The 132,981-nt window shown below is 42.0% G+C and overlaps 1 protein-coding gene, 1 non-coding gene and 1 pseudogene across 2 annotated transcripts; 2 read left to right on the top strand and 1 right to left on the bottom strand.

Annotated features, from left to right (window-relative positions):
* The first annotated feature begins 11,946 nt into the window (after positions 1–11,946).
* On the top strand, positions 11,947–90,484 carry NCEH1 (neutral cholesterol ester hydrolase 1). Its single transcript, NM_001132556.1, is given in 5 exon segments — positions 11,947–12,167; positions 73,279–73,507; positions 75,706–75,775; positions 85,042–85,213; positions 87,044–90,484. Coding segments are annotated over 5 exon segments (1,227 nt in total). The 5' UTR covers positions 11,947–12,029; the 3' UTR covers positions 87,662–90,484.
* LOC112132858 (U6 spliceosomal RNA) lies at positions 19,872–19,973 on the bottom strand. The gene has a single exon (XR_002914569.1). It is a non-coding gene; the product is annotated as a U6 spliceosomal RNA (small nuclear RNA).
* A 25,970-nt stretch (positions 90,485–116,454) lies between the features above and the next one.
* Positions 116,455–117,493, top strand: LOC100444446 (high affinity copper uptake protein 1-like; annotated as a pseudogene).
* Positions 117,494–132,981: the final 15,488 nt, after the last annotated feature.

Genomic DNA, 132,981 nt, shown 5'->3' with positions numbered 1-132,981 from the left:
TCCTGCTGCTGGATCATCTGGTTAGTGGCTTCTGACTCAGAGGACCTTTGTACCCTGGGGCAGTGGGACTTCCAGTGATTCCCTTGACATAAGGGGCATGGACAAGGGGGCGGCTTATTTCTATTCAGACAATCTTTTTTAAAGTGTCCTTGTACACCACACTGGAAGCAAGCCCTATTAGGCATTCGATTTGCCCAGCCTTTCCCTTTTCCAGAGCCGGCATTCGATTTGCCCAGCCTTTCCCTTTTCCAGAGCCTCCAAAGTCTGCTTGCCTGAGGGCCATGATTAAGTGGTGGCCCCCTTTTTTTTTTTAATCCTGTTTGTCCTGTTCCACCTGCTCCTCCTGATCTCTGTCATAAAAAACCAAGGTTGCCAAGTTCAATAGGGTTTCTAAGTTTTGCTCCAGGCCTAAGGTGGACTTTTGAAGTTTTTTCTAATGTCTGCAGCTGACTGAGTGATAAACTTATCCTTTAAGATTAGTTGGCCTTCAATAGAGTCATGTGACAGAGAGATATGTTTCCTCAATGCCTCCCTTAGTCTCTCCAGAAACGCAGTAGGATTTTCTTCCTTTCCCTGTGTTATAGTGGACATCATTGAATAATTTATAGGCTTCTGCCTAGTTTTCGTTAGTCCTTCTAGCATGCAAGTTAGCAAATGTCTGTGGCATCAATCTCCATGTTCTCATTCTGTGTCCCAATGAGGGTCTACCCTGGGAACTGCCTGCTGGCCTGTGGGGAATTGTTCTCTTTCCTCTGTTGTCATCCTATCATTGACCTGACTGAGATATCAGAGATCGCCAAACTCTCAGGCTGCAGTTATGGTGGCACTTCTCTCATTTGGGGTTAGTGTCTGATCTAGCAGTAGCATTATCTCTCTCCATGTCAGATCAAAGGATTCTCCTAAACCTTGTAAAACATCAATATAGCCATCAGGGTTATCTGAGAACTTACCTAGGTCTATTTTAATTTGTTTCAAATCTGAGAGGGAAAAAGGTACATATACTCTGACTGGGCCGAATTCTCCAGAATATATCTTAGGGGCGTTTTTGCCTTGTGGGGAACGTTTCCCATCTGAAAAAAGAAGATAGGGATGCCAGCACCCCTAGTCATTTTCCGATAAGCATTAGTCCTAAAGTGTCGTCTATGGTCCTAATGCTTATTCCTTTCCAGGGTACGTAACCACCCATGGACCTCTGTTTATTGGACTCGTTACGCTCACCAATGTAGCAGTCCTGCACCTGTTTTCCCGTCTTTCTTGACCACAAAGAAAGGGGTCCATGCTGCTGGATTCTAGTGGTCCTTTACCAGCGTGCCCAACATTGCCTTTGTGCTCCGGGCCGAGTTCTAGAGCTGGGCTGGGTTCCTGAGTATTTCATAACAACCCAGCTGCCGCTTCAAGATGCACTCCCTTAAACAACAATTCTTATGAAAATTTGTTTCAGACAGGGGGTAGGTAACCTTTTGTGTCAGGATTAAGATAGAGTTTTTTTATTCTGTAAGTACTTTAAGGCTTGGCTGAGTGCAAACAGCTCGCACATTTGAGCAGTCCAATTATTAGGCAATTTTTCTAACTCTGTTTCTACAAGAGTCTCCCTATCAATTACTGAATACCTGCTGTGGTTTTATCCCCTCAATCACCCAGGAGGAGCCATCTATCCTCCTGTCCTGAAGGGAGTTCCTCCTAGGTCTGGTCGGACCTTTGTATGGTAATTAAGATTTAAATCCCTCATTAGGAAACCTGCTGGGTTAAGGGAATTTTCAGTGGTTAATATTAAATCACCTTTTTTTTTTAACAGATTAGCCCCATACTTTAAAATTTTTGAGTTAGTAAGCTACCTTTTTGCTTTTTTTTCTTAGGATAGCTCTGAACTGGTGAGGTGTGCTCACAATGAGGTTTCCTCTAAAGGTTATTTTTCTACTTTCTTCTGTTAGCGAAGCAGTTGCCGCTACCGATGGAATGCATTTGGGCCATCCACGGGTTACTGGGTTAGGGATTTTTTATAGGAAGGCTAGTGGTTCTCAGTGGTCTCAGTTCTTTCGGGCTACACCCTTGTTTACACTGACAACAAGGTAGTATTGGAGATTACAGAGTCACAGAGAAGATCCTCAACTATCAATTATAGGTTTTAAACTTACCCTGGCTTTTAAAGGAATAGGGTACTCTGTTTTTTCTTTAACTACTTGTATATCTCTTTCTTTCTCCTTTGTAGATGGATTTTGGAAACACAGCAGAAGGACATTTGCTCATTGCCCCCATTTGCCACTATAGGAATATGCGCCGCCCTTTAATTTACTGAATTCGCTTTCATCTTGATCTATTATGTTGTTGTAGACCCAGTTCCAGTTATTAAAGTACTGGGTTATCAGTTCTAAGGCCCTGGCCAAGGAGCCAAGGCTTGAAGATAGTATTGCAGTGGGGTAAGCTGGGTAGAAATTGGGGAGGAGAGCATCTTAAAAGGAAAGGTGGTCCAATTAGCTATATTCTGTTCTCCCTGCTGGATTATAGTTACGGGAAATTACCATGCTTCAAGGTCTCCCTCGGCTCTAGCCTTTTGAATAGAATTTTGTATAGCACCACCAATTGCTCCAGGTTTTAATGTTGCAACTACAGGAGAAGTAAGTTTCGTAGCTAATTCATCTTCTCACCCATTAAGGGGAGAGAGAGGAGGTGGCCTTTCACTTAATTCAGCAGAGGGAGCCGTTGGGCTAGTAAAACATACTTTTTTTCAGTTTCCCTTTCCTTTTTTTTTTTTTTTTTTTTTTTTTTGAGGCAGAGTCTCGCTCTGTCGCCCAGGCTGGAGTGCAGTGGCACAATCTCGGCTCACTCCAAGCTCCACCTCCCGGGTTCATGCCATCCTCCTGCCTCAGCCTCCCGAGTAGCTGGGACTACAGGTGCCTGCCATCATGCCCAGCTAATTTTTTGTATTTTTAGTAGAGACGGGGTTTCACCGTGTCAGCCAGGATGGTCTCGATCTCCTGACCTTGTGATCTGCCCACCTCGGCCTCCCAAAATGCTGGGATTACAGACATAAGCCACTGCGCCTGGCCTCTGAGTTTCTCTTTGTTTCCTTTAATTTCCTCCATTTCCTGTTCCTCACATTCAGAAACTGAAGTTAGTTTTTTACACTTGTCCTCCTCTTCCTCATCTGAATCTGCCTCATCATCTGTTTGAAATGGCTCAAGAGCTACTTTTATTAGTGCCCACATTGACCAAACTGAGACTGGAATTTTTGCTCCATCTTTATACACTTTTTTTTTAATCTCTGCCAGTTCTCTCCCATTCATCCAACTCCATAGTCCCTTGTTTTGGGAACCATGGTCAAAACTGCTTTACTCCACTAAAGAGTGATAACAAATTACTATCATTCCCCCTCTTCATAATCAATGCCTTAAGAAATTTAAATAAGCAGAATGTCTACTTTCACTTTGTCCCATTATTACCCTCATTCTTCCGAGTGCTCAACTTTCCCACCGAGCTTCTTTTAGACATCCTCGGGTGTCCTTTGATGCTGCGTCCTCTGCTTTCACACGCTTTAGCATTCCTTCACTGGGGTCTTTGTCACCTCACGTTGGGCGCCAGGAATGTTGGGGTGATCAGACCCAACACCAGGTCGTGGGGTCGACAAAGTCCGGTGGAGTCAAAGGATTGAGAAAAAGTTTGAGAAGTAAAGTGGGACCAGGGGGCCATCGAGATTGTGGAGGCTGTGAAGTCCCCAAGCTCTGTGAACCCATGCTATTTATTGGTAATCCAACCAAAAAAAAAAACAGGTGGTGAGAATGTGGAGGTCAAAAGGGCAGGCACATGATCTACAGCTGTGACGGTTTAGCATTTATATGCAACATGTTCTGCTACTTGAGATAATGGGAATACAATCGATCTAGGAGACCAGGAGGGCTAGAAGCAAGGAGTCAGCAAGTCTAGACACATTCCAGAGGACATTATGTCAGACATGCAAGCCCTGCTTCAGCTGTCTTCCCAACACTCAGCTTTTTCCCAATAATAAGTCACAAAGACCTTGCTGATAAAACACGATGCAGTAAAGAAGCTGGCCAAAACCCACCAAAAACAAGGTGGCAAGGAAAGTGATATCTGGTCATCTTCACTGCTCATTATATGCTAATTATAAGACATTAGCGTGCTAAAAGACACTCCCACCAGTGCCATGACAGTTTACAGATGCCATGGCAATGTCAGGAAGTTACCCACTTTGGTCTAAAAGGAGGAGGAACCCTCAGTTCTAGGAATTGCCCACTGCCTTCCCAGAAAACTCATGAATGATCCACCCCTTGTTTAGCATATAATCAAGAAATAACTCTAAGTGTACTTGGTCAAGCAGCCCATGCCACTGCTCTGCCTATGGAGTAGCCATTCTTTTATTTCTTTGCTTTTTTTTTTTTTTTTTTTTTTTGAGACAAAGTCTCGCTCTTGTCACCCAGGCTAGAGTACAATGGCACAATCTCGGCTGACTGCAACCTCTGCCTCCCGGGTTCAAGTGATTCTCCTGCCTCTGCCTCCCGAGTAGCTGGAATTACAGGTGTCTGCCACCATGCCTGGCTAATTTGTGTATTTTTAGTAGAGATGGGGTTTCACCATGTTGGGTAGGCTGGTCACAAACTCCTGACCTCAAGTGATCCGCCTATATGAGTGATGTCTTTCTAAGAGGAGAACAGATAGAAAGACCAACACACAGAGAAGACAGCCATGGGAAGACTGAGGCAGAGACTGGGGGCATTTACAAGCCCAGGAACACCAAGGATTGCCTGCAACCTCCGAAGCTAGGATGAGGCAAGGAAGAATCCTCCCTTAGAGCCCTCAGAGAGAGCATGTCCCTGTCAACACCTTGGCCCTGCCAACACCTAAAATCAAAGCCTTGATTTTAGCCTCCAGAACTTTAAGATAAATACCTGTCTGTTGTTTTAAGCCACCAAGTCTGTGGTACTTTGTTACAGCAGTCATAGGAAACTAAACTAATCACTGAGGGCAAGATACAGGAAACTGGGAGATGAGGCAACAGGACTGGTCCCTGCAATGTGTGTTTATGGTGGTAGGAGGAGGCAATATGATGCTCCAGTTCAGGAAGCAACACTGTGGTTTTCCTGGAGTCGCCGTGAGCCAACTCCAGGAAAAATTCAGCCTGGTCCAGGCTGGTCCAGGATGAATTTTTTATAAACTCATAAATCTTTGGGGTGATGATATAACAGGGTGGTTTCAAAAAAGAGACAGAATATTACTTTTATTCTTTGAACACAACCCTAGATTTTCTCTGTTAAGTGAGTATAATACCGTTTTGGTTGGCAAGATGAAGTATGAGCTTCGAACCATAACCAGTAGAGGGCATTACGGAAAACAGGCAGACACATAAAGGAAGTCATTGACAAGCCATTTTTTGAAACATATCGTGTAGTGATTTAGACCTTAATTAAATGTTAACATCGCATTTAGACCAGAGAATGTTGCTGAATACAATGCTGAGTAAACTAAAAACAGTTTAAAGACCTTTATTACTTTGTATCAGTCTTTGTATTTTATACTTACATAGTTTGTATTAATGGCTTGATGCTTTGTTTCTGGGTTTGATATATCATGTGTCTCTGGTAATATACTTGTATCATATACTTTGTATTATATAGTTTGTATAAGTGGTTTAATATGTTATGATGCTTGGGTTACCCATCTTGGCTGTTCCCAAGTACAGCCCTGACACCTCTTGTAAGGGTCCAACCTCTAAATCCAATGGCCTGCTAGACATCTCCATCAGTGTGTTTTACCTAGAGCACATCATATGACTGAACCTTTTTTTTTTTTTTTTTTTTTTTTTGGTTTTTGAAGTGGAGTCTTGCTCTGTCACCAGGCTGGACAACCTCCGCCTCACCGGTTCAAGCGATTCTCCTGCCTCAGCCTCCTGAACAGCTGAGATTACAGGCATGCGCCACCACACCCAGCTAATTTTTGTATTTTTAGGAGAGACAGGGTTTCACCATGTTGGCCAGGCTGGTCTTGATCTCCTGACCTCGTGATCCACCTGCCTTGGCTTCCCAAAGTGCTGGGATTACAGGCGTTGAGCCACCATGCCCGGCCTAAACTCATTATTTTATCCCCAGACCTGCTTTGCCTCCGATATTTCTTATGCCAGTTAATGACATTGCCCAAACCAGAAACTTTGAAGTCATTGCTGGCTCCATCCTCTCCCTCTCCCTTTCAAGAATCCAATTAGGAAATTCCACCAATTTAACTTCTCAATGATTTCCCTGCCTTTCAGTATTCACCACTATTCCGTGCCTCTAGTTCAGACAGACCCCTCTCTGACCACTTCCTCTTGGCCTTTTGTCAACTTCTCCTTCTCCTAAACAGTAAATGCCAACACCCTCTGGCCTGCTTTTCTTCTGCCCAACCCCAGACCCTTCCCCAGCACACACACGCACGCGCGCACACACACACACACACACACACACACAGAGCTTCTGTCTCATTCATTGTCATGGCTTCAGTTACAGGATGAAGATTCACATTTACATCTCCTGCTTGTGTCTGGGAGCCTATGTACTGTCTCTACTTAAATGTTTTGTAGATACCTCAAACCTAACTCTTCCAAACTGAATTTATCATTTCCCCTTAAATCTTTTACCCTTTACCATTCTTTATCTCTGAAAAGGCAACACCATTCTCCCATCTGCTTCAGCAAGTGACCTGGAAGTTCATCTTGACTCCTTTATTCTCCCTTTACAAGTCATCTTGATTCTACCTCTCAGGTATCTTTTGACTCTTCGTTCTCATTTTCATCACCTGATACAAGTTTATGCTAATACCATCTCTATCTTGGACACCTTAAAAGCAACATCCTTGACCGGGTGCAGTGGCTCATGCCTGTAATCCTAGCACTTTGGGAGGCCGAGGTGGGTGGATTGCCTGAGCTCAGGAGTTTGAGACCAGCCTGGGCAACACAGTAAAACCCCATCTCTACTAAAATACAACAACGACAAATTTAGCCAGGCATGGCAGTGTGCACCTGTAGTCCTAGCTACTTGGGAGGCTGAGGCAGGAGAATTGCTTGAACCTGGGAGGCAGAGGTTGCAGTGAGCCGAGATCACGGCACTGCACTCCAATCGGGGCTACAGAGTGAGACTCCATCTCCAAAAAAAATACCAAAAGGCAAAACAAGAACAAACAAAAAAAGCAACATCCTCCCAACTACTTTCTCTGTTCTCTCCCCACAAACATACCCTCTACATCGCTACCAGAGTGATCTCATGCAAACCCTTCAATGTCTCTCCACTGCCTAAAGGATAATGTTCAAACTCTTCAGTGACATACACTTGTAGCAGGCCCTGCGTTGTGTGATCCCTAACTCTTCAGGTTATACTCTCATTACACCACCTCCCTGCATCTGATGCTCCAGAAATGTTGAACTACGTGTAGTTCTCTGCTCCCATCACACTTCAGAACTCCCATATAATCTCTTCTTTCTGCTTGGGATGGTCTCACTTATTGTCTGCCTGTACACACACTCCTTTTCAGCCTGCAGAACTTGCTCAGTCATCGCCATTTTTGAGTATTTCTTATTCCTCATTTTTCTGGAACAGAAGTAATTTTGACTTCTTCTGTGTTACATTTCTGAACTTTGTACACACTTGAAATGATCTACTTATCTGACTTTCTAACTAGAACACTTTTTCACAGGGAAAGGAACTATATTTTCATCATGACAGCATCTGCCACAGTGCCTTACAGATAGCAAAACTCAATAAATGTTGAACTAAAATTCTGCTTGTCTTGGATGAAGAAAACCACTTCATAGGGTGTAATATATGGAATTTTGGGAAAATTATTTCAAGTGATAAAAATAAAGATTTTGTTAAGCCATGATATTGCTATGTCATATATTTAGATGTTAACAAAAATTAATCCAAGACAATTCCATAAAAACGGAAAAGTCAATTGCTGCACTTGAACTACACCTTATTGCCTTAGAAGCAGAGTATTTTGACTCTTTCTATCATCGTTCATAATTTATCAGTATGTCTTATGTCCCCTATCTCTAAAATATACCCAGAATCTGTCCCCTTGATTTCATTGCTAAACTAAACTGCAGCTCCGGGCCACCATCGTATCTCATCTGGACTACTGCAAAAGCCACCTGACAGGTCTTCTCCACATGGCAGCTGTAGTGCTCCTTTTTGTAGTGCTCCTTTTTAAATATATGAATAGATCAGATCATGTCACTTTCCTGTTACAAAACCTCCAATTGCTTCCCATTTTACCAGAATATTCAAACTCCTTAACACGGCCTACATGGTCCTGAATGACCTGCTCTTCTGCAGCCACACTATCTCTGTGGCTGAGCCTGTCCCACCCCCTTTTCCACACTACTCCTGCCTCACTAGCTCTTAGTGTTCCTTGATGGGGTTAGCGTCTTAGAGCCTCTGAGCCTATTCCCTCCACCTCCACAACCCTGCATGGCAGTCTTCTCCTGTCATGCAGATCTCAGCTCAAACGGCATCTCCTTAAAGAGGTCGCCTTTCCCACCCAATTTAAACCAGCTCCCAGACATCCTGTTCTGTTTTCTCTTCTTCTTTTTTTTTTTTTTTTTTCTGAGACGGAGTTTCACTCTTGTTGCCCAGGCTAGAGTGCAATGGTGGAATCTCGGCTCACTGCAACATCCACCTCCCCGGTTCAAGCAATTCTCCTGCCTCAGCCTCCCGAGTAGCTGGGATTAGAGTCACGTGCCACCATGCCCAGCTAATTTTTGTATTTTTCGTAGAGACGGGGTTTCCCCATGTTGGCCAGGCTGGTCTCGAACTCCCAACCTCAGGTGATCCGCCCACCTTAGCCTCCCAAAGTGCTAGTGCTGGGATTACAGGCATGAGCCGCCGTGCCTGGCTGTTTTCTCTTCATTTTTAACCACTTAGCAGCAGAGCTGAGTGGTAAAGCACATGAGCACTAGGCTCAGACTCTGGGCTCATATACCAGCTGGATGGCTTGGGCAAAGCACTTCATCTTTCAGTGCCTGTTTTTAGAGTAACAATAGTACCTACTTCGTAGAATCATTATGAAGCTAAATTAGTTAATATATTCAAAGTGCTTACCACAGAATTACCTCATAGCAAGGCAAATTAATGCATGTTGCTTATTAATTTTTGTTTCTTTATTGTTTGGCTCTTCCTTCTGTATCTTGCTTACATCCTCCCCTGAACCCGTCCCCCCAACCCTCCAAGCATGTAAAATCAAAGACCTCTCAGCCTGCCTGCCACAACTTCTTTATTTCCCAGTGTAGGCCAGGTATGTTTGTTGAATGAATGAAGTATTGAAAACAAGTGATGAAGGTGTTTATGTTTATCTTAAATTAGCCTCATTTTAAAAAACTCTCAGATCTACAGAGGCTCTCAGATTTCTGATCTGAGAATTACTGCAGTTTCTTTGTTCTTTCTCAGTTTCTCTTAGTGTACTGCTTAACAGAAGCCACACTTCACTAAGAGGCAGAAATAAATATTGCTACTATCACTTACAAAATAGAGGAATATGAATAAGCCATTTGGCTGCGCTAATCCTCAAGAGGCTCGTCTATAACACGCAGCGTGTTACCGCCGGTGGAAGAGGGAAGGCTGAGTTAGGTGTGGGGATTTTTGGATTTGTTTGCTTGTTTGTTTTTGGTTCAGTTTGGTTTTGTCATTAGCTCTAAGATCTATGTTTTTATGAACATATAGTCAAAATCTAGGAGAAAAATATTGTCGACAAGGTAAAACTTGGATTTATTTTGCAGATTTCCTGAAAGCACATAATGTAACTAAATCCAGTAGTCAGCTTGGTTTATATCTCCAGGATTATTTCTAATCACCCATAAAGATTAGCTTCTGGCTGGGCGTGGTAGTTCACACCTGTAATCCCAGCACTTTGGGAGGCTGAGGCAGGAGGATCACCTGAAGTCAGGAGTTCAAGACCAGCCTGGCCAACATGGTGAAACCCTGTCTCTACTAAAAATACAAAATTAGCCGAGCTTGGTGGCAGGCACCTGAAATCCCAGCTACTCGGGAGGCTGAGGCAGGAGAATGGCTTGAACCCGGGAGGCAGAGGTTGCAGTGAGCCAAGGTTGTGCCATTGCACTCCAGCCTGGGTGACAAGAGCAATACTCCATCTCAAAAAAAACAAAAAACAAGAAAAAAAAGCTTCTAATTTTCTACCCATATACTCACACACAAACATAAACATAAACATTCCTATCTGTTTAGAGTTATGAGCTTAACCAGTAACTTCAAAGACAGAGAGACAGAGATAGAGAGAGAGAGGCCAGGCACCGTGGCTCATGCCTGTAATCCCAGCACTCTGGGAGGCTGAGGCAGGCAGATCACAAGGTTAGGAGTTGGAGACCAGCCTGGCCAGCACAGTGAAACCCCATCTCTACTAAAAATACAAAAATTAGCCAGGTGTGGTGGTGGGCGGCTGAATCTCACCTATTTGGGAGGCTGAGGCAAGAGAATTGCTTGAACCTGGGAGGTGGAGGTTGCAGTGAGCTGAGATCATGCCATTGCACTCCAGCCTGGGCGAAAAGAGCAAGACTCCATTTCAAAAAATACAAAAAACAAACGAACACCAAAAACAAACAAACAAAACAAAACAAAAAAAAAGAGAACTTGCTTGAAATACCATGAAAGTGTGCCCTTATCAGTTTTCCTTCAACTTTGAAGAGGAAGCCAACTGTTTCCTAAAAATCTCATTATCAGAACCAAATTTATGGTTATTTCACTTCTATTGATTCGATTAAATTAAAATTACTATCTTAAGATGCATAATTATATATACTAGGTGTTTTAAGACCGTCATCAATAAGTTTGGAGTTGTCATCCTACCACGTTCTTGAAACAGGTTTTCTAAATGTTTTCCTTCTGGATTTCCGGTTGAAATTTTGCTAGTGAAGTTTTCTCTCTCCCATTCAGTACTCACCCACCCCTCCTCACCCCCAATCATTAACAAGAAATCTGGGTTTAAATGTATTTCTGCTACCATTGACTCACTGAAAGAATTTTTCAGGTGATATCCACACGTTTCTCCAATAAAAAGTTATTATTTTTTCCCTTTGTAGTAATTTGTGGAGAGATCTTCTGATGAAGAACCAAAATTCTGTGTCAAATTTTTACCCTCTAGTTTTAGCATTCATTTATGATTTTCTATGGTTACTAGCTGGCATTCTATTGTAAGAAAAGCCTTTGTTCTTTCCTCATTTATTTATATTAATATAGATTGCTGAGTTTTACTTTAATCAATGGGTTATAATCCATTATGATGATTTATATTGATGGTAAAATTATCCCAGATTTAGCCACTGGGAGACCCTTCAAGCTGGCAGCTGTGGACCTTTGACCAGTTCCTATCATTTTTTGAGCACTTCCGCATCTCTGGCACAACAGGCTCATCTTGTACTTTACAGCCCCAGCCCTGGTATCAGCCTTTTCTCCAGAGGTGATGACAAAAAGCCGTGGTTCCTCTTATTGGAGCATGGGATTTAGAAATCAAGACTTGGGAGGTAGATGTACTACTGGCCTTTCATTGCTTGAGCCAGAAGAATTTAATATCTTCTTTTGCCATATATCAGCTAGAACTTACAAACCACTCCAAGTCTGGCTCCAGAAAACAGAATTTTTATTTCCTTTCTCAGTACTCTGAGCCAGAGTGACCCACTTGCTTTGTCCAGAGACTTGTCACATTGAAACTATTTTCCGTTTGAGACCTTCCAGGAGGAAAGCCATCCTCACACGCATGCAGTACAAACCAGTGTCCTCCAGAGTCCGCTGTGCTACGGCCAGCGCAGCGACAGAGCCTTCCTAAAACCTGTAGTGACTGCCACACTTTGCAAGGACACCGTAGAGGGGGCACGTCCGCGCTCCAACTTCCTCCCGACGCAGCCTCTGATTGGCTCCTGGGCTTATAAGAAACGCGTGAATGAGCAGCTGCCGCGGGCAGAAACTTGCCGGAGGTCTCCGGGTGGCATCGCCCTTTTTCCTCTTTGCCAGCCCGCTGGCTAGCCGAGCCGGGGCAAGATGAGGTCGTCCTGTGTCCTGCTCACCGCCCTGGTGGCGCTGGCCGCCTATTACGTCTACATCCCGCTGCCTGGCTCCGTGTCCGACCCCTGGAAGCTGATGCTGCTGGACGCCACTTTCCGGGGTGCACAGCAAGTGGTGAGGTGCAGCCCAGCGCTGCTTCTCTCTTCCTTCTCTTACGCAATATTTGAAGGGGATACAAAATTCCTCTGCCGGGTTCCACGAAAACGCAGGTTTTTCCTAATGCATTGAGGCTGTCGCTTTTTAAGGTGGTCCAGTCGGGAATTTTCAGGGTATCGCATTCGCCTCCTTGCTAGCAGCGGGCTAGATCTGCATTTCCCCGTCTGCGTTTGTGACAGGGAAGAAGTGCTTGAATAGAATTTGACAACTGTTTAAACCTTCGTCTGTCCTAAATATCTTCCTCTTCCTTGGTTTGCAACGTCAAAAGGCAAATCCTTAAGCATTTTATAAACCACCCTTCTTCACACTGTCGTTCTGCCATAGGGACCGGCAGAGGATAAATATTTTTAGGAGAGCTCGGGAAAAGCAGGCTCTGGTTCCTGGGAATGCAGCCACCTTAGAAGCAGAAGCAGGCAAGGGCAGTCTCCCAATGTCCCCAGGCTGTGGAGCGCTCCGTTCCCGGAGACAGCAGGCAGGGCTCTCCATCCAAGCACTTGAGGAACCATAGGGATCTCTCGTTTCACCCGAGGCAGATCTCAGCTCAGCCCAAGAAAGAGGACTGGGAGGCTGGGCTGGCTGAAAGGAGGTGAGAAGGCGGCAGCCCTGGTTTGCATGATGCATGTTTTCTGCTTGCCCTGCAGCATTTATTTTATGTCCTTGGCGGTCAGATAACCTTTTTTCTGAGCGAGGTTACCTGCCTTAACCTGGGAGGGTAACATTTCTCTCCACTGTATCATGGGCGTGTGTTCATTCCTTCCATAGACAGGAAAATATAACTGTCTCTGGTTTATTCCACGGTAAGAGGCGTTATTTTTAGTGTCAGAGAATCTAAAATCTAAACTACAGTCTGCAGCCACGGCTGAGCCCTCTGATTGGACAGTATTTCTGAGCAGCCTGCTCTATCTAAACTCTAACCTTCTCCAAAACCAAGCCTCCTCCCTCCCCACAACCTTGGGCTTTAATCTCAGAATATTTTTATAAACTCCTTCTTTCAGAAATGACAACTAGAGAAAGAGAAAAAAAAATCATTTCAACCTGAGAAAGCTGATTTTAAAAAAATCATGATTTTCCCAGATGGTTTATGTTCCTGTTCCCTGTCCACTCATCATGTGTAGGATTACATAATCTGTGGGGCTTTATCCTATGAAAAGTCCCCTTACTAGGGTATTGTAGCACATTCCTAGCGTGGATTTGCTTTTCCCGAATTCAGCCACATTCTCACCTCCAAAGCTCCTTTTGTCTCTTAGGAAAGGTCTATGAAGCTATAGATCCCTGCCTCCCTTCCTTTCCTCCTGCTTCCTATAATGTTGACATGGTGAAAATGATCATCCCCTTCTTTAGCACTGGTGTCAAGAAAGTCAGTCTTCTTGTAGGAAGCCTTGCATTCCCTCTCCTCCCCCATGAAATTATGTAATTTGAAAGTGATACCCTTCAAAGATTGAGGAACAGTGATGTTTACCTGGTGTTTACCTGGGTAGGTTAATGGTCTTCTACAATAACTTAAACATAGGAAAACATAGGAAAACAGGAAAAAGATCAAACCGCTATGTTGGCTGCAGAGATTATTCTTAGTTTTCAGGTCACCAAAGAAGTCTTCTCCATCATAAGTAATCTCGGACAAGCTAGGTTTGGAGAAAAGCTTTTCTTTCCCAGCTAGGCTTGCCAGCCCATTAAGGACAAGGCTGTGTAGGGTCCTCCACAGAGTATACCCTCAGGTGGCGCTTGGGAATGATAGTGGGTGTAACCTGAAGTCAGCAATAGATGAGGTAACCAGTGTTCTCACCTGACACTGTGGCTCAGGAGTGGATTTGCAGAAAAATGGTTCTTATCACTTCTCCTCTAAATTGTGAAATATCAGAAAGATCATTATGATCAGATGGAAACATATTCTACCCAATAAAGCAATTTTCCAGTGTCACCTCAAATCTTACTTAGTTTTCCCTGTAAAATAGGGCAAATAACTACCTTGTAGGTTTGCTATAAGGTTTAGTAATGTATTTAAGTGCCTGGTACTTGTAGTGAGTCTTCTAGTTGTCCCCAAGGGTCCATTGTAGATTGTGGGAACATCTATAAGAATGCTCACCTTTTTTGAAGCAATAAAATAAATATAAACTGGAAGTAATTTATATAATTGAAACCTGGAGTGCTACTACTAAATTACTTGGGCGTCATGGCCTGGGGCGGTGGCTCATGCCTGTAATCCCAGCACTTTGGGAGGCCGAGGCGGGTGGATCACGAGGTCAGGGGTTCGAGACCAGCAGCCTGGCCAACATAGTGAAACCTCTCTCTACTAAAAATACAAAAAATTAGCCAGGGCTGGTGGCAGGTGCCTGTAGTCCTAGCTACTTGGGAGGCTGAAGCAGGAGAATCGCTTGAACCCGTGAGGCGGAGGTTGCGTTGAGTCGAGATCGTGCCACTGCACTCCAGCCTGGGCAACAAGAGTGAAACTCTGTCTCAAAAATAAATAAATAAATAAATAAATAAATAAATTGCATGGTGTCAACCTCATTACTCAGATAATTTTAGTTTGAGTTGACTGGCTCAACTACAAAAGCAATTGAAGCTGTTTGAGAGATTAAGCTCAGCCTAGTTCCTAAGACAGCATCAGCTGCCTACCATTAAGAAATGTGAATGTTAGTTTATTCTGTTGTCATTGGCAAATACTTCATGCTTTACTATTTTTTATGTCCTTTATCTTTTGCAGTGAGTCAGACTATTGAGATTAAGTTCATTGCGCTTTTTTTCCTTGGGGTTCCCCATATTCCCTAAGAAACAGCTACTTAGGATCTCTCTGACTCCTCTCAAACACAGATGCTATGTCAGAATCGCCTAAGAACTGTTCAAAACAAACCAAACCAAACCAAAACAAAACACTTGATGCCCATGTTACACCACATACCAAACTTACTTAGAATCTCTGGGAGATGAACGTTCTTAGCAGTGTTTAAGAAAAGTTCCGGCCGCGGTGGCTCACGCCTGTAATCCCTGTACTTTGGGAGGCCGAGACGGGCAGATCACGAGGTCAGGAGATCGAGACCATCCTGGCTAATACCGTGAAACCCCGTCTCTACTAAAAATACAAAAAAATTAGCTGGGCGTGGTGGCGGGCACCTGTAGTCCCGGCTGCTCGGGAGGCTGAGGCAGGAGAATGGCGTGAACCTGGGAGGCGGAGCTTGCAGTGAGTCGAGATCGCGCCACTGCACTCCAGCCTGGGCAACAGTGCGAGACTCCATCTCAAAAAAAAATAATAATAATAATAAAAATAAAAAACGAAAAGTTCCCCAGATGATCTTAATTGCAGCAAAACTTGAGAACCACTGCTCTGTAAGATAAAAGGCATTGCTGTTGTAGACAATATATTTTCCTTAAACTGCATGTTATATTGCATACGGGTTGCTGGAAATGAGCCCCTTTACATTAGCATGGATTAGTTTATCAGATTAGTTGATACTTTGGCCCTAAGGGGATAAAATACTAGCTAGGCAAATTTCAGTGTTATAGCAAAGCCATCATAAGACTTGAGCAGTGGAAAAGCACAAACAAAAGTAGGTCTGGGAAGGGCAGAGGTGTAATTTAGATGACCAGGCAGCAGGAGACTAGAGGAACAAAAGAAGAGAGTTTGGGGAAGTCCTGAAGGCTGATTTCCAAATGCTATGCAGACAAAGATTTTTTTTTAAAATGGTAATCTCAGCGCGGGTTAAAATACTGAGAAGTGTACACTGCTGGAGAAAATGTATGTTAGAACCACGTTTTTGGAGAACAGTTTGGCAATATCCATCAGAAGCCTTAGAAGTGTGTTCATTTTTTGACCCCCTAATCCCTCTAGATGGAATTTATGGTAAGTAGTGATGGATATAGGCAAACCTCTAGCTATAAAGATGGAAACATTTTACAGGATTAAAAAACTTGTTCATCAGCACCATAAGACAAAGAAAAAAAACAAACTTGTTGAACTTGTCTAAAAGCACTGCCACTTATAATGAACGTGAAGGAAAATTCAGCAATCTTTTTTTCTTTTATTTGCAGCACCATTTAAACGAATGAAGGTCGGGCGTGGTGGCTCATGCCTGTAATCCTAGCACTGTGGGAGGTCGAGGCGGGCGGATTACCTGAGGTCAGGAGTTCAAGACCAGCCTGGCCAACATGGTGAAACCCCGTCTCTACTAAAAAATATAAAAAATTAGCCAGGTGCAGTGGCATGCGCCTGTAATTCCAGCTACTTGGGAGGCTGAGGCAGAAGAATCGCTTGAACCAGGGAGGTGGAGGTTGCAGTGAGCCAAGATGGTGCCACTGCACTCTAGCCTGGGCTACAGTGCATCTCAAAAAAAAAAAAAAAAAAAAAAGGAAAAAGAAAAAAAAGAAAAATGTAAGAACAGTAAAAGATTAAATAATGGTAAATTCATATTTGGGAATACTAGGCAGTTAAAAAAATTTAGGTTCTAAAATGTTTAATGACTTGCAAAAGATTTGTACTATGTGTTAAGAAGGAAAAGGCTACAAAATAGCGCATACACTATTTATATATCAAAACATGTATCTATGTTTGTATAGAAAAAGCAGAAAGATACAATTTAAAACATGATTTTTTCTTCTGGGCCATAAAGTTATATCTTCAGTTTTCATATTGACATATTCTAGATTTTCTACAATGAACATGTAGTAATAAATTATTTTAAAGCTTTTTTTTATCCAGGCATGGTAGCTAATGCCTGTAACCCCAGCACTTTGGGAGGCTGTTTTGCCAAACCCCCATTAACCTCAGTAGTGAAGGCACCAGGTTGAAGAGGCTGAAGAAGATTCCCAGAGCCTGCAAACAAGACATGGGGTTTTTGTTTTTTTTTTTTGGTTGTTGTTGTTGAGATGGAGTCTCACTCTGTCACCCAGGCTGGAGTGCAGTGGCATGATCTCAGCTCACTGCAACTCCACTTCTGGTTTCAAGTGATTCTTGTGCCTCAGCCTCCTGAGTAGCTGGGATTACAGGTGCCCGCCACCATGCCTGGCTAATTGTTGTATTTTTTAGTAAGGACAGGGTTTCACTATGTTCGTCAGGCTGGTTTTGAACTCCTGACCTCAGGTGATCCACCAGCCTTGGCCTCTTAAAATGTTGGGATTACAGGCGTGAGCCACCATGCCCAGCCAAAAACAGGGTTTTATTAGGGGCTTGCATACAAGGGAAAGAGTCCAGTGATAGTGGGCTGGACAGAAGAACCACTTTATATATAGAAAAGGGGCATTGGCAGCAGGCTGGACAACATATTTGTCTTTCTACAGTCCAGTGGTGGCAGGCAGGGCAGGAAAATCACAACTGCCTGCAAACATGCAGTTTATATAGCATCGTCACTTGACGTCCTCCCCCTAATGACTTCCACCTGGCAACCTTCATTTAACCCAAAACTCAGGGCCTCAATCCCCTGTACATCCCATGTTACATGGTGGGGGGTTCTCACATGTTTATCATAGATAAAGAACAAATCACTGGGTTGGGCACTTGGGGACTCCTTAGCTCAGAACACACATTTAGGTGTGTCTGCCATACAGGGTCATTCTCAGAATGTGCTTAGGTTATTGCTGTCAGCTGAGTTTACAGAGGCTGAGGTGCAAGGATCACTTGAGGTCGGGAGTTCGAGAGCAGCCTGGGCAACATAGTGAAACTGTGCCACCCTCCCCGTCTCTACAAAAAATATCTTTCAAAACAAAAAATAACTTCCCCCCGCCCCGGGATAATTTTTCTATTTCTAAAGTGGTATTGATGTGTATAAGCATATCAATGTATATTTTAGTATTTGCTTTATGAGAAAAATCGAATTTCTTTTAAGAAGACTTTCTGGATCCCCTGATATAGCTATCATAGTGCCATGCTTTGTGCTCAGTTACCTAGACTTAACATGGATTGAAATCCTGTGTGAAGCTTTGGAGAGACACTAAAGTGACCTAGAAGAAACCACAGTCTAGTAGGATGGAGAAGTCATGTTAATATATAGCTATTAAAAAGCTAGAAGCTGATAGGTGTAGAACAGGTGTAGTTACAAAGTCTCATAGGAGGGAGAGTCTGTGTATAGTTTAGAAGAGTGATAAACTCTTCTAAAGAGTGATCCTCCCGCTTTGGCTTCCCAAAGTGCTGAGATCACAGGCATGAGCCACCGTGCCTACCTGTAATTGAATTTTCAAGTGAAAAACCTGACTATATTGCCTGCCTAATCTAAGGTATGTCATATTATGAAATTTTAACAAGCTCTCTTTCAGTGTTTAATAAAATTAAAATCCTGGAAGTCGTCACTTATTAAATGAACACCAAGGCAAGGAGCTGGTCTGGCAAAACAGAAATGTGTAAGGCAGATACCTAAACTTGAGAAGCTTACAGTCCAGTGAGGGATGATAAACCAACAGCCAGTGGTAAGGTAGGCACTTGAATGATGGAAGGAAAATGTGATTAAAGGTAATAATGGTGTCCCAAGGGAGCTTGGAGCATGTCTTGTCTTGATTATTTTCTAACTTACTACTGCTTATACTATGAATGTTTTCAGTGACACAATGTAAAAGAAGTGCTGAAATTGGTATTTATGCTGAGTGTTCCTCCTGTTTCTTATGGGTGACATTGCTTTTGGACTAGCTGATCAAGGATTTTTATCTTACCAAATGTCCCCAAACTTGTTGAGACTTAATGTCACCTCACCTGAATTCTCTGTGCATGATGTGCTTTTGGGCTGTGTGGGTGTGGTTTAAATGACAGCTCAGCTGGAAACTGTGCAGAACTTCAACGTGCTAACCTCTTTCATAACAGTTTTGAACTGGAATATTTACTACTGTCAGGTAAATTTAACTTTAAAACATCAGTAAATAATGATTGTCCAGAAATTGTGATGATGCGTATTTCTTCATGCACATTGGTAACTTTACTAACCACAATTTTTAGCTGATTTGCTAGGATTTTTCTTTAAACATATGGCAGCAAAAGGTTTTAAGAATAGTGTCAGGGGCATTATTTAATCAGTATTAGTTCTGACAGGTGAACAACCTGAGTTGGTCTCTGCAGATAGTACCTATGAAACATTAAGGTCAGATTGATTCAGCTACCAGGTGTGTAAGATAATGCCCAAGTTATAGTTTCCTTTTTATTTTTTCTGGTACTTCTACAAATATAGCCCTGAGCATAGAAATACCCTCATTATTTTAATGGGACATTCTATTTCTACCATGCAATTTGAGCTTGATCTGAGACATTTCTGTGAAGTGTGAAAGTATAGTTAATCATTCTTAAATGTTCTTTTTATGCACAATTGCTTCTTTTAAAATAGCATTTTAAAATAGCATATATTTACTTTTTTTTTTTTTTTTTTTTTTTTTGAGACAGAGTCTCGCTCTGTCACCCAGGCAGGAGTGCAATGATGCGATCTCGGCTCACTGCAACCTCCGCCTCCCAGGTTCAAGCATTTCTCCCACCTCAGCCTCCCGAGTAGCTGGGATTACAGGCCCCCGCCATCATGCCCGGCTAATTTTTTTTTTTTTCTTTTTTTTTTTTTTTCTTTTTAGGGATGGGGTTTCACCATGTTGGCCAGGCTGGTCTTGAACTCCTGACCTCAGGTGATCCACCCACCTTGGCCTTCTAAAGTGCTGGGATTACAGGGGTGAGCCACTGCGCCCAGCCATATTTACTTTTTTAAAGAAAATATGTAACACCGCAAATGTGTGTCATCCTTCTGCAGGGGCATACTAGTCCTCTCTGAACTGTTATGGTTTTAGTGTATGTGCTGCTGAAGTGAGCACCATATATTTACTTTTGCTGCCAAATGAAATTATGTGGGAACTGTCTACCACTTCTCTTTCATTTTATGTTTATATAGAATGAAGAAATGTAATTGAATTTATTTTTGTTTTTTACTTTTTATTTTTTTCTTAGAGACAAGGTCTTGCTCTGTCACCCAGGCAGAGATGCAGTGGTGTGATCACAGCTCACTGCAACCTTGAACTTCTGGGCTCAAGGGATCCTCCTGCCTCAGCCTTTTGAGTACCTGGGACTACAGGCGCATGCCACCATGCCTGGCTATTTTTTTCTTTTTTTCTTTTTTAGGAGAGACAAAGTCTTGCTATGTTGCCCAGGCTGGTCTCAAACTCTTGGGCTCAAGTGATCCTCTTGCTTTGGCTTCCCAAAGTGCTGGGGTCACAGGCATAAGCCACCGTGTCTACCTGTAATTGAATTTTCAAGTGAAAAATCTGACTATATTGCCTGCCTAATCTAAGGTGTGTCATATTGTGAAATTTTAACAAGCTCTCTTTCAGTGTTTAATAAAATTAAAACCCTGGAAGTCATCATGTATTAAATAAATATTAAGGAGCTGGTCTGGCAAAACAGAAATGTGTAAGGCAGATACCTAATCTTGAGAAGCTTACAGTCAAGTGAGGGATGATAAACCAACTGCCAGCGATAAGGTGGGCACTTGAGTGATGGAAGGAGAATTATGATAGAGGCATCTGTACATTGCTGCAAGAGCCTTGGAAAGAACATCTAAAGTGGACCTGGGCACTGGGGAAACGTATCTAATCTGAGATGTCAAGGTTGAGTGCCTACAGTAAAAATAACATCTAATGAGCGTATAGTGAGCATTTACTCTGTGGCAGATACTGTGCTATGCGCTTTGTGTGCAATTAGTTTAGCCCATGGTAATACAATCAGGCAGGTGTTCTTTATGTGACAAAGCAGGAGACTGAAATGCAAAGAAAAGTGACTTGCTTAAGATGACACCGTTTATACGAGGTGGAGCCTGAATTCAATTCCAGCCTGTGTTACTCCTGAACTCAAGAGTTTAGATTTGTGCTAGATTTCCTTATAACAGAAACCAGAGAAGAGAAGAGAAGGGTGAAAGAGGCATTCCAGCCAGAAGCAGCAGTATGTGAAAGTTCTAGTGGGAGAGGATGGTATAGCTGAGGAACTACAAGTGGTTTAGACTGGCTGGAGCTTAAAGTTCAAACATCAGAGAGAGAGGCAGAAGGGAAGCACCAGTCAGGTGAGGAAGAGCTCTGTGGACGAGAAAGGAGCAACTGAAAGTCTTCTAGCAGAGAAGTCACATGCTCAAAACTGTGTTTTAGAATAGTCCTTCTCAGTGGCAGTGTGGACAGTGGAATGTAAGAAAGCAAAAGTAGGCTGGGCGTGGTCGCTCACAACTGTAATCCCAGCACTTTGGGAGGCTGAGGCTCAGGTGGATCACAAGGTCACGAGTTTGAGACCAGCCTGGCCAGTATGGTGAAACCCCATCTCTACTAAAAATACAAAAAAAAAAAAAAAAAACAAAACTAGCTGGGCGTGGTGGCATGTGTCTGTAGTCCCAGCTACTCAGGAGGCTGAGGCAGGAGAATCCCTTGAACCTGGGAGGCGGAGGTTGCAATCAGCCAAGATTGCGCCACTGCACTCCAGCCTGGGCAATAGAGGGAGACTCCTTTAAAAAAGAAAAAAAAAAAAGGCAAAAGACCATCTAGGAAGCACTAATCCAGGTGAGAGCATAAACTAATGAAGTGGGACTGATTTGGAAGAAAGCTGATCAGAGTTGCTGTTGGAGGGGAGAGTATGGAGCATCGGAGAGGAAGGAGTCAAAGATGACTCCTGGGACAGATTCTGGAATAGCTGGGTGAATGGGGACCATGACCCTGATTTGGGAGCAAAAGCAGATCTAAGGGTGAAGATACAGAGTTTGGGACCCTGTTTTGAAGTGTCAGTGGACTAGTCCAAAGACGGCTGATCATAAACAGCTACATATACAGATCCAGAGCTCAGGAGACAGAGCTGGGCTGGTGATATGGATTTGGGAGTGGTCGGCAAATGGATAGTGGCAGAAGTAGTTGAAATCAATGTGTTTGGAGTGACAGTAAGATCTGGAGGATTCCACCAAGGGTGCCCCTGAGGGACACCAGTGGCAAGTGGAAAAAGAGGCTATCCCTGAGAGAAAAGAGACCTTAAAGAACATAACTTTTTAGTATGCCTCATATTTATAAAGTACTCTAGATTTTATGAAGGTTTTCACTAATATCACCGCATTTCATTTTTTTTCAATAAATAACTGGTTGCCATTGTTATTTCCATTTGTCAGCTAAGGGAACTTGAGGTTCAGAAAGGGTCAAGGACACCATTAAGATCGTATGATCAGGGCCAGGCACAGTGGCTCACACCTGTAATCCCAAGGCAGGAGGCCCCTTGAGGCCAGGAGTTCAAGACCAGCCTTGGCAACAAAGTAAGACTGTCTCTACAAAACATAATTAGCCAGATGTGGTGGCACATGATCTCAGCTACTGGGGAGACTGAGGATCTCTTGAGCCTAGGAGGTGAAGGCTGTATGATCACACCACTACACTCTAGCCTGGGTGACAGAGCAAGACCCTGTCTCTTAAAAATTTTTTTTAAATTTAAACATGTGATCAGTTATGCTGGCGAAATGGAACTGCAATAGAAATTCATGGGCTCTTAGTTTCATGCCCTCCCTGTCGGGCTATGCTGTGAGGACACTGATGATAACTTAGTCACTAGTGAATTTTTGGTCCTGATTTTTTTTTTTTTTTGAGCTCCCACAATTAATCTACATCAGTGCTTCTTATTAATTTTGTGTCATAGAAACAATTACATTTGTGTAGTATACTGGGGATTCTGGAAGCAATTTTGGGGGAATCTGTATGAGCTTGAATAATAGAATTCACAAGATTTATAAAGAGTTACACAAATGGTTCTCAAATAGAATGCCAACTCTGATGCCAATTATTCAACTCTGTATAGTTATACAAAATGGCTTTAAGTTTTTACCTCTATAAAATATTTAAACATTGATAGCTAGTGCCCCACCTGTAATCCATTTGTAGAATACCTGTTGGGAAGCTCACCTTTCTCCAGTTTGTAGCTTTTAAAATGTATGTCTATTATCATTGTTATTAAACACAGATAGTCCCCAGGTTACATGTATTTAGGTAGCCATATAATTTATTGTCCAAACCAGGACATTTTTGAGAGTAGCAGGGACTGCTATTAATAATCATGCTAGGTCAACAGTGTTTTTTTCTTTGTTTTGAGACAGGGTCTCTGTGGCGCAGGCTGGAGTGCAGTGGTATGATCGTGGTTTACTGCAACCTCTGCCTCCCCAGGTTCGAGCAATCTTCCCACCTCAGCCTCCCAAGTAGCTGGGGCCACAGGCATGCACCACCATGCCCAGCTGATTTTTGTATTTTTTGTAGAGACAAGGTCTCCCTATATTGCCAGGTTGGGTCTTAAACTCCTGGGCTCAGGTGATTCTCTTGCCTCAGCCTCCCAAAGTGCTTGGATTACAGGTATGAGGCACCATGCCTAGCTCAGTACAATGGTTTTAAACCGGAATGATTCTCAGTCAAACCTGGACGGATGCTCAGGCTGCATTTATTTGACTTGCACACATTTGGCCTAATCAAGTCAAGGCTGTGAAATGATCCCTTGTTCCCAGTCCTGAGTGCTCCAATCTGACTGTTAATCCTCCAGTTACCACTCCTCCACCCCACCCACACTTCCTATCCCCTGTAGAATAAAAGTGCTAAGTTCCTTGGCTGGCACTTGGTGCTTGCTACAACCTGGCACCATTTTGCTGACTGCAGCCTCACTGTGTCATGGATGACAGTTCAGCTCGTGAATCTGCTTACGCATCTCCTGTTGTCCCCTCTGTCCCAGATGCCCTCCCACCCTTTAACTTTGGCCAATATCCCACACATCGTTCAATACCAACTCAGAAATCATCTCTTTTGAGAACTTCCCCATCTCTTTCCCTCTCACTGCCCTTCCTCAGCCTTAATTTCTTTCTCAACACTCTGCTAGCATTTTGTTTTTCTTTTATGGCCCTTAGATGTTGCTTATGTTGCTACTTACATACAGGCTCCCCACCAAATCATAAATTTTCTGTCCTATCATAGACATAATTTTCCTGTTACTGCTTTAGGACTTTTGTTTTTGTTTGAAGACCATTCACAGTAGAGAGACTAAAGAGAAATTAGGAATTCATGGTTCTGCTTCCATTATCACTGTGTTACTGCGTCTGTCTCAAGGGGCAGGCCCTGTGCTTCCACGTGCTTCTGACTCTGAATGTAGCCAAAAATGGTTTTGTGTTGTCCTTCACAACTGTGTTTTGCAAGCCTCGCTGTTTTCTGGGTTTCTGACTTCCTCATGTTTTAATAGATTTATGCTTGTTTTCAAATTTGTCATGAATTATGTGTCTGTTTCTGACTAAATGTTAATTATAGGCCATCTCCTTAAAAGAACACTGGTGATTTTCCACATTTGATAGTCATCTGCCTTTTCTTTTTCCCCTTGAATAGGATAGTTGATAAATACCCCAAGAGAGATTGAGAGACCCTTTTCTGAGCTGCCTGTCCCATAATGTTGTCCCTGCCCTGAGACTCAAACTATCTTTCTTTGAACACTTTGAAATCTACTTTTTAAAAAGTGGAAGATGTTTATCTCACTGTTTCTGGTATATGCATCATTTCCAAGGTAAAGTCACTTTGTCCCAAGGTTTCAGTCACTTCCATTTCACTGTACACAGTTCTTCCTTGTTTGTGAGAGGCAAGGCCAGACAGCAATTATCTGGGCTTCCTTAACTTTCTTAGCAAAGCAAGTCAATTCTGCTTTTAGAGGCTGGGTGCAGTGGCTCACGCCTGTAATCCCAGCACTTTGGGAGGCTGAGGCAGGCATATCACCTGAGATCAGGAGTTTGAGACCAGCCTGGCCAACATGGTGAAACCCCATCTCTACTAAAAATACAAAAATTAGCCAGGCGTGGTGGCGGGTGCCTGTAATCCCAGCTACTTGGAAGGCTGAGGCAGGAGAATCGCTTGAACCCAGGAGGCAGAGCTTGCAGTGAGCCAAGATCACGCCACTGTACTCCAGCCTGGGTGACAAAGTGAGACTCCGTCTCAAAGAAAAAAAAAAAAAAAAAAATCTGCTTTTAGAAAATGATCAGCTTTTAACAATAAGATTGCTGGCAGATATCTGCATAATAATAGATGCATTTGCAGAATTGCAAACACAACCACTTTATAAAATAGTGGTTAATGTTCTCATTTTGTAGGAAAGGAAATAGAGGCTCAACAAAGTTAAGTAACTTCTTCACAGACATGGGCCTGCTTAGTGAAGTTGGCTGTGAACGAGGTCTGCTGGACCCCATTGCCCTTTGAACTATATTCAACAGTCTCCTGTTATGGTTGTTCAATCTTCTGTCTTCCCCTTCTCCCTCCTCTCCCTCCACTCTCAGCTCTTTTGTGGCTAGTTGTATGATCCACATTAAGAATGCAACACACAGGGAAAAAGTGTATTATGTATTTACAAATTTTAGTCCTGGAGGATGCTAATACTGTTTAAAAAAAAAAAAAAAACTTGAGACAAAATAAGTTTGACAGTTTATTTGAGCCAAGAGAGCTGCACTCTGCAGGGTGAACAGCAGGAGTCTATAGACCAAACACCCAAGAGAGGTAGAGAAATTACTTGATTGGCTACAGCTAGGCATTTTGGCTTATTTGGGTATGATCCAGTGGCTAGAGGTTAGTTAGTGGTTTCTGATAGGTTAAGCTTAAGTTTTATTTTACTGTTTATGTTGAATTGGGTTTTGGCCTGCTTACCTGGGGGCTATAGTTACAGCGACAACCTCAGGCTAATGGTCTCAGTATTTGCTTTAAAGCTATATATTGGCCGGGTGCTGTGGCTCACGCCTGTAACGCTAACACTTTGGGAGGCCAAGGCGGGTGGATTGCCTGAGCTCAGGAGTTCGAGACCAGCCTGGGCAACATGGCAAAACCCCGTCTATACTAAAAAAAAAAAAAATACAAAAAATTAGCTGGGCATGGTGGGGTGCACCTGTAGTCCCAGCTACTCAGGAGGCTGAGGCACGAGAATCGCTTGAACCCAGGAGGCAGAGGTTGCAGTAAGCCAGGATCACACCATTGTACTCCAGCCTGGACGACAGAGTGAGACTCTTTGTCAAAAAAAGAAAAAAGATATATATTACCCATTGAATAGGGCTCTATGGTTAAATAAGCTAAGTTTAACAGAGTTAATCAGGATTTCTTTTTTAACTGTAAAATCTTTGAGAACTCTCTGCTAATATGTATTTTGAATCTTAAAGAGAGTGTACAATGAATCCCAAATTTAATTGACTATAGATCTCTTATTTCACAAAACACCTCATGAAATTGATGGTATATTTACCAAACATTGGGGAACATTTTCATAGTGTTTACAAGCATGAACTTTGGGATCGAGGAGACTTGTGTTCAAATCCTGGCTTTGAGCTATCCTAGCTGTGTGACCTTGAACAGAGAACATAACCTAAGGGTTTGTTTACTGATTTAGCAAGTGATTAAAATGCTCCATCTGGAAAGTTATGAAGATTGCACAATATGTGAATAAAGGTTTATTGTTCGTTGTCATCATCATCAAACATTAGTTAAATATGTAAAGCACTTGGAGCAGTACCTCGCACACGAGAAATATATTTAGTCCAAATCTGATTTTTGTCAATTGTCTACACTAAACTACAAAGGTAATTTTTTTTTCTTTTATCATCACCATTCTTGCCAATCTGCTATTGCTCTCAGGTTGGTGGATTTCTATACAGGTGTAGATCTTCTTAACATGGGCTGCTGTTGGTTATGGCTATTAGGTTTATATCCTGACTTTAGCACTTGTGACTAGTTAGGCAAGTTATTTAACATCTGTAAGTGTTAGTTTCTTATCTGTGAACATGAAGATAACGACAGTACTGCCTTCAAGGCTTATAAGGATTAAATGTAATTGTGTATATGAGTTTCTTAACCCAGTGCTTGGCATATAACAAGAACTCAAAACCTCTTCCTAAAGTTAAAGTTTTAGAGTCCATAGATTTAGTTTGCTGATGTTCTAACTGGATATATGAATCATCATTATCATAGCTAGCTCATTTTTCTTTCTCTTTTTCTTTTTTATTTATTTTTTTGAGACAGAGGCTCACTCTGTCACCCAGGCTGGAGTGCAGTAGCATGATCTCAGCTCATTGCAACCTCTGCCTCCTAGGTTCAAGCGATTCTCCTGCCTCAGCCTCCCAGGTAGCTGAGATTACAGGTGCGTACCACCATGCTCAGCTAATTTTTGTATTTTTAGTAGAGACAGCATTTCACCATTTTGGCCAGGCTGATCTCAAACTCCTGACCTCAAGTGATCCACCCACCTCGGCCTCCCAAAGTGCTGGGACTACAGACGTGAGCCACCGCGCCCAGCTGCTAGCTTGTTTTTCTAACCACGATTTGAATACATTAACCCAATATTTATACCAGCCTTGTTACATAAGTACTATTGTTGTTATATTATAAATGAGGAAATTGAGGAACAAAGAGGTTGATTAAATATCTGCCCAAGTCACATACTCCGTAAGTGGCAGAGCCAAAATTCTACTCCAGGTAATCTGTCTGGAGGTAGTGCTCCAAAAGCTGGAGAAATCGTCTCTTAGTCACTGTCTTATATCAAGGAGCTCCACTGGGCTTTGCCAAGGTACCATTCATTTTACAATTTTATGTCAACTGTGAAGAGTTCCTTAGACTGTAGCTACCTTAGGCAAAGTTGTTGAAATGACATTTTGTTAAATTAAAGTGCTTTACTTGAATTCTAGTCCTAATGGCAGGTGACCTTGCCTCATTGTGAAGGTAGTGAAGAAGTACTTACAAGCAGGGTTGATATTTTCCTCAACAAAGGGCTTTAGATTTGCTCAAATGATTGACAACTCTGGGGCTTAGAGATCTGGCCTATGAGTATGGAAAAGATGACTTTGACTTCTGAAGTTATGAAACATAGGTGTCTTCAGTTGACTACCATAATTGAGGAAATATACCATGTCCTCTCTATCATGTTAGTTGAGCAATTATTATGTGCTAGTACTTGGATATAGCAATTCACAAAACGAACAGCACTTGGTCCTCTTGGAGCTAAAATCCAGTGCTAAAAACATAAGATGAATAAGTAAAGGAAATATAGGAAATAGGGAGAAATTTTTTGGCAGGTCAGTGATAATGGAAACCCTGGAAATACACGAAATCCCCTGAATGAAGAATAGTGTTAGACCTGCCAAGAAGAGGTGGAGCCTCGGAGGAAGCAGAAGTTGGGAAAACAAGAAAAACTGGGAAGAGGGCATCAGAGAAGCCCAGATGGAGTACTGCCAGCAGGGCGGGGCTGCTATGATGAACTGTGCTGAGAAGCCGAGGAACCTGAGGACTGCAATGGGCCTGTGAGGGCCCCACAAGTGCACTCCAGGCACCTGCGCCTTTCCATTCAATGTCTCAACCCGTAACCTGTCTGTTGGAGTGATGTCAAGGATGTCTTCCAAAACTGATGTTTTGACTTTGGCAATGTTGATATTGAGCTATCATTTCTGACAATAAATAGTCAAAATATACTTTACAGGTTGTGATTATAATTCAAGGTGGAGGTTACTGATGGAAATTACTGATGTACTAAATAGTAAAATACACACACATACACATACACACACACATATATAACTTTTTCCCCAAATAACTAACTAAATTAATGTCGGTTCATCAATGTGGAAACATATTTTACAATCTGGACTCTTCACAGGCTAAGTAGCCTTTTCTGTCTGTCTCAAAAAAAAAAAGGTTCTCATCAGATTAATAGTAAATTTAGTCCATTTTAGATTAAATCCTAGTAGTTCTATAGTTGTATAACATTTAAATACAGACTGGGCATTGTGGCTCATGCTTGGGGAGGATGAGGCAGGAAGTTTTGGGAGGATGAGGCAGGAAGTTTGCTCGAGCCCAGGAGTTTGAGACCATCCTGGCCAATGGGGCGAGACCAGTCTCTACAAAAAATTTTGAAAGTTGGCTGTGTGTGGTGGCACGTGCCTATAGTCCTAGCTACTCAGGAGGCTGAGGTGGGAGGATCACTTGAATCCAGAAGCTTGAGGCTGTGGTGTGCTATGATCATGCCACTGTACCAGCTGGGTGACAGTGAGACCCTGTCTCAAAAAAATAAAAAATTTAAAAATTAAATACACATACTATACTTTTGTTAAGGACAGTGGGTCAGTATTTTACAGGACTCTCCATGTGCCAAATTTGGTTTTTGGCAGCCACAGAGGTTTCTACTGACCAAAACCAGTAATGTGTCAGTCTCATTTCCTCACATAGCTGATCAAAATTGCACAATTCTGAATTGTTCAATTAAGTGAAGCTTAATACATGGATGAAAAGAAATATAGTATTATTGGTTATGTCTACAGAAGGAACCTCTTTGGTAGTGATGTTCAATTACTCTAAAAACATTAACATGGTTTCTATCTCTCTCAAAGCATATTTCGAGAGCAAATAATAGAATTTAAGTGCTTTAAAGAGTTGGACTTTCATTTGGGTATTGTGAGTGATTAAATGTCTTTATCTCATCCCCAACTCTAACCACCCCCTCCCATTTTTTTTTTTTCCCCCATATTCAGGCTTTAGAAGATTGGCAAGCAATCATGGGTAGCGTGTTAAAATTTGACACACCTGTAATCCTTAAAGTTGCTGAAATACAGATTGGTCCTTGTTGCTTTGTGTGCACATGGTTTACTTTCAGGGTCTTTTTATAGATGTTGAAGTTATACTTAAACATATAGTCTTATATTTTGTTATAGCTCTTCCTCTTTCTGTTTATGGAGGAAAATGATGCATTATTCATTTTTTAAAGTGCCAGCATATTTTCAGCAGACATTTATTGGCTACCCAGAATGTGTCAGACACTGCAGAGTCCTGGAGCTTCTCATACTCTGAAAAACCAAGACGTGGACAATCCCAAACAAATATACTGAGGGCTTCAGTTTGTGGTACAAGTGGGTGCTATGGGAGCCAGGCTGGAGGAAGCCCCTGTAAGTCTGAGGAACTCAGAGGAACCCAGAGGAAGTGCTGGCTGAGCTGGGTCTGAATGGATAAGAAGCAGCACTCTTCAACAGGAAGAGCATTCCAGGAGTGAAAACAGCAGGTGCAAGAGTCTGAGGTGAAAGAGCATGGCACACACAGGAAGCTACTGCTCTGGAGTTTCTGAAAGTATCAAAGTTTGAAGGAAATCTTTACATGACTGAACCATAGTTGGGACTAGCCCGCCTTGTGTTGTTAGATCTATTACACTGCTTTAATTTTGGTCACTTTTAATAAGCCAATAATAGGGTGATGAAAGCACACAACCAAATCAAGAGTAAGTACTACTTGATGAAATAAACTTGAAACTACTTACTAAAAATATTCTAGGCCAGGCACGGTGGCTCACACCTGTAATCCTAGCACTATAGGAGGCCGAGGCTGGTGGGTCACTTGAGCCCAGGAGTTTGAGACCAGCCTGAGCAACACAGTGGGACCCCTATCTCTACAAAAAAATTAAAAAAAAAAATTAGCCAGGCATGGTGACATGCACCTGTGGTCCCAGCTACTTGCAAGGCTGAAGTGGGAGAATCACTTGAGCCCAGGAGATTGAAGCTACAGTGAGCCTGTGATCCTGCCACAGCCCTCTAGCTTGGGCGACAGAACCAGACCCTGTCTCAAAATAAAATTAAAGAGAGAAAGAAAAATAAAAATATTCTGTTAAAAACCTTACAGTAGCATTTAACTCCTGGTGGCCAAATATATAATTTGATTGAAAACAATGAGGTTTTTCTTCTGTTTGGTTTTAGTAGATTTTTGTCTTTAACAGAAACTTCTTTAAGTCTTTCTTGCTGTGTCCCTAATGTATTACTTCAGAAGGTCATGCTTTGTTTAAAGTTTGAAACAAACACTGCAGTTGTTGGCAGCTATGATGCCTTATTGGAGACAAAGGCTTCTTGAATGTTTGTCAAAAGGGGTGGGTCTATGCTTAGAGAACGTGACCTCTTGTTTTAACTACCCAGTCTGGTTTCCCTCTCACCTCCTCTCACTACACCCTGTTCTTTCTTTCTTTCTTTCTTTTTTTTTTTTTTTTTTTTTTTGAGACAGGGTCTTGCTTTGTTGCCCAGGCTGGAGTGCAGTGGCACGATCTCGGCTCGCTGCAAGCTCCGCCTCCCGGGTTCACACCATTCTTCTGCCTCAGCCTCCCTAGTAGATGGGACTACAGGTGCTGCCACCACGCCCGGCTAATTTTTTGTATTTTTAGTAGAGATGGAGTTTCACCATGTTAGCCAGGATGGTCTTGATCTCCCGACCTCATGATCCGCCTGCCTCGGCCTCCCAAAGTGCTGGGATTACAGGCGTGAGCCACCGCGCCCGGCCAACACCCTGTTCTTTTTTTACCCTCATTTGCCAGTTCTTCCTGTCACTGGATTTGTTTAATTACTCCTAAGTAGTTCCATCTCCACTGCCTGGCTGAAAGCTCTGGAGGGGAGGGGCTTGTCTGTGGACTTCCCCACTGTGTGCACACCTCCTAAAAGTACCTGGCACAAAGTAAACACTCACATATTTGCTGAGTGAGTGAATAGATTGATGAGTGACCAAAAGTCCCTGGACAGCTTCTACAGTAGAGAGGGTATTGGTGATAACACCCTGACAGGAAGTAGTCTCTGTGCATCCCATTTCTCAAATAAGGCAGCATCAGTGAAATTGACCAACAAAATATGCTTGCAGCCAGGTGCGATGGCTCACGCCTGTAATCCCAGCACTTTGGGAGGCTGAGGTGGGTGGATCACTTGAGGCCAGGAGTTTGAGACCACCCTGGCCAATATGGTAAACCCTGTCTCTACTAAAACTACAAAAATTAGGCGGGCATTTGTAGTCCCAGCTACTCGGGAGGCTGAGGCAGGAGAATCGCCTGAACTGGGAGGCAGAGGTTGCGGTGAGCTGAGATCACGCTATTGCAGTCCAGCCTGGGCAACAAGAGCGAAGCTCCATCCCCAAAAAAAAAAAAAAGAAAAAAAAAGTTACTCCAAGTCATTTCATGAGGTACATGTGAATATCGGTCTTATTGCTTTATAGTCTTTCTTGTTATGAACAAAATGAAATCCTCAGCTTTACTACAACTTATTACCTAGAAGAACTTTGGCTTTTCCAGAAATCAAATTCAGCTTCAGGCAAGGAGCATTTGTCCCCGCTAAGGGTAGTCAAGGAGTGAACCAAAGTCTCTGAAAACAGTTCTGCTGTTTAAAACAAAACTTTAGTCCGTGGTAGCCACATTAGATCGCATATGTGAATTTCCAACTCATTTGCAAAAGTGAAGACATTTATGTGTGCTGAAAGTTGCTTTGGTTTTTCAGTTTATGTGAGGATTGTCAGCTTCCACCCCTGCTTGGGTTGTAGAATCCTGCATGTGCAGAGCGTCTGTAAGTTACCACCAAGAGTTTAACCTGTCAGCCCCAAGGACAAGGGCCAACACCTTGTAGCATTGCTTGTGACCCTTAGCACAGTACTGGACACCTATCATAACACTCAGTTATAAATAGCCTACTTCCTGGTATTTGAGTGTAGATAGTGCTATCCTGGTGAAGGGTGAGGAGGACAACATTTAGGCCATTTGGACTTTCTTTCATATAAAGATATTAAAAATACATATCTTTATATATAAATATGATATAATCTCATTCATCTATTTTCCTTTAATCTTCTAACTTCAACCCAGTAATGATCTCAGAAAAATTAATCCTTCCATTTCTTTTGCTATTTCCCCCAAGAGTGACCATAATTACCTCTGACAAGACTATACTCAAATCAAGGAAAATAAAATCTCTTTTGAAGGGAAAAGAAATCTTAAAAAGAAACAAGTGCATCAGCTCTGCAGTCCTTGAGAAGATCCAATAAATTCCTTTAGAGTCTCTGTAATCTTCTTTCTTTCTTTTTTTTTTTTTTTTTTGAGGCGGAGTTTCACTCTTGTTGCCTAGGCTGGAGTGCAGTGACGCGATGTTGGCTCACTGCAACCTCCGCCTCCCAGATTCAAGCGATTCTTGTGCCTCAGCCTCCTGACTAGCCAGGATTACAGGCACCCACCACCACGCTAATTTTTGTGTTTTTAGGAGAGATGGGGTTTCACCATGTTGGTCAGGCAGGTCACGAACTCCTGACCTCAGGTGATCCACCCGCCTCAGCCTTCCAAAGTGCTGGTATTACAGGTGTGAGCCACTGTGCCCGGCCTCAATGTCCATTTTCATTGTTCTCTAATTAAACTGTTTCTATGCATTAACATAATTTAACATTTAAAATAAAACCGAACAATCAAATTTCTGATTTTATGCCGTGGTTCTGTTTGTTGTCCAGGTTAGGGGCTAGAACACTGTCAGTTATGCATATTATTGTTTGTATGAAAAGATGTGATCAAACTTTCAAACAGCCAGCTTGACGGCCAGCGACTGACCTGCACGTGTTATTTTTGGCCCACATTGCATATTAAACATTTTATAACTCATTGCCAACACTGAAAGTTACAGGTATTTCATACAATCTGGGCTTTCTACTTCTCTTGAAAAATTGCCATCTGGCAACACTAGGCCAGCATCTCTGTGTCATATAATCGCCTGTGGCTGAGCAGCAGCTGCTTTCTGAGGGCCTTGTTTCTCTAGTTTACCACAAGACTCCCTACTTCCTGATATTACACCTGTTTTACTCATTTCCATTAGTTGCCCTGGTCCTTGAAGAAATGAGTTTATGACCTATATTCTACAGAAAGCTCATTTAATGTTTCATGTAATAAATATTTATTGAATTACTTTCATTTTTATAAGTATTGCAAATGGTTCCTGTGCTTCAGAGATTCAGAATCTATTTGAGAAGATGAAAGATATTGTGCAGCAAGCAAAAATAATTCAGGAACATAAGCCTAGAGATGTTAGGAGGCCATCAGTACATCGGTGATTTTCAGACGGGCAGTACAAGGCTGTGAACTCCGAGGGGTGAAAACTGAGCCAGGATGGTATTGTGAAGGTTCAGGTTGAAGCTGTACCTTGAAGAATGGGTCAGAATAGTATGACCTGCGTGATACTCTTCTGAGAGTGGCATGGGTAGTAGAGGAGAAGAAAAAACAAACCATCAACAAAACCAAGTTGCATGTTTGGGAAGTAGGCCTATTTGGTTGGATTAAAGGAGTACAGGCTATCTCTCATCAGTGAAAGCTTCTGACACCCACCCTTGAATTCTCACCATTATTGTCCGTTAACTGCACAGTTGTTCAGGAGATGCCCAAACAGAAAAGCAGCAAGCAGTTTGCGTAACTTCCAGCCCACTTCTTTTTAGGCAAAGCATGTTTTCCACTTTCTTAAAACTCCTACATGTTAGTCCTTCCTAGCTCTCCCTCCCCCAAGAAAAAAATGGGGAAGAGACCTTGATTCCTGGCATATTAAGGCCTCTAGAATCAACTAGGAAAACCTGGTGTGAGAAAGACAATAGGAAAAGCGAGAAAGAGGGAAGTGGGTTATGAAGTTAGGAGAAAATGCAAAGGAAGCGTGGAAAGTTTAGCATGTACTACCACATTTCTGGAAAGGCCCAGCATCATCCACCACTTTCACATAAAACCTAGGATTCCCATGTGAAGAGCCTTCACCTCAAATCTCCTTCAGGATACTCTGGGCTTATTCCTCTAGTCCCTTGGAACCCCTTAGATCATTGGGATGGCTTTGCATGTCCACATTGCAGTATTGAGTATCACATAGAAATTATGTAAGCAAAATCAGTACAGTCCTATGTCCTATACAATTGGACGTAAGATCAAGCTGAAATAAGAGCAAGCATCCACCCTTCTGTCCCCCACAGAAATACATGCTATGTGAACACTAGTCACTACGTGAATGTATTTTACACTATGTGAACCCTAGTCACTATGTGAATACACTATGTGTAGTACCAGGTGAAGTGTTGGATATTTGGTATGTGGAAGACCGGAAAGAACTGGATCCAGCAGAGGAGAAATACTTCAAGAGGATGCTCTGGGCTGGGACTCAGCTGGGTTGGAGCCCTGGCCCCAATATATAGAGCAGGACATTGGTTACTCATGTCAAGGATGGACTCAGTCTTCATCTGTAAAACAAGGGGGCGAGGCAAGGCCTTCCCAAAGCAGTCTCAAGGGATGTGAAGAGTTGTGAAAAGACTAAAGTTTAAGCAGAGTTAAGTAAATTTCTCTCCTCCTGCTGGGACTTGTCGGTGCGTTTCAAAAGCTGACGTGCATTGTGAATCTCTGAGAGGAGAATTGCTGGGCAGCAATTTCCCGAGCTGAGTGAATCACAGATCTCAGAACTCTTCAGCCTGCTCTCATTGCAAAGTTGTCTCGTCCATCTGCTGTTCTGTAGAATGTTTGGGAAAGGCTGCTCTGTAGTTTTCCTTCCAGCTCTGACATTCTAAAATTCTAAGTTGGTAAAAAGGCAACAAAAGCCTGGAAAGCCAGAGATGTCAAAGAGAGGTCAGAGATCTGGTTGTCGTACTTGTCTAACAAGGTTGCACGTGGTGAGGATTTAGAATGATGCTCTACTTCTAGGTCTAGGGGAACAGATGGAACAGAAGAATGGGAGAAAAAATCAAAACAAAATAAGTATAAAGTTAAGTCGATGAAGGGGAAGAGGAAAAAAAAAGGTTAGGTTGCAGAAGCATTGAGATAAACTGGAACTATTTTCAATCGAGATGTAATGAAAGAATCTTGAAGTAGAAACCTGCTGCCCTGATTCTTGTCTGAACGTGTCTGTAACTGGGTGACTCAGAGCTTGTCACCCATCTCTCTGGACATCAGTTTCCAAGAACACAGTCTGTATTTGTGGGCCCTTTGGGTTTTAAAATTATACGACTTCATTTGCATCCAGTTTAAGATTGAAGCCTTAGGGAAGGGATTTATTGAAGAAAGATGTATAAAGAAGTGAAGGCTGAGACCTAGACTGGAGAGAATTATTAGGTCAAGAGAAGCCCATTATGAGCCCAGTGAAGATGGGTCTCTTTTTGTTGTTGTTGTTGAGATAGAGTCTCACTCTGTTTCCCAGGCTGGAGTGCAGTGGTGTGCTCACCGCAATCTCTGCCTCCCAGGCTCAAGCCATCCTCCCATCTCAGCCTCCCAAGTAGCTGGGACCACAGGCGTGTACCTACCACACCCGGCTAACTTTTTGTATTTTTAGTAGAGATGGGGTTTTACCATGTTGCCCAGGCTGGTCTCAAACTTCTCAGCTCTGGCAGTCCACCCGCCTTGGCCTCCCAAAGTGCTAGGATTAAGGTGTGAGCCACTACGCCTGGCCCAAAGATGGGTCTTTTTTTTGGGGATGGGGTGGGGGATGGATTCTTGCTGAGTCACCCAGGCACAATCTCGGCTCACTGCAACCTCACCTCCCAGGCTCTTGCAGTTCTCCTGTCTCAGCCTCCCAAGTAGCTGGGATTACAGGCACATACCACCATACCTGGCTAGTTTTTGCATTTTTAGTAGAGATGAAGTTTCACCATTTTGGCCAGGCTGGTCTCAAACTCCTGACGTCAAGTGATCTGCCTGCCTCTGCCTCCCAAAGTACTGGGATTACAGGGGTGAGCCATCACATCCAGCCCAAAAGATGGGTCTTTAATGATACTCTGCTAAACTGTGAATTCCAGCTACTAGGATTTCTCTACAGAATTGCACATAGACTAGATGGTGTCCTTTCGATTGGCTCCTTATGTCAGTGTGGCTTAATTTCACAACTAAACTCATCAGACATAGATAGAGTTATTAACTCTCCTGAGGAATTGATTGACTTGATTGTTTCATCCAGGTTTACGTTGTTTTTGTTTGTAATTATCCAGCGCCTGGATAATTGCACTTTAGTGAGCCATTTCCAATTTTTGTTTGCAGTCTTGTGCCATTTTCTAGGTTAGATTTTCTTCTTGGGTATTTGCTAAAGTAAAATTAGTTTTAGTAATCTCTTAACTATAAGACATACTAATGCATGTCTTAGTAAATAGTTTCAGATATTTGGGAAGCACCAGTGTATTTCTTTCTCAAGCACTATATATGTATATTTTTAAAAGTGATTATGGACATTCATTTATTCCATATTCATTGTTCCACAAGCGTATGTTGAACACACTGTATGCGAGGGGTTGTAAGTGTTAGGGTGAAGCAGTAAACAAATACATAGTTTTCCTCATGACCTGTGTGGATGGGTACCTAGCTTCAAAGAAAGAACAATTGCCCATATAAACAGTCACTCCCTCATTCATTTTTATTTAATAATCTTATTCATTAGAAGTTATAAAGGATGATAAAATGGTAACTTTCATCAAGGCTTTGCCAGAAAGAAAATATGTGTAGTCACTTTGTTAACTGAATTCATGGTATGAGAGGAAGAAAATGTTTGATAATATTAAGTAACACTACTGTGGTAAATAACCTTATGCTTATATTTCTTTACCAGATCGCTGGGTCACACGCAGTTCAAAACCTACAAAGAAGCTAAGAGTCTTTACATTAGATGTATTCTTCTTGAAAATTCTTAACTGCTGTATGCCAGTCTATCAAGCAGTTAAATTTGATTGTGCACACCTTTATTTATATTTTACCAAGTCTGATTGATCCTTAACTACTTTATTTTGTTTTTTGAGACAGGGTCTCGCCCTGTCATTCAGCCTGGAGGGCAGTGGCGTGATCATGGCTCACTATAACTTCAACCTCCAGTCTCAAGCAATCCTCCCGTCTCAGCCTCCTGAGTAGCTGGGACTATGGGTGTGAGCCACTATGCCTGGATAATTTATTTTATTCTATTTTTTTGTAAAGACAGAGGTCTCACTATATTGCCGAGGCTTGTCTTGAACTCCTGGGCTCAAATGATTCTCCTGCCTCCGCTTCTTAAAGCACCGGGTTTACAGGCATAAGCCACCACACCTGGCCAACTATCTTATATTGAATATGTCTCACATAGCAAAATAATGAAAGCATAGCTAATGCAAGCAAACTTAAATCCTTTCTACTTCTTAGCTGGTGGCAGGGGCACACACTTGTTCTTCAAGTACATATTTTTCCCAAACGTTCGTTTCAGTGAAGAGTTCTGATAATTTTCACAGAAATATTCTAAAAGCTACACGACAAAGCATTCACAAGGATCAAACTACATAACAACATGGGATGCACCTGCTTTAGAGAATTTGCTGCATTCTGTGTCTCCTCCAGAGCATTAATACTTCTCAAATGCTACGTACAATGATTTCACACTTACACATTTTGTTTGTTTTTCCTAAATAGACACTACTAAGAAAACACCTAAACATGAGATTATAAATAATAAATAGGAGTATTGAAGATAATATACGTTATACATCCTTCTTCACTAAAGCATTGTTCTGCGCTGAGGAGGCCTGTGCAAACCTACCCCCAAAGTCCACAGAAGCTGCGGGGCCAAAGAAAGAGGCTGACATATCCAGTTTCTCAGAAAGAACCATTTAATCATTTAATAGATACTTATGAACGGAAGCCATGTCTGTGTCTCAGGTGGTGGCAAGATGAGATGGTGGATCCCTGTACCATTACCCCCCAGACCCAGGACTTATACATAATAGGGAAAGAGTATTTGTGATTCAGAAGAGATGTGTAGGACAATTGAAGTACAGTCACTTTAAGGTTGTTTTGACCTAAGGGCAGGATTTACGGTAAATAGTAGATAAACTGGAAGTCTTAGAGGCCTTCCCAGGACTAGGGTTAATCATAAGTCAGCATGACAGATTAGCATCCAAGATGGAGTTGCTTTGGCCTCAACAAGCATGTTGTTTCCCTAAACTCGGAACCTTCTTCAGAACTTGAAGTGGCAGTTTTCCTGAGGTCATTAACAGTAGTGCCATGGTCTCCACCACAGGCTCTGTCTATTCCAGCACTCCCTGAAATGTAAAGCTGATGTCTGGGTTAGGAAAAATAGTGTTTTCCTTGGGTTCTGCTTTTTCTCTCCTAGGAAATTTCAGGGCTAAAGGAATTTGAGAGTTAAGCAGTGGGAATGTGTTTATCTGCTCACTTATGGGGCATAATTTTTCTTTGAAAAAGGAGTGTTGTTCGGTCTTTTTTTTTTGAGACAGTCTCATTCTGTCGCCCAGGCTGGAGCGCAGTGGTGTGATCTCACCTCACTACAACCTCTGCCTCCTGGGTGGGTTCAAGCAATTCTCCTGCCTCAGCATCCCGAGTAGCTGGGATTAAAGGCATCCGCCATCATGCCTGGCTAATTTTTTTTTTTTTTTGTATTTTTACTAGAGACAGAGTTTTACCATCTTGGCCAGGCTGGTTTCGAACTCCTGACCTCAAGTGATCCTCCCACCTCGGCCTCCCACAGTGTTGGGATTACAGGCGTGAGCCAACGCGCCCGGCTGAATGTGTTCAGTCTTGGTTTGGGTGTTCCATGTGTAGTGTAATGGTGTGATATATGGGTTTCAAAGTGACATTCTTCATATCTACTTGACATCCTTTAAAGGCCTCGATTTGCAATCCTCACAGAAGAGATCATGAAGTAATAGTTTCAAGTTAAATTCATTATTTTCACCTTTGGATACGTTTATTGTGTTCAAAATGAAAATTTGAATATTTGGAGCAAGACAGGATCTGATTGCCTCACTTTAGTGTAAGAACATCAGAATAGGTTTATATTGTATTTTAATTAAAAACCTGAGTCTTTTTAAAGCTTGCCAATATTTTTAAAAATATTTAGTTCTTTGTTTTCTTCATCATCTTTCTCTTCAGTTTCTCTCTCCTCTTATTTTTTGGTGTCATCAGACTCTCAGAGTGGGAAATTCTCACTGTGTCACTCCACTTCCACTTTTTCCTCCTCCCCTTCTCCCTGCCCCTCCTTCTCCCCCAGTACCTCTTGGTCCTCAGGGCCCTGAACCTCTGTGCTCCATGCATATAAGCCAAGTAAAGGCTTATAGGTGTCATACTTTTTTTTTTTTTTTCTAGAGGCTGAAATGTCTCATCACATTTGGCTTCAATCTCATGGGATTCTTCTACAGCTTTTTGAGGGCAAGGACTTGGCATTTCACCAAGCTAGGCAGGCTCTCAATAAAGTCCTTAGTCATTTTTAAGCATCAGTCATTCTTTGCGCAGCCTAGGGCACTCTGCTGTCTGACCACTCTGCTGTGCTGTCAGTCTCCACTCAGCGCACCGCTTAATCTGTGACTCCCTGTACAGCCACCTGGCTTGACTTTGCATGTCCTTTGTTTCCTGAGTCTACCATGTTAGAGAAGTGCAAGGGTGTAGAATGGCTGACGGGTAGGGGTGGGCCTGTGATGCCAGTGGCGGCCCCAAAACATTGTCATGTGACACCAAAGCAGATGCCTCATGGGTCCCCTGAGATTTGGGGCAGGGCTCATGCTCATCCCCATCCATTTACCGCTGTCCACCATCCTGGATGGTGCCTGGATACTCAGATGACTCCAACCTGGTGTCTGTCCTCAGCAAGTTTACAGGAAAGTTCCACACAAATCAAACCTTCCACTCGACGTGGAGAGCATGAAGAGATCAGTTGTCTGTCAAGAAGTGAGTAGTAGGGGGAGGGGGGCTTCACAGAGGTGGTGTCTTGAAGTTTGAGGAGGAGTTCAGGGGAGGGACCATTCAAGCCTGAGAGGCCACCAGCTGTCATTCAGATGTTCTACCTGAGTTTCGTCATTACAAGTCATCCTCTTAGCAGTGTTGCCCCAAGATGCCTCACCCATTACCTTGGCAAAGAAAATCGGTAAGATCAAACACTGCCTAATGAGAGTCTATTTCACAGCTTTAATTGACTAGGCCAATGTTTATCAACTCTAATGTGTAAAAGAATCACCTGGGGAAACTCCTGGATCTGCCCCAAAGGTTCTAACTCAGTACGCAGAGTTAGGGCACAATAATTTGCATTCAGATGCTGCTAGTCTTTGGACCATCCTTTGAGTAGCCCTGGACTGGACAACTTGATTGAGTAGTGATAATAATAGAGATAAGAAAAGAATTAGTTCTTAAAACCCAGGAGATTGGTTTGACCAGGTGTGTCATTCACGTAGCCTGCAAAAAACCTGGCCCTCCCCCCTTAGCCCTGTAATATGCAAAGGTGGGTCACCATGATGTTTGAACACATGGTGTTATCTGGAGGCAGCCATCACACTTGGCACAAGTGGTGACAAGGAGAAGATGGCAGGAATCACTATATTGAGTGAAGCCAGTTTCTAATGGCTGGCATTTGCATATCAAAGCTTGCTGGCCCGGCCCTTCAAGCCGCCTTTTCTGTTATAAAAGAGATGATTCAGGGGTTGTTTCTTATTATAGGAAAATTTCCACCGAGAACGTTTACCCTTACTATCTGGCTAAAATAATGTGTTAATAACCCCTGTATTATCTGTACCTGTTTAGGTGTCTGGTGGGCAACATTCAAATGTTTGCTGAATGAATTAGTGGGAGCTAAACGATGGGTGCACGGGACATACAGAATGGAATATTATAGACATTGGAGACTATAAAAGGTGGGGGGTGGGGGCTGTAAAAAGTAAAGTAGAAGTTCCTCTTCAAAGACTTTCCTCCCCGTCTAATTAGGAATAAATAGTAACTTCTCTTAAAAGCAAAATTTATTCAAAGACCTGTGCTAACATTCTTAAATATCTGCTAGCCGTAATAAATAAATAAAGAATTAAAAAATATACTTCATGTTCTTAGCTCCCACAATTGAGCCTAAATATTTTCCCTGGCATGCTTATAGTGGTCCAAACAAGCATTAGGTCATAGCCTGTTCCTCTTTCTTATTTAAAGGTGTTTTTTACTTTTCTCAGCATTTCACAAGTTACTTCCTCCTTCCTCTGTTCTCCTCTGCCTTTGCCTCTTTTAAAAAGTTCTAAGTTGCTAGCCAATCAGGACAAATACAGAATGTGAGGTCCCGTTCCAGCCAATGGAAACAGGACACAGAAGTAGGGTGGACGCGTCAGGTTATAAATGACCCTGTCTTCTCCTTTGTTCGGTGTCCTCTCATGGCAAAACTGCTGGAGAGTATACCCTTTCTGCAGGAAGTAAAAATGGTCTTGCTGAGTAAATTAAATTTATGTTCAAGTGCTATTTCTTTATGGCACCAGGGAACAAGCATTTCAAACAGGGGTGAGGGTTGAAAAATGACCTACCTGGTACAGTGTTCACTATGTGGATGATGGGTGCACAGACTTCACCACTACACAATATATGCATGTAGGAAGCCTGCAGTTGTACCCCTTTAAGGTATATTTAATATATATAACTTAGAAAAATTTTAAAATGTTTGAATGAGTAGGTAAAAAATAAATATGGACCCTTTTCATTGTGGCGGAGTATTTTATCTGTAAATTCTGCTTAGGAAGATCATTTTTGGAAGATCTCAATTGTTGTATAGATATTTTGATTTAGACTTAGTTTGTTAGGCATCAAACAAGTTTGTTGTAATTGTGGATCTTTTAATAGACTAAACGTTTGGAAGGAGTGACTCATTCCAATGTCTTGAATCCATTAAAAGAAGAAGCTGCTCCTGGTGTAGATTTAAACACTCCATTGTTTGTTTTTCCAGATTCTGTCCCAACAGCCAGTGACTTCCTTCTTGCCTCTGGAACTGGCAGGCCATCCTGTCTTGTAATGCCTCAGGCCAAGGAGGGACTGAGCTGCGTTAACTTGAAACTGCTGGCTGTAGAAATTGTCCTTATTATAAAGGTTTGGGCTTTTGTACTGATGCTAATTTTCTCAGACACTGTTTATGTAGGCAAAACTCCTGCTAACCAGCCCAGCGGATCAGCTGGCAGAGAGAATGTACTGCCAGTGGGGTGGAGTTTGGGATACATTTCATGACCTATTTCCCCTCCCTACCCTGATTTTAAACCTTTTCATCTTAAGTGCAGCAAAACCTGTGTAATAGGAGAGGTTTCTGTTTAAAATAATGACAGTGTTGAAAATAATCAGAGCTCTGATTGATAATATTCAGAGCAGTGTGTCAGGATCAGTCGAACTTTTGAGAATTCTGGTGCTTGCTTTTTATTTTTATTTTTTGAGACAGAGTCTCGCTCTGTCACCCAGGCTGGAGTGCAGTGGTGTGATCCCAGCTCACTGCAGGCTCCGCCTCCCGGGTTCACGCCATTCTCCTGCCTCAGCCTCCCGAGTAGCTGGGACTACAGGCGCCCGCCACCACGCCCAGCTTATTTTTTGTATTTTTAGTAGAGACGGGGTTTCACCGTGTTAGCCAGGATGGTCTCGATCTCCTGACCTCGTGATCCGCCTGCCTCGGCCTCCCAAAGTGCTGGGATTACAGGTGTGAGACCCCCCGCCCCTCCCCCCCAACCACTTGCTTTGTCACTTAGGGCTTTATGATCCTGAGCAAAGCATTTAACTTCTCTAAGCCCCGAATGAGCATACAATGAGTATAATACCTGCTGTTCCTATCACAAGTCCTTGTGACATTCAGATAAGTGAAAATTCAAAAGGTCATAAACTGTAAAGGGCCATTCAAAAGAGTACATGGTTTATTATTATGTATTTTAAATAGTAGGCAATAACTTGTCATGATCACCATGTGAATGTGTACAAAAGGGTACTTAATTTATTATCATCTGAATCTGGCTCTTCAGATATCAGTAGATGTCTATAAAATTCATTCCCCTTGTAGCTTTTGTGTTTATGTGCCATTTAAGACACAATTTTTTCAAAGGTGATGTCTAATTTGCCACTTCCTGCACTTTGTAAAAAGCAGAAGATTAACCCAACTTCTGGAGTTGTCCTGTGACTTGTGAAGTCACAGGGCATGAGTGGACAAGCTCTGAATTGTCATATCAAAGAAGGGAATATGGGAGGTTTTGTTTGGAAGTTTAATTCTTTTGTGCTGCTTTTAGTCAGCTGCTACTTGGAACACTCAAATGAAAACAAATGCTGCTGTCCTGGCAATCAAGAGAGGCTTTTAGCAGCTTGGGTAGCCTCAGGAAGGGCATTTGTTTATGACCTTGTGTACATGAGGCACTGGAAAAAAATTTGGCCCCCGAGACCCAGACCTTTTCTGAAGGAGCTCACAATCTAGTTATTGTTGTGGCAGGTAACAGAGATGTGAGTACAAACTTAATTTTTTAAGTCTCATTTTTATGTGCCTGTGTGTATGGAAGGCAAAGGAGAGTAAGACAAGAATAGGACCAAGAGAGGTGTAAATGATATGGCTCCGATGACTGGAGGAACACCGGGGTCCTTGGTCTCGCGCCAGTTTAAATAAAATGACACAGACACGTGTGGAGTAGTTTTAAGGAGCGGAGAATTTATTAGGCAAGAAAGAAGCAAGGAAGAAGAAAACAGCTCCCCGGTACAGAGACAGAGGGAGGGGGGATTCGAACGAAGAGAAACCCCGTGTGTGGCGGGAAAGTGGTTGCTTATATTGGGTTGCTGGAGAAGGTGGTGTCTGGTTTGCATAGGGCCCAGGGATTGGTTTGACCAGGTCTGTTATTTACATTGCCTGTGAAAAACCTGGCTCTCCCACCTTAGCTATTTAATATGCAAATGTGGATCGCCATGATGTTCTGAACACATGGTATTATCTGGATGTGGCCATGACACTTGGCACACATGGTGACAAGAAGAAGAAGGCAGGAGTTGCCATATTGGGTGGACCATTTCTAACGGGCGGCATTTGCATATCAAAGCTTCCTGGCCTGGCCCTTCAAGCCGTTTTTCTGTTAGAAAAGAAATGGTTCGGGGTTTGCTTTTATTAAAAGAAAAAGCCTTACCAAGAACTCCTTTTACCCACTCTATCTCCCTAAAAATTTTTTTTAAGTAACACCTGTATTATTTCCCCCCTCAAGAGAAGCAAACCTAACTGCTGTTAGGGGGTGTTGGAAGAGGATTCTTTGTGGCTACTTCCTGCTGAAAAGGGGCGTGCAGGCGAGCAGCAGTTGGGCCTTCTCGTGAGGTTGATCTAAGGATTCTTGGAAGAATGGCATGTCCATGTGTGGTTCTGCTCGCAGTACCATTTGGAGTTTGATTGCTTCTAGGCGAAAAGAGATAAGTTTTACAAGAAGGTTTAAAATATAGTGTTAGAATAAGAGCATTAAGATTACCACCGTTAGTGGGGGTCCTGTAGACCATAACTGACAGTAAGAGTTTGGTACCTGTTAGTTACACCAATGGATTGCAATACTGGATTGCCTCCACTAGATGTCAGTGTACATTACCAGAAACGTTAACGTAAAAGTAACATTTTCCTTGAGAAAAGCATACATTTCTCCCGTGACTTGCCATTAGAGAATAACTTTAGGTTTAGGCCATTTTTATAACTTGCAGTATTATTGAAAGAAATACGTTATTGGATGTCTAAAGTAACTTTAGTGTTAATTTTGACAATTCCTTTCCTTTAATGATTAATTTTTTTCATGATTTTCACAGACCCTCTTACAACATAAACTTTTCTGACTCATTCTAAACATCCTTCCTTTAAAAAACCAGTCATTTCCTTTTAGGACAAGTATTTACCATACAAAATCCTTTTTTTTTAATTGAAAACAATTTTTTTTAATTATACTTTAAGTTTTAGGGTACATGTGCACAATGTGCAGGTTTGTTACATAGGTATACATGTGCCATGTTGGTTTGCTGCACCCATCAACTCACAAAATCCTTTATTTATTTATTTATTCATTTTTGAGACAGGATCTTGCTCTGTCACCCAGGCTGGGGTGCAGTGGTGTGATCTCAGTTCACTGCAACCTCCACCTCCCAGGTTCAAGCAATTCTTCTGTCTCAGCCTCCCCTGAGTAGCTGGGATTACAGGCACCACACAGCTAGCTTTTATATTTTTGGTAGAGCTGGGGTTTCACCATGTTGGCCAGGCTGGTCTCGAACTCCTGATCTCAAGTGATCCACCCGCCTCGGCCTCCCAAAGTGCTGGGATTATAGGCGTGAGCCATCGCACCCAGCCACAAAATCCTTTCTTATATAAAATGTATTTCTTTATAACCTTTTTTTCATAGCTTAGAGTGCATTATATTACCAACCTTTAGTAAAAAGTCCTATTAAACTTAATGATAGTAAAACTTTTATGTTAGCTTTTTATCCGTAACTATTACTCCTGCTATAAGCAAAACAACCTTGACTAAATTTCTCCTGCAATTATTAATCCTGTTATAAGGATGATAATCGGCAAAATATTACCGCAATTAGAATTTTACAACCAGAATTCCACATTGTGGGTCCCACAGTGTATAGTTCTATTGCAAATAGTAGCGTAACTGTAACAATTTCCACAAGAATGGCATAGTAAATAATTTTCGCTGAAAACTTTACTTGCCAAGATATAACATTTCCCTTTGGGGATTTACAAAGTTACAAATGCAATCCCATGTATAATTAAAATTTCCCTGCAAATATGCGTTACAAAGAAGTTCTACTATTTGGTAGCAAATTTTGACAGGAAAGAGTAGAAATGAAAAAAAGTATCTGTTGGGGTAAAGGTGGGACTGAGTAAGATGAGTAGCCCTCACTTTTTTTTTTTTTTTTTTGGTGACAGAGTCTCTCCCAGTCGCCCAGGCTGGAGTGCAGTGGCGCGATCTCGGCTCACTGCAACCTCCGCTTCCCGGGTTCAAGCGATTCTCCTGCCTCAGCCTCCTGAGTAGCTGGGATTACGGCATGTGCCACCACACCCGGCTAATTTTCTTTTGTATCTTTAATGGAGACAGGGTTTCACCATGTTGGCCAGGCTGGTCTTGAACTCCTGACCTCGTGATCTGCCTGCCTGGTCCTCCCAAAGTGCTGGGATTACAGGTGTGAGCCAATGTGCCCAGCCCACTCACTTATCTTTTATAATTTTTAGCTTAAGATGTTCTACTAATACCATATTTCTTGGGTTAAATAAAGGTTTTATTTCCTGGGGTTGGGCTTCTGCTAGTTGTGTTAATTCTTGTGGGAAGTGAGCTTAGAGAGGTTACATGCTTAACCAATTTAGAGGTTTTCTGCCTGAAAACAAATCTCTGAACACATTGGTAAGTTTTATCCTTTCCCAAGTGAAAAGCTCAGTGAAGGATTTTAAGGACTTTCGTTGGCTGCAGGCTGGCAAATAGAGTTTGCCATCCTGACTGTAGCCGTCCTGAGGGCTGAAAAGTATGGGGTGAGAAGTGGTCTATTCTGTTTCTGCAGAGGAATACTGAGGTTTAATTTCTTTTAAAATGGAGCCCTCCTAGATTAGAAGGGCTCAAAGTGTGTTAGTGCCTTGAGGCTTCCTTGCCTTTGACTTGGCTGCCTGATCAGCTAATCTATTTCCTTCTGCTACCTTATCTGTTCCCTTTCAATGTTCCCTACAATACATCCCTGCTGTCTCTCATGAAAGAAAAACTGAGGATAACCTGCTAATTTCCCGGTGATATTTTATAGGAGATACATTAGTGTTAAGAAATGCCTTTCCTTTCAAATGGCAGCATGAGCATGGAAAATCAGGAAAGCATACTTGGAGTCAGTATAAATGTTAGCCACCTTTCCCTTGCTTAATTTAGGTGCTCTTGTAAGAGCTATTAGCTCAGCCAATTGAGTGCTTGTGTTTGGGGAGAGTGACTACTGCCTCTCCTGCTTTATGTACGTGTTGCTTCACTGGCCCTTTGCCGGCTAAGAGCTCCCCCTAGAGGACAGTGATCCTGCCACATTATGTGGGGTGTAAACAGTTAAATTATTTCCTAGGGTTAACTTGGAGGCTTTTCTGACTAGTAGAGCTGTTATGACAATGGCTTGGAAGCATGTGTAAATAGGTCCTCCTAACCACAACTAAGGTTGAGAAAAATATTGGATTAGAGTTTTTCCTGAAATGCCCCTTACAGTTGTGCTATAGGAAGAGAGGAGGCCTGGGTTAGAGAGAAGAGACAGACTGGGTCTAGTGTTTAGAAGGAGGTCTGCTTCCTTTTCTTCAATTTCCAGTATCACCCGGGCCTCCTATGATATGATGGCAGTTTGAGCCGCTGGAGCTGAGGTTTGGGCCCCAGGACCCATCAGTCCTGAGGGACCATCTGTGACACTGGCCCTGAACCCAGTGACCTCCGTATCTGGGGACAGTTCTGTCTCCACTGGTTTTTGCCACAGGCTGGATAGGGTTGAGGTGGCTTCATCTTGCTGCCTGGGCATTCCTCTTTAAAATATCCTGGCCTGCCACACTGATAGCAACTAATGGATGCATCTTGGGGCTCCTGGACTTTGCCAGCCTGCAAAGCTGCTGCTAGAGCCTTTGTCCTTCCCCTGAGCTTGCTTTCTTTTGGGCCTCCTCCTGGTCCCTATTATAAAAGACCGAAGTGGCCCCCTTCAGGAGGTTCTCTAAGGTGCTATTTGGTCCCATAGCTTGCTTCTGTAGTTTTCTTCTAATATTGGGAGCTGCTTGTGTAATAAACCTGTCCTTCAGGATGAGCTGTCTCTCCACTGAATCAGGGGATAAAAGGAGGAGTGTTCTATGTGTGCCTCTGTCAGCCTTTCTATAAAGGCCACAGGATTCTCATCTGGCTTTTGGTCTATTATAGACAGTTTAGAGTAATTGAGAGGTTTGGCCCTGGTTTTCCGTAGGCCTTCTAAAACGCGTATTAAAAAGGGCTTCCTGGCCGGGTGCGGTGGCTCTCACCTGTAATGCCAGCACTTTGGGAGGCTAAGGCAGGCAGATCACCTGAGGTCGGGCGTTTGAAACTAGCCTGTCCAACTTGGTGAAACGGTACTCAACATGTAGGCAATTATAATGCAGTGGTAAGTATTTGTAGATCTAATACTTGGTGAAACTTGGTACTCAGCACTGTAGGCAATTACAATGCAATGGTAAGTATTTGTATATCTAAACATAGAAAAGGTACAGCAAAATATGATATAAAAGATTAAAAAGTGCTACCCCTGTATAAGGCACTTACGATGGAGCTTACAGGAGTAGAATTTGCTCTGGGTGAATCAGTGAATGAGCAGTGAGCAAATGTGAAGGCCTAGGACATTACTATGCATTACTGTAGGCTTTATAAACACTGTACACTTAGGTTACACTAAATTTGTTTTAAAAATTAATTGCACTATAATGTCACAATGACAACAATGCCACTAGGTTATAAGAGTTTTCCAGCTCCATCATAATCTATGGGACCACCCTCATATATGTGATCTGTTCTTGAGCAAAATGTCTATGGAACCACCCTCATATATGTGATCTGTTCTTGAGCAAAATGTCATCATGCGGCACTTGACTGTATATATATGTAACAAGTATGTGTTTGCCTGTGTGCATGTGTGTATGTATATGTACATGCTACATTTATATACACACGTAGCAGCTGTATATATAGGTAGCATATATATATGTGTATATATATCTATATATATATGTGTGTGTATGTGTGTGTGTGTGTACGTGTGTGTAGCAGGGGTTTTGTGCTAGAACCAAGAGCCTGGAACTGGCACAATGAAAATATTTTACCCGAAAGGTATGCTAAGTAAAAGTCCCAAGTTTCACACATTTTTGAGGATCAAAGTGAAGAACTCAAAAGTGAATTATTAGGTAATCATATATACTTCTTCCTAAACCCTCCATCTGATTCCGTGCTAAAATTTAATAGATACTAACTGATCTTTCCATCTCCATAAAATTCTTTGAGATAATGAAATCCTACGTTCTGGTTTCTGAAGGATGGTATTCTGCAAATGTAAAAGTTTCCCTTAACCTCCAAAAAATAATTGGTTTAATCCAGCTACCGCAAGTGTGAAATTGAGAAGCTGCTTGCTAAGATTGAATTTAATATTGTCATCTGAGAGCTGCTTCTCTGATCATGTTGCCACTGGACAAAGTAAGCCTTACTACAAAGGATAAAAGAATGCTTATTTCAATATCCAGTCATAGTTCATCATCAAACTCTCAGTAAAATGGAGAGAAAAAGACGTTTTATCTTATATGACTCTATGCATTTCTCTAGGAAGTCATTTATCTGGTTACTATCTAGGAGAGCAAAGATAATGGGAAAAATCTTCCATTATTCTCAACTATAATTTTAAATAGCAAATTTTAATAAAATAGGTTTTTGGTTATTTCTTTTAAAAGCCCTCAATATAAGAAAATGAAATATTAGAAACTTATTTTATAAAATATATTTGTGAACCATAAAACCCCATATAAAACGGAAATTATCACCATTAACTACTGATGCTTCTAATCTTATTCTCTAATGGTTAAAAAATGACTAGAATTTAGAGTTACTGCCAATATATGGGGGGGATTTTATAAAAATAGCTTTATTCATTTGCATGTTAAGCAAGAGTGTGATTACTGATGGCCATAAGAGTCCCTTGCTGCTTTAAGCTCTGCTCTACCGCTGACTCTACATGTGTAGCTTTGAGAGGTCCTTTAGCCCCTCCAGCTTTCCTCATAGGCAGGATGTGGCTATTGTACTTGATGATATCCTAAACATGCTTCTGATTCCAACATTCGATGGTGCTGTGATATTTCTACCTTATTACAAAAGACATTCACTTTAAAAGTATAAACACTGTAGTAACTTTTTTGTTTCATTGTTTTCAATAAAAGTGTAATGGAAGTAAACTGACAAGTTTAGGAGGCTTTCAGAGCATAAAGGAGAAAGGCTGGCAGCTCTTGAGAACCTCTTTGCTTTCAGCTGAGAGCAAGTAGAGAATGCTTCCTCTCTGGCCCTGAATGTCACAATATTGTATTCAGAATCATTGAAATGTCTGACAACGCTGTTGATTAAAAATGAGAATCATTAGGCCATGTCCGCCATTATAGGATGAAGGGTAGTTTGAACAGTGTGAAAAAAACTATCCCAAAAGGATGATTTGTCTTAGACAATATTAACAAAATTTCAAATTATAATATGAATAGTAATTTTACAGTAATTCACTTTTCTTATTTTTCTATATTTAGCTTTATCTTAAAAGTTCCTGTTCATTGGCAATGCTTTGAAAAATGCTGGATTTAGAATTATGAAGGGACTATCAACTAATATTATGGATGATATTATTTAAAAACCATTCTGTATGCTACACAAGTCCTTTGAAAATGATATGAGCTGGACACAGTGGCTCACACCTGTAATCCCAGCCCTTTGGGAGGCCAAGGCAGGTGGGTCATCTGAGGTCAGGAGTTCAAGACTAGCCTGGCCAAGATGGCAAAACCCCATCTCTACTAAAAATACAAAAATTAGCTGGGTGTGGTGGCAGGTGCCTGTAATCCCAGCTACTCAGGAGGCTGAAGCAGGAGAATCACTTGAACCCAGGAGGCGGAGGTTGCAGTGAGCCAAGATCGTGCCACTGCCCTCCAGCCTAGGTGACTCCATCTCAAAAAAAAAAATAAATAACCACTAAAATGGCTATTCATCTTTCAAAATCTGTTAATACCTGGAAGTTCTGCATGACCTTTAGGAAAACTACATCCACAAAACGTTCCTTCTAGTTTCCTAATAAGTTTTAGAAGAAATATTACCATTCTGAGCTAAAATAGTTCTACTTCCTTAGGGCAAATTCCTACCATAACATGAAATAGGCAAATACAATTACTCTAAAAAAAGTTCAGCCATAGCATCTTAGAGTTTAAAGGAATAACCCTTAGGAGTTCACATAATTTTTTTCCACTGCTTCCTAGGCAGACCTCATTTAATGTAGCTGGCATGTTGCCCTGCCCACATGAACAGTGGACTTCTCCAAATACTTCTTTAGATATTTTTCTCACAAAATGAGAAGTCGAATCAAAACGCTGGTGTTAATTCAGTGTCTCAAAGACATTAGACCCAAGGCCTCTGTCTTTTCCTCATGGTTGCTAATGAAGGCTGAAGCTATAGCCATAATGGTAATATTCCAGTTGGAGAGAGAAGAAACTACTCTTTTGTATACTAAAAATACAAAAATTGGCTGGGTGTGGTGGCATGCGCCTGTAGTCCCAGCTACTCGGGAGGCTAGTACAGGAGTCACTATGTTTTTAGCAAGCCCATTCACTTTTTGTAAAGCTCCATCATTACATTTTTCATTATACTGACCTAATACCTAGCTATATTTAGCTTGCTCACACTCTGCCTTCTGGAGGGAAAATATATATGTCTCTGCATTCTCTATATCTACCTAGTATCAATTAGAGTTTTATGTTTTCCTGCATGTAACAGAAAACACATTAACAGTGGACTTCTCCAGATACTTCTTTAAATATTTTTCTCACAAAATGAGAAGTCGAATGAAGCATTGGTGTCAATTCAGTGTCTCAAAGATATTAGACCCAAGTCCTCTGTCTTTTTCTCACAGTTGCTGATGAAGGCTGAAGCTATAGCCATCACGGTAATATTCCAGTTGGAGAGAGAAGAAACTACTCTTTTGTAAACTAAAAATACAAAAATTAGCCAGGTGTGGTGGCAGGCGCCTGTAGTCCCAGCTACTTGGGAGGCTGAGGCAGGAGAATCGCTTGAACCTGGGAGGCGGAGCTTGCAGTGAGCTGAGATTGCGCCATTGCACTCCAGCCTGGGCAACAGAGCGAGACTCTGTCTCAAAAAAAAAAAAAAAAAAAAAAAAATGCTTCCTTTTCCATTTGTTTCCTGAGCTATTGGTGTTCCAGTTAGAGTTATTTACTGAAACTGCTTCCCTCCCTATTGGGAATGGTGTTTCTGCTGTTTTTTCACTTTCCCTACCTGCTTTCTTCCCTTTTGGTGTATTATAGGAGATATATTGCTCATCTCTGAAATTATCTGCTGCTTACAGAGCTACCTGCTCTTCAACTGCAGTGAGAGTCTGGTTTAGGAGCAGAATAACAGCCCTGCATGTGAGGTGAAATACCTGAGTTAAATTTTGGAAAGCTTTTATGTACCAATCAGGGTTGTTAGAAAATTGGCCTAAGTCATCTTTTATTTGCCTAAAGTTTTGTTATGAGACGGGAACTTGAAGGGGGCCCAAATAAGGGGGATCCTCAAATGGTTCCCTGGAAGTTGCTTCTTTAACTTTTGGGGAACTATTTTCCCTGGGACTGCCCAATATGATTGGTAAAAGAGCTGGGTTGATCTTACAACGCTTGGCAAAGGTTTAGTAAAAATGCCATGCCCTTGTATAAAATAAAATGAATTACTTTTCTCTTTAAAGTCCTTAGGTTAAGGAAGTGTTCCAGTGCTGTAGAGTGCACTCCAGAGGGGCGCAAGCTGAAGAAAATCTGTTACCCATCTAGAAAAAGAAGTGAGAATAAAAGCATCCTCTTATTCTCCTTCCTTTCCGTATGACCTAGGATGGAGGAAAAGACAGGGAGTGTTCGACTGTTTTCCCTCCCTGGGGAAAACACCTGGGTTCTGGCACCAAGTTAAATATGCCGCCCATGGTTGAAGACATGGTCCTCCAAGCCATGGAACCGGATGAACTAAGTGATGGGACTAACCATGCTTTACTGTGCAACCTTAGGTCATCTACCTTCTGTGATTTCCCTTTGACTTCCTAAACCTGTGTGATCTGCCTGGCTCCCCAAAAAACGTATCTCCAGAAGACTGTGTCGTCTTTGAGCAAGATTCCTTTAATGGAGGCAGTGTGCTAGATTGCCTGCTATTGTGGCCTGTGCTAAAGCATTTACCCCTAGAAAAATGGTTCTTAATAACTTCCGTACTTAAAATTCCCTTACTAATTAAGTAATGTCTTAATTGGAGACAGAGTAGGTGCCTTAAAAAACATAGGAACGGAATGGCCATTTTCCCTGCTGATGGGACAGTATTGAGACTAAAATTTGGCCGTGGAAGGCATCTTACTCCTAACTGTTGAAAACAGAGCTCTCCTGTTTACAGAGGTAGCCTAGAGCCTGATTTTTAGTGGTGTGAAAGGAGATTGCAGTGTACAGCAAAGGACCAGCAATGTGTCTTATGAAGAGGATTTCTATTTCCACTAGGTGGCGCTGTTGGCTTAGAAATACCATGGGCTCGCCAGAGGCTTACTAGCGGGTAATCTCACTGTTGGAGGTGGAAAAGGGGAGAACTCTGTTCCTAGAAGGTTGCAATGGCATTTTCCTGAGCTATATCCCAGGTCTACAGCATTTCCTGATCTTGCCTAACAGGATTACTTCCCTAGGCTGTAAAAATTCCCACACGTTCAACACACAGAGAGTAAGAGATCGCAGACAGAGAAACCAGGAAAGAAGGAAGGTTTTGCAACAGGATAGCCGGCAGACAGCCTTGAGATTAAAGGATAGATTTGAGATTTGCTCCATACTCACCGCTCCGATGAATGAATTCCTGGCCAATGCACCAAAATGATATGGCTCCGATGACTGGAGGAACACCAGGGTCCTTGGTCTCGTGCCAGTTTAGATAAAATGACCCATATGGAGTGGTTTTTAAGGAGCAGAGAGTTTATTAGGCAAGAAGGAAGAAGGAAACAGCTCCCCCACATACAGAGACAGAGAGGGGGGAATTAGAACAAAGAGAAACTTGGTGTGTGGCAGAAAAGCGGTTGCTTATATTGGGATGCTGGAGGGGGCAATGTCTGGTTTGCATAGGGCCCAGGGGATTGGTTTGACCAGGTGTGTCATTTATGTAGCCTGCAAAACACCTGGTCCTCCCACCTTAGCCCTTTAATATGCAAATGCGGGTTGCCATGATGTTCTGAACATATGATGTTATTCGGAGGTGGCCATGACACATGGCACACACCGTGACAAGAAGAAGAAGGCAGGAGTTGCCATATTGGGTGGACAATTTCTAATAGCCGGCAGTTACATATCAAAGCTTGCCAGACTGGCCCTTCAAGTCATTTTTCTGTTAGAAAAGAAATGGCTTGGATTCCAAGAATAGGAGCAGCTCCAGTCTACAGCTCCCAGCATGAGTGACACAGAAGATGGGTGATTTCTGCATTTCCAACTGAGGCACTGGCTTCATCTCACTGGGACTTGTTGGACAGTGGGTGCAGCCCATGGAGTGTGAGCCGAAGCAGGGTGGGCCATCGCCTCACCTGGGAATCACAAGGGGTTGGGGAATTCCCTTTCCTAGCCAAAGGAAGCCATGACAGATGGTACCTGGAAAATCGGAACACTCCCACCCTAATACTGTGCTTTTCCAACGGTCTTAGCAAACGGCACACCAGGAGATTATATACTGCGCCTGGCTCAGTGGGTCCCACACCCACGGAGCCTTGCTCACTGCTAGCACAGCAGTCCAAGATCCAACTGCGAGGCAGCAGCAAGGCTGGGGGAGGGGCGTCCATCATTGCTGAGGCTCGATGAGGTAAACGAAGTGGCTGGGAAGCTCGAACTGGGTGGAGCCCACTGCAGCTCAATGAGGCCTGCCTGCCCCTGTAGACTCCACCTCTGGGGGTGGGGCATAGCTGAACAAAAGGCAGCAGAAACTTCTGCAGACTTAAATGTCCCTGTCTGACAGCTTTGAACAGAGTAGTGGTTCTCCCAGCACGGAGTTTGAGATCTGAGGACAGACAGACTGCCTCCTCAAGTGGGTCCTTGACCCCCGAGTAGCCTAACTGGGAGGCACCTCCCACTAGGGGCCGACTGACACTTCATACAGCCAGGTACCCCTCTGAGACAAAGCTTCCAGAGGAAGGATCAGGCAGCAACATTTACTGTTCTGCAGTCTTTGCTGTTCTGCAGCATCTGCTGGTGATACCCAGGCAAACAAGGTCTGGAGTGGACCTCCAGCAAACTCCAACAGGCCTGCAGCTGAGGGTCCTGACTGTTAGGAGGAAAACTAACAAACAGGAATAGCATCAACATCAACAAAAAAGACATCCACACCAAAACCCCATCTGTAGGTCACCATCATCAAAGACCAAAGGTAGATAAAACCACAAAGATGGGGAGAAACCAGAGCAGAAAAGCTGAAAATTCTAAAAATCAGAGCGCCTCATCTACACCAAAGGATCACAGCTCCTCGCCAGCAACGGAACAAAGCTGGATGGTGAATGACTTTGATGAGTTGACAGAAGTAGGCTTCAGAAAATCGGTAATGGCAAACTTATCCGAGCTAAAGGAGGATGTTTGAACCCATCACAAAGAAGCTAAAAACCTTGAAAAAAGATTAGACAAATGGCTAACTATAATAAACAGCATAGAGGAGACCTTAAATGACCTGATGGAGCTGAAAACCATGGCACGAGAACTACGTGACACATGCACAATCTTCAGTAGCCGATTCGATCAAGTGGAAGAAGGGTATCAGTGATTGAAGATCAAATGAATGAAATGAAGCAAAAGAGAAGTTTAGAGAAAAAAGAGTAAAAAGAAACAAACAAAGCCTCCAAGAAATATGGGACTATGTGAAAAGACCAAATCTACATTTGATTGGTGTACCTGAAAGTGATGGGGAGAATGGAACCAAATTGAAAAACACTCTTCAGGATATTATCCAGGAGAACTTCCCCAACCTAGCAAGGCAGGCCAACATTCAGATTCAGGGAATACAGAGAACGCCACAAAGATAGTCCTCGAGAAGAGCAACTCCAAGACACGTAATTGTCAGATTCACCAAGGTTGAAATGAAGAAAAAAATGTTAAGGGCAGCCAGAGAGAAAGATCGGGTTACCCACAAAGGGAAGCCCATCAGACTAACAGCGGATCTCTCTGCAGAAACTCCACAAGCCAGAAGAGAGTGGCGGCCAATATTCAACATTCTTAAAGATAAGAATTTTCAACCCAGAATTTCATATCCAGCCAAACTAAGCTTCATAAGTGAAGGAGAAATAAAATCCTTTACAGACAAGCAAATGCTGAGAGATTTTTGTCACCAGTAGGCCTGCCTTACAAGAGGTCCTGAAGGAAGCACTAAACATGGAAAGGAACAACCAGTACCAGCCACTGCAAAAACATGCCAAATTGTAAAGACCATCGATGCTAGGAAGAAACTGCATCAACTAATGAGCAAAATAACCAGCTAATATCATAATGAAAGGATCAAATTCACACATAAGAATATTAACCTTAAATGTAAATGGGCTAAATGCTCCAATTAAAAGACACAGACTGGCAAATCGGATAAAGAGTCAAGACCCATCATGTGCTGTATTCAGGAGACCCATCTCACATGCAGAGACACACATAAGCTCAAAATAAAGGGATGGAGGAAGATCTACCAAGCAAATGGAAAACAAAAAAAAGCAGGGGTTACAATCCTAGTCTCTGATAAAACAGACTTTAAACCAACAAAGATGAAAAGAGACAAAGAAGGCCATTTCATAATGGTAAAGGGATCAATTCAGCAAGAAATGCTAACTATCCTAAGTATATATGCACCCAATACAGGAGCACCCAGATTCATAAAGCAAGTCCTTAGAGAACTACAAAGAGACCGAGACTCCCAAACAATAATAACGGGAGACTTTAACAGCTTACTGTCAACATTAGACAGATCAACGAGACAGAAAGTTAATAAAAATATCCAGGACTTGAATTCAGCTCTAAACCAAGCAGACCTAATAGACATCTACAGAACTCTCCATCCCAAATCAACAGAATATACATTCTTCTCAGGACCACATCGCACTCATTCCAAAATTGACCACATGGTTGGAAGTAAAGCACTCCTCAGCAAATGTAAAAGAACAGAAATTATAACAAACTGTCTCTCAGACCACAGTGCAATCAAATTAGAACTCAGAATTAAGAAACTCACTCAAAACTGCTCAACTGCATGGAAACGGAACAACCTGCTCCTGAATGACTGCTGGGTAAATAAGGAAATGAAGGCAGAAATAAAGATGTTCTTTGAAACCAACGAGAACAAAGACACAACATACCAGAATCTCTGGGACACATTTAAAGCAGTGTGTAGAAGTAAATTTATAGCACTAAATGCCCACAAGAGAAAGCAGGAAAGATCTAAAATTGACACCCTAACATCACAATTAAAAGAACCAGAGAAGCAAGAGCAAACACATTCAGAAGCTAGCAGAAGGCCAGAAATAACTAAAATCAGAGCAGAACTGAAGGAGATAGAGACACAAAAAACCCTTTAAGAAATCAATGTCCAGGAGCTGGTTTTTTGAAAGGATCAACAAAATTGATAGACCGCTAGCAAGACTGATAAAGAAGAAAAGAGAGAAGAATCAAATAGATGCAATAAAAAATGATAAAGGGTATATCACCACCGATCCCACATAAATACAACCTACCATCAGAGAATACTACAAACACCTCTACGCAAATAAACTAGAAAATCTAGAAGAAATGGATAAAATCCTGGACACATACACCCTCCCAATACTAAACCAGGAAGAAGTTGAATCCCTGAATAGACCAATAACAGGTTCTGAAATTGAGGCAATAATTAATAGCCTACCAACCAAAAAAATTCCAGGGCCAGACAGATTGACAGCCGAATTCTACCAGAGGTACAAAGAGGAGCTGGTACCATTCCTTCTGAAACTATTCCAATCAGTAGAAAAAGAGGGAATCCTCCCTAACTCATTTTATGAGGCCAGCATCATCCTGATACCAACATCTGGCAGATACACAACAAAAAAAGACAGTTTTAGGCCAATATCCCTGATGAACATCGGTGCAAAAATCCTCAATAAAATACTGGCAAACCGAATCCAGCAGCACATCAAAAAGCTTATCCACCACGATCAAGTTGGCTTCATCCCTGGGATGCAAGGTTGGTCCAACATATGAAAATCAATAAACGTAATCCATCATATAAACAGAACCAAAGACAAAAACCACATGATTATCTCAATAGATGCAGAAAAGCCCTTTGACAAAATTAAACAGCCCTTCATGCTAAAAACTCTTAATAAACTAGGTATTGGTGGGACATAACTCAAAATAATAAGAGCTATTTATGATAAACCCACAGCCAATACCATACTGAATAGGCAAAAACTGGAAGCATTCCCTTTAAAAACTGGTGCAAGACAGGTATGCCCTCTCTCACCACTCCTATTCAACATAGTGTTGGAAGTTCTGGCCAGGGCAGTCAGGCAGGAGAAAGAAATACAGGGTATTCAATTAGGAAAAGAGGAAGTCAAATTGTCCCTGTTTGCATATGACATGATTGTATATTTAGAAAACCCCATCATCTCAGCCCAAAATTTCCTTAAGCTGATAAGCAACTTCAGCAGAGTCTCAGGATACAAAAATCAATGTGCAAAAATCACAAGCATTCCTGTACAGCAATAACAGACAAACAGTCAAATCATGAGTGAACTCCCATTCACAATTGCTTCAAAGAGAATAAAATACCTAGGAATCCAACCTACAAGGGATGTGAAGGACCTCTTCAAGGAGAACTACAAACCACAGCTCAACAAAATAAAAGAGGACACAAACAAATGGAAGAACATTCCATGCTCATGGATAGGAAGAATCAATATTGTGAAAATGGCCATACTGCCCAAGGTAATTTATAAATTCAATGCCATCCCCATCAAGCTACCAATGACTCTTCACGGAATTGGAAGAAAATACTTTAAAGTTCATATGGAGCCAAAAAAGAGCCCGCATTGCCAAGACAATCCTAAGCCAAAAGAACAAAGCTGGAGGCATCATGCTACCTGACTTCAAACTATACTACAAGGCTACAGTAACCAAAACAGCATGGTACTGGTACCAAAACAGAGATATAGGCCAATGGAACAGAACAAAGCCTTCAGAAATAATAGCACACATCTATAACTATCTGATCTTTGACAAACCTGACAAAAACAAGAAATGAGGAAAGGATTCCCTATTTAATAAATGGTGCTGGGAAAACTGGCTAGCCATATGTAGAAAGCTGAAAACTGGATCCCTTCCTTACACCTTATACAAAAATTAATTCAAGATGTATTAAAGACTTAAATGTGAGACCTAAAACCATAAAAACCCTAGAAGAAAACCTAGGCAATACCATTCAGGGACATAGGCATGGGCAAGGACTTCATGACTAAAACACCAAAAGCAATAGCAGCAAAAGCCAAAACAGACAAATGGGATCTAATTAAACTAAAGAGCTTCGGCACAGCAAAAGAAACTACCATCAGAGTGAACAGGCAGCCTACAGAATGGGAGAAAATTTTTACAATCTTCCCATCTGACAAAGGGCTAATATCCAGAATTTACAAAGAACTTAAACAAATTTACAAGAAAAAATCAATCCCATCAAAAAGTGGGTGAAGGATATCAACAGACACTTCTCACAATAAGACATTTATGCAGCCAACAGACACATGTAAAAATGCTCATCATCACTGGCCATCAGAGAAACGCAAATCAAAACCACAATGAGATACCATCTCACACCAGTTAGAATGGCAATCATTAAAAAGTCAGGAAACAACAGGTGCTGGAGAGGATGTGGAGAAATAGGAATGCTTTTACACTGTGGGTGGAAGTGTAAACTAGTTCAACCATGTGGAAGTCAGTGTGGCGATTCCTCAGGGATCTAGAACCAGAAATACCATTTGACCCAGCAATCCCATTACTGCGTATATACCCAAAGGATTATAAATCATGCTACTATAAAGACACATGCACACGTATGTTTATTGTGGCACTATTCACAATAGCAAAGACTTGGAACCAACCCAAATGTCCATCAATGATAGACTGGATTAAGAAAATGTGGCACATATACACCATGGAATACTGTGCCTCCATAAAAAATGATGAGTTCGTGTCCTTTGTAGGGACATGGATGAAGCTGGAAACCATCATTCTGAGCAAACTGTCGCAAGGACAGAAAACCAAACACTGCATGTTCTCACTCATAGGTGGGAATTGAACAATGAGCACACTTGGACCCAGGGTGGGGAACATCACACACTGGGGCCTGTCGTGGGCTGGTGGGAGCGGGGAGGGATAGCATTAGGAGAAATACCTAATGTAAATGACGAGTTAATGGGTGCAGCACACCAACATAGCACATATATACATATGTAACAAACTTGCACGTTGTGCACATGTACCCTAGAACTTAAAGTATTAAAAAAAAAAAAATGGTTCAGGGGTTGCTTTTATTAAAAGAAAAAGCCTTACCAAGAACTCCTCTCTATCTGCCTAAAAATTATTTTTTAATAATTCCTGTATTATTACCAGGGAAGGCTCAGGAGAGTGATGTGCTGTTGAGGAAGAGCTGAAGGAAAGGGGAATGATGGGGGTGGCTGCTTGATCCAGAGTGGTCAAACATAGAGCTATGCTGCCATAGTCACTGAGCCCAGGAAAGTTACAAATCCTTTCTGGGCCTTAGTTTCCCTTTGGGTAAATATGTGAAGCTATATGTTAATTTCAGATGTAAAATCTTATAGTTTTGTGATGTAGGTTTGAGAATAAATGTACTCATGTGCCGGGTCTGGCCCACAGACCCTGGCTGAGCAACGGATGAAAAAATGTATGCAGACACAGGTTTTTTTGCCTGGCTGCACAGCTAGGGGACCGGGCCACTCACAGACACCAAGGAGGGTGCTATAAAGAGTCAGCAGCCACAGCCCTGACAAGCTGGTGCTATAGGCATTTATTTAGTACAGATTTAATGACAAAGGCTTTGAGTCAACACATCTGGTGGGTAATTAACATGGTTGCCCCCCTGGAGAGAGCAGTCCTGTGCACAGATGGTTAAAGGCCAGGTTCCGAGGCCTAAGTAAACTAACTTAACTAGATCAATTCCTTTATACTTGCTTGTTATCTGCGTTTTGCTCTCAGGCTCCCGATAAAAGAATTTGGCTGCCTTCAGCCAAATTATCTTTCAAAGCTTTTGCAAAACCTCCCAGCCTTCCAAGAAGTTTTTTGTCTTTCTCTATAACTTCTATAATTTTTCCCACCACCCTGACCAAACTCCTACACTCATGAATGGCAATAGAGGGTGATGGTTGAGGGTTTTGGAGCCAGAATGCTTGGGTTCAAATCCATTTCACCATTTACTGCCTGAGTGACCTTGGGTGATTCACTGACCCCCTGTGGTCTGAGATTCCTTGACAATGAGAACAGTGACTGGCAGAGAGCAAATGTCAGCACACATAAGCTACTGCCCTTGACATATCCTGTAGACTATAGGAGGATTTTGGAGTTAAGCCAGTATTTTGGCAGTATGGAAACTACTTGTTTTCTGTGTTGATAGTGAAAGAAAAAATGTTTTGGAATTGGAAAGGAACAACGTTATCCTTTTTGCCCTTCCTGAGACTGAACTGCAGCCCTAGAGGTTTTTTGGAAGGAAAAAAACAAACCAAATGTTTTAGGGTGACAGGGTTAGAGTGTTGAATCCCTCTGTGAGCTCTTTTATTTCTCTGAGCTAGATTTTGTTATGGAGTGGCAGTAAGGTTCTCCTCAGGTTTGCTTTGTAGCTTGTCATAAAATTCCTGGATATTTGAGGAAACAGTTGGAAATTTTAAAATTGTGCAATCTAATGAGAGAACCCTACTATTGCATACTTATTTTGTGCTTTACAGGTTGGCTTAATAATTCCGTCCAGTACTTTGCCATGTGTAGAGGGTGCCACTGTGCTCCACGTAGAACCCTTTAGGTCCATGCATGCCCTCATGTGGGACAAAAGGTTTCCTCTACAAAAATAATGCTGAGTAAAAGAAATAAGGGAAGAGGGACAAATAGGAAAAATCCCTAGCCAGATGGAGATCCACCAAAGGCCTGGAACCTGAGCAAGTCTACGCCCTGATTTGTAGCACTTGCTGATTTCCGTGATGTAAATACTCCCACTCTGGCCAATTTCAAGCCACTGACTTAATGTCAACTTGTTACCAGAAAGAGGCCCCAATCTAGACTCCAAGAGAGGGTTCTTGCATTCTCACGCAAGAAAGAATCCGGGCAAGCCTGTAAAGTGAAAGCAAGTTTGTTAGGAAAGTGAAGAAATAAAGAATGGCTACTCAGGGGCAGAGCAGCCCCAGGGGCTGCTGGCTGCCCATTTTTATGGTTATTTCTTATGCACTAAACAAGGGTAGATTATTCATGCCTCCCCTTTTAGATTATACAGGGTAACTTCCTGACGTTGCCATGGCATTTGTAAACTGTCATGGTGCTGCTGGGAGTGTAGCAGTGAGGACCACCAGAGGTCACTCTCGTTGCCCTCTTGGTTTTGGTGGGTTTTAGCCGGCTTCTTTACTGCAACCTGTTTTATCAGCAAGGTCTCTATGACCTGTATTTCCTGCTGACCTCCTATCTCATCCTGTGACTTAGAATGCCTTAACTGTCTGGAATGCAGCCCAGTAGGTCTCAGCCTCATTTTACCCAGCCCTTATTCAAGACAGAGATGCTGTGGTTCACATACCTCTGACAAACTGACTTGCAAAATTCCTGTAAATTTATCAGTTGGTTTGTGAGACCCAGCAAGAGCTGGTTTCAGCATACCAGTGAAGGGCACTGCCAAAGAGAATAGCAGGTTAAAAAAATGAAAAATGTTAGGCAAGTTATGCTTGACTGCAAGGGGTAGGGTGGTGAGAAATGAGGTTCGAATGTAGAGTGGTACCAGACTGGAATGCCAACTTTAGATTTTTCTTTTTTTCCTGTAAGAAACAGGAAGTCAGCAGAAGTTTTTAAGTAGGCAGGTAATGTGATCAGCCTTTCAGGGTAGAAACTCTGACAGCAGTATGCAGCAAGTTACAGAGAAAGACTGTTATCTAGAATTCAAGTTAGCAGGCAAGTGCAGAAAATAATGAGCATCTTAGCCAAGGCAGCAATGAGAGCGGGGGGTGGAGCTAGGGGTAGAACTAGGTCAGAAAACGTTGGCAGGTGGAGTTACTAGGGTTTGATGAGGTGATTGGAAATCATGTGAGATAAGAAGCTGAGGACAATATTAAGATTTCTAGCTTAGAAGTTAGACTTATGGTCAGATAATTGAGAATTTATGTCGTTAATTGCTCGGGGTGGAGAAGGGAGAGTAGGCCATATTAATTTTGAGGAGCTTGTAGGCTAGATCCTGGAGATGGTTGGAAATATGTATGGAAGCTTGAGAAAGATAGATCAGGGACTAGAAATCAGTATATGAATACAGGTCATAGCCTTTGAATTTAGTAGGCTGCTGGTAAATACTTCCTATTTGCCATGATAGTACATTGGCTTGCTCAAGGAAAGAAGGCATTGTGAAGTTGAATGAAATAAAAAATGGAACTTTTGAGAACATCATCATTTAAAGGGCCAGTGGTCATGAGAGGAAGAACCAATCAATAAAAGACCAAAAAAAAAAAAAAAATTGGGGGGAGTGAGGGATGAATTGTTAGTGTGGCAAGAAAAACAAGAAACTGGAGAAGTTAAGAGGGAAGAAAGTTTCAAGAAAGCACAAGTTGTCAAATGTCTGCAGTGAGGCCAGGTAGGTCATTGGCATCGGCATTGGCATTGGCATTGGGGTCAGGGGGTCATTGGTGAGCCTAATAAGGATAGTTTCATCAGACAGGTGGGGCTGAAGCCAGATTGCAATGGGTTACCTTCAAAGAAGGCAGTCTTTGAAAAGTCAGTTTTTTTTTTTCTTTTTTTTTTGCCAGAGTCTCACTCTGTTGCCAGGCTGGAGTGCAGTGGTGCAATCTCAGCTCACTACAATCTCTGCCTCCCAGGTTCAAGCAATTTTCCTGCCTCAGCCTCCCAAGTAGCTGGGATTACAGGTGTGCATCACCACGCCAGGCTAATTTTTTCATTTTTTAGTACAGACAGGGTTTCACCATGTTGGCCAGGATGATCTCGATTTCCTGACCTCATGATGCACCCGCCTCGGCTTCCCAAAGTGCTGGGATTACAGGCCTGAGCCACCACGCCTGGCCAAAAAGTCACATCTTCTTTAGGACAAAGACAGAAATGACATCCACAGAAATCAAATTCTATTTAGAGATACATCTTCTCACTTTGCCTCCTTGCCCCCTATAAATTACCTGTTACGAATTCTCCCTTCCATCTGCTTTCCAGATCCTATGCCCTCCTTCCTCTAGGATCTCAATTCACTTAATTCTTTTTACCTCTGTAACTTTGTCTTTCTCTCTTGACAAGCTGTTTCCCAAGAAGCATGCTCAAGTCTCTCCCAACTGTTCTAGTGCCTTCTTTATCTCTACAAACAGTGAACGTAATCTGTCTGCATTTACTCTCTCTGTTTCTTCAACTCCTGCTCACTTTGCAACCCATTACAATATGGTTTTCAGCCCCATATCTTGGATGAAACTGTCCTTAATAGGTTCACCAGTGAACCCATAGCCAACACCAATGACCTACTTGGACTTTCTGCAGACATTTGACAACCTGCCTTCTTGAAATCTCTTCCCCCTTAATATCTCCAGTTTCTTGTTTCTGTTGCCACACTAATGATTTGCCCCTTTTCTCTCTTTTTCTCACTCCCTCTCTTTTTTTTTGTCTTTTATTGATTGGTTTTTCCTGTCTTGCTCACCAGCTCTTTAAGTGATGATGTTTCCGAAGCTTCCATTTTTTTATGTTATTCAACTTTACCTGAGCAAATTAACTTTCCCTCTCTGGTGGAATTTACCATGTGGCCCAAATCCTCCTAGAAATGGTGCTCAGCCCTGTCCTTTGATCAGAGTTGGGTTGGAGTAGAGATCCAGCCCTCAGCAAGTGAAGGTATGTTTTTGACCTTGTATTCTAGTTGAGAATGAGAAAGGAGACTTTGATGCCTTGCAGGTTCTCTTTCTGTCCTTACTAGGTCAGGGTGGTGGGCAAAAGACTAAAGCGTGAACACTGCCCTGTGACCAGAAACATCTGTTTGCCTTTCCCCAACCTTCTCTCCTTCTCCAGCCTTCTGGTCATGTATCAAAGGGGAAGCAGGAGGCTGGGGAAGAACCAATAGCATACTGATACTCCATACACATAAATAACTTAGCATCTGGTCAAGTTTCAACATGAACCAACTACGTGGGTACAGAGCCAGTGCACCACCAGATTTTACTGTCCGGTTCCACTGAGGCATAATGAGTACCCTTATTCCCCTTCCATCTCCTTAGGCAGAATTCTTCCCCTAGATCCTGGAATGGTTATGGAGGCAAGTTTTAAGACCTCTAGAACTGTTCTAGATTACTTCAGCTAGCCAAGACAGGGTAATTTGCAGCCCATAGGGCCCTTAACGCAATTCTGTGTGTTCCTGGATTTCCCAGCTACTTCTAAAGAGGTTTCAAGAAACTTTGTTATTTTCAGGTTACTTGAGTGAATCTGAATCTTTACTTCATTAAAACTCAATTCACTTCAGCTGGTACTGTGTCCGGGCAATCTCTTTTCTCCCCTAGGCTTGTCTTTTCTCTCCTCCTAGGCTTGGTTCCATACCTCTACTTTAAGGTCCATCTCTTAATTGAACATTAAACATTAATATTTTAATTAAATTCTCATATTTTCATGCAGATAAATAAATGTTCCATGAGATTATAGATTTTTTTCTTATAATAGGCACAATTAGAGCGAAATATAAAGAGAATTAGAAAGCTGATGGACTGAATGAAGTGACTGTAGTGGAAAAATTGGAAGTCACTGACATAGAGTACAAACCTTCGAATGTGAAGAACGAATCAGGTAGTGAGTTAGAATCGATGCTTTAACATTGGGAGATATACCTAATGCTAGATGACGAGTTGGTGGGTGCAGCGCACCAGCATGGCACATGTATACATATGTAACTTACCTGCACGTTGCGCACATGTACCATAGAGCCTAAAGTATAATAAGAATAAGAATAAGAATAAAAAAAAGAAAAATTAAGTTGTATATATTTAAAAACAAATAAATCACATTAGGAAAAAAAAAAAAAAAAAAGAATCAATGCTTTAAGTATTGATGTTGCTGGTTCATGTTGAAACTTGACCAGATGCGAAGTCATTGATGTGTATGGGGTATCAGTGTGCTGCTGGTTCTTCCCCAGCTGCCTCCTTCCCCTTCAATATGACCATACAAATAAGCTTTTTAAAGATCACTGTTGTATATCTTTTTTAACCTGCAACAATTTCAGGACTTGATAATCCATGTGGTACTAATAACAAATGTGCATGACAGGAAAAATGATAGTCTCAGCTTCCCTAGAAACATTGGAATATCTGTCACTGGGCTCACTTTTTTACGCAGTGATCTTCTGGAGCAGAGGTGTAATATCAGTGATAACTGCCTCATAAAGGGCTTCTTATGTGACAGGCACTGTTCTAGGTGCCTTAGTTTCCAGTCTTCACAACAGTCTTTTGAGGTCATGTGTATAATTACTTGCATTTTAGGGATGGGAGATTGAGGTACAGAGAGATTTGGTCATTTGCCCAGGGGCCCAGTGCTGGTAAGTGAGGGAGCTGGGATTTTAGCCCAGGTGCTCAGGCTCTGGATTCTATGCTGCAGACTTCTGTGCTGCGCATGCCTCCTTTAGATTGAACCTGTTATTGCCATGCTCCTCTTGCCTCCATTTTGCTTGTATACCTTACCTACCCATAGGTGTTTGAGTTAAAACACTTTCCAGGCCGGGCGCGGTGGCTCACGCCTGTAATGCCAGCACTTTGGGAGGCCAAGGCGGGAGGATCATGAAGTCAGGAGATCGAGACTGTCCTAGCCAGCACAGTGAAACCTTGTCTCTACTAAAAATATAAAAATTAGCTGGGTGTGGTGGTGTGTGCCTGTAATCCCACCTACTCGGGAGACTGAGGCAGGATAATCGCTTGAACCAGGGAGTTGGAGGTTGCAGTGAGCCAAGATTGTGCCATTGCACTACAGCCTGGTGAGAGAGGGAGACTCCGTCTCAAAAAAAAAAAAAAAAAAACAAAAACAGAACAACAACAACAAAAACAAACCACTTTCCAATACTTGCACCTTAGTTCCAGCCCTTTTCCTTGTTAGCCATACCTATGATGGGACATTGTCTAAGATGTAATTGAGGGCTAGACACCTTACTGGATTTCATCCCCAGACAGAGGTAATTCCTTTCTTCTCTGAGCTTGTGCAACCCTTTATCTAGGACTTTCTTACCACTTACTGCTTAGCTAACTAACATCAGCTATTCATTTGTAAGCCTTGGTTCTCCTCTATTACGCTAAGTTTCAGATGATTCTCTTTCTCCCCTACAAAGTTCTCTGCCCATAGGGTATACTTCATAATTTATATGTTGACTTAATCAACAGAGACCAACCCCATATATAAACATAACTAATTTATATATTCATAAGCAGAGCACAATTTCTGCTTGGTTTCCTTTGATTCTTGTTTGTCCTTTGATCTTCAGCCATCAGACCTGGATAGGGAGCCAGTGCGCCACTGGATTTCTTTGTCTGGTTCCACTGAGCCGTCATGAGTACCCTTTATCCCCTTCCATTCATTAGGCAGAATTCTTCCCCTAGATCCTGGAATGGTTATGTAGGCAAGTTTTAAGACCTCTGGCACTGCCCTAGCTTACTTCAGTGAAGACGGAGTAATTTACAGCCCATTAGGCCCTTAAAACTTGGCTTGCTTCTGTGTTCTCCTGGAGTTTCCCAGCTCCTTCTAAAGAGGTTTCAGGAGGGTTGGCACAGTAGCTAACACCTGTAATCCCAACACTTTGGGAGGCCAAGACAGGTGGATCACTTCAGGTCAGGAGTTCAAGACCAGCCTGGGCAACATAGTGAAACCCTGTATCTACTAAAAAAAAACACACAAAAATTAGCCAGGTGTGGTGGTGGGTGCCTGTAATCCCAGCTATCTGGGAGGCTAAGGCAGGAGAATCGCTTCAACCAGGGAGGCAAAGGTTGTAGTGAGCCAAGGTCATGCCACTGCTTTCCAGCATGGGCAATAGAGTGAGGCTCTGTCTAAAAAAAAGAAATAGAGGTTTCAGGAAACTTTGTTACTTCCAGAATGTTACGTGTGTGACTCTGAATCTGATTTCATAAGCTCAAGGAAATATAACTTGATCTATATTTTAAATCTTCATCCTTTAGGTAGGAAACTTATTCCCAGTGAGTTTAGGAATTCCCACTCATCACTATTTGCTTTTAGGTGTTGGAGGATCTTATACAGTGCTGAGGCATTGTGGTTTGGGGAAGCCATCTGGGTATCACTCATCCTCAGCCCACATCACTGTTCCACCTGATCCTTGGTGTTTGATCCTTACAGTTTGTCCTGAGATATCCTTTGTTCTTATCTGTAAGATAGTAGATCTTTCAAATCCATTAGCACTCATTTCTATTCCTGTTGGACTCTTGGGTACATATAATGGGCTGTGGAGAAAAGATAGATTGTCTTAGGTCCATCTGCAAGACATTCATGCAGACCCTGCTACATTTATGCTTTCACTGGGCATGCAGAATCATTCTGTTTTTCCCTCACCAGCTGGAGCCTGGGGCTCTAAGGCCATTTGAGGCATTATCTTTCTAGACATACCCTGCATCTACTCTTCCCTAAGGTCTTGCCTCTTTCCAGGGTTCTGTCTGGGTATGAGGCACAGGTCAGCTGCTTCAGATTCCACAGACCTATCTGGGAGTTTTTGCACCCCAGGGTTCTTTTTTCATTGGCTCCCAGATATTTATCCATACAGCCCTCATTTCCTCTGCAACATTTTCTCTTCCCCTCTTCTACCATCTAGCCTGGGAAATCACTTTCTATTCTAGGAGACTTCTTATTCATCATGTAATCTTCTAAATCAATGCCTATTTTTTAAAAGATTCTCGGCCGGGCGCGGTGGCTCGTGCCTGTAATCCCAGCATTTTGGGAGGCCGAGGCAGGTGGATCACTTGAGGCCAGGAGTTCGAAACCAGCCTGGCCAACGTGGCAAAACCCTGTCTCTACTAAAAATACAAAATGTAGCCGGGAGTGGTGGTGCATGCCTGTAATCCCAGCTACTTGGGAGGCTAAGGCACGAGAATAGCTTGAATCTGGGAGGCGGAGGTTTCAGTGAGCCGAGATCATGCCACTGCATTCCAGCCTGGGTAACAGAGTGAGACTCTAACTCAAAAAAAAAAGATTCTCCAAAAGATACAGGCTTTTAAAAATCCAAAGGAAGGAACGCACTCCTGTTTCTTTGCTTTTTTTTCTCATAGCCCTTCAAAGAAGTAACAACTATAGAAAGGTGTGGCTACTGAATTTATTTTCTGGGCAGTATGGTAGGAGGGGAGTAATGTGAAGAACTAAGGGAAAGATATTTGAGGAAAAAAAAAGGTAATATCACGAGTTTATCATTGATATCACATAGACATGCAAATGTTATCGCATACTGGATAGGGCTCAGAGCAGCTTCCATGGCCCACACTGATTTACACCAGCGTTTCTAGGGCAATTCTGTAAGTCCTGCAGCCCCTCAAGGTTTTAGAAATCCAGCTTCTGTACTGGCTCCTTAATGTCAAAGCTTCTCTTCTCTTCTCTTCTCTCTGTAAGCAAGATAATAGTACCTACCTCACAGAATAGTAGCCAGAATTCAGCAACCTACCCTAGCACTCACTGTAGGCACTCAGGCAGTGATAGCTATTATTTATAATAGTAACAAGAAAAGTAATTAACAGGTTACTGTTCATATCAATTTTCAAGTTTTCAAACAGTCTTGATATTGGCTGTAGTATAACTCTAATTTATCAACACAATTGTAAACATTAGCACAGTTTTTCTTGTAGCAGTTTTCTAAATTCTTTTTCTACTCATCTACCTACCCTTTCATATTCCTGTCTTTTACCCTGCGTAAACAAATTGTCCCCCCTTTTTTTTTTTTTTGAGGCAGTCTCACTCTGTCATCCAGGCTGGAGTGCAGTGGCACAATCTCGGCTCACTGCAACATCTGCCTCCTGGGTTCAAGTGATTCTCTTACCTCAGCCTCCCCAGTGGCTGGGATTACAGGCATGTGCTACCATGCCTAGCTACTTTTTTTTTTTTTTGAGATGGAGTCTCACTCTGTCACTTAGGCTGGAGTGCAGTGGCACAATCTCGGCTCACTGCAAGCTCCACCTCCTGGGTTCATGCCATTCTCCTGCCTCAGCCTCCCGAGTAGCTGGGACTACAGGCACCCGCCACCACGCCTGGCTAATTTTTTTTTTTTTTGTATTTTTAGTAGAGACAGGGTTTCACCATGTTAGCCAGGATGGTCTCGATCTCCTGACCTCATGATCTGCCCATCTCGGCCTCCCAAAGTGCTGGGATTACAGGCGTGAGCCACCACACCCGGCCCCAGCTAATTTTTATATTTTTAGTAGAGATGGGGTCTCACCATGTTGGCCAGGCTGGTCTCAAGCTCCCGACCTCAGGTGATCTGCCTGCCTTGGCCTCCCAAAGAGCTGAGATTATAGGCATGAGCCACTGCACCCAGCCAAATTGTCCCTTTTCTAATCAGCACTTCTACCCCCACACCACTGTGTTGCTATTGTAAACAATGCAGATGGTTGTTCAAGTATTCTGTGAATGCAAGCGAAACATAAGCTAACGTGGAGAGATGTTTCTGGAAAGGTATGAACAAATTGAGTCAAACCCGCATGTACTCAGAGCATGCGTTACATAAAGGAAACTCAAGGTGGGTTCTCTTATAAAATGTACAGTCTTCTCATATCTGTCATATAAAGACAATTCACTTGTTTTACAGCTTCATATAGTTAAAGAAACTCATATAATTTGTCTCAAGTGTTTAAGAAAGTCTTCATTTAATTAAAAAGAAAAGTACAGCTCATAATGTAACAGAGCCAGGTCCACCATTTCTTTGTTCATATTTCATTGTTTCGTGCCGGTCAAACTACTTGTCCTGTGACAAGTGGAATGGAGCTTGCATGTTCCCTATTAATTGATAATGGTGTTAACAAGGGTTTATTATATCTACTCTAGAAATTTTGGAAATACAGTGATTCTTAGCTATTCCCTGGCAGATATCAATATTCTGTAAATTAGACTAATATTTTACCACAAAACTCGAATGGTAATTGCCTTCTTCCAATTTACCAAAGAACTTAAGTTGATAGTTAGAATCGTCTGTGCGGTACATGTGTGAACACATATGTGCATGTACACATGCATAAATTAGTATCAAAGACATGAACAGTTTTAACTTGTTCAGTAAATTGGGCAGTTGATGTCAGGGCACATGTAGAAGTTGAATTTTCTTAATATTCATTTGCTCTGCTGCTGCTTATACTTTGCCAGCAAATAATATTAAAGGAATTCCTAAAATAGCTGTTCATTGTTTGATTAATTGCCTCTTGTTCTTGTTTTTCATTAACACTTGCTAATGCTGTTCTAATATAGTGCTTTCTAACTCTTTTCGTGATAGGACATATATATGTGTGTGTATATATATATGTATGTATATATAAAATATACACACACAGTTACAATGTTTATATGAGACACTGGGGTAAAGGGCTCAGGAATTTGCCCAGAGGCTGAGGCGATGAGCACACACGGACCCTCTTCAAGGTGTACCGTCGTGCCCTGTGCACAGCCTGAGAAGCTTAAGGTGCCACATTGCAGACATCATATAGTCCTGATTTCTGTTAGCAACATTGTTTCCTTGATCTTATGATCATTAATCACCAGTGTTCTGTTTCATAGTCTACAAAAGAGCACTGTTACTCTCCAGCTGTTCCCCTTCCTGATGAACTTGCGAAAGTGGAGAGAAAGAAATAAACTCAGAAGTGTCTGCTTGGTGGGTAAATTAGGTCTCTTTGCTATCTTCCTTCTGCATCCAAATAACTTTCTGCGAACACTTAATGCAGAGCTTGATACCCTGAGGGTTCAGAAGGGAAGAGACCATCAGGCAGTATGGTCTTTGCCTCATTTCTAAAAAGCTTCTGGTTATATCTGAGCTGATCTGCTTCTAAATGCCAGGGCCTCTGTTGACCATGTTTCTTTTTTCTAACACACTCCTTTCAAAAGGACAAGACACATTTAAAGATACAATTAAATATATTGAAGTTACAAAGCAGTTTAAAGAAATTAAACAGTGAGACACACTCAAATATATGTTACAAAGGAATTTAAAGAAATTAAAGTAAATAGAAAATTTCCCTCTTTTATTTGCATTGAAATAAAGTATTATTTCTTTACTCCTAGTATGTTATTGGAACTGTGATATACTTATTTAGAAAAAAAAGGTACTGAATCCTGGAATTCAAACCTAATCTTAGGTTTGAGTCCCAGAACTACCACTTATCCAGTGAAATGAACAAGCATAGTTATTTTCTAAGCCTTCTCAATAAAATGGAACTGATGACACCTGAGATCTCATGTATGAAAATATTTTGTCAACTCCAAAAGCAAAAGGTAAATACAATTGGTTTTTGTATTAAAAGGGCTCAATGAGCCCTCCAGTCCAGTGGCAGTTGCTTATAGGAATTCAGACACTCAGTTGTGAGGGCAGCTCTGGTGATGCCAAGTTGATTTGCGCCCTCCCTCTTTATTTCCTCCCTCGCCTGCAGAGTAACCTGATCCACTACCTGGGACTGAGCCATCACCTGCTGGCACTGAATTTTATCATTGTTTCTTTCGGCAAAAAAAGCGCGTGGTCTTCTGCCCAAGTGAAGGTGACCGACACGGACTTTGATGGTGTGGAAGTCAGAGTGTTTGAAGGACCTCCGAAGCCCGAAGAGCCACTGAAACGCAGCGTCGTTTATATCCACGGAGGAGGCTGGGCCTTGGCAAGTGCAAGTACGTCCTGGTCACCTTCAGATGGTTTGTTGTTGTGGTTGGCCTTGGGGGAGATGTGTAATTGAGTTTGGCTTTCTTAGTGGGAAAGAAGGGGACCATTTATCTTGGTTCCCCGGGATGGTCCCAGTTACCCCTGTTGTCCCAGCAAAATTATTACTAGTGCCCCCTTTTCACTCTCAAAAGGGTCCTGGTTTGGGTGATAAATTAAATGGTTATCCTATGTAAAGGTTTTTTGCTCGTTGGTTTGTTTATTAATTCAGGTAGACTGTTGTAAAAATATTTCCTATGATCTAAATCACAGACTAACTTATTGTGCAGTGCTGATACAGCTTTCTGCACCAAAACAAGGTGAAGTTTCACCAGGCACGCATATGGAGAATTATCTGTGCCTCTCTTGCCAACTTGTGTTTTGAAGATATATGTCTATGAAATAGACCAGGTATTCCTTAATACACATGTTAACATTTTATCTGCTTATGAAAGCAAAGGTTAAAATATAAAATATATGCAACCATTCAAAGGAAACAATCTTGCAAAGTTCAAGAATATTTTCTTTAGATTTGGATGATTTTCATGAGTAGAACACATTCAAAATGGAAGGCAGCCAAACAGAGCTGCCCAGAAGAGAGACTCCCAAGGCGGAATTCGGGGTCTCGTCTCTGCTAATAAATGATCATGGAGCTACTTCCTCATCTTCAGTCCAGAGCTTTTGGCATCCCCTTAATTTAAAAGCAGTGGCCACTTGTTTTGTTTATTTTATCATTATGTGATTTTTTTTAAAGCAACAAAGGTCAGAAGGTTTGACTTTTTCTAGTAATCTTATTCAATTCCATATCCGTTGTTTATTCTTTTATTCAGTGATTTTTTTTCACATTTTCAATAGCCGTTCATGAGTATGTAGGTTTGCCCGAGACCAAGGGGTTTGCTGGGCTGCAGATCTTTCAGTGCAAAAGCTCAAACAGTTGTGGGCAAGTCTGGACCATTGGTCAGTCTAAGGTGTGCTCGGGTGTAGAGATACAAAAATGAATAAGAAGGAGTTTCTGCCTTAAAAGAGATTGAGTCTGTAGCATTGGACGCTTGCCAGGAAAAACATTGTACTGGAGGACAGGAAGTACGGATGCCAGGAATGGGATGGATTACAAAAGTCAACCTGGCCTTTTCTGCATAATTTTGACTGATCACTTCTGCCCGAGGAAGAACTTGAGCAGGTGGAGGTAACAGGTGTCTATGTAATTCTTAAGCTTCTGATTCTAAGACTGCCTTGGAAACCCTATAAATAAGAAAATATTTGGCTCTCAGTTGGCACAATATAGATCTTAATTTACTGAGAGCAACTAAGGATTAAATTCTTACATATTAAATTGGTTCTGTTACTGCAGACTTTGGATCCTCTAAGAAATGCTAAGACTTCCTAAAATTCTAGTTTTTTATGTGTTCATTTAAAAAGAATACCATATTCTTCAAATTGATCACTTTACTGAACTGCAGCAAATGAAGTGTTAAAAGAGCAAAAATTTTTAAATTAAGTTATTATTTTTAGGCATAAGATCTCACTCTGTCACCCAGGCCAGAGTACAGTGGCACTATTACAGATCATTGTAACCTCAAACTCCTGGGCTCAAGTGATCCCCCTTCCTCAGCCTCCCAAGCAGCTGGGACTGCAGGCGTGCACCACTATGCCTGGCTAATTAAAAAAAAAATGTTTTATAGAGGCAGCATCTGGCTATGTTGCTCAGGCTGGTCTCAAACTTCTGACCTCAAGTGATCTCCTTCCTTAGCCTCCTGAAGTGCTGAGATTACAGGCATGAGCCACCACTCCCAGCCTAAAATTGCATGATTCTAAGGAAGAGACTGCTTATTTGCTGTGATTTTTTTTTCAGAAAGATATATATATTTGAAGAGCTATAAAATCAGGATTAATTTGGTGTATTTCATATAGTCCATTATGAAATAAATATTTAGATAGTAATATATTCAAAACTAAACTATGCATTTCCTGTTATATAGTAGTTGCATGTTATTAGAAATCAGATTTAATTTTTCATATGTACATGTAACTCTATTATTTGTTCACATTTGCTTTTTATTAGTTTTTAGTATTAGCTCCAAGCCTAAAAACAATTCACACTTAGCAGAATTTACGAGTGGACAGTATTAAATGACCTGTTTGTAATGACTGTTCCCTTTGTGTCTTTTAGAAATCAGGTATTATGATGAGCTGTGTACAGCAATGGCTGAGGAATTGAATGCTGTCATTGTTTCCATTGAGTAAGTAATTAATGCTAGTCATAGAAAATTTTTCTTATAAAGGAATTCTAGATAACAGTCTAGTTACTTTGTTTTACAAGTGATAAAGTAAAAAATAAAGGTCTTGAGTTGGCAAAGAGATATGCCCAAAGTCACACTCAGCATAATCAGAAAAATGATTTCTGATGTAACAAAATTTATTGAACTAGCTTTATAACACTTCAAATTACCTATTCACCATTAGTTTTGAAAACTGAAAAAAGGATTAACTAAAAACCTAGAGAAGTATGCAATCAGTTACCTGCAACATATAAGTTTAATACTCACTTTTTAAATCTAAAAAGTAGTAAGGATTTTAAGAGAATCTCTTCTACAGCCAAGAGTTGAAAAAGTTGCTCTCTTAGAGTCAGGTTCTATGACTTGTACCTTGGGAACAGAAATATGTGTTCAACAAATTTTAATGGTGTGGTTAGTAGTAATAGTAGTAATATTAATATTTTGAGTTGTCTCTATCAGTTCTGTGTAAGCCACTTTTCTGGGCAACTAAGAAGAATGTGAATAATAATTATAATAATTGTGATGATAATAATAATACAACACAAAAATCACGCCACCTTTTTTGTGCCAGGCATTGTGTGAATGCTTTTGCACACGTGTCTCTTCTTCTTTAGGTCTTTTTTAGATACCATCCTCTCAGCCAAGCCTTTTTTTGACAAGCCTTTGTGAAATTGCAACCCATGTTCCTCTGTTTCATTTCTCTCCAAAGCTATCATCAATATCTGACAAACCACATATTTGACTTATTATATGTTTATTGTAATTAGTGGAAATAGACAATATGAATTTTATAAAGGCAAACATTTCAGGATTGTTGTTTATTTTGTTTGTTGCTGAATCATTAGTGCCTGGAAACATCCCTGGCATATGGTGAGCATTCAGTAAATATTTATGGAATGAATGAATGAAGCACCTTAATTCTCATATAAAAATCCAAGATATTTTGATATCTTTTTCATAAGTGAGGAAATTGAGACCCAAGAAGCTAAGTAATGTGCATAAGGCCAGATAGCTAGCTCATCGCATAGATGGGGTAGGGGAATAAGTCAGATAGTTCCCAAAGTCTCTGGACCTTTTTGATCCAGTTTCAAGCCACTATCGAAGGGAGCTTATAATGCTGACTGGCAGGGCCATAACGCCAACCACTTTTTCTTGCCCCAGGCTCATTCAGTTCTCTTCTTCCCTCTGCCTCTCTGTCAGCTATCCTGTTCATGGTGCACCACCTCCTTGCTCCTACTCCAGATTTAAGTGGATCTTTTCTTCTGCAGTCTCTTGGAAGGGGCTGCTCAGAGTCACTGAGGCAGTTCTGACCCTGTTGACAGAAGCCCTAGAGTCACCCAAAAGCCCTAGAGTCACCCAAAAGCCCTAGAGTCACCCAAAAGCCCTACAGTCACCCAGAAGCCCTAGAGTCCAGACAGCTGGAGCCAAATCTGCTGAGGAAGCAGCCACCACACCTGGACCTTTCTGGACTCTCAGCGAGGCCTCCCAGATTACTCAAGGTTGTCAGTGCAGTTTGGTAATACAGGAACCTTCAGGGAAATGATTTGGGCAGCTGGCCTGAGCAGCTGGCCAGAGGAAAGCACAGGGGATGTTTAAGGAGACAAGGCCCTACAGCTTGGTGTTGAGGAACAAGCTTCAGGGGCCATTCAGCTGGTTTCTTGTGTAGCCCCAGCTCCTTGCAGGCCTGAGAAAAGGAGGGAAGCTGGGCTTGCTTCAGTTGGCACCGTGCGGATTTTCCATTCACCACAGGACCTACCCTCCAGGCTTCAATATCACTATTTGGCCACATGCCCTAAACTGTTCCTCCATTCCCTTCTCCCCTTATCAGCATCTGTCTCAAGTAAAATGAGTATTGCCAGGCTTATCATAAGACACAGGAGAATAAGACATATTTAAGAAGATTTTTCTGAAAAGGGCTAAAATTTAGAAGGGACTGCTTTGATTTAAACTTTGCATTGTTCCTCATCTATACAACATGGTGTCCAGACGGGAGGCATGAGCATATGGCAGTGAAGTTCCATCACTCATGACTGTGTGACCTCAAGCAGGTCATTTAAACTCATGTGCAAAATGGGGTTGAGAACCCTTCCTGTATGTTTAGAATGTGAGCTACTGGGAAAAGAGCGAGGTATGGTGGTGCACCTTACTTGGGAGGCTGAGGTACAAGGATTACTTGAGCCCAGGAGTTTGAGTCCAGCATAGGCAACATAGGGAGACCCTATTTTTTAAAAAAACAAAGCAAAGGCTGGGAGCGGTGGCTCATGCCTGTATCCCAGCACTCTGGGAGGCTGAGGCAGGTGGATCACCTGAGGTCGGGAGTTCGAGACCAACCTGATCAACAACATGGAGAAACCTCGTCTCTACTAAAAATACAAAATTAGCCTGGCGTGGTGGCGCATGCCTGTAATCCCAGCTACTCGGGAGGCTGAGGTAGGAGAATCACTTGAACCCGGGAGGTGGAGTTTGCAGTGAGCCGAGATTGCGCCATTGTACTCCCGCCTGGGCAACAAAAGCGAAACTCCGTCTCAAAAAACAAACAAAGCAAAAACAAAAGAATGTGAACTCCTGGGAACAGAAATCACGTCTTACTTCCTTTGCATCTCCAGAACCCAGTGCAAGGCTTGGAGAGTGCATGCTAGGTAAATGCATGCTGAGTTGGGATAATGACTGCAGAGAGTTGTCACAAGAATCATTTTGGACAATTGATATAAAGGAGTTCAGATATTCAAAAGCACTAGCTGAGTCTGGAGGGTTATTGCTCTATCTAGCCTATAGAATGAAAAGGACAACTTACACATTTATTTATCAGCATGTTTGGAACTCACAGTACTTTTTTTTTTTTTTTTTTTTGTACAAATAGCAAGATAGTAATCCTTGTTAGGATTCAGGCTAACCCAAGAGCACTTTATAACCTATGCTCTAGTTGAGGTACAGCCAACATTATATGATCATGATGTTCCTCTTGGAAACGATGTTCAGGCCAGGTGTAGTGGCTCACACGTGTAATCCCAACACGTTGGGAGGCTGAGGCAGGTGGATCACTTGAGTCCAGGAGTTCAATACCAGCCTGGGCAATGTGGCAAAACCCTGTCTTACAAAAAAGTTAAAAAACAATTAGCCAGGCATGGTGGTGCATGCCTGTAGTTCCAGCTACTCGAGAGGCTGAGTTGGAAAGACTGCTTGAGCATGGGAGATCAAGGCTGCAGTGAGCTGAGATTGCGCCACTGCACTCCAGCCTGGGTGACAGAGGGAGACCCTGTCTCAAAACAAAAAAAAAAAAAAAAAGAAAAGAAAAAAAAGCAGTTCAGAGCGGGATCTCAGTGGCTCGCTTCTTTCTTCTTTCTTTTATTCCATCAATATTTACTGGATTCCTGTTTTGTGCCAGTTACCGTGTTAAATGCTGGTGACATAACAATGTAAGAATGACTTAATTCCCGCCCTCATAGAGTTTATGATCTAGAAGAGAATGACCTTGAATAAGTAATGTTAAAAGTGTGATAAGTGATGGGAAGTAGAAGGGCAAGTAGTAACAGAGGCATCTAACAGGCAAGATCTTACCTCATTTAAAGGGTCAGAAAAGGTGTCTTAAAGAAAGTGATGTTTGGATGAAACCCCTAAGAATGAGCAGAACGTCATTAGAAAAAGTGGATTGGTCATGGAAGACCAAAGTGGTGTAATCAGAGGGCTTGGGAGGGGAGGGATGAGGCAGAGAGCAGAGAGGGAATGAAATGTGAGAGAAGACAGACGGAGGGACAACTGAGGAAAACAGAAGTAAGTGTGGATGATTCCAAGAGTCTTCAGGAGGATGGTGGACCCTTGGTTCTTCTGGAGCTCCACCTTCTAGAAGAGAGGCTGTCTGGAGCCAGCAGCTCCTTGCCTTGAGGCCCTCTAGAGTGGGTAGTGGCGTCATGGCTTTGCTATTCTTTCATGTGGATTGTGGCATTGGAGAAGGTTCTTATCTGAGGAAGCTGGTGGGCAGGGGCTCCAGCAGCCTTGGTAATGGAATCACCTCTTATGAGCACCAGGAGTTGGGACTCCATGATTCATGTCATTCATGCTGGCTCAAGGGTCTGGGGACAGACCAAATGACCAATAGGTGAAGTCCTTGAGTTACAAAAACTACGTAAAAGCCATGCTTACTACTCAGTAGCTTGTACAGCGCTATGCTATTTTTACATATTAATTGCACAATAAGTATTTGTTAAATACATTACAATGTTTATCTTATATCTAAGATATGCAGATGTATCCTCATTTATATAATCTAGAAAGGTCTTATTTTATATTCACAAATTTCAGTGCAGTTTAACTATAATAGAGTACCTTTTTACCTCTAGTTTATTTTTTATTTATTTATTTATTTTTGAGACAGAGTCTCACTCTGTTGCCTAGGGTGGAGTGCAGTGGTGCGGTTTTGGAGAAACAGTCATCCATCCACTTTCCTTTCCCTCCAGCACAATTTTGTTATATGTTCTTTTAATGAAAAGGAAGCTTCTGGGTGGGATGCAGTGGCTCACACCCATAATTCCAGCACTTAGGGAGGCAGAGGTGAGAGGGTCGCTTGTGGCCAGGAATTTGAGGCTGCAGTGAGTTATGATGGTGTCGCTGCACTCAAGCCTGGGTGACAGAGCAAGACTGTCTCTTAAACGGGGCAAGGGGCCGGGCGCGGTGGCTCACGCCTGTAATCCCAGCACTTTGGGAGGCCGAGGCGGGTGGATCACGAGGTCAGGAGATCGAGACCATCCTGGCTAACACGGTGAAACCCCATCTCTACTAAAAATACAAAAAATTAGCCAGGTGTGGTGGTGGGCGCCTGTAGTCCCAGCTACTCTGGAGGCTGAGGCAGGAGAATGGCGTGAACCCGGGAGGCGGAGCTTGCAGTGAGCCGAGATTGCGGCCACTGCACTCCAGCCTGGGAGACGGAGCGAGACTCCGTCTCAAAATAAATAAATAAATAAAAAATAAAAAAATAAATAAAGGGGACAGAAGCTTCTTTTTTTTTTTTTTTTTTTTTTTTTTTTTTAACCTTGTGATGCAACAGTAGAAAGGAAATCTGTTAGCGGAATAAATAGATTCTCCCTCTGGAGTTGTCTCACTCAGAGAGCACAATCTGGTTTTAATTATTGATTTGTTTTGGATATCCCCTATTAAAAATATCCCTAAGACAGTGGGGAATATTAACTCTTTTATGTTCCCAAAATGAATCTATCGAGATTTTCTTGGGTAATGGTGAAAAGTAAAAAAGCTGGAAAAGGAGTGAGGCTTATCCTCTCTCCTGCTGAATCTGATAGGAGTATAATTTTATTCCAGAATGCCACACATATCTTTCACCTAACTGGCACTACATGAAGAGAGCCTGGCGTGCTTTCCACAGCAGAAGGTTGTACACGTGGCTTCCAGGTTAGGTTATTTTGAGGAAGAATGTGCATTTCAACCCTCTTAGCACATTGGTGTCATTCGGGGCTTAGGGGCATAGGTTTGAAGTCAGTTGTGAGTTCAGATCCCAGTTCTGCCACTTCTAGCTGTTATAGACAAGTTACACATTTTCCTTGAGCCTTACATTCTCATCCTTAAACCCAGAAGTTTGCTTGAGATTTGAGCAACATACGCCTGTAGAACATTTGGCAATGTACCTCACCCAGCAGGAATATGGTCATTTTTATAGACTGTACACATTAATTTGATTAAACCTCATGCCTGAATTTACACCAAATTTTGTTCTTCTAGTGGGAAGTACATGCAGTGATAAAGATAGGTAATCCACTTGGCATTGCAGAGTCATCCTCTCCCTGAAGTGAGTTGGACAAATTGAGTAATATATATGCATCTATAATATTAATATGATATAACATCTTTGATATTTATGTATCAGGTGCTTTAAGATCTGCAGTTTTTAAATATTGAATGTCAGAACCCTCTTTCACTAGTTTGCAGGGTCATAGCTTTGAGCATCAGCAGCAGACAGCAGATATATTTATGTATGCTTTATTTGGCTGTACCACCCATGAATTTCCTCCTGATTCTTGGCTTTCTGTGTCTAGATATTACAAAAATTTGATATACTTCTTAGGTGAATTTCAAGCTACTTTGAAAGTTCATCTTATACCAGATAACCTAATAAATATCTACTTTCAGGATATTCTTCAGTCTACAAAGTCTCCATTGTTTTTTTTTTGAGACAGAGCCTCACTCTGTCACCAGGCTGGAGTGCAGTGGCGTGATCTCGGCTCACTGCAACCTCCAACTCCGTGGTTCAAGCGATTCTCCTGCCTGAGCCTCCCGAGTAGCTAGGATTACAGGCACATGCCACCACACCTAGTGATTTTTGTATTTTTAGGAGAGATGGGGTTTCACCATGTTGGCCAGGATGGTCTGGATCTCCTGACCTTGTGATCTGCCCACCTTGGCCTCCCAAAGTGCTGGAATTACACCATGCCTGGTGCTGGTGAGCCACCGTGCCTGGCCAAAAGTGTCCATTTTTATTGAGTAAAACTGAAGAATGTTTCCAGCATGAAAACAGATGAGGGGAGGGGTTAGGCCATGGATCTTTATGGCACCAGGAACACTCTTGCATCATAACCTGTTTGTTTTTAAGCATGTTTATCCTATTATATAAGCCAATTATTAATTGAGAAGATTGAGCAGTAGCATGTTTTTTTAGGTTACCAATTTCCTTTGATCAAAGTCTCTCAGACCTTTTCTGAAATAACATCTAAAAACTCAATTTATTTGACGTATGGATACTAGTGGATATGTTCTGACCATCTGGGCAACCAGGAAAACAGTTTATTGTGATATGTGGGATATTGCTGAAATGAAATAACCTTTGTTTTTACAACTTGAGTCATGAAGTACATTTGTTTTTATTAAAATTAAAAGTTCAGCTTGGTAATACTGAAGATTAAAAATTGAGACCCACCCCCCCACCCCAAGAACTAGGGGTAAATAGACTCATACGAAATGATGTCATCTAGTGGACAAAACTGCATAATTCTACTTTTTTGCTCAAATGGAATTATATAGATTATATAGCAGCAGCTTTCATACATAGTGAAAAATCAACTGGAAAAAAAAAGCATTTTGCATGATTAATTGACCACCCCAGATGGAAAAACAAGAAATTAGAAAACTTATTTTATCTGCTATATATGGCAAACACTAAGGGATTTTTTTTTTTTTTTTTTTTTTTTTGACAGAGTCTCGTTCTGTCGCCCAGGCTGGAGTGCAGTGGCGCGATCTCAGCTCACTGCAAGCTCCGCCTCCACTAAGGGAGTTTTTTTTTATTGCATTTAGTTTCAAAATGTGGTAATTCCGGAATGACCAGATCCACATTCACTACTTGTCAACATATTTCACAAACATTTGTCCATTTAATTTTATCTACAATGAATGTCAAGATGTTTAATTACCTAGCAGGATTTTATTTTATTTTGAGACAGGGTCTTGCTCTGTCACCCAGGCTGGAGTGCAGTGGCACCATCTAGGCTCACTGCAACCTCTGCCTCCTGGGTTCAAGTGATTCTCCTGCCTTATCCTCCCGAGTAGTTGGGATTACAGGCGCCCACCACCATGCCTGGCTAATTTTTGTATTTTTAGTAGAGACGGGTTTTCGCCATGTTGGTCAGGCTGGTCTTGAACTCCTGATCTCAGGTGGTCCGTCCGCCTCTCCCTCCCAAAGTGCTGGGATTACAGGCCTAAGCCACCGCACCTGGCCCTTTTTTTGTGTTTTTAGTAGAGATGGGGTTTCACCATGTTGGCCAGGCTGGTCTTGAATTCCTGATCTCAAGTGATCCACCTGCCTCAGCCTCCCAAAGTGCTGGGATTACAGGTGTGAGCCACCGCTCTCAGCCCAACTAGCTGGATTTTAGACTGTGGAAAATAAATGTCTTTATTTAGAGTAGCTTAGAAAAAATTAGTTTATGAAAATAAGTATGCTAATTATAAGATGGAAATCAAAAGTCTTGAGTCTTCACTAACTGTTATTAATTTTTAATTAGGTAATTAGTTTTTATCCTACCTAATTTTGGTCTGTTTTTGAGTTTTTGCAAATCAAGTAACTTTTGTATGCCTTAGTTTCTTCATTTGCAAAATGAAGGTATGTTAATACTCAAAAAAGATTTATTGGATGGATGATTATGTGCCCCTCACATTGGCAGATACTGGAAACACAGTTATGAATAAAACACAGTTCCTGATATCAGAGAACACAATCTTTAGGAAAAACACAAATAATTTTCATATGAGCCAATATGAACAGTGAGTGACATACCCTGGCACATAGAAATATCAAGGAATGGTAGCCAGTTCAAGCCCAGAAGCAAGTGGAGATATGACCAAGGAAGGCGGCCTAGAGGAGGCCAAATCCTCCAGTTAAGGCTTAAAGGATGAGTGAGAATTAATAAGCAAAAGAGGGGAGTAGAGAGTGAGAGGGAACTCTAAACCAAGATTGCCAATGTAGATGTGTAAGATAACACTATGGGTGAGGCGTCTGACAAAACCAGAGCTTTTTGGGAATCTTAAGGGGATATGAATTCTACTAGGTGTACAGAGTAGGATTCCAAAGGACTCTGATCTTGTGAAGTGGGGCAGTTGGAGAAGCCCCAGAAGTATCCCCGAGGGCCTGCTCTAGGCCGTCTGGAAAACTTAGCTTCCCTTTTGTGGGTTAACAACCGGCGTTTTAGTTACAGTCTTTCAGGTAGTGAATGCATTTCTTGGGTTTAATGTCAGGCTAGTATGGACCTCTCCAGTGAAGTACAATTTTATTATGTGAAGTAAATGATGGACTCATTAGATGTGAGACCAATGAGGTGGTTAATGCTGCCTAGTCACCTCTTAACCCAGAGGCATTATGAATGGAATGGTGACTTCCAGAAATAAAATTCTAAAATCTATTACGGTGCTATCCATGTCTTTGTAATGAACACCGCCTTTTACTTTGAAGTTTTATTTTGGTTGTTCTTGGTGGTAAGTAGGTTTGGTTTGGTGGCTGATAGTTTAAAGAAAAATAGTACTATTACTAATACAAAATCATCACATTTTAAACTAAGTATTTGATTTGCAAGAAAATGGTTTATTTTTATATTTTATTATTTTTTCTTTTTCATACAATAATTCCATTGAATTAATTTCTTATCTATTTCCAGATTTAAAAGAACCAGGTTCCATCTAAACTTTAAATGTCCCCAAAAATTGGCGAAGGCCTTAAATGAATACAACTTTTGTTTTTACAGATACAGGCTAGTTCCAAAGGTTTATTTTCCTGAGCAAATTCATGATGTTGTACGGGCCACAAAGTATTTCCTGAAGCCAGAAGTCTTACAGAAGTATATGGTTGATCCAGGCAGAATTTGCATTTCTGGTGACAGTGCTGGTGGAAATCTGGCTGCTGCCCTTGGACAACAGGTAACACCACTGTCCTAAGGTTCTGGTGGGTTGAGGGTGCATGACAAGGTCCAGCAGACCAACATACCCTCCATTATGTGTGGCAAACGCATAGCTGGGTGGGCCGGTCACTAGATGGCCAAATTGTTCATGCGATTACACTTGTAGAGCTCTCAGAGATCTTGTTGAAGTAGGAAGATGGGTCATTGGAGGAAGTGTCACCTATGAGTCTTTGTAAAGTCCCTGATTACAGTCAGTGTTAGAGAAGGGCTGACATCCCTTGCTTCTCAGGGCTATGTATGGAACTCCAGTATCCCCTGCTCCTTTTTCATGTTTGACTTGCAAAGCGGAGTATTTTTGCTTAAATTCCAGTTCCTAAGATTGTTCCTTACAACTTTGAGCCAAATTAAAACCTTAAAATTTTTTTCCCCAACTTTTTTTTTAAATGTAAAAGAAAAAAATTAAACGATTCAGCCATTTAAATATTATCTTACAAGTTACTATGAGCTTTACCTGGTTGAATTCTTTGAAAACTATATCTAGCTCTAATAGCACCCCAATTTTTTTGGCAAGTGGGAAAAAGCACATTTTCTTCCTGTTATGGATGAAGTAACTTAAGAAATCTTTGTCTTCTCACCTCCAAATTTCATTTGGTGTCCTCAAATACCATCTGTCATTCTGATTATGATGTACCTTGGCTTCTAACTCTTTTGCTGTAATTCGAGAACTTGATTTTCCGTTTGGCATTGGCAAGTTTTCCATCCAAATATGGTCAGAAGAGAGTCTTGGCTCAGTGGAGAGAACATTCTTGGCTTTGAAGCCAGACAGCACTGGGATCTAACCCAGGACCCACCGTTGAGTGCTGCGGGGCCCTGGATAAGTCCCTTAACCTCTCTGAGTCTCAGAAAAATGAGGATAGTGTCATCTGATTGCAGGGCTGTTGCAAGGACTTAGTGAGGTGAAGTGTATACAATTTTTGGCACGTATTCAAAGTACTATTTACTGACCATTCTTGCTTTTGGAGAGCAGTCACATCTCACCTGGGAATGGGTTTCTAAAGTCCAAGTATGAAGCAGAAGTGTATGGCTAAAGTTACCTTGAAGATCATTTAGTTGTCTATGAAGCTTCATGACTAGTTAGCTTTCTTTTAGATGTTACATGACAAATATATAATTTTGCACACTAGAATTACAAAATGGGGCAATGTTAACACTGTGGGGAGGCGTTGGGGGACTGAGATCTGTTGAGGTAGGGGACTCATTCACATTCCCATGACAACTTCACTCTGTGGCATATGCTCATTATGTAGAATGGAGGGTGCATTGCCACAACTATTTAAATTCTGTCTCACCAAGCGTGAAGATGCTCACCGGAAGGCATACCCTGAGGTCCTACTTAAACACTCAGGAGTCTCATAATCTGCTTATTGAGTTTTTTCTGCCCCTCTCTTCTGGAAGAGTAAGACTAATTTTTTTTTCTCCCTAGGAAGCCATGACCTTTTTTGGGGGTTTTGTAGGGAATAAAAAATTAAATAAGGTTCACACGTTATCCATTCATAATACCTAGGTGTCTTAACTGCCTAAAGATAGATACAAGTACAGGATTCACTCAAAACTGAGTTGTAAACATCATACTTTTCTTAGTTAAATATCTAGCAGCTTGATAGGGTAGTGATGGTAATGATGGAGAATTATTTTTTAAACTATATTATTTATACAGTGCCTGATAGAAATGTAACACTTTTATACCATTGACAGATTCAGAGTAACACATTAAGCTACTCTACAGGGTATGGTTCCTATAAAAGAAGGCATGCAAAATGAAATAATGTATTTGCTTCCTTTTCTCTAGTTTACTCAAGATGCCAGCCTAAAAAATAAGCTCAAACTACAAGCTTTAATTTATCCGGTTCTTCAAGCTTTAGATTTTAACACACCATCTTATCAGCAGAATGTGAACACCCCAATCCTGCCCCGCTATGTCATGGTGAAGTATTGGGTGGACTACTTCAAAGGCAACTATGACTTTGTGCAGGCAATGATTGTTAACAATCACACTTCACTTGATGTGGAAGAGGCTGCTGCCCTCAGGGCCCGTCTAAACTGGACATCCCTCTTGCCTGCATCCTTCACAAAGAACTACAAGCCTGTTGTACAGACCACAGGCAATGCCAGGATTGTCCAGGAACTTCCTCAGTTGCTGGATGCCCGCTCTGCCCCACTCATTGCAGACCAGGCAGTGCTGCAGCTCCTCCCAAAGACCTACATTCTGACGTGTGAGCATGATGTCCTCAGAGACGATGGGATCATGTATGCCAAGCGTTTGGAGACTGCCGGTGTGGAGGTGACCCTGGATCACTTTGAGGATGGCTTTCACGGATGTATGATTTTTACTAGCTGGCCCACCAACTTCTCAGTGGGAATCCGGACTAGGAATAGTTACATCAAGTGGCTAGATCAAAACCTGTAAAGGAGCAAAACTTCCAGAAGCCTCGAGCCCCTCTTGACCTCCTACACCTGCTTTGGAAAGACATGCACTTTTTAGTTGACTAATTCTTCCTCCCATTCCCCTCTACTTGCGAGTTATGGAATCTCTATTCCATAACTGAAGTCTTTATGATAACCTAATTTTTAAAAATGAATTTGACTAACTTAAGTGCAAAACATCTAAATTTGGTTCCCAGAATGGGCCAATCTCTCTGTTCTTGTTATCTTAGCCAACTATACTCATACCTACAGCTAGAGAAAGCAGGACTAGGAACTGGAAATAACTCTGGGTCCTGCCTTCATTAGGACGTTCTTTTTAGAAGCAGTTCTTCTAGCTCTGGATGATAGAGTGACCTTTAATAAGTTAAAAAAACGAGGACTCCTCAATTCTGCTAGAGTTAACCTTGAGTTCAGAGCAGTATTAAATGCGTGCACTTTCAGGTCAGTACTGGGGACCAAGTACCCTCTGGTCTTTTGTGAATGGATGGTTTTGTTTCCTATGGGAATTTTGGCAAAGGTTTTCTAGAAAGAACAAGTTTCTCAAAGGACTTTCTTCCTCTAGAATGTTCATTTTATGAGATCGCTATCTGTAAGTCCAGTTGGATTACAGGGATACTTGAAAGTTACTTTCTACCACTATTATTAGAAAATACGAAGTCGCATGCACTGGATATCTATATATCATTAGGTTTTTGTTGTTTTTTGGTTATGCTGTCCCCATTCTCCTTGGGGAGATCTTTGGGAGCAAACTTATTTAGATTTAGAGTAAACTTTTCATTATAGAGCAAGTAAAAACAGGCAAATGAAACAACCTAGTGTTTCACATAAAAATACTTCTGACATAAAGTACCAAGAGCAGTGTGAATATATTTGGCATAGTCAAAAAAGAAAATACATTTAATATTAGTTCAAAATTGTGAAAAATACCTTTAGAAGGTCTAGTCTATTCTTGAAAACTCAGTTTTTTCACTTATATGGCTTTAAAATGGAGCTATTTTGCTACAATATAATGTATTGTTTATTTTTTTAAGTTATTTAATGTTAATACACATAGCTAGACTTAAGGTTTTTCAGAAAGATGTCCATAATAAATATTAAAAACGATGGTATTTTTTAAAAAATTGCCTTAGGGTTTTAAAACCTTCCCTACAGTTATAACCACGTGTAATTTTGTGGAAATGATATAATAAGCTATTAATACTACTATAACATAGGCATAAATATTTTCATGTTTATATGCATACACAAGTTAAAATAATTAGAAACTATGACTGCACCTAGTAAAGTCATCTAAGTTTATAGTCAGTAGCTTAGGCAAGACACGCACTGCTCATCTCCACTTTTTTTAGGGTCAGAGGAACACAAGCTCATGTTCTGAGTGAAGGGTGTACACTGGCACCTGGTGGTGCCTAGATCCCCCATTTCCTCCTTCCAGCCAGGTCTGGAAGTTTCAACAGCCCAAGCTTAATTTCATGTAAAGTCTTCACTGCCAGTGGGAACATCTTTGACACAACAAGACACTCCAATTCTGATTTGAGTTGAGGATCTCTGCCTGCCTTCGTGCCATCCTTCCTTCTTCCCCAATCTATGCTACTTTTAGGGGCTGCGGAGAGCAGCAGTAGAGCTGAGTAATGATACAGAGCACCACGGAGAGAAAGTAGAACCATTTCACTCCTGAGAAGACTGGGTATTTCTCACTTCCAGCAATGAAATAACAAATGAAAAGTTGCATACTTATTGATGTATTGTATGAGCCAGTAGCATTTTATGTACAAAACAGAAGTCAGTGCAACAGTATGTATGTGTGCCTGTGCGTGTATAAAAATAACCATTGAAGCTAACTTGCTAATGTACTTAGGCAAGCCACTTTCCATCTCTGGGCCTCGTCTTTCCTCCCTCTAAAATCAAAGAGCTGAATTATGTGATCCTTGAGGTCTCTTCCACTTATAATACCAACTGTCTTGTCAGACTGGCAAATTATATTGGCCTCTTCTTATGTGGTGGTTTTTTGGTAGGTCATAGTTCCTTATACACAGACACCTGCATCGTCGAAGGTCTTTTTTTCCTAAAAAAAAATGGGATTTTAGTTCTTATTCTATGATAACTATCCTCCTCATATAATACTATTCTTTTTGACACCATTTGAAAGAACCAATATTTGGACCTTATTTTGAGGTTGTCTGTCTCAAAGAAAAAGAAAATAAAATGTATATGCAGGGTTCCTTCAATTGGCATTTTTCCCCAGAACTGTGAGCCAAAGCCTGTAGTAATTGCAGACAACAAATGATTCTGGATCTCTAAAAGGCTCTCTCAGATGAAAAGGGAGTAAAGGAAAAAAGAGGTCAACCACTGTTTCTGATAAAGTACTTGAGTTTCATTGTTCTTTTTGTTTGTATTATAAAAAATGTTTACACTCTGCAGATTGATTTTTTTTTTTTTAGTACTGTGGCTTTGTTTTCCTATTTTATGAAAAAAATGATAATCTTTTTGTAAAATTGTTGTCTGTGAAATATAAACATTAATATATAAAAAACCTTGAAGTGCTGTATAGTGAAGTATAAATTAATGTTTTATTGATTTGTGAAGAATTTAAGACTATTATATAATTATCTTGGTGGATCTATTTTATGCATGACCTTTTAACCTTTGACTTTGCTTATTTCCCACTACGAAGGGGAAGGTAGATTTTATGAATGATTTTAATAGCAAATATATTTTATAAAATGAAAATCCAGTGTGGAGGTAGCAAAGCATATATCTATTCTGAATCATGTTTGGAAATAAAATTGCTCCATCTGGGAATGTGCTTTCATTTCCCTGTCTCATTTTCTGTTTCCCATTTGAAAACAGTGTTCTCTTCTCTTTCTGTATGCCAAATTGCTAGCCACAATTCTTTCCAAATCTTCTGCCCAGTGGAGTACTCCAGCTGTCTTTCCTTTAGAGAGGTGGTTCAGTGGCCTCCTTCATGGCATTTGTTTCATGTCTGGATACAGTATGTGTTGCCCTCCTTTGGACTGGGTAGAATATTCATAAAAGCCAGGCAGGCCCTGGGACTATTTTGGGAACTTCAATACACATGTTAGGAAAGGATGATCATAATGCCAAGAGTTTGAGCTGAATTGTTTCAGCCAAAGCATCACTATCACTGAAGGCAGGTTCTCACACTGACCCTGTCATTACAAATAAATCTAATAATTTCACACTTGAGTTTATTATGCTTAGTTTATGTCAACGCCAGAGGAATTTATAAAACTGTTTTTCAGAGTGAATTGTTTATATTCTAAATGATCCACATACAAGTGTGTAACTTTGGTTTTCCTATTTTGTTATAGTTACTTTCATGTCCCCTAACAAAACTTCTTGGTGTGTGGTTATATTTGGCTGGATGGATCCCCAAACAGCTCCAACACATCTCCTTTGGGGCATTTAAATGTAAACTGTATGTGTGTTTTAATATTGCTTTTCTTGTTATTTTCATTCTCTCTTTATCCCCTATGTTTTTAATTTTTTTTATAACTCAGATTTTCTAATGGACCCCCCATTGAAACATCTAGAAGATACAGATATCAGTACCAGATGTCTCAAATCCAAAAGACTGGAAATGTAAATATGATTTCTAATAGGCACACATGGTAGCTCAGTGCTGTCCGTACATTTTGTGTCATCAGAGTGAGAGAGGCTGGTGACATCATTTGCACGTGTCTTCATTTGAAAGGCTCCTCTCCCAGATTTTCTCATGGCTGGCTCATTGTTGGCATCTTAGATTAAATGCCCCGCCTCAGAGAAGTCCAGCTCAGCCAGCCAGTCTGCCCAACCCTCCCAATCACCACTCCTGTCCCCATCCCCTGGCCTTCTCATCTGATTGCGACACTGATTGTTGCTGTTTTCCATCTCACTTCTGATGATCATGTCTGTGTGTATGTGCTTGTTTGTTTTTCTCCCCGTGCTTATTTGTAAGCTCCACAAGGGCAGGAACTTTGTCTTTCTTGGCCATTCCTGTTTTCTCAGCACTTAAAACAGGGCACACAGTAGACTTTGAAAAAACGATTTTGAAGCCTCCTTCCTGAGTGTGTTTCTTCACTGTAACTGCCATTTCCCATGTTCTTCTCTTTTTGTGGGGAGTGAGAGGGAGAGGGCATGGTCTGAGTCTCGCTCTGTCACCCAGGCTGGAGTGCAGTGGCATGATCTTGGCTCACTGAAACCTTCGCCTCCCAGATACAAGCAATTCTCCTGCCTCACGATCCTGAGTAGCTGGGATTACAGGCACACGCCACCACGCCTGGCTAATTTTTGTATTTATTAGAGATGGGGTTTCACTATGTTGGCCGGGCTAGTCTCGAACTCCTGACCTCAAGTGATCCACCTGCCTCAGCCTCCCAAAGTGCTGGGATTACAGGTGTGAGCCACCGCACCTGGCCTGAGTGGTTTTTTTAAAGTTGATTTTGAATAAGTCCTCACCAAGAAAAATTAAATTTATAAGAATTGGGGTATTATTGCCCCTCTTTTTTAAGAAGTTATGTCAAATATAATTAAGACTACCAAAAGTAAATATTTCCAAACAAAATTAAACAACTGAAAGGAAGCCCTGTTTTTAACTACCAAATTTTAAAGCAAAAAATGCTTTTGAGTGAAGTTCTTTTCGCTTTTTGCACAACTCATGTCTGTTCTAAATTTTTCTCAGCAGATAGTTTTTGCTATGTTGAATAAACCATTGTAAACTGCACTAAAAAAATGACCTATCTAACATATTCTATAAGTGTTCCACGGAATTTTTTTTTCAAGAGATGGGTTCTCACCATGTAGCCCAGGTTGGTCTCAAACTCCTAGGCTCAAGTAATACTCCCACCTTAGCCTCTCAAAGTGCTGAGATTATAGGCGTTAGCCACTATGCCCAGCCCGAAGTCAATTTTAGAGTTTGAGAATTTTTTTTTTTTTTTTTTTTTTTGAGACGGAGTCTGTCTCAAAGGCTGTGGCCCAGGCTGGAGTGCAGTGGCGCGATCACGGCTCACTGCAAGCTCCACCTCCCGGGTTCACGCCATTCTCCTGCCTCAGCCTCGAGTAGCTGGGACTACAGGCGCCCGCCACGACGCCCGGCTAATTTTTTGTATTTTTAGTAGAGACGGGGTTTCACCATGTTAGCCAGGAAGGTCTCGATCTCCTGACCTCGTGATCCACCTGCCTCAGTCTCCCAAAGTGTTGGGATTACAGGCGTGAGCCACCGCGCCCGGCCAACAGCAATTTACCACTTTTAAGATGTGGTTTTCTCTTTTTGTTTTCATTATTTTTTTAATAGAGAAAATGTTTTTCATTCCAGTTAAATTCATGAAATCAAGAAATAATACTTATTTTGCTTAGCCACAGGTTAACGTTATTTTAAGTATTGTACTTTAAGATAAATGGTTTACTAAGCTGAGTAACAACTCTCCTGCTTACGTCATTTCCACCAGTCTCACAGAATGAAGTTAACTTCCTTTTGGACAAAGCCAGTATTTCTATTTGTGTCCTTAATCCAATTCATTATTGTCTCACTCAAGGACTTGCTAAAGTACCTCCCTTCTCTCCTGTACTTTTAACTCTCTGTTTCTACTCACTCCTTCCTCTCAGCTCTACAAATACAGTCAAATTTGTCCTCTCAACAAAAAACTCCCCTTTGACTTTTATTTTCCTTCTGGCCCAAACGCTGAATTGTCCATAGTTTTAGAAGTTGACAAATATCAACATCACAAAATTCTACATCATGTGATTTCCATTAAAGAAAAATTTTTGTGTGTGTACACACACACCACATACACCTAAGGAGAGTTTAAAATTACACATGATGCAATAGGGTTTTGTTTATCTATTGCCAAGCAACAAATTATTATGCAACTTGCAATTTAAAACAGTCATTTGTTGTCTCAGAATTCTGGGTGGACTGAGCTTAGCTTGGCGGACCATCTGCTAAACTTGATGTTGCCTGTGACTACAAACTTCGGAGTCCCACTCAGCTAGAACCTCCATGATGGCTCACTACGAGGCTGGCAGTGGTGCTGGCTGTTGGTTGACTGCCTTGGATCTCCTTTACATGGCTTTCCCTTCCGAATTGTAATACTAAAAGCATGGCATCTGGATTCCAAGATAGAACATTCTCAATATGCAAAAGCGAAAAGCTTTGTGTCTTCTAAGGTCTAGATTTGGAAGTTATTCAACATCACTTCCACCATATTCAGTTGGTCAAAGCAAATTATAGGACCAGCCCAGATTTGAGGAGAGGGGAGACAGACACCACCACACAATGGAGGGTGTGATTAAGAGTTTATAGCCTTTTTTTTTTTTTTTTTTTTTGATACAGAGTCTCACTCTGTCACCCAGGCTGGAGTGCAGTGGCGCAATCTCAGCTCACTGCAACCTCTGCCTACTGGATTCAAGCAATTCTCCTGCCTCAGCCTCCCGAGTAGCTGGGACTACAGGCACGCACCACCACGCCCAGCTAATTTTTGTATCTTTAGTAGAGGTGGGGTTTCACCATGTTGGCCAGGCTGGTCTTGAACTCCTGACATTGTGATCCACTCACCTCAGCCTCCCAAAGTGCTGGGATTACAGGCATGAGCCACTGCGTCCAGCCTATAGCCATCTTTAATGCGCCACAATTCTTTCCAGAGGAGAATTCCATTTTGATTTGTCATTGATAAGAACAAAATTCTCTTTACATTTCTTATGTCTAATGATTGAGTGAATTTTTCACAGATGCACTCTGACCCCAAACATTTCTAACATTGTTTTTGCTCCACTCTGCTGAAATTTATTTTGCTTAGTGCCATTGAATAAGTTCATACTGCAATACATACGCCCTCCACTTCAGCATAGTATAGAATGGGATATTCCTGGAAGCTGTTCCTCTCCTGGATAAGTCAGCAATAACTTAACTGAAGCAGCTGCAAATAACAAATATATCCTTCTAAACTCAAGCTAAATGTATCCCCAGCTCAATTTTTCCTTAGCGGATCCCCAAAATGCCTGTAGCCATTCCAAGCCATCTAACATGTGGAGAATCACAATGGAGGAGAAGTTGTGGTGGGAAGAGTCAGTGATACTAACTGCAGTTAAAAAGTATTTTTACCTATGTGTGTTTTTAAAAAGCAACATCTTGTGTACCTATAAAAGGGGCCTATTCAGATAAAGGGCCCTAAACTCAAGTTTTATGGTAAATATGCGCATGCACAAGATTCAGATTCATACATTCACCCTCCTTCCAGATGTCTCTCCTGAGCCATCCTTAGGCCTACCAGGGCAGCAAGCCTCAATCTAAATGCATTACCTTCTTCCCTGCAGTACCATTGCATTATATGGTCCCTATGTCATTTGATTGTATCACCTTCTCTTGGGTCTCTAGTTACCCAAGCTAGAATTATAAGTTTTATTTATTTCCTCCAGTCCTTCAACTTTCAATCAGTCGCCAAGCCCAATCAGTTTTACTTCCTAAATATTTCCCAACACCATTCCCTTTTTTTTCCATCCCTGGACACACTGTTTTACTTGAGTCATCACTTCTTGCCCAAACAATTGCAATAACTCTCTAACTACTTTTCTTGTCTCCCTCAATTTCATGTTCCTCAAATGTATCCCCTCCACAGCTGCAAAAACGATGAATTAAAACTCACACCTGACAAGATACTTTTCAGCTTCAAGTCCTTTTGCCTACTGGCAAGTTTCAAGCCACTTAATGTTATATGCCCAGCTCTCCCTGGTGACCTTGCCCCTGCCCACCTCTTCAGCAGTAGTTCCTTACGTGTGGTCTGGGGACCCCTTGGGGGCCCACAAAATCAAAACTATTTTCATAATACTGTTATTTGCCTTTGTCACGTTTTCTTTCATGAGTGCACAGCGCAGTCCTCCAGCAGCTATAGACATGTGATGTTGCAACAGATCCAAGGCAGAAGCAGGTGTGAGAATCCAGCTGTCTCTAGTTAAGCTAGACATTAAAGAGATTTGTAGGCCCGGGTGTGGTGGCTCACGCCTGTAATCCCAGCACTTTGGGAGGCCGAGGCGGGTGGATCATCTGAAGTCAGGAGTACAAGACCAGCCTGGCCAACATGGTGAAACCTCGTCTCTACTAAAAATACAAAAATTAGCTGGGCGTGGTAGCGCGCACCTGTAGTCCCAGCTACTCGGGAGACTGAGACAGGAGAATCACTTGAACTCAGGAGGCGGAGGTTGCAGTGAGTCGAGATCACGTCACTGCACTCCAGCCTGGGGACAGAGCGAGACTCCGTCTCAAAAAAAAAAAAAAAAAGAAATAAAAATATAATACAATGCCACATTTTTCACTAATTTGTATTTGAGAAATTCAGGCTTTCTTTCGTAAAATAGAGCTTAAGATAACATGTAATTAAATACATTAATAACTACATTTCAAATTTATTAGTTTTAGTCTCTTTCCCTTGCTCCCTCCCTCCCTTCCTTCCCTTTTTCCTTCCTTCTTTTTTTGTTTTTTTTTCCTCAGGGTCTTCTTCTGTTACCCAGGCTGGAGCATGCAGTGCCACAATCTCGGCAAACAGCCTCGACCTCCCGGACTCAAGTGATCCTTCCACCTCAGCCTCCTAAGTAGCTGGGACTACAGGCGCATGCCACCATGCCCATCCAACAGTTTCTTAAAAGTAAATAAACATCGGCCGGGTGCGGTGGCTCACGTCTGTAATCCCAGCATTTTGGGAGGCCGAGGCGGGTAGATCACGAGGTCAGGAGATCGAGACCATCCTGGCTAAGATGGTGAAACCCCGTCTCTACTAAAAATACAAAAAACTAGCTGGGCGTGCTGGCGGGCGCCTGTAGTCCCAGCTACTCGGGAGGCTGAGGCAGGAGAATGGCGTGAACCTGGGAGGTGGAGCTTGCAGTGAGCCGAGATCGCGCCACTGCACTCCAGCCTGGGCGACAGAGACAGACTCCATCTCAAAAAAAAAAAAATAATAAAGTAAACATCAATAAATGAAGCCCTCATAAACAAAAGCTCTTCGTGGGGGAGGGGGAAGGGTCCTCAATAATGTTTAAGATTGTCAAGTCCTGAGACTGAAAAGTTTGAGAGCTGCTGCTCTATAGCATCCTCTCCTGGCCGTCCCTGCACATCGTGCTGTGGTATAGCCAGCCAACCCGGAACTTATTACCGCGGTTCTGCTCCTGTTCCGCACATGCGCCGTGTTCTCTTACCTAACACCCTTCCTTCTCCTTAGAGTGCTTTTCACTGTTCTTGTATTTCTTTGCCAGCCTCCTCCAGGAGCCTTTCCTAACTCCTTTCTCAGGAGGATTTAGGGGTCGTTCCTCGGGTCTCACACTGCACTCCACACATGACATGCTAATTGTCTGCAGGTAGGTCTGACTCCCTCACAAGACTAGGACCCTTGATACGGGGGTCACGTCAGCCTCACCTCTGTGATCCCGATGCCTGACATGGTGCCTCTTATAAGCGCTCTATACATCTTTGATGAACAACTGACTGTATTATTCTTCTTCCTATTAACAACGCATAGTTTTCAGGATATGTAAAATAATGCCTGATACATTTGTATATATTCGCTTATTTATATTCCTGAGATAAAATATCTGGGGCTTTTTTTCCTGCATATGTTTTCTTTCTACTAATGTATTGAAAATCTTATTTGGTTAAAGAATGAAATCCCAAAGCCTATAACAGACATTTAAAAATTTAAAGCCATTGCCAGTAGAGGGCGCCTTGAAAGTCAATGGCGTTCGCCATCCCATACACTGAGGTTTGCGTTTTGTGTTTCATCTGGATTCTTTTTCTTTTCTTTTCTTTTCTTTTCTTTTTTTTTACAAAAAAGAAAGAAAAGATTTATCAATAGCTTTCTTGTACTTTTTGTAAAAGGTCAATAAAAGTCATAGTTCATCACAGGATTAAGTTGGGTTGTTTTTTATAAAATAGAATTTATCATCGCAGGATTAATTAAGTTGGGTTTTTTAAATAAAATAGAATTTAAAATTCTCATAACTACCTGATTAAAAAAATGACTGAGTTCTCAAAACAAACAAAACAGGACTTGCATTAATCCTTTGTTGAAATATGACTCACCTCTCTGCTTGCCAAAGTGTTTTTTTTTTTAACATGCTTTTATTCAAGGTAGATATTTGCCAATCCTTTGCAGAAAGGCTGACAGAACAGTGGTGTTCTGCATTTTTGAAGGACCATTTAGTGTAGCAGGAAATATATGACCTTTATCTTTTCGTTCTGTTTGCTGGCAAACCCCAGGCACCCAGCACTGCATTATAGAAAAACTGCCTTTGAAAACAACAAATAGGCAGGGAGGGGTGGCCTTCAAAAGCTGGGGCACAGGTTCCAGCAAACAACATCCAGCCATGATGTTTGTGGAACTGCCATATTTTTAAAAACAGATATAAAATGATTAAGAAGGAAAACCTCACCATTCATTTCATGTAGAAGAGAGGAAATATCATGAACTAAAATTTGGGAAACTGTAATCCCAGTTCCATCTCTGCCAGTAAATATCTTGGTAAATTTAAGTTTTTATCGGTGTTTTGTGTTCCCCATCTTAAAAGTCATTTTATCTAAACCTCTTTCTTACTCCCTACAAATACTTGGAACAGCTTATAATTAAACAAAAAATATAATGAAATTGTGACACAGAAATAGTAGCTCTGTATTAGTGTGTTTTCACGTCGCTATAAAGAATACCTGAGACTGGGTAATTTATGAACAAAAGAGGATTAATTGACCCACAGTTCTGCATGGCTGGGGAGGACTCAGGAAACTGACAATCATGGCAGAAGGTGAAGAGGAAACAAGGCACATCCTACATGGTGGCAGGAGGGAGAGAAGAGCACGAAGGGGCAAGAGTCTCACACTTATCAAACAACTAGATCTTGTGAGAGAACTCCCTTACTATCATGAGAACAGCATGGGGGAAACCACCCCCATGATGAAATCACCTCCCACTAGGTCCCTCCGTCAACACCTGGGGATTACAATTTGGATTACAATTAAAAATGAGATTTGGGTGGGGACACAGAGCCAAGCCATATGAGGCTCATGGCCAAGGAAATGAACAAAAATATGCTAACTAGAAAAATCAGTTTATGTGGTTGAACTTCCAGTTTGGCCCTGAGGATCCTGGCAGTCAAGGCAAAAAGTAGAAAATTTAGTCAGTGACTCAGTCTTTATTTTAGACAGGAAGAAGTCTTCCAATTTCTCACAGTTGATCATCTTTACTATCACTAAATTCTAAAAGAAAATCCTGACATGTGACCTACTGAATAATGTCCTCAATTATTTTAAAGCAATACAGCAGGAACTTTCATGTAACTATTTATTTAATGAACCTCAATGAGAACTGTGGATGTGACTTTAAACATCAGTGTAACCATATATTGACTCAATAAAAGTAACAGTGTTTGTCCTACTACTTGTCTCTAGGGACTATTAAAAATAAAGCTGTAGAAGGGCAATTTAAAAAGGTTTGAGTTAAACCAAAATCAAATGTTAGATATTATCAAATATATCCCTGGATGTGTATTGATGATAAGATAATCTGCTTTCTGATTTTCTTTTATTGGGGCTAATGGAAAAAAAGAAAATGTTATAGGTGCATATGAAAATTATTAAAGATTGGCTGGGTGTGGTGGCTCACGCCTGTAATCTCAGCACTTTGGGAGGTCAAGGCGGGTGGGTCACCTGAGTTTGGGAGTTCAAGACCAGCCTGACCAACATGGAGAAACCCCGTTTCTACTAAAAATACAAAATTAGCCAGGCGTGGTGGTGCATGCCTGTAATCCCAGCTATGCAGGAGGCTGAGGCAGGAGAATCGCTTGAACCTGGGAGGCAGAGGTTGTGGTGAGCCGAGATCGCGCCATTGCACTCCACCCTGGGCAACAAGAGCAAAACTCCATGTCAAAAAAATAAAAAAAAAATCAAGAAAATTACTAAAGGTTATACAGAAAGTTGTTAATTCATTACCTCTGAGGACTGGGAACAGAGATCCTAGGGAAGAAAAACTTTTTTCCCCCAGTTTGCTACCCTCTCAAACATTTGAATTTTTTATTAAAAAAATTTTTTTGGAGACAGTGTCTGGCTATGTTTCCCAGGCTGGAGCACAGTGACTATTCATCGTCATGATCATTGTGCACTACAGCTTCAAACCTGTGGCCTTGAGTGAACCTCCCACCTCAGCCTCCCCAGTAGCTGGCCAAGTGTGCACCTCTGCACCTGGCTTTGAATTTTTCATGATTATTTGTTATTTCTTATTTTAAAAAGGGAAAGAAAAGCTGGTTTACCCATAACTAATACTCTGTACAAAATCTACAAAAGGACTCAAAATATCCACTTTAGTTTTCTTTTAGTCATGATTTAGTGCATCACTTGGCAAGCTATCTCTTGCAAAAAACACTCACTCAAGATAGCTTAAGTAGAGTGAGGTTTATCATAGGGATACAACCAAAAATCTCCTGGACATCCAAGATCACAAAATAAAGGAAAGATTTCCCCTCAGAGAGCTTGATACAGAAAATTTAAGAACACAGGCTATTTCCTCTTTCTCTCCATGTATCAAAAATGTATAAAAACAAACCAATTATGGATGGGGTATGGCACCTATTACTGACTTAACATGTCTGTTTCTTAAGCCAGTGGTTTGTTGTTGTTGTTGTTTGCTTTTTGTCTTTTTGAAACAGGATATGGTTCTGTCATCCAAACTGGAGTGCAGTGGTGCAATCATGGCTCACTGCAGCCTCAACCTCCTGGACTCAAGCAATCCTCCCACCTCAGCCTCCCAAGTAGCTAGGACTACAGGCATGCACCACAAGTCCAGCTAATATTTAATTTATTTTGTGGAGACAAGGTCTCACCATGCTGCCCAGACTTAGTGTTTCTCAAAGGTTAATTGGAATATGAATTACTTGGGGACCTTGTAGATTGCAGATTCTAATTCAGTAGGTCTAGATGGCCAGAGAGTCTAATTTTCTAATAAACTCCCAGCGATTTCCCTAATGCTGCTGGTCAGCTGACCACACTTTGAGTAGCAAGGCCTTACCGCACTATTTTTTTTTTTCTTTTTTTTTGAGAGGGAATCTGATTGGTTGCTAGCCAGCCAATAAATTGGTTGGGTGCAATCATCTGGGTCCTGCTCATATGCCCAATTAGTGGGAGCTATGGTTGGAAGTAGAGTCTCAGAATGAGAGACATGAGTCGGCAGGCAGCTCAAAAGAGATCAAACATTATACCCTTATCTGCATCCAAAGTTGCCACAAACGTGAGCCAGCTATGAACAACAGAAAACCCTCTCTCCCTGTTGCAAACCTGCAACAACTCTGAGGAAAGTGGGGGGCTGCCTTCAGACTGATTCCAGGTTGTTGAAGGTTTGGAATAGGGAGAGAGGGTTTTCTGTTGTAAGTAGTTGGATCTTCCCCCTAGGACCTCTGTTCCCAATCCTCAGCGGTAACCAGTTAACCCTCTAGGTGATGTGCATTCTAACTTCTGGCTTGTTGTAATCTATTCCAGGTGTCTCGAGCTGATGGAGTAAGCAGAGTGTATTAGTTTGTTTTCACACAGCTGATAAAGACGTACAGGAGACTAGGTAATTTATACAGAAAAAGAAGTTTAATGGACTCACAGTTCCACATGGCTGCGGAGGCCTCGCAATCATGACGGAAGGTGAAGGCATGTCTTACATGGTGGCAGAAAAGAGAGAATGATGACAGCCAAGTGAAAGGGGAAACCCCTTATAAAAATATCAGATCTCATGAAATTTATTCACTACCACTAGAACGGTATGGAGGAAACAACCCCCATGATTCAATGATCTCCCACGGGGTCCCTCCCAAAATGTAAGAATTATGGAAACTAGAATTCAAGATGAGATTTGGGTGGGGACACAGCCAAACAATATCACAGAGGTTCTCACATGTAAGATGCTGCCCCAGAGATTCTGATTCAGTGAGTCCAGTTTAGGGCCTGAGCACTGGGATTCTGAACAAGTTCCAAGGGTCATTCTGATGTATTGATATACCCCAGTTTGAGACCCACTGGAGTGAATTTTAAAAAAATATTGCTTTGCATTGGGGTGGAGGTTTAGGGGGTAGTGGATGGGGTTCCTCACATAAAAATGCGTATGTAATCATGTTACGTCAGTGGTTTTCAAATCCTCTGGAGGGCTTCTGAAAACACAGATTGTTAGCCCTACCCCAAAAGTTTCTGATTCAGTAGGTATGGGGTGGGACTCAATGATTTACATTTTAACAAGGACCCAAGTGATGTTGCTGACCTATGCTGCTGTATTGTGAGAGCCCCTGTGTTATGTGAAGCTGCTACTGATGATCACCTGCTTCATAAACAGAATTGGTGGAAATAATGTATGTAAACATTTATAAAATGGTTTAGAGCTATGAAAAATGTCACACAGTACTTGGTGAATTACTCAGAGAAATGAATAGAAAATGATTTCTATTATGGCTTTTTATATTTTTCTTTTTTTTTTTTTGTGGGGGGGACAGGGTCTCACTCTGTCGCACAGGCTGGAGTACAGTGGTGCCATCTCGGCTCACTGCAACCTCCACCTCCCGAGTTCAAGTGATTCTCCCACCTTAGCTTCCTGAGTAGCTAGGACTACAGGTGCATGTCACCACGCATGGCTAGTTTTTGTATTTTTTGGTAGAGAGGAGTTTCACCGTGTTAGCCAGGCTTCTCTCAAACTCCTGACCCCAAGTGATCCACCTGCATTGGCCTCCCAAAGTGCTGGGATTACAGGCATGACCCACCATGCCTGGCCTAATTTTTTAAGGATCTAAGATAGAAAGGCCCACCTCAGGTGCATTATATTCTCCCTGCACATGAGGTGCATAAGTCAAGTCCAGACGTGAAGGTGATGGCAAGCTCAAACGGGCCCATTTGAGGAGCATTTAATAAAGGGACTCTGTGCAGAGATGTGGGCACAGTTAAGGAAACCAACAAGAGGCAGTACAATGCTCTGTGACTAGTAGTAACAGGCAGCCTCATCGAGGGCTGGTAAGACAAAGAAGAGAATTATTCCCCACTCTAAGAGAGGGTAGCTATGTGAGGAAAGCCTGGAGGCAGCTGTATAAACCAACAGAGAAGGAGGCATGAAAACAGATTCTCCAAACTTCATTCTCTGATATAGTTTTGTTCTGTTTTGCCACCATATCTGTTTGAATTATAATCCCCAGTGTTGGAGGTAGGGTCTGGTGGAAGGTGAGTGGATCGTAGGTTTGGATTTCTCATGAATGATTTAGCACCATCCCCTTGATGCTATTCTCGTGATAGTGAGTGAGTTCTTGTGAGATCTGGTTGTTTAAAAATGTGTAGCACTGGCTGGGCACGGTGGCTCACGCCCGTAATCCCAGCACTTTGGGAGGCTGAGGCAGCCGGATCATCTGAGGTCAGAAGTTTGAGACCCACCTGGCCAACATGGTGAAACCTCATCTCTACCACAAATACAAAAATTAGCTGGGCATGCTGGTGGGTGCTTGTAATCTCAGCTACTAGGGAGGCTGAGGCAGGAGAATTGCTTGAACCCAGGAGACAGAGGTTGCAGTGAGCCGAGATCACACCACTGCACTCCAGCCTGGACAACAGAGCGTGACACTGTCTCAAAAAAAAAAAAAAAAAAAGTGTGTAGCACCTCCCCCAACTTGCTCCTGCTCCAGCCATGTGACATGCTCTCTGCCCCTTGGCCTTCTGCCATGATTGTAAGTTTCCAGAGGCCTCCCTAGACACGAATGCCACTATGCTTTCTGTACTGCCTGCAGAACTGTGAGCCAATAAAACCCCTTTTCTTATAAATTACTCTGTCTCAAGTATTTCTTTATAGCAATGCAAGAATGGTATAATACATTCTCTTTATGACTTCATTCTTCTGCCATTGCCTCCATGTTCTAAACAGAAACTAGGGTAGCTTGTTCGTGCAGGCCATATAGGTCAGACTCTGGGCCCACAGCAGAGCAGAGTACTGTGGGGTGCATCTGGAAGGGCAAATAGAAGACATCCAGCCTGCAGGGCCTGTAGACTGAACCCCACATCTAATGCTTTGCATCCTATGGTTCACCAGCACAGATAATGAGATGGTGCCAATTGTAATCCCAAAAAACACAATCCCAGATGGCACCATCCCGAATGTCAAAATCCCCAAATCCCTAATTTCTAACTGAATCCCTAAACCGTAGTGACAGATCTGAAATTAGGTGCGATCAAGGCCTCTAAAAGTGAATTTCAAGGTGTCGCCAATAAAGTGTGCTTTTAGTCTTCAGCCCAATGCATTTAGCAGAAAATTCAGATGAGTGGATTGACCACATGAGATGGCAATGACAAAAACATTGGTTTAAAATCACATTATTGGCCGGGCGTGGTGGCGTGCGCCTGTAATCCCAGCACTTTGGGAGGCCGAGGCGGGCGGATCATGAGGTCAGGAGATGGAGACCATCCTGGCTAACATGGTGAAACCCCGTCTCTACTAAAAATACAAAAAATTAGCTGGGCGTGGTGGCGGGCACCTGTAGTCCCAGCCACTCGGGAGGCTGAGGCGGGAGAATAGCGTGAACCTGGGAGGCGTAGCTTGCAGTGAGCCGAGATCATGCCACTGCACTCCAGCCTGGGTGATAAAGCGAGACTCTGTCTCAAAAAAATAAAGAAAGAAAGAAAGAAAAACACATTATTTATCTGCATTGGCATTCCTTCCAGCTGATGAAACTCCAGTAGCTTTTAATGAATTAATGCCACATTTGCTTGAAGAAGCCAGCAAAGTTATGGACTGGTTCACAAATAATTCTGTGTACAGTAGGCTAAGAAAACACTTCTGCAATAGTGTTGCTGTTCAATCGCCAGTATTGTTTACAGCAAATTTGTGGTCTGTATATGAGTCCATGTGGAATGAATTGCTGTGCCTCTAAAACAACATAGAAGCATGTCACAGAAATGGAAAATTTAATAGGGAATGCTCATATCAGTGCATATGAAATCATAAAAGAATTTCAAAAAGAGCAGCACCAGGTAGAAAATGAAAGTGAATGTATTCTCCAAAAGAGTCATGCCCTAAAAAAGAAGGCAGCTGTTCACCACAATATGCAAGACTTGCAAACATATGAAGGGACTCTACAAATATTATGGGAAATGCATCTTATGAAAACAACTACACATGGATTTCAATTTTTTTCCACCAAAATTAACTCATACTAACTTGTTATAATATGTCTAAACAGGATCTAGTTTGAGGCACTAAGAAGGAATAAGACATCAGTTTGAAAAGAGCCCCTATCAGAACAACATGAATTCTGCTAAAATTGAAGCAAGAACAAATATCAAATGTATGTTAATGTTTGGGTGGAAGAATTGTGAAATCACTGATATTTCATGGAAAGTTTACGGGGACAATGCCCCAAAGAAATTAGTAGTTTACAAATGGATAACTCATTTTAACAAGGGAGACGACAATGTTGAATATGAAGCCCGCTGCTGCAGACCGTCCACATCAGTTTGTAAAGAAAAAGTCTTGTTTGTGCCCCACTGGAAGCGGACTGACTATTTTAACAGCAGGAACAATAGCCGACACCATAGACATCTTGATTAGTTTAGTTTACACAAATATGACTGAAAAATTAAAGTTGAGCAAACTTTCCATTCAATGGGTGCCAAAACCATTGTGATGGCAGCAGCTTGCCGTCCCAAGCGGCTGCTGCCATCAGCTGGCTGCAGTGAGGAGGCATGGGCAGTGGCCACAGGAGCAGCAGTGGTGGTGGTGGGACCCCTGGCTCTGCATCACCACTCTTGCCTGCCACCACTATGGGGAGGCTGCAGGGAGGAGGCAGACAATCCCTGGAGTCTGCCCCTGGGAGTCTCCCAGGAGCCCACTGCCCTAGGGGCCACCATGATGGGGCTGGCTGAGCTACCTGCCAGTGAGAGAACAGCATGCTTGGGCATGGCAGTGGCTCCCAGGAAGCACCCGAGGAGTTGGCGCCCCCACTGCTGCCCCTCTCACCCATGCTGCTCACATTGAGGCCTGCTGCTGCTGCCAGGGCCAGGGATGCCCTGGTCCTCCCATAAGCTATGTAGTCCTTCCTGGAGCCGGGGCACAGCCACAGCAGTTCGGCCACACCCCCACCCCACCTCAAGCCAGGGTCAGCACCTGCATCACAACCTGCCCCTCAGGCAGGACCGCCAGGGACCACAGTGCCCTGCAGCTGCCAAGTATATAAGTGCAGAGCAGGAGGCCAGAGCGAGTGGCCAGACAGGGACCCAGTGAGGACCTGGAGCCCTTGCCCCAGGCTGCAAGGAAGTGTGGCCAGGGCTGCACACTCCATGGAGCTGGTGGTAGCCAGAGACAAGTGGAAGCCCGCCCCTTCGGAATTGGTTGGGTGGAAGCTCTCTGGGTACAGCTGCAGCCGCCCTGCTGCCACTCTGGACCTGGGCATCTCTGTGCTCTTGGGGGCCCAGGAAGGTTCCCCTTATCCCTCACCCCTCCACCCCTTGAGGTTCAGAAGTGCCGGCTCCCACTGCCTGATTTCTCCCCACTGTCATCACCTGATCTGATCTCAGAGCAAGGATGACACCAAGACTGGGCACTGTCACAGCCTGGCTGGGTGTGCATATGCTTGGGGCGGCACTTACATGCCAGCTTCCTGCTGTCTCAGCCCCCTCCTTATGTGCACTGACAAGCATGGGAGGGAGGGCCAGGTAGTGCTGAGGACAGCCTGGTACTGGCCTACAGACACTCTTTGGCATGAACAGCCTGGGCACCATGAATAGTGGCAGGAAGCAGACAGGCTCTAGGGCAGAAGAGGGCTGGTCCCCAGTGAAACCCCACCTTCAAGCCGGGGAGGGCTGGAAGGCTGGGACCACCACTGCCAGTCCCTCGGGCCAGAGGGGGACCTTGTGGTGCTTTTCCTTGGGCCTGCCCATGGCCACCCACGGACAAATCAGCAAGTACTTCCTTCCCTCTGAGGCCCATAAAAAGCCCAGACTCAGCCAGACTTGGGGAGAGAACAGGGAGATGATAGAAGATGAGGGGACCTGCCTGCAGAGAGAAGCCACCCACTCTAGGACCTTCTCTTTGCTGAGAGCTGCAGAGATGATGGGCCTGCCTGTTTGCAGAGAGGAGCTATTCACTCTAGGGCCTCCTCTCTGCTGTAAGCTGAACACTCAATGGGATGACCTGCCTGCAAAGAGGAGCTCCCTACTCTAGGGTCTCCTCTCTGCTAGGACCTGAACACTCGTCAGGACACCCTGGCTGAGGAAAGGAGCTGCCCCATGCACATTTCCTCTGGGCTGTTCTATCCTCAATAAAGCTCCTCTTTGTCTTGCTCACCCTCCACTTGTCTGCATACCTCATTCTTCCTGGTTGCAGGACAAGAACTTGGGACCCACCAAATGGCGAGGCTAAAAGAGCTGTAACACAAGCAGGGCTGAAACATGCCCCACCAACAGGGCTGAGACATGACCCTTGCTCACCATGTTATGGGCAAACAGAAGGAGAGAAAAGCTGCGGCCCTTCAGGGACCCCAGACCTGGGAGCATCCCGAGCCAGGACTATGACTCCCTCTTTGGGGCCCTGCAGTTCCTGGCATCTCCAAGCTACTGGGCACCACTCATTCCCCAGTACCAGCTGCCTGCCCTGTGGTAGCAACAGCATATCTGACTGTGCAGTGGCCAGACCCCATGCTCACCCACATACCCCTCACCGTTCCACACCTGACTTGCAGTCTCCTTGGAGGGGTGAGGTCCAGGCTGGTAGCATGAGCTGAATGCAGCCTGCCAGGCCGAGTGGGTGGAACGAGCCCAGCAGGTCTGAGCAAAACCTGGGCAAAGGCGCCACCAGCCACAGATGTTTCTGGCCAGAAAAGCAACATCTGCATCAGCTGCAAACCAGAGCAGAGCTTTCAATGGAAATTTTAAAAAAATGAGATCGAGATTCTCAAGTATTTCTTCAAAGCATTGTAACAGGAGATGAACTGTGGCTTTACCAGTGTGATCCTGAAGACAAAGCACAATCACAGCAATGGCTACCAAGAGGTGAAAGTGGTGCAGTGAAAGCACAAGCAGACTGGCCAAGGGCCAAGGTCATGGCAATAGCCTTTGGGGTGTGCTAGGCATTCTGCTTGTTGACTTTCTGGAGGGCCAAAAAATGATAACATCTGAAAATGTTTTCAGAAAGTTAGCTAAAGCTTTAGTAGAAAAATGTCCAGGAAAGTTTCAACAGAAAGTCCTTCTCCACCACAACAATACCCCTGCTTATTCAGAGGAATAACTCTCACTAAATAAGGGCAATTTTGTGAGAGTTTAAATGGGAAATAATTAGGCATCCACCTTAGAGTTCTGACTTGATTCCTTCTGACTTCTTTTATTTCCTAAGTTTAAAAAATCTGGCCGGGCGCGGTGGCTCATGCCTGTAATCCCAGCACTTTGGGAGGCTGAGGTGGGAGGATCATGAGGTCAGGAGATGGAGACCATACTGGGTAACATGGTGAAACCCCATCTCTAATAAAAAAATACAAAAAAATTAGCCGGGCGTAGTGGCAGGCGCCTGTAGTCCCAGCTACTCAGGAGGCTGAGGCAGGAGAATGGTGTGAACCCAGGAGGCAGAGCTTGCAGTGAGCCGAGATTGTGCCACTGCATTCCAGCCTGGGCGATAGAGCGAGACTGTCTCAAAAAAAAAAAAAAAAAATCTGTAAAGGGCAGCCATTTTTCTTCAGTTAATAATGTAAAAATGGTGACAGGGACATGGTTAAATTCTCAGGACCCTCAGTTCTTTAGGGATGAACTAAATGGTGGGTATTATTGGTTACAAAAATGCCTTGACCTTAATGGAGCTTACATTGAGAAATAAAGTTTACATTTTTGTTTTTATCTTTAAGTTCCATTTTTCTACGAACTTTTGGAAGTCTCTTCATAGTTAATGATCTTAAACCCTCCTGGGTTTAAGCAATTCTCCTGCTTCTGCCTCTGGAGTAGCTGGGATAATAGGCATACACCACCACAGCCAGCTAATGTTTGTGTGTGTGTGTGTGTGTGTGTGTGTGTGTGTGTGTGTATTTTTATATTTTTAGTAGAGACGGTTTCACCATGTTGGCCTGGCTGGTCTCAAACTCCTGACCTCGTGATCCACCCGCCTCAGCCTCCCAAAGTGCTGTGATTACAGGCATGAGCCATTGCTCCTGGCCCCATTAATTAATTTTTAAATGTGGAACCAGCCTTTCATACCTGGGATAAATCTCACCTGGCTGTAATATATAATTCTTTTTATACATTGTTGAATTCAATCTGCTAATATTTATTTACTTATTTATTTTTTAAACGGAGTTTTGCTCTTTTTGCCCAGGCTGGAGTGCAATGTTGTGATCTCAGCTCACTGCAACCTCCACCTTTCCATTTCATTCTATGAGGCCACCACCATCATAATACCAAAACTAGACAAAGGCATTAAAGAAAACTATAGACCAGTATTTCTCATGAACACACATGCAAAAATCCTTAGCAATCTGCTAATATTTTGCTATCAGTTATTGCTGATAACTTTCCTTGCCCTAAAGTCTGCTCTGTTTAAAATGAATATACCACTCCTACTTTCCTTTGATTATTGTTAGCATGGTATATCTTTCTGCATCCATTTACTTGTAATCTATATTACCTTTATATTTAAAGTGGGTTTCTTATAGACAAGATATAGCTGGGTCTTGTAGTTTGATCTTTCTTCTTCCGAGACTCTCATTACTCATATGTGATACCTTTTATAGTTGTCCCACGGTTCTTGGATATTCTATTCTCTTTTTTTCAGTCTTTGTTCTCTTTGCTTTTCAGGTTTGGAGGTTTGTATTGAGATGTCCTCAAACTCAGAGATTCTTTTCTCTGCTATGTCCAGTCTACTAATAAGCCCATCAAAGGCATTTTCTGTTACAGTGTTTTTGATATCTTATATTTCTTTTTGGTTCTTTCTTAGGATATCCATCTGTCTGCTTGCATTGCCCATCTGTTCTTGCATGCTTTGTACTTTATCCATTAGAGCTCTTAGCATATTAATCATAGTTGTTTTAAATTCCCTATCTGTTAATTCCAACATTCCTGCCATATCTGATTCTGGTTTTGATGCTTGCTCTGCCTGTTTAAACTCTTTATTTTGCTTTTTAGTATGTCACGTATTTTTTTCTAGATAGCTAGAAAACTAAGTACTGGGTGAAAGAGACTGCTGTAAACAAGACCTTAGTAGTGTGGTGGTAAGGTGTAAGCAGGGTAGGAAGCATTCTGTAGTCCTGTGATTGGGCTCTTTTAGTGAGTCTATGCCTCTAGATTGCGAACTTCATGCATACTTCTCAGTCCTCCTGACCTCACCTTTGGTGGAACAGGGTGGCCAGAGCAGGCTGGAGCTGGGAATTTTCTTTCTTCCAGGTCAGTTAGGCTCTGATAAAAGCCCAGCAGGTTTGGCTCTCGTTAAATTATTTATCTGGAGGAAAGACCTTGTTAAGAAGAACAAAACACTCTAGTGTATTTCAAAATGGTTCCTTTACCTTCCCTCTTCCTGCCAGAAGCACAAGGGGATTTTTCTCTAATATTCACTCTGCTGACCTGATAGATCTCTTGCAGGTAAGACAAACAAAAGTGTAGGCCCCCTTCCCCCAGCTGGGTCCCCCTGGAGTTTTTAATTCTCAAAGTTGTTGTATTAGTGTGTTCTCATGCTGCTAATAAACACATACCCAAGACTGGGCAATTTATAAAGAAAAATAAGTTTAATTGACACAGTTTCACATGGTTGGGGAGGCCTCAGAATCACAGCAGAAGTTGAAGGAGGAGAAAAGGCACGTCTTACATGGCGGCAGGCAAGAGAGTGTGTGCAGGGGAACTGCCCTTTATAAAACCATCAGATCTTGTGAGACTTATTCACTATCATGAGACCGGCACAGAAAAAAACCGTCCCCCATGATTCAATTATCTCCCACTGGGTCCCTCCCATGATATGTAGGGCTTATGGGAGCTACAATTCAAGATGAGATTGGGTGGGGACACAGCTGAACCATATCAGTTCTTTAAATTGAACTTTCAGCAATTCGTCAGTTACAGTTCAGATTTTTCCTACTCTGGCTTTGGTTCTGGTGGAGGTGGCTGCTTGCGAGCTTCTGTTTGCCTGCCATGTTGTGATTCTCTGTATTCACCTCTTGGTCACTCCAATTTTGGGGGCAGTGATTTTCCCTGTGACTTCACTTATCTTGTGGATCTAGGAGGAGCTGTTGATTTTTAAGTTTAGCTTTTTACTTGTTGTTAGGATAGAGTGGTGTCTTCCAACCTCCTTACATGCTGGGCTAGAAACTAGAAATCCTACCAAACATTTTTTACAGTTGTTATTATTTAATTTTCACTGTAACTTGGGAGGTAATTTTTATTGACCTGACTTTACAGAGAAGTAACTGAGACCCAGAAAGGCTACGTACCAACTAATTGGTAGAGATGGAACTGAAAGTCTCCAAATTGGCATCTTTATGCTAGGCATTGCTCTATAGCTGCCATCTTTGTTTAAAAGACAAATACAACTGAAAGGGTAAAACAGTAAGCCACTGATTCCAAAATATAAATCAGCTTTAACTGCAACAGGAATAAAGCATTTAGAGAGATCACAAAAAAGAAACAAGGTACATAATAAAAGTTGGCCTGGAAAGGAGGAAAATAGGATACAAATAGGAGATGAAGGTCACCAAAAGGCAATATTCACAGCTTCACAATTTCACTTGGGTCTGGCCCTGTTGCCTACATGGGCTCAGTGACTGCTACCCCCAAGATTCATTTCTAGGGTTGAGTCCATAGCCTGGTCAATTATAATCAAGCTTGGATTATTTGTTCCAGCTTTGCTGAGTGGGAGTTGGATACCAGTGTAATGTGATAAACGATGTTCTATTGGTCCTCGTGGTCAGGATTTGTTCTATTCACTGGGGCCATAATAAATGTGTGCCCCAAATAGCACATGAAGTTCTATGTAGCCAGATTAAAATGCCCTCTAAGTAGTCTCAATGCCATGTTTTTTTCAGTCTCCAAATTGGCATGACCTAATAGGGAAAGAGTGCTGTAAACAAGAGGGAACACTTTATTGTCCATCGAGAGAGACATGTCCTATTTCCTCCTTGGCTTAGCTTGCCAAGTTTGGTACAACAGAAACCCAGTGAAGATTCAGGATGTCTCAAAATCAAAGCACATAATAAAGGAACATGGTGCATATAAAGTACTAATGTCAAAGTTTGGTTTAATTTTCAAGACTTTATTATTTAAAGTTATAGATACACTTCGAGGCTTTTGAAGGAAAACTGAACATACTTTAAAAATATTTCATTTAAGCTACTTTGACTCACCTTCCATTTACAAACTATTTTCTATGTTACCTAAAATACAACCAGCAAGATAATTATTTTTTGGAACAATGCTATCTAAATCCTGAGGGAAACAGTAACAATAACAGATTTAAAATATTGGATGCTTAGCTTATAGATACATATAAAATACATCACAAATATTTTCTCTAATGATTGGCAATATTTTGTGCTTTTTGAATCCAGAAATTGAAAGGTTAATCAGCTTATCCAAGATCACATATGTTTTAGTCTCAGTTCTTCAGAGAAAACAGATCCAATGGGGGGTGCGTATGCGTGTGTGTGTGATATTTATCTTAGTATAATACAAATATTTATTTTGAGGAACTGGCTCATATAATTATGGAGACCGAGAAGTCCCAAGATCTGCATTTTGCAAGCTGGAGGCCCAAGAGCGCCAGTGGTAACAGTTCTAGTCTGAGTCTGAAGGCCCGAGAGTCAGAAGAGCTGATGGTGTAAGGTTTACTCTGAGTCTGAAGGCAGGAGAATACTGATGTCCCAGCAGTCAAGCGGGGAGTGTGAATTCTCTCTTACTCAGTCTTTTGTTCTCTCCAGGACTTCAACAGATTGGATGGGGCCCACTTACACTGGGAGGGCAATCTGCCTTAGTCTACGGATTCAAATGTTAATCTCATCTAAAAACATCCTCACAGACATACCCAAAATAATGCCTAAACAAATGTCTGGGCACCCCATGGCTCCATCAGGTTGACACATAAAATTAACTACCACAGCATAGCTGGAAAGCGGCTGAGATGGGGGATTTAAATACAGATCAGTTTAACTCTAAAGTCCATAGTTTTTCACCACATCACTCCACCCCAAAGGAGGTGAGTTTTCTGATCCCAAGCTCCAACTTTAAGAGCTACATTGATTGTTTTGGGATGTGGGGGAGATCCTGTTAAAAACTCTTTTCACCAAATATTCTGAGATCATCCATCTGTTAATTTAGTTTCATCTGGCTCATCTCCAAGCCTCTGAGACATTCATTGCTGGTAATGTTCTGGAAATTCCCATTGCACTTCCTTTTTGGCAAAGTTGACTTTCATTTACATTGGGGTTACTAAGAATTTCAGACAATAAAAAGTAGCTTATCATCCAAAAAAGCTAAGGCCTTCTAATTTTTTTTTTCTTTTTTTTTGTGATGGAGTTTTTTTTTCTTTTTTTTGAGATGGGGTTTCACTCCTGTTGCCCAGGCTGGAGTGCAGTAGCATGATCTTGGCTCACTGCAACCTCTGACTCCTGGGTTCAAATGATTCTCTGCCTCAGCCTCCCAAGTTGCTGGGATTACAGACATGTGCCACCACATTCGGCTAATTTTGTATTTTTAGTAGAGATGGGGTTTCACCATGTTGGCCAGGCTGGTCTCGAACTCCCAACCTCAGGTGATCCACCCACCTTGGCCTCCCAAAGAGCTGGGATTACAGATGTGAGCCACCATGCCCAGCCAGGCCTTCTAATTTTTTAAATTAAAATATTGTAAACATAAAATTTATTTTTCAAATTATTTATTTGTATTGTATATATTTGGCGTATACAACATAATGCTTTGTTACACGTGTGCATAGTGAAATAATTGCTGTAAGTAAGCAAATTAACATATCCTTCACTTTTCATAGTTACTTTTTTGTCATAGGAGCATCTGATATCAACTCTCTTAGCAAATTTTCAATATACAGTATAGTTAATAATATGATACTATTAGCTATAATCCTTCTACTATATACTAGATCTCTAGACTTACTAATATTAAATAAGTTTGTATCTTTTGACCTACATCTCACCATTTTCTCCTCTTCCCAAATTATTTTTCAAAAACACAGGTTCTTTGGTTCGAAAATCCAAATTTATTTTTATACCTTTAGTTTGCATATTCAAGAAGTTCAAGACTTCTTAATAGATAAGATATACTGCATAAACCACTTAGATCTATCTAAAACCACATAAAACTCATGTCTTAAGAAATGATGAAGAGCATTAAAACTGGAAATGCATATTTCTCCCAATTTCTAGAATCATATTTTGCATTAGATAATATTATATCATCTACTACGCCATATGTAAGACAGCATTCTCAACCATACTGAGCAGTCTGTGAAACAAATCAGCTGAATATGATGTTGCCCTGCGCAGGAACACCCTGACCCACCAGGAAAAGATTGGCTGCATATCTGTCAACAATGGGCTCCAGCCCTCACTCTCTGATCTGTTTGGTATTCAGGAAATTCTCTCCGAGTGCCTCATCTCTGTGGTCTGTAGGAGTTAATGTGCCAGAAAAGGAAAGAAAATTCATTTTCAGTATATTAATGAGATCAGACCCAAGGACAATTGAACAAGACTCCCCCATTTTTTTTGAGACGGAGTCTTGCTCTGTCACCCAGCTGGAGTGAAGTGGAGAGATCTCTGCTCACTGCAACTTCCGCCTTCCAGGTTCAAGCAATTCTTCTGCCTCAGCCTTCCGAGCAGCTGGGACTACAGGCGCGTGCCCCACCACGCCCAGCTAATTTTTGTATTTTTAATACAGACGGGGTTTTACCATATTGGCCAGGCTGGTCTCAAACTCCTGACCTTGTGATCCGCCTGTCTTGGCCTCCCAAAGTGCTGGGATTACAGGCATGAGCCACTGCGCCTAGCCCAAGACTCCTATTTTTAAAACCTGAAAAATTTTCATGAATGAAATGCAGATAGAATCTGTAAGTCACTTGCTATATTAAAATACTCAGGCAAAGGGAGGTATTTCTATACATTATGATGTGTGCCTCCAAGCTTGTTTCAGAAATAAATATTTAAAAATATGTACTTATTTGCCTGCTACATCATTAACTCATTCATTCATTCAATACATGTCCATTAGGCATCTCCCATTTTAAGTCATTTTTATGCTGGGTAGTTTAAGGGGTTTTAAGATAAATAGCAGAAGTGTTGAGAGAAGACAAACACCCAAATAACTGAAATGCAAAACAGAGCATTATAAGTGCTGAGTAAGAGGAAAAACAAAGAGTTATCAGGATTTAAAACAGGGTAAAATTAAACAGAGCACCAAATGAAGTAAATTAGGAAATATTTTATGAAGGATGAAGAAGGTGATTTTAGCCTTGAAGGATGGTAGGCACTTCTGGCAAAGCACCAATATAAGCATAAGTCTGTTGGTGGGAAAGTTCACTGTACAGCACAGCTTGGTTGATGGGAAGAGTGTGGGAGATTGGGATGGAATGATGGACCCAGCACAGATCAGAGGAGAAACCAGAGAGGCCATATTGGAATTAAAAGTTAAACTCAACTGGAAAGCAATTGCTTGTGCACAGTGTGGCCAGTGAGGTCTGCAAGTTGGAAGCCCTCTGCTTTACTCTGGCCTCCTCTGTGTCTTCTGGGGCTTCTTTCACCTCTCTGGGCCTCAATGTCCATACATGTAAAATGAAAATACCACTCTGCCGACTTCACGAATTTGTTATAAGGATTAGATAATGTAGATTATTACTGATTTTCAATGTTGGGTGGTAGAGGAGTTGGTTAGAGCTATGCTATTTAACTTTTCAGAGCTCAGAACATAAATAATTTTTAATGTAAAACAGCCTTCAAAATTCTCTTTAAATAATATTGCTAGACCCACAGAAACATAAATCAAAAACAAGTTAATCATGTATCATGGCAATGATGATAAACTGCTTTTTTATTACCTTTTTAATATAGATGCTATTAAGATTCCAATTCAAAGGAAACTAAAAATTCGAGAGGGGAAGTAGTTTTCTACAGTTATGGGCTGGAAAGTCGCAGAGCTAAGTCTATAAACTCAGGCAGCCAGACTTAAGTTGAAATGCTTAACACAGACTAAACTGCTCTAAAATAAAGCAAGAATGCTACGATCTTGCATATGGTTTTAATAAAAGAAAAAATACATACTTTCGGTGACTATTATCCAAAGATTATTAATCCAAACAGATAATTTTTAATTCTTTTTTATTTAACAAAGTACACAAAAGAAAAATATTTAATACTAACATTATGAATCGGTGAATTGAAATTAAAATGGGATACTATTTTTAGTTAACATTTTAGCAGATGCCTTAAAACACTGTTCACGTATTTTTTTTCAGTTTATAAATTAAGACAGGTTCATCATAGAAAACTGAAAAAATATTGAACAGCATAAAGGAAATAAAACAACCCACAGTCTTATCATTAACATTTTATTAAATGTCTTTCCAATCTTTGTAAATATGCTACACTGTTAAGAATTACAAATGTTGGGGGCGGGAAATCCTCGGCCTCGGTGGCGGTCGTGGACATGTCGAGCTGGGTAGAAGTGGAGGGGCCATTTGAGGAGTCGTGAGGGGTTGACAGGCTAAGATTCGGAGAGAGAGGCGCTAGTGGCTGGACTCGACCTGGGAAGAATCTTCTGCTGACTGTCAACTTTTCCTGGAAAAAATGGATCATTCCCATGATACAGGGATGAGCTATATGGACTCCAACAGTACCATGCAACCTCCTCGCCATCACCCAACCACTTCAGCCTCACACTCCCGTGGTGGAGGAGACAGCAACATGATGATGATGATGCCTATGGCCTTCTACTTTGGCTTTAAGAACGTGGAACTACTGTTTTCCGGTTTGGTGATCAATACAGCTGGAGAAATGGCTGGAGCTTTTGTGGCAGTGTTTATACTAGCAGTGTTCTATGAAGGACTCAAGATAGCCCGAGAGAGCCTGCTGTGTAAGTCACAAGTCAGCATTTGCTACAATTCCATGCCTGTCCCAGGACCAAATGGAACCATCCTTATGTAAACACACAAAACTGTTGGGCAGCAGATGCTGAGCTTTCCTCACCTCCTGCAAACAGTGCTGCACATCATCCAGTGGTCATAAGCTACTTCTTCATGCTCATCTTCATGACCTACAATGGGTACCTCTGCATTGCAGTAGCAGCAGGGGCCGGTACAGGATACTTCCTCTTCAGCTGGAAGAAGGCAGTGGTAGTGGACAGACATCACAGAGTATTGCCATTGACGTCAAACTATGGCATGGCCTTATCGATTGCAGTGGGAAGCTGTTCAAGACTTGATTCCTGCTCCAATCACCCCTTCTTGCTCCTCTTTGTGCACGTACACACACACACACACACACACACCTGCTCAACAGAGGTTTAGTTTACAGTCTCTGAGTTAAAGTAGTAACCTCCCAAATTGTTTTTTCTAATAAGCTGAGATTCCCATTTCTCTTAAGGAGAAGCCACCCATGAGATGTCTTTTCCTTCTCCATCATCTTAGAGCCAAGTTATATGTTCTTATCTAATCCATGTAGCTTTCTGTTCATTGACTTAATCATCTGCTTCCTTTTTGGATGTTTAACAGATAGTAAGTAAATTTTTTTTGCCTAGGTCAGTGATGGAAAGGGGTTAACTTCAGCCAGGATTGATGGCAGCTGAGGGAAATTCTTGCCCAACTAAACCCAGAACTCAAACTTAACATTAGAACCATTAGAACATTAGAACATTAACATTAGAACATTAGAAAACAAGGTCAAAGGCCAGGCACAGTGGCCCACAGCTGTAATCCCAGCACTCTGGGAGGCCAAGGCAGGCTGGATCACCTGAGGGCAGGAGTTCAAGACCAGCCTGGCCAACATGGTGAAACCCCGTCTCTACTAAAAATACAAAAATTAGTTGGGCGTGGTGGCAGGTGCCTGTAATCCTAGCTACTTAGAAGGCTGAGGCAGGAGAATCACTTGAACCTAGGAGGCAGACGTTGCAGTGAGCCGAGATGGCGCCATTGCGCTCCAGCCTGGGCGACAAGAGTGAAACTCCGTCTCAAAAAAAAAAAAAAAGAAAAGAAGGTCCAGCTTTTGGATTCAATGAGTGGGGAATACACTGTGCCTTTCTCTAGATGTGATGCATTATACCAAAATCTTTGTAGTGTGCAGAGGGGTGGTTTGAAACTAAATACAGGCTTACAGCTTGCAGAGTATGTATTCTTGGATGGCTGACTCATCAACTTGTATTCCCACTCAACACTTTGATTAGCATGAACTTGCCAATCAAAAAATGACAATCAATTTGAGAAAATAGAAATAGATATTTTTAAATAAAACCATTCTCAGTTTACTTTTTGTCCCAGCTGAAGTGAAGCAAAAGAGTTTGAATTATTTTTCCCATTATTGTTTTCGCATGTCTGCCTCTAAAACAGTGATTTTCAAGCTTTAGTGTGCATCAGAATCACAGGCTTGTTAAAACACTAATTGCTGGGTCTCAACCAAAAGCCCCCAAAGTGGCACTTCTGAGTTCCTGCTAATGTTACAAGGGACCACACTTTGAGAATCTCTGCTTTAAGCTAAGGAAATATTAGCTGGTAGGTTGGCTGTCTGGTATTGGGCATGGAAATTTGAATTGCTGATTGGTAGATGGTGTGTCTGGACTTAACTCACGTATAAATACTGCTGATCAATACCTAATCATTCCACATTTATTGAGCTCCACCTGTGTTTATGTGTACCCAAGCACACATCTGTGAAAGGCTATAGCCAAAGTATTTTTACTAGCCTGTATGAAATCACTAGCCTTTATTTTTAAAGGTCTATGGTTTCTTGGAAGTAGTTTGATTGTTGAGAGAGATCTTTGATCTGCAGTGTAAATCTACCAGTCATGGGCCAGAAGGGCAAAAGCAGAGCTTTCTCTTTGGAAAGACTCAGGGTGTGGTTTGCTGATGGCCAGATTTTCCTCAGGCTCCAACAACTGTGCTCATACCAAGCAGATCCTCATCCTCCATATAAGCATCTTTGTTATTAGTGGGGGTTTAATTACATTACAAGTGGCCAAAACCCCTGTTCTCAATGAAGAACCACATAGGATTTTTATTCTGTTCAGTCGTAGTCTACATTGCAGTCTTATTCCCGGTTCAGACTACCTCTTTAAATTGATTCATTTTGTGCTGATCTGTTAAATCCTGCCCTCCTTGGTGCTAGATCCAGTTGTGTCTCAGGGCAGAGGAAACAAAACACAGCTATCCTGTTGGCCTTTGTACTTTCTCCGTGGGTACTAGTTAATATTGGAGAGCAAGGAATGTATACTTGTATAGCTTTGAACCAAGAGAGGGTTATGAGCCTACTGGATTGAGGTTAAAATCCAAGAACCAACATTTAGAGCTTTGTGCTTTTCTCTCATTCCATCACCTTGCAATGATGATACTTAACATGAGCAGGGTGAATGACAGGTACTGACAAAGTCCAACACAAAGGTGTAATACAGCCTGTTGTCCCAAGCGAAGGAATCATAAAACCATGAGAAATAAATAGAAATCAATATTTAATAGTGACACTGGTGCGCTCTAGAAATCTCAGCATGAAATGCCATAGAACATCCTCCCAACAACAGAACCTTATCAGTAAGGCCGGCTAGACACAATGGCTCGTGCCTGTAATCCCAACACTTTGGGAGGCCAAGGTGGGAGGATGGCTGGTGTCCAGAAGTTTGAGACCAGCTTGGGCAACATAGTGAGATCCCGAGATCCCATCTCTATAAAAAATCAAAAATTAGCTGGGCATGGTGATGCACACCTGTAGTCCTGGCTACTTGGGAGGCTGGGGCAGGAGGATTGCTTTAGCCCAGGAGGTCAAGGCTGCAGTGAGTCATGATTGTGCCACTGCACTCAGCCCGGGTAACAGAGCAAGACCCTGTCTCAGAAGAAAACAAAAAAAAAAAAAGAAAATTCAAGGCCAGTTAAGATAAAATGTTATGAAATTCACAGAAATAAATAAATAGCAGTTTAGATTAGGTCTTCAGGTACTCAGGATAGAGATATAGGTATTCAGCATAGAGACAATCTCCTGAAAAATCTGAATTTCAGAGATTCTTAGACTGGCTGCCAAAGGATGAAGCCAGTGAAGGAGAAAAAGCTTAAATTCCATCTTGAGCTCTTGGATTGTGATAATACAATGATTTCATTAACTTTTCATTTCTGTATACCTGTTCATTTGGAATGTAATGCTTGACTTCTTTGTTCATTTTGGATCTAAACTTCTCTTTTCCTCCTTCCCTGTTCACATCTGTTAGAAGACTGCATCACCATTTCTTTGGCCCCCTTACTCTGCTGTCCTTTCCCTTTTCTTTCAGTTTTTTAAATCTCATGTCTACTGTATTAAATCTCCGTAGCCCTCCTGATGCAGTAGACAGTGGTATGCTGTGGATATAAATACCAACCAGAAATTGGCATTTATAAACCTGTTAGAGACTTTAAGCATGCTTCAAGAGGCAGTTGCCCCACTGGAATTTCTATAAGGCTGGTACCCTTCCCAGAGTTACGGAATCTTAGGTGCTATTTCTAGTCTGTGATGGAGGAACTCCCAGCATCCCCATTGCCCACAAATGGAATCCTCACTGTATCCACTAGGAGATTAGAGATTAAGGTTTCTTCACTACTTCTATGGTAGGGTTGTCTGAAATTCCCTTTCAGGCTGTGGGTACTGGTCTTGGGTTCTAGTCATAAGGAGTTCCTTTTAAGGAGCAGGTGGAGGGGAGTACACTTTCATGTCATTTAATTTTGATCCTGCCCTCTCCAGCTACTTCTTCAAAAGATACAAAGTCTGGGCCAGGTGCAGTGGCTCACACACTTTGGGAGGCCGAGTGGGGTTGGGCCACCTGAGGTCGGGAGTTTGAGACCAGCCTGGCCAACATGGTGAAACCCCGTCTCTACTAAAAATACAAAAATTAGTTGGGTGTGGTGGCGCATGCCTATAATCCTAAGCTACTCTGGAGGCTGAGGCAGGAGAATCGCTTGAACCTGGGAGGTGGAGGTTGCAGTGAGCCAAGATGGTGCCATTGCACTCCAGTCTGGGCGACAAGAGCAAAACTTCGTTTCAAAAAAAAAAAAAGTCTGCATTTGATATAATGCCTTAATTACTGGGGTCTACAAATAACGTTGACTATTTTAGATTGTAAGCTCCTGGAGAGCAGTATTGCTGTAGTAGGAATGTTTTAACACTGTCATATGACAAAGAACAAAATAAATATTTTGATTTTGTGATAAAAAAGAATTAAAAATGTTTACATTTGAAGTTATAAGTTTCTCAGCAACAGAATTTTCACTTATTGCTATTTTGCCACTTTACTGTATATAAGAAGATATGATTTGTGGGGAGAACATGTGTTCTCATTGTTCAACGCCCACTTATGAGTGAGAACATGTAATATTTGGTTTTCTGTTCCTGTGTTAGTTTGTTAAAGATAATGGCCTCCAGCTCCATCCATGTCCTCAGGCGTGAGCCACCGCACCCGGCCGATCTTGTTCTTTTTTATGGGTGCATAGTATTCCATGGTATATATGTACTACTTTTTCTTTATCCAGTCTATCACTCATGGGAATTTGGGTTGATTCTATCTCTTTGGTATTGTGAAGAGTGCTGCAATGAACATACACATGCACGTGTTTTTATAATAGAATGATTTCTATTTCTTTGGGTATATACCCAGTAATGGGGTTGCTGAGTTGAATGGTATTTCTGTTTTTAGGTCTTTGAAGAATTGCCACACTGTCTTACATAATAGCTGAACTAATTCACACTCCCACCAACAGTGTACAAGCATTTTTTTTTTCTCCACAACCTTGCCAGTATCTGCTGTCTTTTGACGTTTTAGTAATAGCCATTCTGACTAGTGTTAGATGGTATCTGACTATATAAATTTATATAATATATAAATATGTAATACAAATCATATCTCTTCCCAGTCTTTCACTCTTAGTGGTGTGTTTTAATTAAACTACTGGCTTTTTACATAACAAAAAATTAACTGTTCTCTTTACTGGTAGAAATAATGAATTCAATGAATCATCACTTTTAATTTTGTTTGACATCAAACTACTAAAGTATAACATTATTTTACATATGTTTGCAGAATATTAATAAAGAGAATAGCACAGAATGGAGTTTAAGAGACATTAATTTAGAACACCATGCAAATGAATTGATCTTATTGGGCAAAGTTAGCACCCCTTAACCCAGGCTGGGAACTGACAAGCAAATGCAGGTCCTTTATATGAGAGTGAATGTGGTTCAGCCTAAATCCACTACAACTGAACCAAAAATGCAAAAAGGAATTCTTGGATAGAAAAAAAGGCATTATCAGAGACTCCTTTTTTTTTTTTTTTTTGAGATGGAGTCTCGCTCTGTCGCCCAGGCTGGAGTGCAGTGGCGCGATCTCCGCTCACTGCAAGCTCTGCCTCCCAGGTTCACGCCATTCTCCTGCCTCAGCCTCCCAAGTAGCTGGGACTACAGGCGCCCACCACCACGCCCGGCTAATTTTTTGTATTTTTAGTAGAGACGGGGTTTCACCGTTTTAGCCAGAATGGTCTCGATCTCCTGACCTCGTGATCTGCCTGCCTCGGCCTCCCAAAGTACTAGAATTACAGGCATGAGCCACCGCACCTGGCCTAGAGACTCCTTCTTATCTGAGTTTTCGTTACTTAAACTCCTTTAGAACATGATTATACAGGAATATTTGCCATTACATGAAAGTATTCACTCATGAACCAAATACCCATAAAATTGTTCCCCTTTCAAACAAATTTCTCTGCTTAGCTTGAATGACTATCCCTGATCACAAGTCAAAACTTTTTCAGCCTAACTCTTACTGCTTGTAGAATACTGTAAACATCTGACAACACAAGTCAAATAGATGGCAAAGTGGAGTTGCGATTCTTACAAAAGATGCAGAATTTCATGAAATTGATGAAAATAATGTTGGAGAACTGCTCCAACATCAAGTATAGTCACATGTCAACAGACTAGGTAAAAACTGAAGGAAAAAAATAGACAAGGAATCATATAAATTAACACTAAAGAAGAGTAATGGGTAAGGATGATGATACAAGGAATGCTTCCAAAATGTACCAGCTTAAATGTCAGAATTTTTTTAATCCCTTTGGAAAATTGATGAAAACCCTTGATTTAAAAAAAGTTTTTGGTAAAAAAGATCCCCTTTGATGGTGTTACACAAAGGTATTGTGAGCTAAACAAAGTCGCACTGTGCCATCCTATAATTTTGTCCAAGAAAATGTGTCCTCTTCATGCCAAATCAACTCCTCAACATTCTTTGGACTAAGAATTAATGCATAGTTGCAAATAACCATATACATTTTGTTAATTTTAAGATAATTATTTTTATTATTTACCTTGAAATGTGCTCTTTATTGTAAGAGGATTAATTAACTTTGGCCCTTTCCTGGTATCATTTATCCTTGGATAGTGAGTGCATCTTATAATTCTGCCTTCTATGAAGAACTTTAGAGATGGAACTTACTTGTATTCACACTTGTATGAGGCATTTTGTAAAGAAGTTCTTTACTTTGCAGATAGATAGCATAATAGAAGCACAGGGCAGACAAATGATCTGCAAACGTCACACTAACGGTGTTTACATTTATGTTTGACTCCACTGCCTACTCTCTTTAGGTCAGAATGCCTCCTAGGCCCTCAAAAGCAGAGGCAGCCAGAAACCCAGCACTATTCTTTCTAATCCTCAGTCCTGTAAATGAGAAAATGATGTCTTACTTTTATAAAGTACTACTAATAATGCTTCATGTCTGCATAGGGTACATATGAGCGGCAAAGCACCTTCACAAACATATCATTTGATCTTCTCTTATCACCCCAGGAAGTGGTGAAGAAGCAGGCAAGTGGGAATCTGAGGCTCAGAAAGCTAAAATGGCTTGTCTGAGGACCCACAGCTCAGAAACAGCAGTGTTGTGCCTGAAACTTAACACTTTTAGACTGTGGTGCCGAGTTCTGTTCTCTGTACCTCTCTGGTTTTTGGCATGAAAATAAAGCAGGGGAAGTTAGCAAAGAAATTCATTAACAAAGTTACCATTTAAATAACATCTTCATCAAATACATGGTCTTCATATTGCAACATTTCCAGGTGAATAACTTTGGTGTTTCTCTTCTGACAGTGGCATTCACAATACATACAAGAGGGAGCTTGGAGATCACAAATTTCCTTACCTTGGAGGCTGAAGAAGATCCTGGTTTATGAACTCTGTTAGTAACAAAACCAGCAAAAAGGCCTTTCAGATTCTCCGTCCCATATAGTGTGCTATTCAGGAGAGCCGATAGAGGGCGGTTACTGAACACAGATCCTGTGAAAATTAACAGCTTCCGAACTGATTTCTTTGCATTGGCTTTGTCAGTTTTACTTTCTATTTCTTGGGAAATTTCTATTTCTATTTCTGTTTCTATTAGATTTCTATTTCTATTCATTTCTATTTCTTAGGATTATGTCAGGGGAAGGCCAAGATCATAGCAGCAACACAGCCAGGATTTATAAAGTCTGTTTACCATTTCTCATAGAACTCTAGATTCTCCAAGCCTACAAGATTCTTCAAGCCTACAAGATTCTCTAGATTCTTCAAGCCTACAAGATTTATTCTAATAAGCCCTGAAGTTAATCAGATTCATCTTATCCCTGCCTCCTCACCCCTCTTCTCTCACCAATACACATGTCCTCTTGCTCCTGGTAATAATACAAAAACAACATGGTTAAATTTTGGACTGAACAATTACTAGGCAAGAGAAAGCACAAAATCCTTTGGTCTTGCACAGCTAATGAGGGTAAGCAGCAACTGGGAATAAAAACAAATACACATTATGAGTTCAGCTATATCTCAAGTTAGTTTTTTTGCTTTTGCTTTTGTTTTCTTTTCCCTGCTCTATTAATGAGTTAATCAATTAAGATTTTCTTTCCTTGCATGGAAATATTTTTGGCTTTGTTTTTAGATTAAGAAAGCTTTTCTCAGTTTCTTAGTTAATTATGAACATGCACTATCACATCATCTTGGACTCAATTCAAAAACTTATCTAAAACATGTAGTTACTGGGAAATTCCAGATTAATTTCCTGTAAGTTTTAGTTTGTTAACTATTGTGTTAAACACTTAAGGGAGCAGCTCCTAGATGACTAAACCTGCTCAGCTGAATTCAAATGCTCTCATGCTTCCCTGAAGGGACACACACAGAGTCTCTTCACCTGAGGAATAAAGTATAAGGTGAGGACCCGGTTCTTACCTAAGAGAACAAAATAGCAAAGACATCTCTACAGCTTTAAGAATACAGACATGTTGGGCCGGGTGTGGTGGCTCATGCCTATAATCCCAGCACACTGGGAGGCCGAGGCAGGTGGATCACCTGAGGTCAGAAGTTCTAGATCAGCCTGGTAAACATGGTGAAACCCCATCTCTACTAAATATAAAAAAATTAGCCAGAAGTGGTGGTGGGCACCTGTAATCCCAGCTACTCAGGAGGCTGAGGCACGAGAATTGCTTGAATGCGGGAGGCGGAGGTTACCATGAGCTGAGATTGCACCATTGTGCTCCAGCCTGGGCAACAAGAGTGAAACTTCATCTCAAAAAAGAAAAAAAAAGGGATACAGGCATGTCTTCTTGAGTTCTGGGTGAGAAAGAAAAAAAAGAATACAGATATGAAAGCTAGTATATACTCATGTATATGTGAATGTATATACATTATATATTGGTATTTATCTTGAGAGCTTATTGTTTTAATAATAATTCTTTTCCTATGGAGAACTCAAAATATATTGAGTTCCTGTCTGCATTGCCTTGGCGGGGAGGGAAGGTCGGAAAGACAGAGAATAGGAGAAATGAAAGTTCACTTCAGGTCCTAGGTCACGTGGTGAATTTGGCAGCGCTTGACTGGGAACGCCTGCCTTTGTTAGACTTTGAGACCTGTAGGAAAACACTCCAAACAAAGGCCTTAAGACAAATCTACCAGTTGAGGCTCTAGTGTTTAAGGAAATCCACTGAGATATTTAGTAGACAGAACTTGATAATTTCTTTCCTTTCATATTTTCATTTTAGATCTTCAGAACTTTTATTCAGGGGAGAAAGGCCCAGGTAGCTGCTGCTGTTCAGCTTAAGGCTAATCTGACCTTCTATAACAGGAGTTCAAGTCCCAGAAATCCCTGGTCCTCCATCTGAGGTAAGTAAGGATGGCAGCTGAACCCAAGAAAAGGAGTATGAATGATTAACTCTTCCTTCATCTCGCCTCAGAAAATGGGGGCTGGGCGCAGTGGCTCACGCCTGTAATCCCAGCACTTTGGGAGGCTGAGGCAGATGGATCTCCTGAGGTCAGGAGTTCGAGACCAGCTTGGCCAATGTGGTGAAATCCCATCTCTGCCAAAAATACAAAAATTAGCCAGGTGTGGTGGCGTGTGCCTATAATCCCAGCTACACCGGAGGCTGAGGCAGGAGAATTGCTTGAACCCAGGAGGTGGAGGGTGCAGTGAACTGAGATCACACCATTGCACCCCTGCCTGGACAACAAGAGTGAAACTCCATCTCAAAAAAAAAAAAAAAAAAAGAAAAGAAAAAGAAAATGTGGGGGAAAGTATTTTACTTTAATACTTTGCCTGCCCTGTCAAGATGTAGTTCATCCTGCTTTGTGGGGAAAAAATTCACAATTAAAAGGATTTAGCTCTGTGTGACAGCTGATATTCTTAACCGCAAGGGTCTTTCTGAGGAGTTATTATTTCAAAGAAAAAAGTGCATTGAAGATAATAAATATGTTTATTTTCATTTGTAAAGAAGGAAAATAGAATAAGTTTTCATATTCGTTTTTAAGAATATAAATTCTACTCTGTTCTTTGCAATGTTTTCTATCTTCTAGCAAACACATTAAAGGGGTATTTATTTTTCTTATGCTCAACTAGAAGCAGCTACTGTGTACTGCTCTCACAGAGAGAAATAGATGGGGCAAGTAAATACTGCACTTTCAACCGAAACATACAGATACGCACGTTGGAAATCATCAAGAAAACAACTTGACCCATGGAGAACGGAGAAAAGCAAGGCAGGACAACCGCCCACACGGGAGAAACATGGAGCCAGGGGAACCTCCCCATCCAGGGAAGCAGTGAGTGCATGAGCGACCCTGCGGACCAATGCTTCTCCCATGGATCGTTGCTACTCTTGGGTCAGGAGATCCGCTCATGAACCCACTCCACTAGGACCTTCAGTCAGATACACAGAGCTATGGGGAGTCTTGGCAGAGCAGCCGCTCAGGTACACACGGAGCCCCAGGAGCCTTACATATCCTGGCTTCCTGGCAAAAGTAACTGCTACTCCAGCAAAGTGGGAGGTTAGACCCCCACACCTACTCCTATGAAAGGGGCTGACTCCAGGGGGCTGAGCAGCGATGATCTGCAGGCCTCATTTCCATAGCACTTCAGAGGTCACAGGATAAGACCCACTGGCTTGGAACTCTAGCCAGTTACTGGTAGCAGCATTACACATCCCTGAGAGGGAGCTCTCAGAGGAAGGGGTAGGCGGCCATCTCTGCTGTTTCACAGCCTCAGTCCTTGTTGCCTTCAGGCTTTAGAGAGTGCAAGGTGATCAGTCAGTGACTGGAGTGGACCCCCAGCACAACACGGCTGCCCTGTGGAAAAGTGGCCAGACTGCTTTTTTACACAAGTCTCCAAACCTGTTTCTCCTCACTGGATGAGTCCTCTTGGCCTGGGTCTCCACCCACCCCCTGCCGGGGATATTGAGCCAGTAGCAGCTCCACAACTCTCTGGGACAGTGCTCCCAGTGTGTGGGGGTGGGGGGGTGAGAGGGTGGGGGTTGTGATGTTTGCTGTCTTGCAGCCCTTGCCCTTACTGTCTCCAGGCTCTGAAAAGTCCTCTGTGAGTATCAGGGGCTGGTCTGGACCCCCAGCACAGAGCACCCACCTTAGAAAAGCGGCCAGACTGTTCCCCACAAGTCCCAGTCCTCACTGCATAGGGTTGCCCGACCTGGGACTCCAGCACCACCACCCTGTTTCCGCCTGACCACTTCAATCAGAGGCACCCCCGCATTTCTTAGAAGAGGAAATACCAGAGTGAACCCACAAACCCTCGCCTCTGCAGTTGCAGTGGTACTGCCCTAACAGACTTCAGGCTGGGGAAGGAACAAAGGTCCCAGTCACTACACTGGTACCTTTAGTGCACCGCAGCCACCATACAGAAAGGAGTTCAGTTTCTCTTTCCTGGGAACCCCCACCCCCTACTCTTCACCAGGCAGGGGCCCTGGTTCATGACCACAGAACAGTCACGTCACCCACAGCTGAGCATACCCACCGGTAGCGGCCTGGAGTTTCCCTGGGGAAAAGCTCTCAGAGGTATATGACAGTCCCTCCACCACAGTGACCACATGGAGAGGAGACCATTATCTCCTCTCAGTGAGCCCTTGAACCCCTGCTTCCCAACAAGTGGAGCCTCCAACTCACACCAACAGTGCAGCCACCCACCTCACTGGCTGAACATTCCCAGTAACAGTGACTCTGCATTTCTTGGGGTTGGAGCCCCCAGGGGCAAACAAAAGCCTCTCTGCCACTGCCTCTGTAGTAGTACTACCCCTACTACCTTTAGACTAATTAAACAGCAAAGACCCTAAGTGCCTCATCCACACCCCCAACAAGCTGAAGTTAACCCAAGGAGAGGAGACCAGTCCATCTCCCACGGGTCCCACCCACCCCTGCTGCTTGTCACCAGGGAACCCCCAGCTTGGACCCACAGCACAGATCCCCCATCTTGGGCCGATCACACTGAGCAATTGCTGACCTGCATCTCTGTGGAGTGGAGCCCCCAGGAGACAAATAAAAGACCCTCAGCCACAACCACTGCTAAGGTCCTTCTCTCTGCTGCCTCCAAGCTGGGGAGGAAACATAAACCCTGAGATCTCCTCAGAGCTGTGGTGGGCAGCCTAGGAGTGCCAAGTCGCAATCTGTAGCCAGCACTCAAGTGGGAGAGGAGTCCACACTTTCAGAGCATTGAGAGGTAGCCCAGCTGCAACCATGAGGAAATACAGAGGAGTCACATGACTGGGAAAGAGCCTACCTACTGACCACTATTTCACAAAACCCCTCATTTCCTTCTCTCCTCACTAAAGCCTCTCAGTTTTGAATCTCATGTCATCAAATTGTATCACCCACTGGCCTCCATGAAGCGCCTAAGCACCACCTACCGGATCACACCCGCAGCTTCAACATCAAAAAGTTAGAAAGACTTCAAATTAACAACCTAACATCACAACTAAAAGAACTAGAGAACCAAGAGCAAACCATTCCCAAAGCTAGCAGAAGACAAAAAAACACATGCTTATCTCAATAGATGTATCTCACTAACATACTCACTCTGTAAAACCAAAGATAAGAAGTCAGCTACAAATAAAGACCTTGCACAAAGCCTCAGCCCTGTGAAAATATTCAGGAAAAAAGTCTTCTGACTGTACTCAATCTACACTGCAGTTAAAGGAACACCCATACACAGAGATGAGAAAGAACCAGTGTAAGAACTCTGGCAACTCAAATGGCCAGTGTCTTATGTCCTCCAAACAACAGCACCGGTTCTCCAATGAGGGTTCTTAAACAGGCTGAGTTGGCTGAAATGACAGAAATAGAATTCAGAGTATAGGTAGGAATGAAGATCATTGAGATTTAGGAGAACAGGAAAACACAATCCAAGGAAACTAAGAATCACAATAAAATGATAAAGGAGCTGACAGGCAAAATCGCCAGTATTAAAAAGAAACCTAACAGATCTGATAGAGCTGAAAAGCACACTGCAAGAATTTCACAATGCAATCGCAAGTATTAACAGCAGAATAGACCAAGCTGGGGAAAGAATCTCAGAACTTGAAGACCACCTCTCTGAAACAAGACAGCCAGACAAAAATAAAGAAAAAAAGAATGAAAATGAATGAACAGAACCTCCAGAAAATATGGGATTATGTAAGGAGGCCAAATCTATAAATCACTGGCATCACTGAAAGAGATGGGGAGAAAGCAAACCACTTGGAAAACACATTTTAGGATATCACTCATGAAAACTTCCCTCACCTTGCCAGAGAGGCCAACAGTCAAATTCAGGAAATACAGAGAACCTGTACAATATTCTAGTCAAGAAGATCATCCCCAGGACATGTAATTGTCAGATTTTCCAAAATTGAAATGAAAGAATGTTAAAGGCAGCTAGAGAGAAAGGGCAGGGCATCTATAAGGGAATCCCATCAGGCTAACAGTAGACCTCTCAGCAGAAACTCTACAAGCCAGAAAAGATTGGGGGCCTATATTCAACATTCTTAAAGAAAAACATCTTTAACCAAGAATTTCATATCCAGCCAAACTAAGCTTCTTAAGTGTATTAGTTCATTCTCACACTGCTAGCATACTACCTGAGATTGGGTAATTTATAAAGAAAGAGGTTTAATTGGCTCATACTTATGCATGGCTAAGAGGCCTCAGGAAACTTAAAATCATGGCAGAAGGTAAAGGGGCAGCAAGGCACATCTTACATGGCAGCAGGAGAGAGAGAGTGTGTGTGCAGGGGAAACTGCCACTTTTAAGCCATCAGATCTCATGAGAACTCCCTCACTATTATGAGAACAGCATTGACGGGGGAACTGCCCCTATGATCCAATCACCTCCCACCAGGTCCCTCCCTCGACATGTGGAGATAAGATTTGGGTAGGGACACGGAGCCAAACTATATTAATAAGCAAATGAGAAATAGCCAAATAAGCAAATGCCAAGGGAGTTCAGACCTGCCTTACAACAGATCCTGAAAGAAACATTAAATATGGAAAGACTGTTACCAGCCAATACAAAAACATGTTTAGGTACACAGACCAGTGACACTATAAATCAACCACACAAGCAAGTCAGCATAATAACCAGCTAACAACACAATGACAGGATTAAATCCACATGTATCAATACTAACCTTGAATATAAATGGGATAAATGCCCCACTTAAAAGACACAGAGGCCAGGCATGGTGGCTCATGCCTGCAATTTCAGCAATTTGGAAGGCTGAGGCAGATGGATCACCTGAGGTCAGGAGTTTGAGACCAGCCTGGCCAACTTGAGGAAACCCTGTCTCTACTAAAAATACAAAAAATTAGCCAGGCATGGTGGCAGGTGCCTGTAATCCCAGCTACTTGGGAGGCTGAGGCAGGAGAATTGCTTGAACCCGGGAGGCAGAGGTTGCAGTGTGCTGAGATTGCACTACCGCACTCCAGCCTGGGCAACAAGAATGAAACTCTGTCTAAAAAATAAACAAATAAGTAGGCCAGGCACGGTGGCTCACGCCTGTAATCCCAGCACTTTGGGAGGCCAAGGCGGGCGGATCATGAGGTCAGGAGATGGAGACCATCCTGGCTAACACGGTGAAACCCCGTCTCTACTAAAAATACAAAAAAATTAGCCTGGAGTGGTGGTGGGTACCTGCAGTCCCTGCTACTTGGGAGGCTGAGCCAGGAGAATGGCATGAACCTGGGAGGCAGAGCATGCAGTGACCCGAGATCGCGCCACTGCAATCCAACCTGGGTGACAGAGTGAGACTCCGCCTCAAAAAAAAATAAAATAAAATAAAAAATAAATAAATAAATAAATAAGTAAAAATAAAAAAATAAAAGGTACAGAGTGGCAAACTGGATAAAAAAGCAATACTCAGTGGTACGTTGTCTTCAAGAGACCCATCTCACATGCAGTGACACAAATAGGCTTGAAACAAAGAGATGGAGGAAAATCTAGCAAGCAAATGGAAATGAGGAAAAAGCAGGGGTTTCAATCCTAGTTTCAGACAAAACAGACTTTAAACCAACAAAGATTAAAAAAAAAAAAAGGCAAAGAAGGGTGTTACATAATGATTAAGGTTTTAATTCAACAAGAAGACCTAACTTTCCTAAATATATACACACCCAATGCAGGAGCACCGAAATTTATAAAGCAAGTTCTTAGAGACCTTCAAAGAGACCTAGACTCCCAAACAAGAATAGTGGGAGACTTCAACACTCCACTGACAGTATTAGACAGAACACTCAGGCAGAAAATTAACAAAGATATTCAGGACCCGAACTCAACATTGGGCCAAATGAATTTCATAGATCTCTACAGAACTTTCCATCCCAAAACAACAGAATATCCATCTTCTCATCACCACAGGGCACATACTCTAAAATCAACCACACTATTGGACATAAAACAATCCTCAGCAAATGCAAAAGGACCAAATCATACCAAAAACACTCTTGGACCATAGAACAATAAAAATAGAAATCAAGACTAAAAAAATAGCCCAAGCCATGCAATTACATGAAAATTAAACGACCTGCTCCTGAATGACTTTCAGGTAAATAATAAGATTAAGGCAGAAATCAAGAAGTTATTTGCAACTAATGAGAAAAATGATAAAATATATCAGAATCTCTGGGACACAACTAAGGCGGTGTTAAGAGAGAAATTTATAGCACTAAGCACCCACCCAAAAAGTTAGAAAGACTTCAAATTAACAACCTAATATCACAACTAAAAGAACTAGAGAACCAAGAGCAAACCAATCCCAAAGCTAGCAGAAGACAAAAAGAAAAATGTGCTTATCTTAATAGATGTAGAAAAGGCATTTGATAAAATTCAACACCTCTTCATGTTAAAAACTCTCTATAAACTTGGTATTGAAGTAACATACCTCAAAATAGTAAGAGCAATCTGTGAAAAACCCACAGCCAACATCATACTGAATGGGCAAAAGCTGGAAACACTCCCCTTGAAAACTAGCACAAGACAAGAATGGCCTCTCTCACTGCTCCTATTCAATGTAGTATTGGAAGGCCTGGCCACAGAAGTCAGAGAAGAGAAAGCAATAAAGGGCATCCAAATAGGAAGAGAGGAAGTCAAACTATTCCTTTTTGCAGATGACATGATTCTATATAGAAAACCCCATCATCTCAGCCCAAAAGCTCCTTGAGCTGACAGACAACTTTAGCAAAGTCTCAGGATAGAAAATCAACATACAAAAATCACTAGAATCACTAGTATCCCTATACACCAACAACAGGCAACCTGAGAGTCAAATCAGGACTCCCGTTGACATCCCGTTGACAATTGACACAAAAAATAGTAAAATACCTAGGAATACAGCTAA

This window comes from Pongo abelii, chromosome 2, assembly GCF_028885655.2.
Source record: "Pongo abelii isolate AG06213 chromosome 2, NHGRI_mPonAbe1-v2.0_pri, whole genome shotgun sequence".
Lineage (NCBI taxonomy): Eukaryota > Metazoa > Chordata > Mammalia > Primates > Hominidae > Pongo > Pongo abelii.
This window is presented reverse-complemented; position numbering and strand designations above follow the sequence as displayed.